Raw genomic sequence first — 144179 nt, 5'->3', positions numbered from 1 at the left:
AAAACTGACTTTTCTTACTGTCTATGTTTGAACAATTCCTGTGACACTAGTTATAGATTCCGATGCTTCACTTCAGGTTTTCTGTATCCCTATGACCTTCTTATTGCCGATGAAACACAGAAATTGCATCGGAATTAAATACAAAAGGCACAATGCCGACTTAAGTACAAGAAAACTGACTCTTCTTACTGTCTACGTTTTTGATCCATTCCTGTGACACTAGTTATAGTTCCCGATGCTTCACTTCAGGTTTACTGTATCCCTCTGACCTTCTTATTGACGATGAAACATAGAAATTGCATCGTAATCAAATAGAAAAGGAACAATGCCGACTTAAGTACAAGATAACTGACTCTTCTTACAGTCTATGTTTTGAACCACTCATGTGACACTAGTTATAGATTCCGATGCTTCACTTCAGGTTTACTGCATCCCTCTGACCTTCTTATTGACGATGAAACACAGAAATTGCATCGGAATTAAATACAAAAGGCACAATGCCGACTTAAGTACGAGAAAACTGTCTCTTCTTAATGTCTACGTTTGGAACCATTCATGTGACACTAGTTATAGATTCCGATGCTTCACTTCAGGTTTACTTTATTCCTCTGACCTTCTTATTGACGATGAAACACAGAAATTGCATCGGAATTAAATACAAAAGGCACAATGGAGACTTAAGTACAAGAGAACCGACTTTTCTTACTGTCTATGTTTGAGCCATTCCTGTGACGCTAGTTATAGATTCCGATGCTTCACTTCAGGTTTACTGTATCCCTCTGACCTTCTTATTGACAATGAAACACTGAAATTGCATCGGAATCAAATACAAAAGGCACAATGTCGACTTAAGTACAATAAAACTGACTCTTCTTACTGTCTATGTATTACACCATTCATGTGACACTAGTTATAGATTCCGATGCTTTACTCCAGGTTTACTGTATCACTCTGACATTCTTATTGACGATGAATCACAGAAATTGCTTCGGAATTAAATACAAAATGCACAATTCCGTCTTAAGTACAAGAAAACTGATTCTTCTTACTGTCTATGATTTGATCCATTCCTGTGACACTAGTTATAGTTCCCGATGCTTCACTTCAGGTTTACTGTATCGCGCTGACCTTCTTATTGACGATGAAAGACAGAAATTGCATCGGAATTAAATACAAAAGGCACAACGCCGACTTAAGTACAAGAAAACTGACTCTTCTTACTGTCTATGTTTTGAACCATTCCTGTGACACTAGTTATAGAATGCGATGCTTCACTTCAGGTTTACTGTATCCCTCTTACCTTCTTATTGACGATGAAACACAGAAATTGCACCGGAATTAAATACAAAAGGCACAATGCCGACTTCAGTACAAGAAAACTGACTCTTCTTACTGTCTATGTATTACACCATTCATGTGACACTAGTTATAGATTCCGATGCTTTACTCCAGGTTTACTGTATCACTCTGACATTCTTATTGACGATGAATCACAGAAATTGCTTCGGAATTAAATACAAAATGCACAATTCCGTCTTAAGTACAAGAAAACTGATTCTTCTTACTGTCTATGATTTGATCCATTCCTGTGACACTAGTTATAGTTCCCGATGCTTCACTTCAGGTTTACTGTATCACGCTGACCTTCTTATTGACGATGAAACACAGAAATTGCATCGGAATTAAATACAATAGGCACAACGCCGACTTAAGTACAAGAAAACTGACTATTCTTACTGTCTATGTTTTGAACCTTTCCTGTGACACTAGTCATAGGTTCCGATGCTTCACTTCAGGTTTACTGTAACCCTCTGACCATCTTATTGACGATGAAACAAAGAAATTGCATCGGAATTAAATACAAAAGGCACAATGCCGACTTAAGTACAAGAAAACTGACTCATCTTACTGTGTATGTTTTTGAACCATTCATGTGACACTAGTTATAGATTCCGATGCTTCACTTCCGGTTTACTGTATCCCTCTGACCATCTTATTGACGATGAAACACAGACATTACATCGGAATTAAATACAAAAGGCACAACGCCGACTTAAGTTCAAGAAAACTGACTTTTCTTACTGTCTATGTTTGAACAATTCCTGTAACACTAGTTATAGATTCCGATGCTTCACTTCAGGTTTTCTGTATCCCTATGACCTTCTTATTGCCGATGAAACACATAAATTGCATCGGAATTAAATACAAAAGGCACAATGCCGACTTAAGTACAAGAAAACTGACTCATCTTACTGTCTACGCTTTGATCCATTCCTGTGACACTAGTTATAGTTCCCGATGCTTCACTTCAGGTTTACTGTATCCCTCTGACCTTCTTATTGACGATGAAACATAGAAATTGCATCGTAATCAAATAGAAAAGGAACAATGCCGACTTAAGTACAAGATAACTGACTCTTCTTACAGTCTATGTTTTGAACCACTCATGTGACACTAGTTATAGATTCCGATGCTTCACTTCAGGTTTACTGCATCCCTCAGACCTTCTTATTGACGATGAAACACAGAAATTGCATCGGAATTAAATACAAAAGGCACAATGCCGACTTAAGTACGAGAAAACTGTCTCTTCTTAATGTCTACGTTTTGAACCATTCATGTGACACTAGTTATAGATTCCGATGCTTCACTTCAGGTTTACTTTATTCCTCTGACCTTCTTATTGACGATGAAACACAGAAATTGCATCGGAATTAAATACAAAAGGCACAATGGAGACTTAAGTACAAGAGAACTGACTTTTCTTACTGTCTATGTTTGAGCCATTCCTGTGACGCTAGTTATAGATTCCGATGCTTCACTTCAGGTTTACTGTATCCCTCTGACCTTCTTATTGACGATGAAACACTGAAATTGCATCGGAATCAAATACAAAAGGCACAATGTCGACTTAAGTACAATAAAACTGACTCTTCCTACTGTCTATGTTTTGAACCATTCCTGTGACACTAGTTATGGATTCCGATGCTTCACTTCAGGTTCACTGTATCCCTCTGACCTTCTTATGGACGTTGAAACACTGAAATTGAATAGGAATTATATACAAAAGGCACAATGCCGACTTAAGTACAAGAAAACTTAATCTTCTTACTGTCTATGATTTGAAACATTCCTGTGCCACTAGTTATAGATTCCGAGGCTTAACTTCAGGTTTACTGTATCCCTCTGACCTTCTTATTGTCGATGAATCACAGAAATTGCTTCGGCATTAAATACAAAAGGCACAATGCCGACTTAAGTACAAGAAAACTAACTCTTCTTACTGTCTATGATTTGATCCATTCCTGTGACACTAGTTATAGATTCCGATGCTTCACTTCATGTTTACTGTATACCTCTGACCTTCTTATTGGCGATGAAACATAGAAATTGCATCGGAATTAAATAGAAAAGGAACAATGCCGACTTAAGTACAAGAAAACTGACTCTTCTTACTATCTATGTTTGGAACCATTCATGTGACACTAGTTATAGATTCCGATGCTTCACTTCAGGTTTACTGTATCCCTCTGACCTTATTGACGATGAAACACAGAAATTGCATCGAAATTAAATACAAAGTGCACAATGCCGACTTAAGTACAAGAAAACTGACTCTTCTTACTGTCTATGTTTTGAACCATTCATGTGACACTAGTTATAGATTCCGATGCTTCACTTCAGGTTTACTGTATCCCTCTGACCTTCTTATTGACGATGAAACATAGAAATTGCATCGGAATTAAATAGAAAAGGATCAATGCCGACTTAAGAACAAGAAAAGTGACTCTTCTTACTGTCTATGATATGAACCCTTCCTGTGACACTTGTTATAGATTCCGATGCTTCACTTCAGGTTTACTGTATCCCTCTGTCCATCTTATTGACGATGAAACACAGAAATTGTATCGGAAATAAATACAGAAGGCACAATGCCCACTTAAGTACCAGATAACTGACTCTTCTTACTGTCTATGTTTTGAGTCATTCATGTGACACTAGTTATACATTCCGATGCTTCACTTCAGGCTTACTGTATCGCGCTTACCTTCTTATTGACGATGAAACACAGAAATTGCATCGGTATTAAATACAAAAGGCACAACGCCGACTTAAGTACAAGAAAACTGACTCTTCTTACTGTCTATGATTTAAACCATTCATGTGACACTAGTTATAGATTCCGATGCTTTACTCCAGGTTTACTTTATCCCTCTGACTTTATTGACGATGAAACACAGAAATTGCAACGGAATTAAATACAAAAGGCACAATGCCGACTTAAGTACAACAAAACTGACTCTTCTTACTGTCTATGTTTTACACCATTCATGTGACACTAGTTATAGATTCCGATGCTTTACTCCAGGTTTACTGTATCACTCTGACATTCTTATTGACGATGAATCACAGAAATTGCTTCGGAATTAAATACAAAATGCACAATGCCGACTTAAGTACAAGAAAACTGACTCTTCTTACTGTCTATGATTTGATCCATTCCTGTGACACTAGTTATAGTTCCCGATGCTTCACTTCAGGTTTACTGTATCTCTCTGACCTTGCTATTGACGATGAAACATAGAAATTGCATCGGAATTAAATAGAAAATGAACAATGCCGTCTTAAGTATAAGAAAACTGACTCTTCTTACTGTCTATGTTTTGAACCTTTCCTGTGACACTAGTCATAGATTCCGATGCTTCACTTCAGGTTTACTGTCTCCCTCTGACCTTCTTATTGACGATGAAACACAGAAATTGCATCGGAATTAAATACAAAAGGCACAATGCCGACTTAAGTACAAAATAACTGACTCTTCTTACTGTCTACGCTTTGATCCATTCCTGTGACACTAGTTATAGATTCCGATGCTTCACTTCAGGTTTACTGTATCCCTCTGACCTTCTTATTGACGATGAAATACAGAAATTGCATCGAAATTAAATACAAAAGACACAATGCCGACTTAAGTACAATAAAACTGACTCTTCCTACTTTCTATGTTTTGAACCATTCCTGTGACACTAGTTATGGATTCCGATGCTTCACTTCAGGTTCACTGAATCCCTCTGACCTTCTTATGGACGTTGAAACACTGAAATTGCATCGGAATTATATACAAAAGGCACAATGCCGACTTTAGTACAATTAAACTGAATCTTCTTACTGTCTATGTTTTGAACCATTCCTGTGACACTAGTTATAGATTCCGATGCTTCACTTCAGGTTTACTGTATCCCTCTGACCTTCTTATTGACGATGAAACACAGAAATTGCATCGGAATTAAATACAAAAGGCACAACGCCGACTTAAGTACAAGAAAACTGACTCTTCTTACTGTCTATGATTTAAACCATTCATGTGACACTAGTTATAGATTCCGATGCTTTACTCCAGGTTTACTGTATCCCTATGACCTTCTTATTGACGATGAATCACAGAAATTTCTTCGGAATTGAATACAAAAGGCACAATCCCAACTAAAGTACAAGAAACCTGACTCTTCTTACTGTCTATGTTTTGAACCATTCCTGTGACACTAGTTATAGATTTCGATGCTTCACTTCAGGTTTACTGTATCCCCCTGACTTTCTTATTGACGATGAAACATAGAAATTGCATCGGAATTAAATAGAAAAGGAACAATGCCGACTTAAGTACAAGAAAACTGACTCTTCTTACTGTGTATGTTTTGAACCATTCCTGTGCCACTAGTTATAGATTCCGATGCTTCACTTCAGGTTTACTGTATCCCTCTGACCTTCTTATTGACGATGAAACACAGAAATTGCATCGGAATTAAATACTAAAGGCACAACGCCGACTTACGTTCAAGAAAACTGACTCTTCTTACTGTCTATGTTTTGAACCATTCCTGTGACACTAGTTATAGATTCCGATGCTTCACTTCAGGTTTACTGTATCCCTCTGACCTTCTTATTGACGATGAAACACAGAAATTGCATCGTAATTAAATACAAAAGGCACAATGCCGACTTAAGTACAAGAAAACTGACCCTTCTTACTGTCTATGTTTTAAACCATTCATGTGACACTAGTTACAGATTCCGATGCTTCACTTCAGGTTTACTGTATCCCTCTGAACTTCTTATTGACGATGAAACATAGAAATTGCATCGGAATTAAATAGAAAAGTATCAATGCCGACTTAAGAACAAGAAAAGTGACTCTTCTTACTGTCTATGTTATGAACCCTTCCTGTGACACTTGTTATAGATTCCGATGCTTCACTTCAGGTTTACTGTATCCCTCTGTCCATCTTATTGACGATGAAACACAGAAATTGTATCGGAATTAAATACAGAAGGCACAATGCCCACTTAAGTACCAGATAACTGACTCTTCTTACTGTCTATGCTTTGAACCATTCATGTGACACCAGATATAGATTCCGATGCTTCACTTCAGGCTTACTGTATCGCGCTGACCTTCTTATTGACGATGAAACACAGAAATTGCACCGGAATTAAATACAAAAGGCACAACGCCGACTTAAGTACAAGAAAACTGACTCTTCTTACTGTCTATGTATTGAACCAATCCTGTGACACTAGTTATAGATTCCGATGCTTCACTTCTAGTTTACTCTATCCCTCTGATCTTCTTATTGACGATGAAACACAGAAATTGCACCGGAATTAAATACAAAAGGCACAATGCCGAATTAAGTACAACAAAACTGACTCTTCTTACTGTCTATGTTTTACACCATTCATGTGACACTAGTTATAGATTCCGATGTTTCACTTAAGGTTTACTGTATCCCTCTGACCTTGCTAATGACGATGAAACATAGAAATTGCATCGGAATTAAATAGAAAATGAACAATGCCGTCTTAAGTATAAGAAAACTGACTCTTCTTACTGTCTATGTTTTGAACCTTTCCTGTGACACTAGTCATAGATTCCGATGCTTCACTTCAGGTTTACTGTATCCCTCTGACCTTCTTATTGACGATGAAACACAGAAATTGCATCGGAATTAAATACAAAAGGCACAATGCCGACTTAAGTACAAGATAACTGACTCTTCTTACTGTCTACTCTTTGATCCATTCCTGTGACACTAGTTATAGATTCCGATGCTTCACTTCAGGTTTACTGTTTCCATCTGACCTTCTTATTGACGATGAAACACCGAAATTGCATCGAAATTAAATATAAAAGCCACAGTGCCGACTTAAGTACAAAAATCTGACTCTTCCTACTGTCTATGTTTTGAACCATTCCTGTAACACTAGTTATGGATTCCGATGCTTCACTTCAGGTTCACTGTATCCCTCTGACCATCTTATGGACGTTGAAACACTGAAATTGCATCGGAATTATATACAAAACGCACAATGCCGACTTTAGTACAAGAAAACTGACTCTTCTTACAGGCTATGTTTTGAACCATTCCTGTGACACTAGTTATAGATTCCGATGCTTCACTTCAGGTTTACTGTATCCCTCGGACCTTCGTATTGACGATGAAACACAGAAATTGCATCGGAATTAAATACAAAAGGCACAACGCCGACTTAAGTACAAGCAAAACTGACTCTTCTTACTGTCTATGATTTAAACCATTCATGTGACACTAGTTATAGATTCCGATGCTTTACTCAAGGTTTACTGTATCCCTATGACCTTCTTATTGACGATGAATCACAGAAAAAGCTTCGGAATTGAATACAAAAGGCACAATCCCGACTAAAGTACAAGAAAACTGACTCTTCTTACTGTCTATGCTTTGATCCATTCCTGTGACACTAGTTATAGATTCCGATGCTTCACTTCAGGTTTACTGTATCCCCTGACCTTCTTATTGACGATGAAACATAGATATTGCATCGGAATTAAATAGAAAAGGAACAATGCCGACTTAAGTACAAGAAAACTGACTCTTCTTACTGTGTATGTTTTGAACCATTCCTGTGCCACTAATTATAGATTCCGATGATTCACTTCAGGTTTACTGCATCCCTCTGACCGTCTTATTGACGATGAAACACAGAAATTGCATCGGAATTAAATACAAAAGGCACAACGCCGACTTAAGTACAAGAAAACTGACTCTTCTTATTGTCTATGTTTTGAACCATTCCTGTGACACTAGTTATAGATTCCGATGCTTCACTTCAGGTTTACTGTATCCCTCTGACCTTCTTATTGACGATGAAACACAGAAATTGCATCGGAATTAAATATAAAAGGCACAATGCCGACTTAAGTACAAGAAAACTGACCCTTCTTACTGTCTATGATTTAAAACATTCATGTGACACTAGTTATAGATTCCGATGCTTCACTTCAGGTTTACTGTATCCCTCTCACCTTCTTATTGACGATGAAACATAGAAATTTCATCGGAATTAAATAGAAAAGGAACAATGCCGACTTAAGAACACGAAAAGTAACTGTTCTTACGGTCTATGTTATGAACCCTTCCTGTGACACTTGTTATAGATTCCGATGCTTCACTTCAGGTTTACTGTATCCCTGTGTCCATCTTATTGACGATGTAACACAGAAATTGCATCGGAATTAAACACAGAATGCACAATGCCCACTTAAGTACCAGATAACTAACTCTTCTTACTGTCTATGTTTTGAACCATTCATGTGACACTAGTTATAGATTCCGATGCTTCACTTCAGGTTTACTGTATCGCGCTGACCTTCTTATTGACGATGAAACACAGAAATTGCATCGGAATTAAATACAAAAGGCACAACGCCGACTTAAGTACAAGAAAACTGACTCTTCTTACTGTGTATGTTTGAACCATTCCTGTGACACTAGTTATAGAATCCGATGCTTCACTTCAGGTTTACTGTATCCCTCTTACCTTCTTATTGACGATGAAACACAGAAATTACATCGGAATTAAATACAATAGGCACAACGCCGACTTAAGTACAAGAAAACTGACTCTTCTTACTGTCTATGTTTTGAACCATTCCTGTGACACTAGTTATAGATTCCGATGCTTCACTTCAGGTTTACTGTATCCCTCTGACCTTCTTATTGACGATGAAACACAGAAATTGCATCGTAATTAAATACAAAAGGCACAATGCCGACTTAAGTACAAGAAAACTGACCCTTCTTACTGGCTATGTTTTAAACCATTCATGTGACACTAGTTACAGATTCCGATGCTTCACTTCAGGTTTACTGTATCCCTCTGAACTTCTTATTGACGATGAAACATAGAAATTGCATCGGAATTAAATAGAAAAGTATCAATGCCGACTTAAGAACAAGAAAAGTGACTCTTCTTACTGTCTATGATATGAACCCTTCCTGTGACACTTGTTATAGATTCCGATGCTTCACTTCAGGTTTACTGTATCCCTCTGTCCATCTTATTGACGATGAAACACAGAAATTGTATCGGAATTAAATACAGAAGGCACAATGCCCACTTAAGTACCAGATAACTGACTCTTCTTACTGTCTATGCTTTGAACCATTCATGTGACACCAGATATAGATTGCGATGCTTCACTTCAGGCTTACTGTATCGCGCTGACCTTGTTATTGACGATGAAACACAGAAATTGCACCGGAATTAAATACAAAAGGCACAACCCCGACTTAAGTACAAGAAAACTGACTCTTCTTACTGTCTATGTATTGAACCAATCCTGTGACACTAGTTATAGATTCCGATGCTTCACTTCTAGTTTACTCTATCCCTCTGATCTTCTTATTGACGATGAAACATAGAAATTGCACCGGAATTAAATACAAAAGGCACAATGCCGACTTAAGTACAACAAAACTGACTCTTCTTACTGTCTATGTTTTACACCATTCATGTGACACTAGTTATAGATTCCGATGCTTCACTTAAGGTTTACTGTATCCCTCTGACCTTGCTAATGACGATGAAACATAGAAATTGCATCGGAATTAGATAGAAAATGAACAATGCCGTCTTAAGTATAAGAAAACTGACTCTTCTTACTGTCTATGTTTTGAACCTTTCCTGTGACACTAGTCATAGATTCCGATGCTTCACTTCAGGTTTACTGTATCCCTCTGACCTTCTTATTGACGATGTAACACAGAAATTGCATCGGAATTAAATACAAAAGGCACAATGCCGACTTAAGTACAAGATAACTGACTCTTCTTACTGTCTACGCTTTGATCCATTCCTGTGACACTAGTTATAGATTCCGATGCTTCACTTCAGGTTTACTGTATCCATCTGACCTTCTTATTGACGATGAAACACCGAAATTGCATCGAAATTAAATATAAAAGCCACAATGCCGACTTAAGTACAAAAATCTGACTCTTCCTACTGTCTATGTTTTGAACCATTCCTGTGACACTAGTTATGGATTCCGATGCTTCACTTCAGGTTCACTGTATCCCTCTGACCATCTTATGGACGTTGAAACACTGAAATTGCATCGGAATTATATACAAAACGCACAATGCCGACTTTATTACAAGAAAACTGACTCTTCTTACTGTCTATGTTTTGAACCATTCCTGTGACACTAGTTATAGATTCCGATGCTTCACTTCAGGTTTACTGTATCCCCTGACCTTCTTATTGACGATGAAACATAGATATTGCATCGGAATTAAATAGAAAAGGAACAATGCCGACTTAAGTACAAGAAAACTGACCCTTCTTACTGTCTATGATTTAAAACATTCATGTGACACTAGTTATAGATTCCGATGCTTCACTTCAGGTTTACTGTATCCCTCTCACCTTCTTATTGACGATGAAACATAGAAATTTCATCGGAATTAAATAGAAAAGGAACAATGCCGACTTAAGAACACGAAAAGTAACTGTTCTTACGGTCTATGTTATGAACCCTTCCTGTGACACTTGTTATAGATTCCGATGCTTCACTTCAGGTTTACTGTATCCCTGTGTCCATCTTATTGACGATGTAACACAGAAATTGCATCGGAATTAAACACAGAATGCACAATGCCCACTTAAGTACCAGATAACTAACTCTTCTTACTGTCTATGTTTTGAACCATTCATGTGACACTAGTTATAGATTCCGATGCTTCACTTCAGGTTTACTGTATCGCGCTGACCTTCTTATTGACGATGAAAGACAGAAATTGCATCGGAATTAAATACAAAAGGCACAACGCCGACTTAAGTACAAGAAAACTGACTCTTCTTACTGTGTATGTTTTGAACCATTCCTGTGACACTAGTTATAGAATCCGATGCTTCACTTCAGGTTTACTGTATCCCTCTTACCTTCTTATTGACGATGAAACACAGAAATTGCACCGGAATTAAATACAAAAGGCACAATGACGACTTAAGTACAAGAAAACTGACTCTTCTTACTGTCTGTGTATTACACCATTCATGTGACACTAGTTATAGATTCCGATGCTTTACTCCAGGTTTACTGTATCACTCTGACATTCTTATTGACGATGAATCACAGAAATTGCTTCGGAATTAAATACAAAATGCACAATTCCGACTTAAGTACAAGAAAACTGACTCTTCTTACTGTCTATGATTTGATCCATTCCTGTGACACTAGTTATAGTTCCCGATGCTTCACTTCAGGTTTACTGTATCACGCTGACCTTCTTATTGACGATGAAACACAGAATTTGCATCGGAATTAAATACAATAGGCACAACGCCGACTTAAGTACAAGGAAACTGACTATTCTTACTGTCTATGTATTGAACCTTTCCTGTGACACTAGTCATAGATTCCGATGCTTCACTTCAGGTTTACTGTAACCCTCTGACCTTCTTATTGACGATGAAACACAGAAATTGCATCGGAATTAAATACAAAAGGCACAATGCCGACTTAAGTACAAGAAAACTGACTCATCTTACTGTGTATGTTTTTGAACCATTCATGTGACACTAGTTATAGATTCCGATGCTTCACTTCCGGTTTACTGTATCCCTCTGACCATCTTATTGACGATGAAACACAGACATTACATCGGAATTAAATACAAAAAGCACAACGCCGACTTAAGTTCAAGAAAACTGACTTTTCTTACTGTCTATGTTTGAACAATTCCTGTGACTCTAGTTATAGATACCGATGCTTCACTTCAGGTTTACTGTATCCCTATGACCTTCTTATTGCCGATGAAACACAGAAATTGCATCGGAATTAAATACAAAAGGCACAATGCCGACTTAAGTACAAGAAAACTGACTCTTCTTACTGTCTACGCTTTGATCCATTCCTGTGACACTAGTTATAGTTCCCGATGCTTCACTTCAGGTTTACTGTATCCCTCTGACCTTCTTATTGACGATGAAACATAGAAATTGCATCGTAATCAAATAGAAAAGGAACAATGCCGACTTAAGTACAAGATAACTGACTCTTCTTACAGTCTATGTTTTGAACCACTCATGTGACACTAGTTATAGATTCCGATGCTTCACTTCAGGTTTACTGCATCCCTCTGACCTTCTTATTGACGATGAAACACAGAAATTGCATCGGAATTAAATACAAAAGGCACAATGCCGACTTAAGTACGAGAAAACTGTCTCTTCTTAATGTCTACGTTTTGAACCATTCATGTGACACTAGTTATAGATTCCGATGCTTCACTTCAGGTTTACTGTATCCCTCTGACCTTCTTATTGACGATGAAACACAGAAATTGCATCGGAATTAAATATAAAAGGCACAATGCCGACTTAAGTACAAGAAAACTGACCCTTCTTACTGTCTATGATTTAAAACATTCATGTGACACTAGTTATAGATTCCGATGCTTCACTTCAGGTTTACTGTATCCCTCTCACCTTCTTATTGACGATGAAACATAGAAATTTCATCGGAATTAAATAGAAAAGGAACAATGCCGACTTAAGAACACGAAAAGTAACTGTTCTTACGGTCTATGTTATGAACCCTTCCTGTGACACTTGTTATAGATTCCGATGCTTCACTTCAGGTTTACTGTATCCCTGTGTCCATCTTATTGACGATGTAACACAGAAATTGCATCGGAATTAAACACAGAATGCACAATGCCCACTTAAGTACCAGATAACTAACTCTTCTTACTGTCTATGTTTTGAACCATTCATGTGACACTAGTTATAGATTCCGATGCTTCACTTCAGGTTTACTGTATCGCGCTGACCTTCTTATTGACGATGAAAGACAGAAATTGCATCGGAATTAAATACAAAAGGCACAACGCCGACTTAAGTACAAGAAAACTGACTCTTCTTACTGTGTATGTTTTGAACCATTCCTGTGACACTAGTTATAGAATCCGATGCTTCACTTCAGGTTTACTGTATCCCTCTTACCTTCTTATTGACGATGAAACACAGAAATTGCACCGGAATTAAATACAAAAGGCACAATGACGACTTAAGTACAAGAAAACTGACTCTTCTTACTGTCTGTGTATTACACCATTCATGTGACACTAGTTATAGATTCCGATGCTTTACTCCAGGTTTACTGTATCACTCTGACATTCTTATTGACGATGAATCACAGAAATTGCTTCGGAATTAAATACAAATTGCACAATTCCGACTTAAGTACAAGAAAACTGACTCTTCTTACTGTCTATGATTTGATCCATTCCTGTGACACTAGTTATAGTTCCCGATGCTTCACTTCAGGTTTACTGTATCACGCTGACCTTCTTATTGACGATGAAACACAGAAATTGCATCGGAATTAAATACAATAGGCACAACGCCGACTTAAGTACAAGAAAACTGACTATTCTTACTGTCTATGAATTGAACCTTTCCTGTGACACTAGTCATAGATTCCGATGCTTCACTTCAGGTTTACTGTAACCCTCTGACCTTCTTATTGACGATGAAACACAGAAATTGCATCGGAATTAAATACAAAAGGCACAATGCCGACTTAAGTACAAGAAAACTGACTCATCTTACTGTGTATGTTTTTGAACCATTCATGTGACACTAGTTATAGATTCCGATGCTTCACTTCCGGTTTACTGTATCCCTCTGACCATCTTATTGACGATGAAACACAGACATTACATCGGAATTAAATACAAAAAGCACAACGCCGACTTAAGTTCAAGAAAACTGACTTTTCTTACTGTCTATGTTTGAACAATTCCTGTGACTCTAGTTATAGATACCGATGCTTCACTTCAGGTTTACTGTATCCCTATGACCTTCTTATTGCCGATGAAACACAGAAATTGCATCGGAATTAAATACAAAAGGCACAATGCCGACTTAAGTACAAGAAAACTGACTCTTCTTACTGTCTACGCTTTGATCCATTCCTGTGACACTAGTTATAGTTCCCGATGCTTCACTTCAGGTTTACTGTATCCCTCTGACCTTCTTATTGACGATGAAACATAGAAATTGCATCGTAATCAAATAGAAAAGGAACAATGCCGACTTAAGTACAAGATAACTGACTCTTCTTACAGTCTATGTTTTGAACCACTCATGTGACACTAGTTATAGATTCCGATGCTTCACTTCAGGTTTACTGCATCCCTCTGACCTTCTTATTGACGATGAAACACAGAAATTGCATCGGAATTAAATACAAAAGGCACAATGCCGACTTAAGTACGAGAAAACTGTCTCTTCTTAATGTCTACGTTTTGAACCATTCATGTGACACTAGTTATAGATTCCGATGCTTCACTTCAGGTTTACTGTATTCCTCTGACCTTCTTATTGACGATGAAACACAGAAATTGCATCGGAATTAAATACAAAAGGCACAATGGAGACTTAAGTACAAGAGAACTGACTTTTCTTACTGTCTATATTTGAGCCATTCCTGTGACGCTAGTTATAGATTCCGATGCTTCACTTCAGGTTTACTGTATCCCTCTGACCTTCTTATTGACGATGAAACACTGAAATTGCATCGGAATCAAATACAAAAGGCACAATGTCGACTTAAGTACAATAAAACTGACTCTTCTTACTGTCTATGTTTTGAACCATACCTGTGACACTAGTTATGGATTCCGATGCTTCACTTCAGGTTCACTGTATCCCTCTGACCTTCTTATGGACGTTGAAACACTGAAATTGAATAGGAATTATATACAAAAGGCACAATGCCGACTTAAGTACAAGAAAACTTAATATTCTTACTGTCTATGATCTGAACCATTCCTGTGACACTAGTTATAGATTCCGAGGCTTAACTTCAGGTTTACTGTATCCCTCTGACCTTCTTATTGTCGATGAATCACAGAAATTGCTTCGGCATTAAATACAAAAGGCACAATGCCGACTTAAGTACAAGAAAACTAACTCTTCTTACTGTCTATGATTTGATCCATTCCTGTGACACTAGTTATAGATTCCGATGCTTCACTTCAGGTTTACTGTATACCTCTGACCTTCTTATTGGCGATGAAACATAGAAATTGCATCGGAATTAAATAGAAAAGGAACAATGCCGACTTAAGTACAAGAAAACTGACTCTTCTTACTATCTATGTTTGGAACCATTCATGTGACACTAGTTATAGATCCCGATGCTTCACTTCAGGTTTACTGAATCCCTCTGTCCTTATTGACGATGAAACACAGAAATTGCATCGGAATTAAATACAAAGTGCACAATGCCGACTTAAGTACAAGAAAACTGACTCTTCTTACTGTCTATGTTTTGAACCATTCATGTGACACTAGTTATAGATTCCGATGCTTCACTTCAGGTTTACTGTATCCCTCTGACCTTCTTATTGACGATGAAACACAGAAATTGCATCGGAATGAAATACAAAAGGCACAACGCCGACTTAAGTACAAGAAAACTGACTCTTCTTACTCTCTACGTTTTGAACCATTAATATGACACTAGTTATAGATTCCGATGTTTCACTTCAGATTTACTGTATCCCTCTGACCTTCTTATTGACGATGAAACAAAGAAATTGCACCGGAATTAAATACAAAAGGCACAATGCCTACTTAAGTACAAGAAAACTGACTCTTCTTACTGTCTATGCTTTGATCCATGCCTGTGACACTAGTTATAGATTCCGATGCTTCACTTCAGGTTTACTGTATCCCTCTGACCTTCTTATTGACGATGAAACACAGAAATTGCATCGAAATTAAATACAAAAGGCACAATGCCGACTTAAGTACAATAAAACTGACTCTTCCTACTTTCTATGTTTTGAACCATTCCTGTGACACTAGTTATGGATTCCGATGCTTCACTTCAGGTTCACTGTATCCCTCTGACCTTCTTATGGACGTTGAAACACTGAAATTGCATCGGAATTATATTCAAAAGGCACAATGCCGACTTTAGTACAAGAAAACTGACTCTTCTTACTGTCTATGTTTGAACCATTCCTGTGACACTAGTTATAGATTCCGATGCTTCACTTCAGGTTTACTGTATCCCTCTGACCTTCTTATTGACGATGAAACACAGAAATTGCATCGGAATTAAATACAAAAGGCACAACGCCGACTTAAGTACAAGAAAACCGACTCTTCTTACTGTCTATGATTTAAACCATTCATGTGACACTAGTTATAGATTCCGATGCTTTACTCCAGGTTTACTGTATCCCTATGACCTTCTTATTGACGATGAATCACAGAAATTGCTTCGGAATTGAATACAAAAGGCACAATCCCGACTAAAGTACAAGAAAACTGACTCTTCTTACTGTCTATGCTTTGATCCATTCCTGTGACACTAGTTATAGATTCCGATGCTTCACTTCAGGTTTACTGTATCCCCCTGACCTTCTTATTGACGATGAAACATAGAAATTGCATCGGAATTAAATAGAAAAGGAACAATGCCGACTTAAGTACAAGAAAACTGACTCTTCTTACTGTGTATGTTTTGAACCATTCCTGTGCCACTAGTTATAGATTCCGATGCTTCAATTCAGGTTTACTGTATCCCTCTGACCTTCTTATTGACGATGAAACACAGAAATTGCGTCGGAATTAAATACAAAAGGCACAATGCCGACCTAAGTACATGAAAACTGACCCTTCTTACTGTCTATGTTTTGAACCATTCATGTGACACTAGTTATAGATTCCGATGCTTCACTTCAGGTTTACTGTATCCCTCTGACCTTCTTATTGACGATGAAACATAGAAATTGCATCGGAATTAAATAGAAAAGTAACAATGCCGACTTAAGAACAAGAAAACTGACTCTTCTTACTATCTATGTTTTGAACTATTCGTGTGACACTAGTTATAGATTCCGATGCTTCACTTCAGGCTTACTGTATCGCTCTGACCTTCTTATTGACGATGAAACACAGAAATTGCACCGGAATTAAATACAAAAGGCACAACGCCGACTTAAGTACAAGAAAACTGACTCTTCTTACTGTCTATGTATTGAACCATTCCTGTGACACAAGTTATAGATTCCGATGCTTCACTTCAAGTTTACTCTATCCCTCTGACCTTCTTATTGACGATGAAACACAGAAATTGCACCGGAATTAAATACAAAAGGCACAATGCCGACTTAAGTACAACAAAACTGACTCTTCTAACTGTCTATGTTTTACACCATTCATGTGACACTAGTTATAGATTCCGATGCTTTACTCCAGGTTTACTGTATCACTCTGACATTCTTATTGACGATGAATCACAGAAATTGCTTCGGAATTAAATACAAAATGCACAATGCCGACTTAAGTTCAAGAAAACTGACTCTTCTTACTGTGTATGCTTTGATCCATTCCTGTGACACTAGTTATAGTTCCCGATGCTTCACTTGTGGTTTACTGTATCCCTCTGACCTTGTTATTGACGATGAAACATAGAAATTGCATCGGAATTAAATAGAAAATGAACAATGCCGTCTTAAGTATAAGAAAACTGACTCTTCTTACTGTCTATGTTTTGAACCTTTCCTGTGACACTAGTCATAGATTCCGATGCTTCACTTCAGGTTTACTGTATCCCTCTGACCTTCTTATTGACGATGAAACACAGAAATTGCATCGGAATTAAATACAAAAGGCACAATGCCGACTTAAGTACAAGATAACTGACTCTTCTTACTGTCTATGTTTTGAACCATTCATGTGACCCTAGTTATAGATTCCGATGCTCCACTTCAGGTTTACTGTATCCCTCTGACCTTTTTATAGACGATAAAACACAGAGATTGCATCGGAATTAAATACAAAAGGCACAACGCCGACTTAAGTTCAAGAAAACTGACTCTTCTTACTGTCTATGTTTGAACCATTCCTGTGACACTAGTTATAGATTCCGATGCTTCACTTCAGGTTTACTGTATCCCTCTGACCTTCTTATTGCCGATGAAACACAGAAATTGCATCGGAATTAAATACAAAAGGCACAATGCCGACTTAAGTACAACAAAACTGTCTCTTCTTACTGTCTATGCTTTGATCCATTCCTGTGACACTAGTTATAGTTCCCGATGCTTCACTTCAGGTTTACTGTATCCCTCTGACCTTCTTATTGACGACGAATCACAGAAATTGCTTCGTAATTAAATACCAAAGGCACAATGCCGACTTAAGTACAAGAAAACTGTCTCTTCTTACTGTCTATGCTTTGATCCGTTCCTGTGACACTAGTTATAGATTCCGATGGTTCACTTCAGGTTTACTGTATCCCTCTGACCTTCGTATTGACGATGAAACATAGAAATTGCATCGGAATTAAATAGAAAAGGAACAATGCAGACTTAAGTACAAGATAACTGACTCTTCTTACTGTCTACGTTTTAAACCATTCATGTGACACTAGTTATAAATTCCGATGCTTTACTCCAGGTTTACTGTATCACTCTGACATTCTTATTGACGACGAAACACAGAAATTGCTTCGGAATAAAATACTAAAGGCACAATGCCGACTTAAGTACAAGAAAACTGACTCTTCTTACTGTCTATGCTTTGCTCCATCCTGTGACACTAGTTATAGATTCCGATGCTTCACTTCAGGTTTACTGTATCCCTCTGACCTTCTGATTGACGATGAAACACAGAAATTGCATCGAAATTAAATACAAAAGGCACAATGCCGACTTTAGTACAGGAAAACTGACTCTTCTTACTGTCTATGTTTAGAACCATTCCTGTGACACTAGTTATAGATTCCGATGCTTCACTTCAGGTTTACTGTATCCCTCTGACCTTATTGACGATGAAACATAGAAATTGCATCGGAATTAAATACAAAGGGCACAATGCCGACTTAAGTACAAGAAAACTGACTCTTCTTACTGTCTATGTTTTGAACCATTCATGTGACACTAGTTATAGATTCCGATGCTTCACTTCAGGATTACTGTATCCCTCTGACCTTCTTATTGACGATGAAACACAGAAATTGCATCGGAATGAAATACAAAAGGCACAACGACGACTTAAGTACAAGAAAACTGACTCTTCTTACTCTCTACGTTTTTAACCATTAATGTGACACTAGTTATAGATTCCGATGTTTCACTTCAGATTTACTGTATCCCTCTGACCTTCTTATTGACGATGAAACTAAGAAATTGCACCGGAATTAAATACAAAAGGCACAATGCCGACTTAAGTACAACAAAACTGACTCTTCTTACTGTCTACGTTTTAAACCATTCATAAGACACTAGTTATAGATTCCGATGCTTTACTCCAGGTTTACTGTATCACTCTGACATTCTTATTGACGATGAAACACAGAAATTGCATCGAAATTAAATACAATAGACACAATGCCGACTTAAGTACAATAAAACTGACTCTTCCTACTTTCTATGTTTTGAACCATTCCTGTGCCACTAGTTATAGATTCCGATGCTTCACTTCAGGTTTACTGTATCCCTCTGACCTTCTTATTGACGATGAAACACAGACATTGCATCGGAATTAAATACAAAAGGCACAACGCCGACTTAAGTACAAGAAAACTGACTCTTCATACTGTCTATGTTTTGAACCATTCCTGTGACACTAGTTATAGATTCCGATGCTTCACTTCAGGTTTACTGTATCCCTCTGACCTCCTTATTGACGATGAAACACAGAAATTGCATCGGAATTAAATACAAAAGGCACAATGCCGACTTAAGTACAAGAAAACTGACCCTTCTTACTGTCTATGTTTTAAACCATTCATGTGACACTAGTTATAGATTCCGATGCTTCACTTCAGGTTTACTGTATCCCTCTGTACATCTTATTGACGATGAAACACAGAAATTGCATCGGAATTAAATGCAGAAGGCACAATGCGCACTTAAGTACCAGATAACTGACTCTTCTTACTGTCTATGTTTTGAACTATTCATGTGACACTAGTTATAGATTCCGATGCTTCACTTCAGGCTTACTGTATCGCGCTGACCTTCTTATTGACGATGAAACACAGAAATTGCACCGGAATTAAATACAAAAGGCACAATGCCGACTTAAGTACAACAAAGCTGACTCTTCTTACTGTCTATGTTTTACACCATTCATGTGACACTAGTTATAGATTCCGATGCCTTACTCCAGGTTTACTGTATCACTCTGACATTCTTATTGACGATGAATCACTGAAATTGCTTCGGAATTAAATACAAAATGCACAATGCCGACTTAAGTACAAGAAAACTGACTCTTCTTACTGTCTATGCTTTGATCCATTCCTGTGACACTAGTTATAGTTCCCGATGCTTCACTTCAGGTTTACTGTATCCCTCTGACCTTGTTATTGACGATGAAACATAGAAATTGCATCGGAATTAAATAGAAAATGAACAATGCCGACTTAAGTATAAGAAAACTGACTCTTCTTACTGTCTATGTTTTGAACCTTTCCTGTGACACTAGTCATTGATTCCGATGCTTCACTTCAGGTTTACTGTATCCCTCTGACCTTCTTATTGACGATGAAACACAGAAATTGCATCGGAATTAAATACAAAAGGCACAATGCCGACTTAAGTACAAGAAAACTGACTCTTCTTACTGTCTATGTTTTGAACCATTCATGTGACACTAGTTATAGATTCCGATGCTTCACTTCAGGTTTACTGTATCCCTCTGACCTTCTTATAGACGATAAAACACAGAGATTGCATCGGAATTAAATACAAAAGGCACAACGCCGACTTAAGTTCAAGAAAACTGACTCTTCTTACTGTCTATGTTTGAACCATTCCTGTGACACTAGTTATAGATTCCGATGCTTCACTTCAGGTTTACTGTATCCCTCTGACCTTCTTATTGCCGATGAAACACAGAAATTGCATCGGAATTAAATACAAAAGGCACAATGCCGACCTAAGTACAAGAAAATTGTCTCTTCTTACTGTCTATGCTTTGATCCATTTCTGCGACACTAGTTATAGTTCCCGATGCTTCACTTCAGGTTTACTGTATCCCTCTGACCTTCTTATTGACGACGAATCACAGAAATTGCTTCGGAATTAAATACAAAAGGCACAATGCCGACTTAAGTACAAGAAAACTGTCTCTTCTTACTGTCTATGCTTTGATCCGTTCCTGTGACACTAGTTATAGATTCCGATGCTTCACTTCACGTTTACTGTATCCCTCTGACCTTCGTATTGACGATGAAACATAGAAATTGCATCGGAATTAAATAGAAAAGGAACAATGCCGACTTAAGTACAAGAAAACTGACTCCTCTTACTGTCTATGTTTTGAACTATTCCTGTGACGCTAGTTATAGATTCCGATGCTTCACTTCAGGTTTACTGTATCCCTCTGACCTTTGTATTGACGATGAAACACAGAAATTGCATCGGAATTAAATACCAAAGGCACAATGCCGACTTAAGTACAAGATAACTGACTCTTCTTACTGTCTACGTTTTAAACCATTCATGTGACACTAGTTATAAATTCCGATGCTTTACTCCAGGTTCACTGTATCACTCTGACATTCTTATTGACGACGAATCACAGAAATTGCTTCGGAATAAAATACTAAAGGCACAATGCCGACTTAAGTACAAGAAAACTGACTCTTCTTACTGTCTATGCTTTGATCCATCCTGTGACACTAGTTATAGATTCCGATGCTTCATTTCAGGTTTACTGTATCCCTCTGACCTTCTGATTGACGATGAAACACAGAAATTGCATCGAAATTAAATACAAAAGGCACAATGCCGACTTAAGTACAATAAAACTGACTCTTCCTACTTTCTATGTTTTGAACCATTCCTGTGACACTAGTTATGGATTCCGATGCTTCACTTCAGGTTCACTGTATCCCTCTGACCTTCTTATGGACGTTGAAACACTGAAATTGCATCGGAATTATATACAAAAAGCACAATGCCGACTTTAGTACAAGAAAACTGACTCTTCTTACTGTCTATGTTTTGAACCATTCCTGTGACACTAGTTATGGATTCCGATGCTTCACTTCGGGTTTACTGTATCCCTAAGACCTTCTCATTGACGATGAAACACAGAAATTGCATCGGAATTAAATACAAAAGGCACAACGCTGACTTATGTACAAGAAAACTGACTCTTCTTACTGTCTATGATTTAAACCATTTATGTGACACTAATTATAGATTCCGATGCTTTACTCCAGGTTTACTGTATCCCTATGACCTTCCTATTGACGATGAATCACAGAAATTGCTTCGGAATTGAATACAAAAGGCACAATCCCGACTAAAGTACAAGAAACCTGACTCTTCTTACTGTCTATGCTATGATCCATTCCTGTGACACTAGTTATAGATTCCGATGCTTCACTTCAGGTTTACTGTATCCCCCTGACCTTCTTATTGACGATGAAACATAGAAATTCCATTGGAATTATATAGAAAAGGAACAATGCCGACTTAAGTACAAGAAAACTGACTCTTCTTACTGTGTATGTTTTGAACCATTCCTGTGCCACTAGTTATAGACTCCGATGCTTTACTTCAGGTTTACTGTATCCCTCTGACCTTCTTATTGACGATGAAACACAGAAATTGCATCGGAATTAAATACAAAAGGCACAACGCCGACTTAAGTACAAGAAAACTGACTCTTCATACTGTCTATGTTTTGAACCATTCCTGTGACACTAGTTATAGATTCCGATGCTTCACTTCAGGTTTACTGTATCCCTCTGTACATCTTATTGACGATGAAACACAGAAATTGCATCGGAATTAAATACAGAAAGCACAATGCGCACTTAAGTACCAGATAACTGACTCTTCTTACTGTCTATGTTTTGAACCATTCATGTGACACTAGTTATAGATTCCGATGCTTCACTTCAGGCTTACTGTATCGCGCTGACCTTCTTATTGATGATGAAACATAGAAATTGCACCGGAATTAAATACAAAAGGCACAACGCCGACTTAAGTACAAGAAAACTGACTCTTCTTACTGTCTATGTATTGAAACATTCCTGTGACACTAGTTATAGATTCCGATGCTTCACTTCAAGTTTACTGTATCCCTCTGACCTTCTTATTGACGATGAAACACAGAAATTGCACCGGAATTAAATACAAAAGGCACAATGCCGACTTTAGTACAACAAAGCTAACTCTTCTTACTGTCTATGTTTTACACAATTCATGTGACACTAGTTATAGATTCCGATGCTTTACTCCAGGTTTACTGAATCACTCTGACATTCTTATTGACGATGAATCACAGAAATTGTTTCGGAATTAAATACAAAATGCACAATGCCGACTTAAGTACAAGAAAACTGACTCTTCTTACTGTCTATGCTTTGATCCATTCCTGTGACACTAGTTATAGTTCCCGATGCTTCACTTCAGGTTTACTGTATCCCTCTGACCTTGTTATTGACGATGAAACATAGAAATTGTATCGGAATTAAATAGAAAATGAACAATGCCGGCTTAACTATAAGAAAACTGACTCTTCTTACTGTCTATGTTTTTAACCTTTCCTGTGACACTAGTCATAGATTCCGATGCTTCACTTCAGGTTTACTGTATCCCTCTGACCTTCTTATTGACGATGAAACACAGAAATTGCATCGGAATTAAATACAAAAGGCACAATGCCGACTTAAGTACAAGATAACTGACTCTTCATACTGCCTTTGCTTTGAACCATTCATGTGACACTAGTTATAGATTACGATGCTTCACTTCAGGTTTACTGTATCCCTCTGACCTTCTTATAGACGATAAAACACAGAGATTGCATCGGAATTAAATACAAAAGGCACAACGCCGACTTAAGTTCAAGAAAACTGACTCTTCTTACTGTCTATGTTTGAACCATATCTGTGACACTAGTTATAGATTCCGATGCTTCACTTCAGGTTTACTGTATCCCTCTGACCTTCTTATTGCCCATGAAACACAGAAATTGCACCGGAATTAAATACAAAAGGCACAATGCCGACTTAAGTACAACAAAGCTGACTCTTCTTACTGTCTATGTTTTACACCATTCATGTGACACTAGTTATAGATTCCGATGCTTTACTCCAGGTTTACTGAATCACTCTGACATTCTTATTGACGATGAATCACAGAAATTGTTTCGGAATTAAATACAAAATGCACAATGCCGACTTAAGTACAAGAAAACTGACTCTTCTTACTGTCTATGCTTTGATCCATTCCTGTGACACTAGTTATAGTTCCCGATGCTTCACTTCAGGTTTACTGTATCCCTCTGACCTTTGTATTGACGATGAAACACAGTAATTGCATCGGAATTAAATACCAAAGGCACAATGCCGACTTAAGTACAAGATAACTGACTCTTCTTACTGTCTACGTTTTAAACCATTCATGTGACACTAGTTATAAATTCCGATGCTTTACTCCAGGTTTACTGTATCACTCTGACTTTCTTATTGACGACGAATCACAGAAATTGCTTCGGAATAAAATACTAAAGGCACAATGCCGACTTAAGTACAAGAAAACTGACTCTTCTTACTGTCTATGCTTTGATCCATCCTGTGACACTAGTTATAGATTCCGATGCTTCACTTCAGGTTCACTGTATCCCTCTGACCTTCTGATTGACGATGAAACACAGAAATTGCATCGAAATTAAATACAAAAGGCACAATGCCGACTTAAGTACAATAAAACTGACTCTTCCTACTGTCTATGTTTTGAACCATTCCTGTGACACTAGTTATGGATTCCGATGCTTCACTTCAGGTTCACTGTATCCCTCTGACCTTCTTATGGACGTTGAAACACTGAAATTGCATCGGAATGATATACAAAAGGCACAATGCCGACTTTAGTACAAGAAAACTGACTCTTCTTACTGTCTATGTTTTGAACCATTCCTGTGACACTAGTTATAGATTCCGATGCTTCACTTCAGGTTTACTGTATCCCTCTGACCTTCTTATTGACGATGAAACACAGAAATTGCATCGGAATTAAATACAAAAGGCACAACGCCGACTTAAGTACAAGAAAATAGACTCTTCTTACTGTCTATGATTTAAACCATTCATGTGACACTAGTTATAGATTCCGATGCTTTACTCCAGGTTTACTGTATTCCTATGACCTTCTTATTGACGATGAATCACAGAAATTGCTTCGGAATTTAATACAAAAGGCACAATCCCGACTAAAGTACAAGAAAACTGACTCTTCTTACTGTCTATGCTTTGATCCATTCCTGTGACTATAGTTATAGATTCCGATGCTTCACTTCAGGTTTACTGAATCCCCCTGACCTTCTTATTGACGATGAAACATAGAAATTGCATTGGAATTATATAGAAAAGGGACAATGCCGACTTAAGTACAAGAAAACTGACTCTTCTTACTGTGTATGTTTTGAACCATTCCTGTGCCACTAGTTATAGATTCCGATGCTTCACTTCAGGTTTACTGTATCCCTCTGACCTTCTTGTTGACGATGAAACACAGAAATTGCATCGGAATTAAATACAAAAGGCACAACGACGACTTAAGTACAAGAAAACTGACTCTTCATACTGTCTATGTTTTGAACCATTCCTGTGACACTAGTTATAGATTCCGATGCTTCACTTCAGGTTTACTGTATCCCTCTGACCTTCTTATTGACGATGAAACACAGAAATTGCATCGGAATTAAATACAAAAGGCACAATGCCGACTTAAGTACAAGAAAACTGACTCTTCTTACTGTCTATGCTTTGATCCATTCCTGTGACACTAGTTATAGTTCCCGATGCTTCACTTCAGGTTTACTGTATCCCTCTGACCTTGTTATTGACGATGAAACATAGAAATTGCATCGGAATTAAATAGAAAATGAACAATGCGGACTTAAGTATAAGAAAACAGACTCTTCTTACTGTCTATGCTATGAACCTTTCCTGTGACACTAGTCATAGATTCCGATGCTTCACTTCAGGTTTACTGTATCCCTCTGACCTTCTTATTGACGATGAAACACAGAAATTGCATCGGAATTAAATACAAAAAGCACAATGCCGACTTAAGTACAAGATAACTGACTCTTCTTACTGTCTATGTTTTGAACCATTCATGTGAGACTAGTTATAGATTCCGAAGCTTCACTTCAGGTTTACTGTATCCCTCTGACCTTCTTATAGACGGTAAAACACAGAGATTGCATCGGAATTAAATACAAAAGGCACAACGCCGACTTAAGTTCAAGAAAACTGACTCTTCTTACTGTCTATGTTTGAACCATTTTTGTGACACTAGTTATAGATTCCGATGCTTCACTTCAGGTATACTGTTTCCCTCTGACCTTCTTATTGCCGATGAAACACAGAAATTGCATCGGAATTAAATACAAAAGGCACAATGCCGACTTAAGTACAAGAAAACTGTCTCTTCTTACTGTCTATGCTTTGATCCATTTCTGCGACACTAGTTAATGTTCCCGATGCTTCACTTCAGGTTTACTGTATCCCTCTGACCTTCTTATTGACGACGAATCACAGAAATTGCTTCGGAATTAAATACAAAAGGCACAATGCCGACTTAAGTACAAGAAAACTGTCTCTTCTTACTGTCTATGCTTTGACCCGTTCCTGTGACACTAGTTATAGATTCCTATGCTTCACTTCACGTTTACTGTATCCCTCTGACCTTCGTATTGACGATGAAACATAGAAATCGCATCGGAATTAAATAGAAAAGGAACAATGGCGACTTAAGTACAAGAAAACTGACTCTTCTTACTGTCTATGTTTAGAACTATTCCTGTGACGCTAGTTATAGATTCCGATGCTTCACTTCAGGTTTACTGTATCCCTCTGACCTTTGTATTGACGATGAAACACAGAAATTGCATCGGAATTAAATACCAAAGGCACAATGCCGACTTAAGTACAAGATAACTGACTCTTCTTACTGTCTACGTTTTAAACCATTCATGTGACACTAGTTATAAATTCCGATGCTTTACTCCAGGTTTACTGTATCACTCTGACATTCTTATTGACGACGAATCACAGAAATTGCTTCGGAATAAAATACTAAAGGCACAATGCCGACTTAAGTACATGAAAACTGACTCTTCTTACTGTCTATGCTTTGATCCATCCTGTGACACTAGTTATAGATTCCGATGCTTCACTTCAGGTTTACTGTATCCCTCTGACCTTCTGATTGACGATGAAACACAGAAATTGCATCGAAAATAAATACAAAAGGCACAATGCCGACTTAAGTACAATAAAACTGACTCTTCCTACTGTCTATGTTTTGAACCATTCCTGTGACACTAGTTATGGATTCCGATGCTTCACTTCAGGTTCACTGTATCCCTCTGACCTTCTTATGGACGTTGAAACACTGAAATTGCATCGGAATTATATACAAAAGGCAGAATGCCGACTTTAGTACAAGAAAACTGACTCATCTTACTGTCTATGTTTTGAACAATTCCTGTGACACTAGTTATAGATTCCGATGCTTCACTTCAGGTTTACTGTATCCCTCTGACCTTCTTATTGACGATGAAACACAGAAATTGCAACGGAATGAAGTACAAAAGGCACAACGCCTACTTAAGTACAAGAAAACTGACTCTTCTTACTGTCTATGATTTAAACCATTCATGTGACACTAGTTATAGATTCCGATGCTTTACTCCAGGTTTACTGTATCCCTATGACCTTCTTATTGACGATGAATCACAGAAATTGCTTCGGAATTTAATACAAAAGGCACAATCCCGACTAAAGTACAAGAAAACTGACTCTTCTTACTGTCTATGCTTTGATCCATTCCTGTGACACTAGTTATAGATTCCGATGCTTCACTTCAGGTTTACTGTATCCCCCTGACATTCTTATTGACGATGAAACATAGAAATTTCATCGGAATTAAATAGAAAAGGAACAATGCCGACTTAAGTACAAGAAAACTGACTCTTCTTACAGTGTATGTTTTGAACCATTCCTGTGCCACTAGTTATAGATTCCGATGCTTCACTTCAGGTTTACTGTATCCCTCTGACCTTCTTATTGTCGATGAAACACAGAAATTGCATCGGAATTAAATACAAAATGCACAATGCCGACTTAAGTATAAGAAAACTGACTCATCTTACTGTCTAAGTTTTGAACCATTCATGTGACACTAGTTATAGATTCCGATGCTTCACTTCAGGTTAACTGTATCCCTCTGACCTTCTTATTGACGATGAAAAACAGAAATTGCATCGGAATTAAATACAAAAGGCACAACGCCGACTTAAGTACAAGAAAACTGACTCTTCTCACTGTCTTTGTTTTGAACCATTCCTGTGACACTAGTTATAGATTCCGATGCTTCACTTCAGGTTTACTGTATCCCTCTGACCTTCTTATTGACGATGAAAAACAGAAATTGCATCGGAATTAAATACAAAAGGCACAATGCCGACTTAAGTACAAGAAAACTGACCCTTCTTACTGTCTATGTTTTAAACCACTCATGTGACACTAGTTATAGATACCGATGCTTCACTTCAGGTTTACTGTATCCCTCTGACCTTCTTATTGACGATGAAACATAGAAATTGCATTGGAATTAAATAGAAAAGGAACAATGCCGACTTAAGAACAAGAGAAGTGACTCTTCTTACAGTCTATGTTATGAACCCTTCCTGTGACACTTGTTATAGATTCCGATGCTTCACTTCAGGTTTACTGTATCCCTCTGACCATCTTATTGACGATGAAACACAGAAATTGCATCGGAATTAAATACAGAATGCACAATGCCCACTTAAGTACCAGATAACTGACTATTCTTACTGTCTATGTTTTGAACCATTCATGTGACACTAGTTATAGATTCCGATGCTTCACTTCAGGTTTACTGTATCGCGCTGACCTTCTTATTGACGATGAAACACAGAAATTGCATCGGAATTAAATACAAAAGGCACACTGCTGACTTGAGTACAAGAAAACTGACTCTTCTTACTGTCTATGTTTTGAACCATTCCTGTGACACTAGTTATAGATTCCGATGCTTCACTTCAGGTTTACTGTATCCCTCTGACCTTCTTATTGACGATGAAACACAGAAATTGCACCGGAATTAAATACAAAAAGGACAATGCCGACTTAAGTGCAACAAAACTAACTCTTCTTACTGTCTATGTTTTACACCATTCATGTGACACTAGTTATAGATTCCGATGCTTTACTCCAGGTTTACTGTATCACTCTGACATTCTTATTGACGATGAATCACAGAAATTGCTTCGGAATTAAATACAAAATGCACAATGCCGACTTAAGTACAAGAAAACTGACTCTTCTTACTGTCTACGCTTTGATCCATTCCTGTGACACTAGTTATAGATCCCGATGCTTCAATTAAGGTTTACTGTATCCCTCTGACCTTGTTATTGACGATGAAATGTAGAAATTGCATCGGAATTAAATAGAAAATGAACAATGCCGACTTAAGTACAAGAAAATTGACTCTTCTTTCTGTCTATGTTTTGAACCTTTCCTGTGACACTAGTCATAGATTCCGATGCTTCACTTCAGGTTTACTGTATCCCTCTGACCTTCTTATTGACGATGAAACACAGAACCTGCATCGGAATTAAATACAAAAGGCACAATGTCGACTTAAGTACAAGAAAACTGACTCATCTTACTGTCTATGTTTTGAACCATTCATGTGACACTAGTTATAGATTCCGATGATTCACTTCCGGTTTACTGTATCCCTCTGACCTTCTTATTGACGAGGAAACACAGAGATTGCATCGGAATGAAATACAAAAGGCACAACGCCCACATAAGTACAAGAAAATTGACTCTTCTTACTGTCTATGTTTGGACCATTCCTGTGACACTAGTAATAGATTCCGATGCCTCACTTCAGGTTTACTGTATCCCTCTGACCTTCTTATTGCCGATGAAACACAGAAATTGCATCGGAATTAAATACAAAAGGCACAATGCCGACTTAAGTACATGAAAACTGACTCTTCTTACTGTCTATGCTTTGATCCATTCCTGTGACACTAGTTATAGTTCCCGATGCTTCACTTCAGGTTTACTGTATCCCTCTGACCTTCGTATTGACGACGAATCACAGAAATTGCTTCGGAATTAAATACAATAGGCACAATGCCGACTTAAGGATAAGAAAACTGTCTCTTCTTACTGTCTATGCTTTGATCCGTTCCTGTTACACTAGTTATAGATTCCGATGCTTCACTTCAGGTTTACTGTATCCCTCTGACCTTCTTATTAACGATGAAACACAGAAATTGCATCGGAATTAAATACAAAAGGCACAATGCCGACTTAAGTACAATAAAACTGACTCTTCCTACTGTCTATGTTTTGAACCATTCCTGTGACACTAGTTATCGATTCCGATGCTTCACTTCAGGTTCACTGTATCCCTCTGACCTTGTTATGGACGATGAAACACTGAAATTGCATCGGAATTATATACAAAAGGCACAATGCCGACTTAGGTACAAGGAAACTGACTCTTCTTACTGTCTTTGTTTTGAACCATTCCTGTGACACTACTTATAGATTCCGATGCTTCACTTCAGGTTTACTGTATCCCTCGGACCTTCTTATTGACGATGAAACACAGAAATTGCATCGGAATTATATACAAAAGTCACAACGCCGACTTAAGTACAAGAAAACTGACTCTTCTTACTGTCTATGATTAAAACCATTCATGTGACACTAGTTTTAGATTCCGAAGCTTTACTCCAGGTTTGGTGTATCCCTATGACACTCTTATTGACGATGAATCACAGAAATTGCTTCGGAATTGAATACAAAAGGCACAATCCCGACTAAAGTACAAGAAAACTGACTCTTCTTACTGTCTATGTTTGATCCATTCCTGTGACACTAGTTATAGATTCCGATGCTTCACTTCAGGTTTACTGTATCCCTCTGACCTTCTTATTGACGATGAAACATAGAAATTGCATCGGAATGAAATAGGAAAGGAACAATGCCGACTTAAGTACAAGAAAACTGACTCTTCTTACTGTGTATGTTTTGAACCATTCCTGTGCCACTAGTTATAGATTCCGATGCTTCACTTCAGGTTTACTGTATCCCTCTGACCTTCTTATTGACGATGAAACACAGAAATTGTATCGGAATTAAATACAAAAGGCACAATGCCGACTTAAGTATAAGAAAACTGACTCATCTTACTGTCTAAGCTTTGAACCATTCATGTGACGCTAGTTATAGATTCCGATGCTTCACTTCAGGTTTACTGTATCCCTCTGACCTTCTTATTAACGATGAAACACAGAAATTGCATCGGAATTAAATACAAAAGGCACAATGCCGACTTAAGTACAATAAAACTGACTCTTCCTACTGTCTATGTTTTGAACCATTCCTGTGACACTAGTTATCGATTCCGATGCTTCACTTCAGGTTCACTGTATCCCTCTGACCTTGTTATGGACGATGAAACACTGAAATTGCATCGGAATTATATACAAAAGGCACAATGCCGACTTAAGTACAAGGAAACTGACTCTTCTTACTGTCTTTGTTTTGAACCATTCCTGTGACACTACTTATAGATTCCGATGCTTCACTTCAGGTTTACTGTATCCCTCGGACCTTCTTATTGACGATGAAACACAGAAATTGCATCGGAAATATATACAAAAGGCACAACGCCGACTTAAGTACAAGAAAACTGACTCTTCTTACTGTCTATGATTAAAACCATTCATGTGACACTAGTTTTAGATTCCGATGCTTTACTCCAGGTTTAGTGTATCCCTATGACACTCTTATTGACGATGAATCACAGAAATTGCTTCGGAATTGAATACAAAAGGCACAATCCCGACTAAAGTACAAGAAAACTGACTCTTCTTACTGTCTATGCTTTGATCCATTCCTGTGACACTAGTTATAGATTCCGATGCTTCACTTCAGGTTTACTGTATCCCACTGACCTTCTTATTGACGATGAAACATAGAAATTGCATCGGAATGAAATAGAAAAGGAACAATGCCGACTTAAGTACAAGAAAACTGACTCTTCTTACTGTGTATGTTTTGAACCATTCCTGTGCCACTAGTTATAGATTCCGATGCTTCACTTCAGGTTTACTGTATCCCTCTGACCTTCTTATTGACGATGAAACACAGAAATTGCATCGGAATTAAATACAAAAGGCACAATGCCGACTTAAGTATAAGAAAACTGACTCATCTTACTGTCTATGCTTTGAACCATTCATGTGACGCTAGTTATAGATTCCGATGCTTCACTTCAGGTTTACTGTATCCCTCTGACCTTCTTATTGACGATGAAACACAGAAATTGCATTGGAATTAAATACAAAAGGCACAACGCCGACTTAAGTACAAGAAAACTGACTCTTCTTACTGTCTATGTTTTGAACCATTCCTGTGACACTAGTAATAGATTCCGATGCTTCACTTCAGGTTTACTGTATCCCTCTGACCTTCTTATTGACGATGAAACACAGAAATTACATCGGAATTTAATACAGAAGGCACAATGCCCACTTAAGTACCAGATAACTGACTCTTCTTACTGTCTATGATTTGAACCATTCACGTGACACTAGTTATAGATTCCGATGCTTCACTTCAGGTTAACTGTATCGCGCAGACCTTCTTATTGACGATGAAACACAGAAATTGCATCGGAATTAAATACAAAAGGCACAACGCCGACTTAAGTACAAGAAAACTGACTCTTCTTACTGTCTATGTTTTGAACCATTCCTGTGACACTAGTTATAGATTCCGATGCTTCACTTCTGGTTTACTGAATCCCTCTCACCTTCTTATTGACGATGAAACACAGAAATAGCACCGGAATTAAATACAAAAGGCACAATGCCGACTAAAGTACAACAAAACTGACTCTTCTTACTGTCTATGTTTTACAACATTCATGTGACACTAGTCATAGATTCCGATGCTTTACTCCAGGTTTACTGTTTCACTCTGACATTCTTATTGACGATGAATCACAGAAATTGCTTCGGAATTAAACACAAAAGGCACAATGCCGACTTAAGTACAAGAAAACTGACTCTTCTTACTGTCTATGCTTTGATCCATTCCAGTGACACTAGGTATAGTTCCCGATGCTTCACTTCAGGTTTACTGTATCCCTATGACCTTCTTATTGACGATGAAATATAGAAATTGCATCGGAATTAAATAGAAAAGGAAGAATGCCTCCTTAAGTACAAGAAAACTGACTCTTCTTACTATCTATGTTTTGAACTATTCCTGTGACCCTAGTTATAGATTCCAATGCTTCACTTCAGGTTTACTGTATCCTTCTGACCTTCTTATTGACGATGAAACACAGAAATTGCATCGGAATTAAATACAAAAGGCACAATGCCGACTTAAGTACAAGGAAACTGACTCTTCTTACTGTCTATGTTTTTTACCATTCATGTGACACTAGTTATAGATTCCGATGCTTCACTTCAGGTTTACTGTATCCCCCTGACCTTCTTATTGACGATGAAACACAGAAATTGTATCGGAATGAAATACAAAAGGCACAATGCCGACTTAAGTACAAGATAACTGACTCTTCTTACTATCTATGATTTGAACCATTCATGTGACACTAGTTATAGATTCCGATGCTTCACTTCAGGTTTACTGTATCCCTCTGACCTTCTTATTGACGATGAAACACAGAAATTGCATCGGAATTAAATACAGAAGGCACAATGTTCACTTAAGTACCAGATAACTGACTCTTCTTACTGTCTATATTTGGAACCATTCATGTGACACTAGTTATAGATTCCGATGCCTCACTTCAGGTTTACTGTATCGCGCTGACCTTCTTATTGGCGATGAAACACAGAAATTGCATCGGAATGAAATACAAAAGGCACAACGCCGACTTAAGTACAAGAAAACTGACTCTTCTTACTGTCTATGTTTTGAACCATTCCTGTGACACTAGATATAGATTCCGATGCTTCACTTCTGATTTACTGTATCCCTCTGACCTTCTTATTGACGATGAAACACAGAAATTGCACCGGAATTAAATACAAAAGGCACAATGCCGACTTAAGTACAACAAAACTGACTCTTCTTACTGTCTTTGTTTTACACCATTCATGTGACACTAGTCATAGATTCCGATGCTTTACTCCAGGTTTACTGTATGACTCTGACCTTCTTATTGACGATGAAACACAGAAATTGCATCGCAATTAAATACAAAAGGCACAATGCTGACTTAAGTACAATAAAACTGACTCTTCCTACTGTCTATGTTTTGAACCATTCCTGTGACACTAGTTATAGATTCCGATGCTTCACGTCAGGTTTACTGTATCCCTCTGACCTTGTTATTGACGATGAAACATAGAAATTGCATTGGAATTAAATAGAAAAGGAACAATTCCGACTTAAGAACAAGAGAAGTGACTCTTGTTACAGTCTATGTTATGAACCCTTCCTGTGACACTTGTTATAGATTCCGATTCTTCACTTCAGGTTTACTGTATCCCTCTGACCATCTTATTGACGATGAATCACAGAAATTGCATCGGAATTAAATACAGAATGCACAATGCCCACTTAAGTACCAGATAACTGACTATTCTTACTGTCTATGTTTTGAACCATTCATGTGACACTAGTTATAGATTCCGATGCTTCACTTCAGGTTTACTGTATCGCGCTGACCTTCTTATTGACGATGAAACACAGAAAATGCATCGGAACTAAATACAAATGGCACAACGCTGACTTGAGTACAAGAAAACTGACTCTTCTTACTGTCTATGTTTTGAACCATTCCTGTGACACTAGTTATAGATTCCGATGCTTCACTTCAGGTTTACTGTATCCCTCTGACCTTCTTATTGACGATGAAACACAGAAATTGCACCGGAATTAAATACAAAAAGGACAATGCCGACTTAAGTGCAACAAAACTGACTCTTCTTACTGTCTATGTTTTGCACCATTCATGTGACACTAGTTATAGATTCCGATGCTTTACTCCAGGTATACTGTATCACTCTGACATTCTTATTGACGATGAATCACAGAAATTGCTTCGGAATTAAATACAAAATGCACAATGCCGACTTAAGTACAAGAAAACTGACTCTTCTTACTGTCTATGCTTTGATCCATTCCTGTGACACTAGTTATAGTTCCCGATGCTTCACTTCAGGTTTACTGTATCCCTCTGACCTTGTTATTGACGACGAAACGTAGAAATTGCATCGGAATTAAATAGAAAATGAACTATGCCGACTTAAGTACAAGAAAATTGACTCTTCTTTCTGTCTATGTTTTGAACCTTTCCTGTGACACTAGTCATAGATTCCGATGCTTCACTTCAGGTTTACTGTATCCCTCTGACCTTCTTATTGACGATGAAACACAGAAATTGCATCGGAATTAAATACAAAAGGCACAATGCCGACTTAAGTACAAGAAAACTGACTCATCTTACTGTCTATGTTTTGAACCATTCATGTGACACTAGTTATAGATTCCGATGCTTCACTTCCGGTTTACTGTATCCCTCTGACCTTCTTATTGACGAGGAAACACAGAGATTGCATCGGAATGAAATACAAAAGGCACAACGCCCACATAAGTACAAGAAAATTGACTCTTCTTACTGTCTATGTTTGGACCATTCCTGTGACACTAGTTATAGATTCCGATGCTTCACTTCAGGTTTACTGTATCCCTCTGACCTTCTTATTGCCGATGAAACACAGAAATTGCATCGGAATTAAATACAAAAGGCACAATGCCGACTTAAGTACAAGAAAACTGACTCTTCTTACTGTCTATGCTTTGATCCATTCCTGTGTCAGTAGTTATAGTTCCCGATGCTTCACTTCAGGTTTACTGTATCCCTCTGACCTTCGTATTGACGACGAATCACAGAAATTGCTTCGGAATTAAATACAAAAGGCACAATGCCGACTTAAGGTCAAGAAAACTGTCTCTTCTTACTGTCTATGCCTTGATCCGTTCCTGCTACACTAGTTATAGATTCCGATGCTTCACTTCAGGTTTACTGTATCCCTCTGACCTTCTTATTGACGATGAAACATAGAAATTGCATCGGAATGAAATAGAAAAGGAACAATGCCGACTTAAGTACAAGAAAACTGACTCTTCTTACTGTGTATGTTTTGAACCATTCCTGTGCCACTAGTTATAGATTCCGATGCTTCACTTCAGGTTTACTGTATTCCTCTGACCTTCTTATTGACGATGAAACACAGAAATTGCATCGGAATTAAATACAAAAGGCACAATGCCGACTTAAGTATAAGAAAACTGACTCATCTTACTGTCTAAGCTTTGAACCATTCATGTGACGCTAGTTATAGATTCCGATGCTTCACTTCAGGTTTACTGTATCCCTCTGACCTTCTTATTGACGATGAAACACAGAAATTGCATTGGAATTAAATACAAAAGGCACTACGCCGACTTAAGTACAAGAAAACTGACTCTTCTTACTGTCTATGTTAGAACCATTCCTGTGACACTAGTAATAGATTCCGAAGCTTCACTTCAGGTTTACTGTATCCCTCTGACCTTCTTATTGACGATGAAACACAGAAATTGCATCGGAATTAAATACGGAAGGCACAATGCCCACTTAAGTACCAGATAACTGACTCTTCTTACTGTCTATGATTTGAACCATTCATGTGACACTAGTTATAGATTCCGATGCTTCACTTCAGGTTAACTGTATCGCGCAGACCATCTTATTGACGATGAAACACAGAAATTGCATCGGAATTAAATACAAAAGGCACAACGCCGACTTAAGTACAAGAAAACTGACTCTTCTTACTGTCTATGTTTTACACCATTCATGTGACACTAGTCATAGATTCCGATGCTTTACTCCAGGTTTACTGTATCACTCTGACATTCTTATTGACGATGAATCACAGAAATTGCTTCGGAATTTAATACAAAAGGCACAATGCCGACTTAAGTACAAGAAAACTGACTCTTCTTACTGTCTATGCTTTGATCCATTCCAGTGACACTAGGTATAGTTCCCGGTGCTTCACTTCAGGTTTACTGTATCCGTATGACCTTCTTATTGACGATGAAATATAGAAATTGCATCGGAATTAAATAGAAAAGGAACAATGCCCACTTAAGTACAAGAAAACTGACTCTTCTTACTGTCTATGTTTTGAACTATTCCTGTGACCCTAGTTATAGATTCCGATGCTTCACTTCAGGTTTACTGTATCCTTCTGACCTTCTTATTGACGATGAAACACAGAAATTGCATCGGAATTAAATACAAAAGGCACAATGCCGACTTAAGTACAAGATAACAGACTCTTCTTACTGTCTATGTTTTTTACCATTCATGTGACACTAGTTATAGATTCCGATGCTTCACTTCAGGTTTACTGTATCCCCCTGACCTTCTTATTGACGATGAAACACAGATATTGCATCGGAATGAAATACAAAAGGCACAATGCCGACTTAAGTACAAGATAACTGACTCTTCTTACTATCTATGATTTGAACCATTCATGTGACACTAGTTATAGATTCCGATGCTTCACTTCAGGTTTACTGTATCCCTCTGACCTTCTTATTGACGATGAAACACAGAAATTGCATCGGAATTAAATACAGAAGGCACAATGTTCACTTAAGTACCAGATAACTGACTCTTCTTACTGTCAATATTTTGAACCATTCATGTGACACTAGTTATAGATTCCGATGCCTCACTTCAGGTTTACTGTATCGCGCTGACCTTCTTATTGACGATGAAACACAGAAATTGCATCGGAATTAAATACAAAAGGCACAACGCCGACTTAAGTACAAGAAAACTGACTCTTCTTACTGTCTATGTTTTGAACCATTCCTGTGACACTAGATATAGATTCCGATGCTTCACTTCTGATTTACTGTATCCCTCTGACCTTCTTATTGACGATGAAACACAGAAATTGCACCGGAATTAAATACAAAAGGCACAATGCCGACTTAAGTACAACAAAACTGACTCTTCTTACTGTCTTTGTTTTACACCATTCATGTGACACTAGTCATAGATTCCGATGCTTTACTCCAGGTTTACTGTATCACTCTGACCTTCTTATTGACGATGAAACACAGAAATTGCATCGGAATTAAATACAAAAGGCACAATGCCGACTTAAGTATAAGAAAACTGACTCATCTTACTGTCTAAGCTTTGAACCATTCATGTGACGCTAGTTATAGATTCCGATGCTTCACTTCAGGTTTACTGTATCCCTCTCACCTTCTTATTGACGATGAAACACAGAAATTGCATTGGAATTAAATACAAAAGGCAGAACGCCGGCTTAAGTACAAGAAAACTGACTCTTCTTACTGTCTATGTTTTGAACCATTCCTGTTCCACTAGTAATAGATTCCGATGATTCACTTCAGGTTTACTGTATCCTTCTGACCTTCTTATTGACGATGAAACACAGAAATTGCATCGGAATTACATACAAAAGGCACAATGCCGACTTAAGTACAAGATAACTGACTCTTCTTACTGTCTATGTTTTTTACCATTCATGTGACACTAGTTATAGATTCCGATGCTTCACTTCAGGTTTACTGTATCCCCCTGACCTTCTTATTGACGATGAAACACAGAAATTGCATCGGAATGAAATACAAAAGGCACAATGCCGACTTAAGTACAAGATAACTGACTCTTCTTACTATCTATGATTTGAACCATTCATGTGACACTAGTTATAGATTCCGATGCTTCACTTCAGGTTTACTGTATCCCTCTGACCTTCTTATTGACGATGAAACACAGAAATTGCATCGGAATTAAATACAGAAGGCACAATGTTCACTTAAGTACCAGATATCTGACACTTCTTACTGTCTATATTTTGAACCATTCATGTGACACTAGTTATAGATTCCGATGCCTCACTTCAGGTTTACTGTATCGCGCTGACCTTCTTATTGACGATGAAACACAGAAATTGCATCGGAATTAAATACAAAAGGCACAACGCCGACTTAAGTACAAGAAAACTGACTCTTCTTACTGTCAATGTTTTGAACCATTCCTGTGACACTAGATATAGATTCCGATGCTTCACTTCTGATTTACTGTATCCCTCTGACCTTCTTATTGACGATGAAACACAGAAATTGCACCGGAATTAAATACAAAAGGCACAATGCCGACTTAAGTACAACAAAACTGACTCTTCATACTGTCTTTGTTTTACACCATTCATGTGACACTAGTCATAGATTCCGATGCTTTACTCCAGGTTTACTGTATCACTCTGACCTTCTTATTGACGATGAAACACAGAAATTGCATCGCAATTAAATACAAAAGGCACAATGCTGACTTAAGTACAATAAAACTGACTCTTCCTACTGTCTATGTTTTGAACCATTCCTGTGACACTAGTTATAGATTCCGATGCTTCACTTCAGGTTTACTGTATCCCTCTGACCTTGTTATTGACGATGAAACATAGAAATTGCATTGGAATTAAATAGAAAAGGAACAATGCCGACTTAAGAACAAGAGAAGTGACTCTTGTTACAGTCTATGTTATGAACCCTTCCTGTGACACTTGTTATAGATTCCGATGCTTCACTTCAGGTTTACTGTATCCCTCTGACCATCTTATTGACGATGAAACACAGAAATTGCATCGGAATGAAATACAGAATGCACAATGCCCACTTAAGTACCAGATAACTGACTATTCTTACTGTCTATGTTTTGAAACATTCATGTGACACTAGTTATAGATTCCGATGCTTCACTTCAGGTTTACTGTATCGCGCTGACCTTCTTATTGACGATGAAACACAGAAATTGCATCGGAATTAAATACAGAAGGCACAACGCTGACTTGAGTACAAGAAAACTGACTCTTCTTACTGTCTATGTTTTGAACCATTCCTGTGACACTAGTTATAGATTCCGATGCTTCACTTCAGGTTTACTGTATCCCTCTGACCTTCTTATTGACGATGAAACACAGAAATTGCAACGGAATTAAATACAAAAAGGACAATGCCGACTTAAGTGCAACAAAACTGACTCTTCTTACTGTCTATGTTTTACACCATTCATGTGACACTAGTTATAGATTCCGATGCTTTACTCCAGGTTTACTGTATCACTCTGACATTCTTATTGACGATGAATCACAGAAATTGCTTCGGAATTAAATACAAAATGCACAATGCCGACTTAAGTACAGGAAAACTGACTCTTCTTACTGTCTATGCTTTGATCCATTCCTGTGACACTAGTAATAGTTCCCGATGCTTCACTTCAGGTTTACTGTATCCCTCTGACCTTGTTATTGACGATGAAACTTAGAAATTGCATCGGAATTAAATAGAAAATGAACAATGCCGACTTAAGTACAAGAAAATTGACTCTTCCTTCTGTCTATGTTTTTACCTTTCCTGTGACACTCGTCATAGATTCCGATGCTTCACTTCAGGTTTACTGTATCCCTCTGACCTTCTTATTGACGATGAAACACAGAAATTGCATCGGAATTAAATACAAAAGGCACAATGCCGACTTAAGTACAAGAAAACTGACTCATCTTACTGTCTATGTTTTGAACCATTCATGTGACACTAGTTATAGATTCCGATGCTTCACTTCCGGTTTACTGTATCCCTCTGACCTTCTTATTGACGAGGAAACACAGAGATTGCATCGGAATGAAATACAAAAGGCACAACGCCCACATAAGTACAAGAAAATTGACTCTTCTTACTGTCTATGCTTTGATCCATTCCTGTGACACTAGTTATAGATTCCGATGCTTCACTTCAGGTTTACTGTATCCCTCTGACCTTCTTATTGACGATGAAACATAGAAATTGCATCGGAATGAAAGAAAAGGAACAATGCCGACTTAAGTACAAGAAAACTGACTCTTCTTACTGTGTATGTATTGAACCATTCCTGTGCCACTAGTTATAGATTCCGATGCTTCACTTCAGGTGTACTGTATCCCTCTGACCTTCTTATTGACGATGAAACACAGAAATTGCATCGGAATTAAATACAAAAGGCACAATGCCGACTTAAGTATAAGAAAACTGACTCATCTTACTATCTAAGCTTTGAACCATTCATGTGACGCTAGTTATAGATTCCGATGCTTCACTTCAGGTTTACTGTATCCCTCTGACCTTCTTGTTGACGATGAAACACAGAAATTGCATTGGAATTAAATACAAAAGGCACAACGCCGACTTAAGTACAAGAAAACTGACTCTTCTTACTGTCTATGTTTGAACCATTCCTGTGACACTAGTAATAGATTCCGATGCTTCACTTCAGGTTTACTGTATCCCTCTGACCTTCTTATTGACGATGAAACACAGAAATAGCATCGGAATTAAATACAGAAGGCACAATGCCCACTTAAGTACCAGATAACTGACTCTTCTTACTGTCTATGATTTGAACCATTCATGTGACACTAGTTATAGATTCCGATGCTTCACTTCAGGTTAACTGTATCGCGCAGACCTTCTTATTGACGATGAAACACAGAAATTGCATCGGAATTAAATACAAAAGGCACAACGCCGACTTAAGTACAAGAAAACTGACTCTTCTTACTGTCTATGCTTTGAACCATTCCTGTGACACTAGTTATAGATACCGATGCTTCACTTCTGGTTTACTGTATCCCTCTCACCTTCTTATTGACGATGAAACACAGAAATTGCACCGGAATTAAATACAAAAGGCACAATGCCGACTAAAGTACAAAAAAACTGACTTTTCTTACTGTCTATGTTTTACACCATTCATGTGACACTAGTCATAGATTCCGATGCTTTACTCCAGGTTTACTGTATCACTCTGACATTCTTATTGACGATGAATCACAGAAATTGCTTCGGAATTAAATAAAAAAGGCACAATTCCGACTTAAGTACAAGAAAACTGACTCTTCTTACTGTCTATGCTTTGATCCATTCCAGTGACACTAGGTATAGTTCCCGATGCTTCACTTCAGGTTTACTGTATCCCTCTGACCTTCTTATTGACGATGAAACACAGAAATTGCATCGGAATGAAATACAGAAGGCACAATGTTCACTTAAGTACCAGATAACTGACTCTTCTTACTGTCTATATTTTGAACCATTCCTGTGACACTAGTTATAGATTCCGATGCTTCACTTCAGGTTCACTGTATCCCTTTGACCTTATTGACGATGAAACACAGAAATTGCAATGGAATTAAATACAAAAGGCACAATGCCGACTTAAGTACAATAAAACTAACTCTTCTTACTGTCTATGCTTTGAACCATTCCTGTGACACTAGTTATGGATTCCGATGCTTCACTTCAGGTTTACTGTATCCCTCTGACCTTCTTATTGACGATGAAACACAGAAATTGCATCGGAATTAAATACAAAAAGCACAATGCCGACTTAAGTACGAGAAAACTGTCTCTTCTTACTGTCAATGTTGTGAACCATTCATGTGACACTAGTTATAGATTCCGATGCTTCACTTCAGGTTTACTGTATCCCTCTGACATTCTAATTGACGATGAAACACAGAAATTGCATCGGAATGAAATACAAAAGGCACAATGCCGACTTAAGTACAAGAAAACTGACTCTTCTTACTGTCTATGATTTGAACCATTCATGTGACACTAGTTATAGATTCCGATGCTTCACTTCAGGTTTACTGTATCCCTCTGACCATCTTATTGACGATGAAACACAGAAATTGCATCGGAATTAAATACAAAAGGCACAATGCCGACTTAAGTACAATAAAACTGACTCTTCCTACTGTCTATGTTTTGAACCATTCCTGTGACACTAGTTATAGATTCCGATGCTTCACTTCAGGTTCACTGTATCCCTCTGACCCTCTTATTGACGATGAAACACAGAAATTGCAATGGAATTAAATACAAAGGGCACAATGCCGACTTAAGTACAATAAAACTGACTCTTCTTACTGTCTATGTTTTGAACCATTCCTGTGACACTAGTTATGGATTCCGATGCTTCACTTCAAGTTCACTGTATCCCTCTGACCTTCTTATGGACGGTGAAACACTGAAATTGCATCGGAATTATATACAAAAGACACAATGCTGACTTTAGTACAAGAAAACTGACTCTTCTTACTGTCTATGTTTTGAACCATTCCTGTGACACTAGTTATAGATTCCGATGCTTCACTTCAGGTTTACTGTATCCCTCTGACCTTCTTATTTACGATGTAACACAGAAATTGCATCGGATATAAATACAAAAGGCACAACGCCGACATAAGTACAAGAAAAGTGACTCTTCTTACTGTGTATGTTTTGAAGCATTCCTGTGCCACTAGTTATAGATTCCGATGCTTCACTTCAGGTTTACTGTATCCCTCTGACCTTCTTATTGACGATGAAACCTAGAAATCGCATCGGAATTGAATACAAAAGGCACAATGCCGACTTAAGTACGATAAAACTGACTGTTTCTACTGTCTATGTTTTGAACCATTCCTGTGACACTAGTTATGGATTCCGATGCTTCACTTCAGGTTCACTGTATCCCTCTGACCTTCTTATGGACGTTGAAACACTGAAATTGCATCGGAATTATATACAAAAGGCACAATGCCGACTTTAGTACAAGAAAACTGACTCTTCTTACTGTCTATGTTTTGAACCATTCCTGTGACACTAGTTATAGATTCCGATGCCTCACTTCAGGTTTACTGTATCGCGCTGACCTTCTTATTGACGATGAAACACAGAAATTGCATCGGAATTAAATACAAAAGGCACAACGCCGACTTAAGTACAAGAAAACTGACTCTTCTTACTGTCAATGTTTTGAACCATTCCTGTGACACTAGATATAGATTCAGATGCTTCACTTCTGATTTACTGTATCCCTCTGACCTTCTTATTGACGATGAAACACAGAAATTGCACCGGAATTAAATACAAAAGGCACAATGCCGACTTAAGTACAACAAAACTGACTCTTCATACTGTCTTTGTTTTACACCATTCATGTGACACTAGTCATAGATTCCGATGCTTTACTCCAGGTTTACTGTATCACTCTGACCTTCTTATTGACGATGAAACACAGAAATTGCATCGCAATTAAATACAAAAGGCACAATGCTGACTTAAGTACAATAAAACTGACTCTTCCTACTGTCTATGTTTTGAACCATTCCTGTGACACTAGTTATAGATTCCGATGCTTCACTTCAGGTTTACTGTATCCCTCTGACCTTGTTATTGACGATGAAACATAGAAATTGCATTGGAATTAAATAGAAAAGGAACAATGCCGACTTAAGAACAAGAGAAGTGACTCTTGTTACAGTCTATGTTATGAACCCTTCCTGTGACACTTCTTATAGATTCCGATGCTTCACTTCAGGTTTACTGTATCCCTCTGACCATCTTATTGACGATGAAACACAGAAATTGCATCGGAATGAAATACAGAATGCACAATGCCCACTTAAGTACCAGATAACTGACTATTCTTACTGTCTATGTTTTGAAACATTCATGTGACACTAGTTTTAGATTCCGATGCTTCACTTCAGGTTTACTGTATCGCGCTGACCTTCTTATTGACGATGAAACACAGAAATTGCATCGGAATTAAATACAGAAGGCACAACGCTGACTTGAGTACAAGAAAACTGACTCTTCTTACTGTCTATGTTTTGAACCATTCCTGTGACACTAGTTATAGATTCCGATGCTTCACTTCAGGTTTACTGTATCCCTCTGACCTTCTTATTGACGATGAAACACAGAAATTGCAACGGAATTAAATACAAAAAGGACAATGCCGACTTAAGTGCAACAAAACTGACTCTTCTTACTGTCTATGTTTTACACCATTCATGTGACACTAGTTATAGATTCCGATGCTTTACTCCAGGTTTACTGTATCACTCTGACATTCTTATTGACGATGAATCACAGAAATTGCTTCGGAATTAAATACAAAATGCACAATGCCGACTTAAGTACAGGAAAACTGACTCTTCTTACTGTCTATGCTTTGATCCATTCCTGTGACACTAGTAATAGTTCCCGATGCTTCACTTCAGGTTTACTGTATCCCTCTGACCTTGTTATTGACGATGAAACTTAGAAATTGCATCGGAATTAAATAGAAAATGAACAATGCCGACTTAAGTACAAGAAAATTGACTCTTCTTTCTGTCTATGTTTTTACCTTTCCTGTGACACTCGTCATAGATTCCGATGCTTCACTTCAGGTTTACTGTATCCCTCTGACCTTCTTATTGACGATGAAACACAGAAATTGCATCGGAATTAAATACAAAAGGCACAATGCCGACTTAAGTACAAGAAAACTGACTCATCTTACTGTCTATGTTTTGAACCATTCATGTGACACTAGTTATAGATTCCGATGCTTCACTTCCGGTTTACTGTATCCCTCTGACCTTCTTATTGACGAGGAAACACAGAGATTGCATCGGAATGAAATACAAAAGGCACAACGCCCACATAAGTACAAGAAAATTGACTCTTCTTACTGTCTATGCTTTGATCCATTCCTGTGACACTAGTTATAGATTCCGATGCTTCACTTCAGGTTTACTGTATCCCTCTGACCTTCTTATTGACGATGAAACATAGAAATTGCATCGGAATGAAAGAAAAGGAACAATGCCGACTTAAGTACAAGAAAACTGACTCTTCTTACTGTGTATGTATTGAACCATTCCTGTGCCACTAGTTATAGATTCCGATGCTTCACTTCAGGTGTACTGTATCCCTCTGACCTTCTTATTGACGATGAAACACAGAAATTGCATCGGAATTAAATACAAAAGGCACAATGCCGACTTAAGTATAAGAAAACTGACTCATCTTACTGTCTAAGCTTTGAACCATTCATGTGACGCTAGTTATAGATTCCGATGCTTCACTTCAGGTTTACTGTATCCCTCTGACCTTCTTGTTGACGATGAAACACAGAAATTGCATTGGAATTAAATACAAAAGGCACAACGCCGACTTAAGTACAAGAAAACTGACTCTTCTTACTGTCTATGTTTGAACCATTCCTGTGACACTAGTAATAGATTCCGATGCTTCACTTCAGGTTTACTGTATCCCTCTGACCTTCTTATTGACGATGAAACACAGAAATAGCATCGGAATTAAATACAGAAGGCACAATGCCCACTTAAGTACCAGATAACTGACTCTTCTTACTGTCTATGATTTGAACCATTCATGTGACACTAGTTATAGATTCCGATGCTTCACTTCAGGTTAACTGTATCGCGCAGACCTTCTTATTGACGATGAAACACAGAAATTGCATCGGAATTAAATACAAAAGGCACAACGCCGACTTAAGTACAAGAAAACTGACTCTTCTTACTGTCTATGCTTTGAACCATTCCTGTGACACTAGTTATAGATACCGATGCTTCACTTCTGGTTTACTGTATCCCTCTCACCTTCTTATTGACGATGAAACACAGAAATTGCACCGGAATTAAATACAAAAGGCACAATGCCGACTAAAGTACAAAAAAACTGACTTTTCTTACTGTCTATGTTTTACACCATTCATGTGACACTAGTCATAGATTCCGATGCTTTACTCCAGGTTTACTGTATCACTCTGACATTCTTATTGACGATGAATCACAGAAATTGCTTCGGAATTAAATAAAAAAGGCACAATTTCGACTTAAGTACAAGAAAACTGACTCTTCTTACTGTCTATGCTTTGATCCATTCCAGTGACACTAGGTATAGTTCCCGATGCTTCACTTCAGGATTACTGTATCCCTATGACCTTCTTATTGACGATGAAATATAGAAATTGCATCGGAATTAAATAGAAAAGGAACAATGCCCACTTAAGTACAAGAAAACTGACTCTTCTTACTGTCTATGTTTTGAACTATTCCTGTGATCCTAGTTATAGATTCCGATGCTTCACTTCAGGTTTACTGTATCCTTCTGACCTTCTTATTGACGATGAAACACAGAAATTGCATCGGAATTAAATACAAATGGCACAATGCCGACTTAAGTACAAGATAACTGACTCTTCTTACTGTCTATGTTTTTTACCATTCATGTGACACTAGTTATAGAATCCGATGCTTCACTTCAGGTTTACTGTATCCCCCTGACCTTCTTATTGACGATGAAACACAGAAATTGCATCGGAATGAAATACAAAAGGCACAATGCCGACTTAAGTACAAGATAACTGACTCTTCTTACTATCTATGATTTGAACCATTCATGTGACACTAGTTATAGATTCCGATGCTTCACTTCAGGTTTACTGTATCCCTCTGACCTTCTTATTGACGATGAAACACAGAAATTGCATCGGAATGAAATACAGAAGGCACAATGTTCACTTAAGTACCAGATAACTGACTCTTCTTACTGTCTATATTTTGAACCATTCCTGTGACACTAGTTATAGATTCCGATGCTTCACTTCAGGTTCACTGTATCCCTTTGACCTTATTGACGATGAAACACAGAAATTGCAATGGAATTAAATACAAAAGGCACAATGCCGACTTAAGTACAATAAAACTAACTCTTCTTACTGTCTATGTTTTGAACCATTCCTGTGACACTAGTTATGGATTCCGATGCTTCACTTCAGGTTTACTGTATCCCTCTGACCTTCTTATTGACGATGAAACACAGAAATTGCATCGGAATTAAATACAAAAAGCACAATGCCGACTTAAGTACGAGAAAACTGTCTCTTCTTACTGTCAATGTTGTGAACCATTCATGTGACACTAGTTATAGATTCCGATGCTTCACTTCAGGTTTACTGTATCCCTCTGACATTCTAATTGACGATGAAACACAGAAATTGCATCGGAATGAAATACAAAAGGCACAATGCCGACTTAAGTACAAGAAAACTGACTCTTCTTACTGTCTATGATTTGAACCATTCATGTGACACTAGTTATAGATTCCGATGCTTCACTTCAGGTTTACTGTATCCCTCTGACCATCTTATTGACGATGAAACACAGAAATTGCATCGGAATTAAATACAAAAGGCACAATGCCGACTTAAGTACAATAAAACTGACTCTTCCTACTGTCTATGTTTTGAACCATTCCTGTGACACTAGTTATAGATTCCGATGCTTCACTTCAGGTTCACTGTATCCCTCTGACCCTCTTATTGACGATGAAACACAGAAATTGCAATGGAATTAAATACAAAGGGCACAATGCCGACTTAAGTACAATAAAACTGACTCTTCTTACTGTCTATGTTTTGAACCATTCCTGTGACACTAGTTATGGATTCCGATGCTTCACTTCAGGTTCACTGTATCCCTCTGACCTTCTTATGGACGGTGAAACACTGAAATTGCATCGGAATTATATACAAAAGACACAATGCTGACTTTAGTACAAGAAAACTGACTCTTCTTACTGTCTATGTTTTGAACCATTCCTGTGACACTAGTTATAGATTCCGATGCTTCACTTCAGGTTTACTGTATCCCTCTGACCTTCTTATTTACGATGTAACACAGAAATTGCATCGGATATAAATACAAAAGGCACAACGCCGACATAAGTACAAGAAAAGTGACTCTTCTTACTGTGTATGTTTTGAACCATTCCTGTGCCACTAGTTATAGATTCCGATGCTTCACTTCAGGTTTACTGTATCCCTCTGACCTTCTTATTGACGATGAAACCTAGAAATCGCATCGGAATTAAATACAAAAGGCACAATGCCGACTTAAGTACGATAAAACTGACTGTTTCTACTGTCTATGTTTTGAACCATTCCTGTGACACTAGTTATGGATTCCGATGCTTCACTTCAGGTTCACTGTATCCCTCTGACCTTCTTATGGACGTTGAAACACTGAAATTGCATCGGAATTATATACAAAAGGCACAATGCCGACTTTAGTACAAGAAAACTGACTCTTCTTACTGTCTATGTTTTGAGCCATTCCTGTGACACTAGTTATAGATTCCGATGCTTCACTTCAGGTTTTCTGTACCCTCTGACCTTCTTATTGACGATGAAACACAGAAATTGCATCGGAAATAAATACAAAAGGCACAACGCCGACATAAGTACAAGAAAACTGACTCTTCTTACTGTGTATGTTTTGAACCATTCCTGTGCCACTAGTTATAGATTCCGATGCTTCACTTCAGGTTTACTGTATCCCTCTGACCTTCTTATTGACGATAAAACATAGAAATTGCATCGGAATTAAATACAAAAGGCACAACGCCGACTTAAGTACAAGAAAACTGACTCTTCTTACTGTCTATGTTTTGAACCATTCCTCTGACACTAGTTATAGATTCCGATGCTTCACTTCAGGTTTACTGTATCCCTCTGACCTTCTTATTGACGATGAAACACAGAAATTGCATCGGAATTAAATACAAATGGCACAATGCCGACTTAAGTACAAGAAAACTGACCCTTCTTACTGTCTATGTTTTAAACCATTCATGTGACACTAGTTATAGATTCCGATGCTTCACTTCAGGTTTACTGCATCCCTCTGTCCATCTTATTGACGATGAAACACAGAAATTGCATCGGAATTAAATACAGAAGGCACAATGCCCACTTAAGTACCAGATAACTGACTCTTCTTACTGTCTATGTTTTGAACCATTCATGTGACACTATTTATAGATTCCGATGCTTCACTTCAGGTTTACTGTATCGCGCTGACCTTCTTATTGACGATGAAACACAGGAATTGCACCGGAATTAAATACAAAAGGCACAACGCCGACTTAAGTTCAAGAAAACTGACATTTTTTACTGTCTATGTTTTGAACCATTCCTGTGACACTAGTTATAGATTCCGATGTTTCACATCAAGTTTCCTGTATCCATCTGACCTTCTTATTGACGATGAAACACAGAAATTGCACCGGTATTAAATACAAAAGGCACAATGCCGACTTAAGTACAACAAAACTGACTCTTCTTACTGTCTATCTTTTACACCACTCATGTGACACTAGTTATAGATTCCGATGCTTTACTCCAGGTTTACTGTATCACTCTAACATTCTTATTGACGATGAATCACAGAAATTGCTTCGGAATTAAATACAAAATGCACAATGCCGACTTAAGTAAAAGAAAACTGACTCTTCTTACTGTCTATGCTTTGATCCATTCCTGTGACACTAGTTATAGTTCCCGATGCTTCACTTCATGTTTACTGTATCCCTCTGACCTTGTTATTGACGATGATACATAGAAATTGCATCGGAATTAAATACAAAAGGCACAATGCCGACTTAAGTACAAGAAAACTGACTCTTCTTACTGTCTATGTTTGAACCATTCCTGTGACACTAGTTATAGATTCTGATGCTTCACTTCAGGTTTACTGTATCCCTCTGACCTTCTTATTGCCGATGAAACACATAAATTGCATCGGAATTAAATACAAAAGGCACAATGCCGACTTAAGTACAAGAAAACTGTCTCTTCTTACTGTCTATGCTTTGATCAATTCCTGTGACACTAGTTATAGTTCCCGATGCTTCACTTCAGGTTTACTGTATCCCTCTCACCTTCATATTGACGATGAAACACAGAAATTGCATCGGAATTAAATACAAAAGGCACAATGCCGACTTAAGTACAAGATAACTGACTCTTCTTACTGTCTACGTTTTAAACCATTCATGTGACACTAGTTATAGATTCCGATGCTTTACTCCAGGTTTACTGTATCACTCTGACATTCTTATTGACGACGAATCACGGAAATTGCTTCGGAATAAAATACTAAAGGCACAATGCCGACTTAAGTACAAGAAAACTGACACTTCTTACTGTCTATGCTTTGATCCATTCCTGTGACACTAGTTATAGATTCCGATGCTTCACTTCAGGTTTACTGTATCCCTCTGACCTTCTTATTGACGATGAAACACAGAAATTGCATCGGAATTAAATACAGAAGGCACAATGTTCACTTAAGTACCAGATAACTGACTCTTCTTACTGTCTATATTTTGAACCATTCCTGTGACACTAGTTATAGATTCCGATGCTTCACTTCAGGTTCACTGTATCCCTTTGACCTTATTGACGATGAAAAACAGAAATTGCAATGGAATTAAATACAAAAGGCACAATGCCGACTTAAGTACAATAAAACTAACTCTTCTTACTGTCTATGCTTTGATCAATTCCTGTGACACTAGTTATAGTTCCCGATGCTTCACTTCAGGTTTACTGTATCCCTCCGACCTTCTTATTGACGATGAAACACAGAAATTGCATCGGAATTAAATACAAAAAGCACAATGCCGACTTAAGTACGAGAAAACTGTCTCTTCTTACTGTCAATGTTGTGAACCATTCATGTGACACTAGTTATAGATTCCGATGCTTCACTTCAGGTTTACTGTATCCCTCTGACATTCTTATTGACGATGAAACACAGAAATTGCATCGGAATGAAATACAAAAGGCACAATGCCGACTTAAGTACAAGAAAACTGACTCTTCTTACTGTCTATGATTTGAACCATTCATGTGACACTAGTTATAGATTCCGATGCTTCACTTCAGGTTTACTGTATCCCTCTGACCATCTTATTGACGATGAAACACAGAAATTGCATCGGAATTAAATACAAAAGGCACAATGCCGACTTAAGTACAATAAAACTGACTCTTCCTACTGTCTATGTTTTGAACCATTCCTGTGACACTAGTTATAGATTCCGATGCTTCACTTCAGGTTCACTGTATCCATCTGACCTTCTTATTGACGATGAAACACAGAAATTGCAATGGAATTAAATACAAAGGGCACAATGCCGACTTAAGTACAATAAAACTGACTCTTCTTACTGTCTATGTTTTGAACCGTTCCTGTGACACTAGTTATGGATTCCGATGCTTCACTTCAGGTTCACTGTATCCCTCTGACCTTCTTATGGACGTTGAAACACTGAAATTGCATCGGAATTATATACAAAAGACACAATGCTGACTTTAGTACAAGAAAACTGACTCTTCTCACTGTCTATGTTTTGAACCATTCCTGTGACACTAGTTATCGATTCCGATGCTTCACTTCAGGTTTACTGTATCCCTCTGACCTTCTTATTTACGATGAAACACAGAAATTGCATCGGAAATAAATACAAAAGGCACAACGCCGACATAAGTACAAGAAAAGTGACTCTTCTTACTGTGTATGTTTTGAACCATTCCTGTGCCACTAGTTATAGATTCCGATGCTTCACTTCAGGTTTACTGTATCCCTCTGACCTTCTTATTGACGATGAAACCTAGAAATTGCATCGGAATTAAATACAAAAGGCACAATGCCGACTTAAGTACAATAAAACTGACTGTTTCTACTGTCTATGTTTTGAACCATTCCTGTGACACTAGTTATGGATTCCGATGCTTCACTTCAGGTTCACTGTATCCCTCTGACCTTCTTATGGACGTTGAAACACTGAAATTGCATCGGAATTATATACAAAAGGCACAATACCGACTTTAGTACAAGAAAACTGACTCTTCTTACTGTCTATGTTTGAACCATTCATGTGACACTATTTATAGATTCCGATGCTTCACTTCAGGTTAACTGTATCGCGCAGACCTTCTTATTGACGATGAAACACAGAAATTGCATCGGAATTAAATACAAAAGGCACAACGCCGACTTAAGTACAAGAAAACTGACTCTTCTTACTGTCTATGCTTTGAACCATTCCTGTGACACTAGTTATAGATACCGATGCTTCACTTCTGGTTTACTGTATCCCTCTCACCTTCTTATTGACGATGAAACACAGAAATTGCACCGGAATTAAATACAAAAGGCACAATGCCGACTAAAGTACAAAAAAACTGACTTTTCTTACTGTCTATGTTTTACACCATTCATGTGACACTAGTCATAGATTCCGATGCTTTACTCCAGGTTTACTGTATCACTCTGACATTCTTATTGACGATGAATCACAGAAATTGCTTCGGAATTAAATAAAAAAGGCACAATTCCGACTTAAGTACAAGAAAACTGACTCTTCTTACTGTCTATGCTTTGATCCATTCCAGTGACACTAGGTATAGTTCCCGATGCTTCACTTCAGGTTTACTGTATCCCTATGACCTTCTTATTGACGATGAAATATAGAAATTGCATCGGAATTAAATAGAAAAGGAACAATGCCCACTTAAGTACAAGAAAACTGACTCTTCTTACTGTCTTTGTTTTGAACTATTCCTGTGATCCTAGTTATAGATTCCGATGCTTCACTTCAGGTTTACTGTATCCTTCTGACCTTCTTATTGACGATGAAACACAGAAATTGCATCGGAATTAAATACAAATGGCACAATGCCGACTTAAGTACAAGATAACTGACTCTTCTTACTGTCTATGTTTTTTACCATTCATGTGACACTAGTTATAGAATCCGATGCTTCACTTCAGGTTTACTGTATCCCCCTGACCTTCTTATTGACGATGAAACACAGAAATTGCATCGGAATGAAATACAAAAGGCACAATGCCGACTTAAGTACAAGATAACTGACTCTTCTTACTATCTATGATTTGAACCATTCATGTGACACTAGTTATAGATTCCGATGCTTCACTTCAGGTTTACTGTATCCCTCTGACCTTCTTATTGACGATGAAACACAGAAATTGCATCGGAATGAAATACAGAAGGCACAATGTTCACTTAAGTACCAGATAACTGACTCTTCTTACTGTCTATATTTTGAACCATTCCTGTGACACTAGTTATAGATTCCGATGCTTCACTTCAGGTTCACTGTATCCCTTTGACCTTATTGACGATGAAACACAGAAATTGCAATGGAATTAAATACAAAAGGCACAATGCCGACTTAAGTACAATAAAACTAACTCTTCTTACTGTCTATGTTTTGAACCATTCCTGTGACACTAGTTATGGATTCCGATGCTTCACTTCAGGTTTACTGTATCCCTCTGACCTTCTTATTGACGATGAAACACAGAAATTGCATCGGAATTAAATACAAAAAGCACAATGCCGACTTAAGTACGAGAAAACTGTCTCTTCTTACTGTCAATGTTGTGAACCATTCATGTGACACTAGTTATAGATTCCGATGCTTCACTTCAGGTTTACTGTATCCCTCTGACATTCTAATTGACGATGAAACACAGAAATTGCATCGGAATGAAATACAAAAGGCACAATGCCGACTTAAGTACAAGAAAACTGACTCTTCTTACTGTCTATGATTTGAACCATTCATGTGACACTAGTTATAGATTCCGATGCTTCACTTCAGGTTTACTGTATCCCTCTGACCATCTTATTGACGATGAAACACAGAAATTGCATCGGAATTAAATACAAAAGGCACAATGCCGACTTAAGTACAATAAAACTGACTCTTCCTACTGTCTATGTTTTGAACCATTCCTGTGACACTAGTTATAGATTCCGATGCTTCACTTCAGGTTCACTGTATCCCTCTGACCCTCTTATTGACGATGAAACACAGAAATTGCAATGGAATTAAATACAAAGGGCACAATGCCGACTTAAGTACAATAAAACTGACTCTTCTTACTGTCTATGTTTTGAACCATTCCTGTGACACTAGTTATGGATTCCGATGCTTCACTTCAGGTTCACTGTATCCCTCTGACCTTCTTATGGACGGTGAAACACTGAAATTGCATCGGAATTATATACAAAAGACACAATGCTGACTTTAGTACAAGAAAACTGACTCTTCTTACTGTCTATGTTTTGAACCATTCCTGTGACACTAGTTATAGATTCCGATGCTTCACTTCAGGTTTACTGTATCCCTCTGACCTTCTTATTTACGATGTAACACAGAAATTGCATCGGATATAAATACAAAAGGCACAACGCCGACATAAGTACAAGAAAAGTGACTCTTCTTACTGTGTATGTTTTGAACCATTCCTGTGCCACTAGTTATAGATTCCGATGCTTCACTTCAGGTTTACTGTATCCCTCTGACCTTCTTATTGACGATGAAACCTAGAAATCGCATCGGAATTAAATACAAAAGGCACAATGCCGACTTAAGTACGATAAAACTGACTGTTTCTACTGTCTATGTTTTGAACCATTCCTGTGACACTAGTTATGGATTCCGATGCTTCACTTCAGGTTCACTGTATCCCTCTGACCTTCTTATGGACGTTGAAACACTGAAATTGCATCGGAATTATATACAAAAGGCACAATGCCGACTTTAGTACAAGAAAACTGACTCTTCTTACTGTCTATGTTTTGAGCCATTCCTGTGACACTAGTTATAGATTCCGATGCTTCACTTCAGGTTTTCTGTACCCTCTGACCTTCTTATTGACGATGAAACACAGAAATTGCATCGGAAATAAATACAAAAGGCACAACGCCGACATAAGTACAAGAAAACTGACTCTTCTTACTGTGTATGTTTTGAACCATTCCTGTGCCACTAGTTATAGATTCCGATGCTTCACTTCAGGTTTACTGTATCCCTCTGACCTTCTTATTGACGATAAAACATAGAAATTGCATCGGAATTAAATACAAAAGGCACAACGCCGACTTAAGTACAAGAAAACTGACTCTTCTTACTGTCTATGTTTTGAACCATTCCTCTGACACTAGTTATAGATTCCGATGCTTCACTTCAGGTTTACTGTATCCCTCTGACCTTCTTATTGACGATGAAACACAGAAATTGCATCGGAATTAAATACAAATGGCACAATACCGACTTAAGTACAAGAAAACTGACCCTTCTTACTGTCTATGTTTTAAACCATTCATGTGACACTAGTTATAGATTCCGATGCTTCACTTCAGGTTTACTGCATCCCTCTGTCCATCTTATTGACGATGAAACACAGAAATTGCATCGGAATTAAATACAGAAGGCACAATGCCCACTTAAGTACCAGATAACTGACTCTTCTTACTGTCTATGTTTTGAACCATTCATGTGACACTATTTATAGATTCCGATGCTTCACTTCAGGTTTACTGTATCGCGCTGACCTTCTTATTGACGATGAAACACAGGAATTGCACCGGAATTAAATACAAAAGGCACAACGCCGACTTAAGTTCAAGAAAACTGACATTTTTTACTGTCTATGTTTTGAACCATTCCTGTGACACTAGTTATAGATTCCGATGTTTCACATCAAGTTTCCTGTATCCATCTGACCTTCTTATTGACGATGAAACACAGAAATTGCACCGGTATTAAATACAAAAGGCACAATGCCGACTTAAGTACAACAAAACTGACTCTTCTTACTGTCTATCTTTTACACCACTCATGTGACACTAGTTATAGATTCCGATGCTTTACTCCAGGTTTACTGTATCACTCTAACATTCTTATTGACGATGAATCACAGAAATTGCTTCGGAATTAAATACAAAATGCACAATGCCGACTTAAGTAAAAGAAAACTGACTCTTCTTACTGTCTATGCTTTGATCCATTCCTGTGACACTAGTTATAGTTCCCGATGCTTCACTTCATGTTTACTGTATCCCTCTGACCTTGTTATTGACGATGATACATAGAAATTGCATCGGAATTAAATACAAAAGGCACAATGCCGACTTAAGTACAAGAAAACTGACTCTTCTTACTGTCTATGTTTGAACCATTCCTGTGACACTAGTTATAGATTCTGATGCTTCACTTCAGGTTTACTGTATCCCTCTGACCTTCTTATTGCCGATGAAACACATAAATTGCATCGGAATTAAATACAAAAGGCACAATGCCGACTTAAGTACAAGAAAACTGTCTCTTCTTACTGTCTATGCTTTGATCAATTCCTGTGACACTAGTTATAGTTCCCGATGCTTCACTTCAGGTTTACTGTATCCCTCTCACCTTCGTATTGACGATGAAACACAGAAATTGCATCGGAATTAAATACAAAAGGCACAATGCCGACTTAAGTACAAGATAACTGACTCTTCTTACTGTCTATGTTTGCACCATTCCTGTGACACTAGTTATAGATTCCAATGCTTCACTTCAGGTTTACTGTATCCGGCTGACCTTCTTATTGACGATGAAACACAGAAATTGCATCGGAATTAAATACAGAAGGCACAATGTTCACTTAAGTACCAGATAACTGACTCTTCTTACTGTCTATATTTTGAACCATTCCTGTGACACTAGTTATAGATTCCGATGCTTCACTTCAGGTTCACTGTATCCCTTTGACCTTATTGACGATGAAAAACAGAAATTGCAATGGAATTAAATACAAAAGGCACAATGCCGACTTAAGTACAATAAAACTAACTCTTCTTACTGTCTATGCTTTGATCAATTCCTGTGACACTAGTTATAGTTCCCGATGCTTCACTTCAGGTTTACTGTATCCCTCCGACCTTCTTATTGACGATGAAACACAGAAATTGCATCGGAATTAAATACAAAAAGCACAATGCCGACTTAAGTACGAGAAAACTGTCTCTTCTTACTGTCAATGTTGTGAACCATTCATGTGACACTAGTTATAGATTCCGATGCTTCACTTCAGGTTTACTGTATCCCTCTGACATTCTTATTGACGATGAAACACAGAAATTGCATCGGAATGAAATACAAAAGGCACAATGCCGACTTAAGTACAAGAAAACTGACTCTTCTTACTGTCTATGATTTGAACCATTCATGTGACACTAGTTATAGATTCCGATGCTTCACTTCAGGTTTACTGTATCCCTCTGACCATCTTATTGACGATGAAACACAGAAATTGCATTGGAATTAAATACAAAAGGCACAATGCCGACTTAAGTACAATAAAACTGACTCTTCCTACTGTCTATGTTTTGAACCATTCCTGTGACACTAGTTATAGATTCCGATGCTTCACTTCAGGTTCACTGTATCCATCTGACCTTCTTATTGACGATGAAACACAGAAATTGCAATGGAATTAAATACAAAGGGCACAATGCCGACTTAAGTACAATAAAACTGACTCTTCTTACTGTCTATGTTTTGAACCGTTCCTGTGACACTAGTTATGGATTCCGATGCTTCACTTCAGGTTCACTGTATCCCTCTGACCTTCTTATGGACGTTGAAACACTGAAATTGCATCGGAATTATATACAAATGACACAATGCTGACTTTAGTACAAGAAAACTGACTCTTCTCACTGTCTATGTTTTGAACCATTCCTGTGACACTATTTATCGATTCCGATGCTTCACTTCAGGTTTACTGTATCCCTCTGACCTTCTTATTTACGATGAAACACAGAAATTGCATCGGAAATAAATACAAAAGGCACAACGCCGACATAAGTACAAGAAAAGTGACTCTTCTTACTGTGTATGTTTTGACCATTCCTGTGCCACTAGTTATAGATTCCGATGCTTCACTTCAGGTTTACTGTATCCCTCTGACCTTCTTATTGACGATGAAACCTAGAAATTGCATCGGAATTAAATACAAAAGGCACAATGCCGACTTAAGTACAATAAAACTGACTGTTTCTACTGTCTATGTTTTGAACCATTCCTGTGACACTAGTTATGGATTCCGATGCTTCACTTCAGGTTCACTGTATCCCTCTGACCTTCTTATGGACGTTGAAACACTGAAATTGCATCGGAATTATATACAAAAGGCACAATACCGACTTTAGTACAAGAAAACTGACTCTTCTTACTGTCTATGTTTGAACCATTCATGTGACACTATTTATAGATTCCGATGCTTCACTTCAGGTTTACTGTATCGCGCTGACCTTCTTATGGACGTTGAAACACAGAAATTGCATCGGAATGAAATACAAAAGGCACAACGCCGACTTAAGTACAAGAAAACTGACTCTTCTTACTGTCTACGTTTTGAACCATTAATGTGACACTAGTTATAGATTCCGATGCTTCACTTCAGTTTTACTGTATCCCTCTGACCTTCCTATTGACGATGAAACACAGAAATTGCTTCGGAAATAAATACAAAAGGCACAACGCCGACTTAAGTACAAGAAAACTGACTCTTCTTACTGTCTACATTTTGAACCATTAATGTGACACTAGTTATAGATTCCGATGCTTCACTTCAGTTTTACTGTATCCCTCTGACCTTCTTATTGACGATGAAACACAGAAATTGCTTCGGAAATAAATACAAAAGGCACAACGCCGACTTAAGTACAAGAAAAATGACTCTTCTTACTGTCTATGAATTAAACCATTCATGTGACACTAGTTATAGATTCCGATCTTTTACTCCAGGTTTACTGTATCCCTCTGACCTTCTTATTGACGATGAAACACAGAAATTGCATCGGAAATAAATACAAAAGGCACAACGCCGACTTAAGTACAAGAAAACTGACTCTTCTTACTGTCTACATTTTGAACCATTAATGTGACACTAGTTATAGATTCCGATGCTTCACTTCAGTTTTACTGTATCCCTCTGACCTTCTTATTGACGATGAATCACAGAAATTGCATCGGAAATAAATACAAAAGGCACAACGCCGACTTAAGTACAAGAAAACTGACTCTTCTTACTGTCTACATTTTGAACCATTTATGTGACACTAGTTATAGATTCCGATGCTTCACTTCAGTTTTACTGTATCCCTCTGACCTTCTTATTGACGATGAAACACAGAAATTGCATCGGAAATAAATATAAAAGGCACAACGCCGACTTAAGTACAAGAAAAATGACTCTTCTTACTGTCTATGAATTAAACCATTCATGTGACACTAGTTATAGATTCCGATGCTTTACTCCAGGTTTACTGTATCCCTATGACCTTCTTATTGACGATGAATCACAGAAATTGCTTCGGAATTGAATACAAAAGGCACAATCCCGACTAAAGTACAAGAAAACTGACTCTTCTTACTGTCTATGTTTGAACCATTCCTGTGACACTAGTTATAGATTCCGATGCTTCACTTCAGGTTTACTGTATCCCTCTGACCTTCTTATTGACGATGAAACACAGAAATTGCATCGGAATTAAATACAAAAGGCACAATGCCGACTTAAGTACAAGAAAACTGACCCTTCTTACTGTCTTTGTTTTAAACCATTCATGTGACACTTATTATAGATTCAGATGCTTCACTTCAGGTTTACTGTATCCCTCTGTCCATCTTATTGACGATGAAACACAGAAATTGCATCGGAATTAAATACAGAAGGCACAATGCCCACTTAAGTACCAGATAACTGACTCTTCTTACTGTCTATGTTTTGAACCATTCATGTGACACTATTTATAGATTCCGATGCTTCACTTCAGGTTTACTGTATCGCGCTGACCTTCTTATTGACGATGAAACACAGAAATTGCATCGGAATGAAATACAAAAGGCACAACGCCGGCTTAAGTACAAGAAAACTGACTCTTCTTACTGTCTATGCTTTGATCCATTCCTGTGACACTAGTTATAGATTCCGATGCTTCACTTCAGGTTTACTGTATCCCTCTGACCATCTTATTGACGATGAAACACAGAAATTGCATCGAAAGTAAATACAAAAGGCACAATGCCGACTTAAGTACAATAAAACTGACTCTTTCTACTGTCTATGATTTGAACCATTCCTGTGACACTAGTTATGGATTCCGATGCTTCACTTCAGGTTCACTGTATCCCTCTGACCTTCTTATGGACGTTGAAACACAGAAATTGCATCGGAATGAAATACAAAAGGCACAACGCCGACTTAAGTACAAGAAAACTGACTCTTCTTACTGTCTACGTTTTGAACCATTAATGTGACACTAGTTATGGATTCCGATGTTTCACTTCAGATTTACTGTATCCCTCTGACCTTCTTACTGACGATGAGACACAGAAATTGCACCGGAATTAAATACAAAAGGCACAATGCCGACTTATGTACAACAAAACTGACTCTTCTTACTGTCTACGTTTTAAACCATTAATGTGACACTAGTTATAGATTCCGATGCTTTACTCCAGGTTTACTGTATCACTCTGACATTCTTATTGACGACGAATCACAGAAATTGCTTCGGAATAAAATACTAAAGGCACAATGCCGACTTAAGTACAAGAAAACTGACTCTACTTACTGTCTATGCTTTGATCCATTCCTGTGATACTAGTTATAGATTCCGATGCTTCACTTCAGGTTTACTGTATCCCTCTGACCTTCTTATTGACGATGAAACACAGAAATTGCTTCGAAATTATATACAAAAGGCACAATGCCGACTTAAGTACAATAAAACTGACTCTTTCTACTGTCTATGTTTTGAACCATTCCTGTGACACTACTTATGGATTCCGATGCTTCACTTCAGGTTCACTGTATCCCTATGACCTTCTTATGGACGTTGAAACACTGAAATTGCATCGGAAGTATATACAAAAGGCACAATGCCGACTTTAGTACAAGAAAACTGACTCTTATTACTGTCTATGTTTTGAACCATTCCTGTGACACTAGTTATAGATTCCGATGCTTTACTTCAGTTTTACTGTATACCTCTGACCTTCTTATTGACGATGAAACACAGAAATTGCATCGGAAATAAATACAAAAGACACAACGCCGACTTAAGTACAAGAAAACTGACTCTTCTTACTGTCTATGATTTAAACCATTCATGTGACACTAGTTATAGATTCCGATGCTTTACTCCAAGTTTACTGTATCCCTATGACCTTCTTATTGACAATGAATCACAGAAATTGCTTCGGAATTGAATACAAAAGGCACAATCACGACTAAAGTACAAGAAAACTGACTCTTATTACTGTCTATGCTTTGATCCATTCCTGTGACACTAGTTATAGATTCCGATTCTTCACTTCAGGTTTACTGTATCCCCCTGACCTTCTTATTGACGATGAAACATAGAAATTGCATTGGAATTAAATAGAAAAGGAACAATGCCGACTGAAGTACAAGAAAACTGACTCTTCTTACTGTGTATGTTTTGAACCATTCCTGTGCCACTAGTTATAGATTCCGATGCTTCACTTCAGGTTTACTGTATCCCTCTGACCTTCTTATTGACGATGAAACACAGAGATTGCATCGAAAGTAAATACAAAAGGCACAATGCCGACTTAAGTACAAGAAAACTGACCCTTCTTACTGTCTATGTTTTAAACCATTCATGTGACACTTATTATAGATTCAGATGCTTCACTTCAGGTTTACTGTATCCCTCTGTCCATCTTATTGACGAGGAAACACAGAAATTGCATCGGAATTATATACAGAAGGCACAATGCCCACTTAAGTACCAGATAACTGACTCTTCTTACTGACTATATTTTGAACCATTCATGTGACACTACTTATAGATTCCGATGCTTCACTTCAGGTTTACTGTATCGCGCTGACCTTCTTATTGACGATGAAACACAGAAATTGCATCGGAATGAAATACAAAAGGCACAACGCCGACTTAAGTACAAGAAAACTGACTCTTCTTACTGTCTATGCTTTGATCCATTCCTGTGACACTAGTTATAGATTCCGATGCTTCACTTCAGGTTTACTGTATCCCTCTGACCTTCTTATTGACGATGAAACACAGAAATTGCATCGAAAGTAAATACAAAAGGCACAATGCCGACTTAAGTACAATAAAACTGACTCTTTCTACTGTCTATGATTTGAAGCATTCCTGTGACACTAGTTATGGATTACGATGCTTCACTTCAGGTTCACTGTATCCCTCTGACCTTCTTATGGACGTTGAAACACAGAAATTGCATCGGAATGAAATACAAAAGGCACAACGCCGACTTAAGTACAAGAAAACTGACTCTTCTTACTGTCTACGTTTTGAACCATTAATGTGACACTAGTTATGGATTCCGATGTTTCACTTCAGATTTACTGTATCCCTCTGACCTTCTTACTGACGATGAGACACAGAAATTGCACCGGAATTAAATACAAAAGGCACAATGCCGACTTAAGTACAACAAAACTGACTCTTCTTACTGTCTACGTTTTAAACCATTATTGTGACACTAGTTATAGATTCCGATGCTTTACTCCAGGTTTACTGTATCACTCTGACATTCTTATTGACGACGAATCACAGAAATTGCATCGAAATTATATACAAAAGGCACAATGCCGACTTAAGTACAATAAAACTGACTCTTTCTACTGTCTATGTTTTGAACCATTCCTGTGACACTACTTATGGATTCCGATGCTTCACTTCAGGTTCACTGTATCCCTCTGACCTTCTTATGGACGTTGAAACACTGAAATTGCATCGGAAGTATATACAAAAGGCACAATGCCGACTTTAGTACAAGAAAACTGACTCTTATTACTGTCTATGTTTTGAACCATTCCTGTGACACTAGTTATAGATTCCGATGCTTTACTTCAGTTTTACTGTATCCCTCTGACCTTCTTATTGACGATGAAACACAGAAATTGCATCGGAAATAAATACAAAAGGCACAACGCCGACTTAAGTACAAGAAAACTGACTCTTCTTACTGTCTATGATTTAAGCCATTCATGTGACACTAGTTATAGATTCCGATGCTTTACTCCAAGTTTACTGTATCCCTATGACCTTCTTATTGACGATGAATCACAGAAATTGCTTCGGAATTGAATACAAAAGGCACAATCACGACTAAAGTACAAGAAAACTGACTCTTCTTACTGTCTATGCTTTGATCCATTCCTGTGACACTAGTTATAGATTCCGATGCTTCACTTCAGGTTTACTGTATCCCCCTGACCTTCTTTAATGACCATGAAACATAGAAATTGCATTGGAATTATATAGAAAAGGAACAATGCCGACTTAAGTACAAGAAAACTGACTCTTCTTACTGTGTATGTTTTGAACCATTCCTGTGCCACTAGTTATAGATTCCGATGCTTCACTTCATGTTTACTGTATCCCTCTGACCTTCTTATTGACGATGAAACACAGAAATTGCATCGGAATTAAATACAAAAGGCACAACGCCGACTTAAATACAAGAAAACTGACTCTTCTTACTGTCTATGTTTGAACCATTCCTGTGACACTAGTTATAGATTCCGATGCATCACTTCAGGTTTACTGTATCCCTCTGACCTTCTTATTGACGATAAAACACAGAAATTGCATCGGAATTAAATACAAAAGGCACAATGCCGACTTAAGTACAAGAAAACTGACCCTTCTTACTGTCTATGTTTTAAACCATTCATGTGACACTTATTATAGATTCAGATGCTTCACTTCAGGTTTACTGTATCCCTCTGTCCATCTTATTGACGATGAAACACAGAAATTGCATCGGAATTAAATACAGAAGGCACAATGGCCACTTAAGTACCAGATAACTGACTCTTCTTACTGTCTATGTTTTGAACCATTCATGTGACACTATTTATAGATTCCGATGCTTCACTTCAGGTTTACTGTATCGCGCTGACCTTCTTATTGACGATGAAACACAGAAATTGCACCGGAATTAAATACAAAAGGCACAACGCCGACTTAAGTACAAGAAAACTGCCTCTTTTTCTGTCTATGATTTGAACCATTCCTGTGACACTAGTTATAGATTCCGATGCATCACATCAAGTTTCCTGTATCCCTCTGACCTTCTTATTGATGTTGAAACACAGAAATTGCTTCGGAATTAAATACAAAATGCACAATGCCGACTTAAGTATAAGAAAACTGACTTTACTTACTGTCTATGCTTTGATCCATTCCTGTGACACTAGTTATAGTTCCCGATGCTTCACTTCAGGTTTACTGTATCCCTGTGACCTTGTTATTGACGATGAAACATAGAAATTGCATCGGAATTAAATACAAAAGGCACAATGCCGACTTAAGTACAAGAAAACTGACTCTTCTTTCTGTCTATGTATTGAACCTTTCCTGTGACACTAGTCATAGATTCCGATGCTTCACTTCAGGTTTACTGTATCCCTCTGACCTTCTTATTGACGATGAGACACAGAAATTGCATCGGAATTAAATACAAAAGGCACAATGCCGACTTAAGTATAAGAAAACTGACTCATCTTACTGTCTAAGTTTTGAACCATTCATGTTACACTAGTTATAGATTCCGATGCTTCACTTCAGGTTTACTGTATCCCTCTGACCTTCTTATTGACGATGAAACACAGAAATTGCATCGGAATTAAATACAAAAGGCACAACGCCGACTTAAGTACAACAAAACTGACTCCTCTTACTGTCTATGTTTTGATCCATTCCTGTGACACTAGTTATAGATTCCGATGCTTCACTTCAGGTTTACTGTATCCCTCTGACCTTCTTATTGACGATGAAACATAGAAATTGCATCGGAATTAAATAGAAAAGGAACAATGCCGACTTAAGTACAAGAAAACTGACTCTTCTTACTGTCTATGTTTTGAACTATTCCTGTGACGCTAGTTATAGATTCCGATGCTTCACGTCAGGTTTACTGTGTCCCTCTGACCTTCGTATTGACGATGAAACACAGAAATTGATTCGGAATTAAATACAAAAGGCACAATGCCGACTTAAGTACAAGATAACTGACACTTCTTACTGTCTACGTTTTAAACCATTCATGTGACACTAGTTATAGATTCCGATGCTTAACTCCAGGTTTACTGTATCACTCTGACATTCTTATTGACGACGAATCACAGAAATTGCTACGGAATAAAATACTAAAGGCACAATGCCGACTAACGTACAAGAAAACAGACTCTTCTTAGTGTCTATGCTTTGATCCATTCCTGTGACACTAGTTATAGATTCCGATGCTTCACTTCAGGTTGACTGTATCCCACTGACCTTCTTATTGACGATGAAACACAGAAATTGCATCGAAATTAAATACAAAAGGCAGAATGCCGACTTAAGTACAATAAAGCTGACTCCTCCTACTGTCTATGTTTTGAACCATTCCTGTGACACTAGTTATGGATTCCGATGCTTCACTTCAGGTTCACTGTATCCCTCTGACCTTCTTATGGACGTTGAAACACTGAAATTGCATCGGAAATATATACAAAAGGCACAATGCCGACTTTAGTACAAGAAAACTGACTCTTCTTACTGTCTATGCTTTAATCCATTCCTGTGACACTAGTTATAGATTCCGATGCTTCACTTCAGGTTTACTGTATCCCCCTGACCTTCTTATTGACGATGAAACATAGAAATTGCATCGGAATTAAATAGAAAAGGAACAATGCCGACTTAAGTACAAGAAAAATGACTCTTCTTACTGTCTATGATTTGATCCATTCCTGTGACACTAGTTATCGATTCCGATGCTTCACTTCAGGTTTACTGTATCCCCCTGACCTACTTATTGACGATGAAACACAGAAATTGCATCGGAATTAAATACAAAAGGCACAACGCCGGCTTAAGTACAAGAAAACTGACTCTTCTTACTGTCTAATTTTTGAACCATTCCTGTGACACTAGTTATAGATTCCGATGCTTCACTTCAGGTTTACTGTATCCCTCTGACCTTTATATTGACGATGGAACACAGAAATTGCACCGGAATTAAATACAAAAAGGACAATGCCGAAATAAGTACAACAAAACTGACTCTTCTTACTGTCTATGTTTTACACCATTCATGTGACATTAGTTATAGTTTCCGATGGTTTACTCCAGGTTTACTGTATCACTCTGACATTCTTATTGACGATGAATCACAGAAATTGCTTCGGAATTAAATACAAAATGCACAATACCGACTTAAGTACAAGAAAACTGACTCTTCTTACTGTCTATGCTTTGATCCATTCCTGTGACACTAGTTATAGTTCCCGATGCGTCACTTCAGGTTTACTGTATCCCTCTGACCTTGTTATTGACGATGAAACGTAGAAATTGCATAGGAATTAAATAGAAAATGAACAATGCCGACTTAAGTACAAGAAAATTGACTCTTCTTACTGTCTATGTGTTGAACCTTTCCTGTGACACTAGTCATAGATTCCGATGCTTCACTTCAGGTTTACTGTATCCCTCTGACCTTCTTATTGACGATGAAACACAGAAATTGCATCGGAATTAAATACAAAAGGCACAATGCCGACTTAAGTACAAGATAACTGACTCTTCTTACTGTCTATGTTTTGAACCATTCATGTGACACTAGACTCCGATGCTTCACTTCAGGTTTACTGTATCCCTCTGACTTTCTTATTGACGATGAAACACAGAAATCGCATCGGAATTAAATACAAAAGGCACAACGCCGACTTAAGTTCAAGAAAACTGACTCTTCTTACTGTCTATGTTTTGAACCATTCCTGTGACACTAGTTATAGATTCCGATGCTTCACTTCAGGTTTACTGTATCCCTCTGACCTTGTTATTGACGATGAAACGTAGAAATTGCATCGGAATTAAATAGAAAATGAAGAATGTCGACTTAAGTACAAGAAAATTGACTCTTCTTACTGTCTATGTTTTGAACCTTTCCTGTGACACTAGTCATACATTCCGATGCTTCACCTCCGGTTTACTGTATCCCTCTGACCTTCTTATTGACGATGAAACACAGAAATTGCATCGGAATTAAATACAAAAGGCACAATGCCGACTTAAGTACAAGAAAACTGACTCTTCTTACTGTCTATGTTTTGAACCATTCCTGTGACACTAGTTATAGTTCCTGATGCTTCACTTCAAATTTACTGTATCCCTCTGACCTTCGTATTGACGACGAATCACAGAAATTGCCTCGGAATTAAATACAAAAGGCACAATGCCGACTTAAGTTCAAGAAAACTGTCTCTTCTTACTATCTATGTTTTGATCCGTTCCTGTGACACAAGTTATAGATTCCGATGCTTCACTTCAGGTTTACTGTATCCCTCTGACCTTCGTATTGACGACGAATCACAGAAATTGCCTCGGAATTAAATACAAAAGGCACAATGCCAACTTAAGTTCAAGAAAACTGTCTCTTCTTACTGTCTATGTTTTGATCCGTTCCTGTGACACAAGTTATAGATTCCGATGCTTCACTTCAGGTTTACTGTATCCCTCTGACCTTTTTATTGACGATGAAACACAGAAATTGCATCGGAATTAAATACAAAAGGCACAATGGCGACTTAAGTACAATAAAACTGACTCTTCCTACTGTCTATGTTTTGAACCATTCCTGTGACACTAGTTATGGATTCCGATGCTTCACTTCAGGTTTACTGTATCGCGCTGACCTTCTTATTGACGATGAAACACAGAAATTGCATCGGAATTAAATACAAAAGGCACAACGCCGACTTAAGTACAAGAAAACTGACTTTTCTTACTGTCTATGATTTAAACCATTCATGTGACACTAGTTATAGATTCCGATGCTTTACTCCAGGTTTACTGTATCCCTATGACCTTCTTATTGACGATGAATCACAGAAATTGCTTCGGAATTGGATACAAAAGGCACAATCCCGACTAAAGTACAGGAGAACTGACTCTTCTTACTGTCTATGCTTTGATCCATTCCTGTGACACTAGTTATGGATTCCGATGCTTCACTTCAGGTTTACTTTATCCCCCTGACCTTCTTATTGACGATGAAACATAGAAATTGCATCGGAATTAATTAGAAAAGGAACAATGTCGACTAAAGTACAAGAAAACTGACTCTTCTTACTGTCTATGCTTTGATCCATTCCTGTGAAACTAGTTATAGATTCCAATGCTTCACTTCAGGTTTACTGTATCCCCCTGACCTTCTTATTGACGATGAAACACAGAAATTGCATCGGAATTAAATACAAAAGGCACAATGCCGACTTAAGTATAAGAAAACTGACTCATCTTACTGTCTAAGTTTTGAACCATTCATGTTACACTAGTTATAGATTCCGATGCTTCACTTCAGGTTTACTGTATCCCTCTGACCTTCTTATTGACGATGAAACACAGAAATTGCATCGGAATTAAATACAAAAGGCACAACGCCGACTTAAGTACAACAAAACTGACTCCTCTTACTGTCTATGTTTTGAACCATTCCTGTGACACTAGTTATAGATTCCGATGCTTCACTTCAGGTTTACTGTATCCCTCTGACCATCTTATTGACGATGAAACACAGAAATTGCATCGGAATTAAATACAGAATGCATAATGCCCACTTAAGTACCAGATAACTGACTATTCTTACTGTCTATGTTTTGAACCATTAATGTGACACTAGTTATAGATTCCGATGCTTCACTTCAGGTTTACTGTATCGCGCAGACCTTCTTATTGACGATGAAACACAGAAATTGCATCGGATTTAAATACAAAAGGCACAACGCCGGCTTAAGTACAAGAAAACTGACTCTTCTTACTGTCTATGTTTTGAACCATTCCTGTGACACTAGCTATAGATTCCGATGCTTCACTTCAGGTTTACTGTATCCCTCTGACCTTCATATTGACGATGAAACACAGAAATTGCACCGGAATTAAATACAAATACGACAATGCCGACTTAAGTACAACAAAACTGACTCTTCTTACTGTCTATGTTTTACACCATTCATGTGACACTAGTTATTGATTCCGATGCATTACTCCAGGTTTACTGTATCTCTCTGACATTCTTATTGACGATGAATCACAGAAATTGCTTCGGAATTAAATACAAAATGCACAATACCGACTTAAGTACAAGAAAACTGACTCTTCTTACTGTCTATGCTTTGATCCATTCCTGTGACACTAGTTATAGTTCCCGATGCTTCACTTCAGGTTTACTGTATCCCTCTGACCTTGTTATTGACGATGAAACGTAGAAATTGCATCGGAATTAAATAGAAAATGAAGAATGTCGACTTAAGTACAAGAAAATTGACTCTTCTTACTGTCTATGTTTTGAACCTTTCCTGTGACACTAGTCATACATTCCGATGCTTCACTTCAGGTTTACTGTATCCCTCTGACCTTCTTATTGACGATGAAACACAGAAATTGCATCGGAGTTAAATACAAAAGGCACAATGCCGACTTAAGTACAAGAAAACTGACTCTTCTTACTGTCTATGTTTTGAACCATTCCTGTGACACTAGTTATAGTTCCTGATGCTTCACTTCAGGTTTACTGTATCCCTCTGACCTTCGTATTGACGACGAATCACAGAAATTGCCTCGGAATTAAATACAAAAGGCACAATGCCGACTTAAGTTCAAGAAAACTGTCTCTTCTTACTGTCTATGTTTTGATCCGTTCCTGTGACACAAGTTATAGATTCAGATGCTTCACTTCAGGTTTACTGTATCCCTCTGACCTTCGTATTGACGACGAATCACAGAAATTGCCTCGGAATTAAATACAAAAGGCACAATGCCAACTTAAGTTCAAGAAAACTGTCTCTTCTTACTGTCTATGTTTTGATCCGTTCCTGTGACACAAGTTATAGATTCCGATGCTTCACTTCAGGTTTACTGTATACCTCTGACCTTCTTATTGACGATGAAACACAGAAATTGCATCGGAATTAAATAGAAAGGCACAATGGCGACTTAAGTACAATAAAACTGACTCTTCCTACTGTCTATGTTTTGAACCATTCCTGTGACACTAGTTATGGATTCCGATGCTTCACTTCAGGTTTACTGTATCGCGCTGACCTTCTTATTGACGATGAAACACAGAAATTGCATCGGAATTAAATACAAAAGGCACAACGCCGACTTAAGTACAAGAAAACTGACTTTTCTTACTGTCTATGATTTAAACCATTCATGTGACACTAGTAATAGATTCCGATGCTTTACTCCAGGTTTACTGTATCCCTATGACCTTCTTATTGACGATGAATCACAGAAATTTCTTCGGAATTGGATACAAAAGGCACAATCCCGACTAAAGTACAGGAGAACTGACTCTTCTTACTGTCTATGCTTTGATCCATTCCTGTGACACTAGTTATAGATTCCGATGCTTCACTTCAGGTTTACTTTATCCCCCTGACCTTATTATTGACCATGAAACATAGAAATTGCATCGGAATTAATTAGAAAAGGAACAATGTCGACTAAAGTACAAGAAAACTGACTCTTCTTACTGTCTATGCTTTGATCCATTCCTGTGAAACTAGTTATAGATTCCAATGCTTCACTTCAGGTTTACTGTATCCCCCTGACCTTCTTATTGACGATGAAACACAGAAATTGCATCGGAATTAAATACAAAAGGCACAATGCCGACTTAAGTATAAGAAAACTGACTCATCTTACTGTCTAAGTTTTGAACCATTCATGTTACACTAGTTATAGATTCCGATGCTTCACTTCAGGTTTACTGTATCCCTCTGACCTTCTTATTGACGATGAAACACAGAAATTGCATCGGAATTAAATACAAAAGGCACAACGCCGACTTAAGTACAACAAAACTGACTCCTCTTACTGTCTATGTTTTGAACCATTCCTGTGACACTAGTTATAGATTCCGATGCTTCACTTCAGGTTTACTGTATCCCTCTGACCATCTTATTGACGATGAAACACAGAAATTGCATCGGAATTAAATACAGAATGCATAATGCCCACTTAAGTACCAGATAACTGACTATTCTTACTGTCTATGTTTTGAACCATTAATGTGACACTAGTTATAGATTCCGATGCTTCACTTCAAGTTTACTGTATCGCGCAGACCTTCTTATTGACGATGAAACACAGAAATTGCATCGGATTTAAATACAAAAGGCACAACGCCGGCTTAAGTACAAGATAACTGACTCTTCTTACTGTCTATGTTTTGAACCATTCCTGTGACACTAGCTATAGATTCCGATGCTTCACTTCAGGTTTACTGTATCCCTCTGACCTTCATATTGACGATGAAACACAGAAATTGCACTGGAATTAAATACAAAAACGACAATGCCGACTTAAGTACAACAAAACTGTCTCTTCTTACTGTCTATGTTTTACACCATTCATGTGACACTAGTTATTGATTCCGATGCATTACTCCAGGTTTACTTTATCACTCTGACATTCTTATTGACGATGAATCACAGAAATTGCTTCGGAATTATATACAAAATGCACAATACCGACTTAAGTACAAGAAAACTGACTCTTCTTACTGTCTATGCTTTGATCCATTCCTGTGACACTAGTTATAGTTCCCGATGCTTCACTTCAGGTTTACTGTATCCCTCTGACCTTGTTATTGACGCTGAAACGTAGAAATTGCATCGGAAATAAATAGAAAATGAACAATGCCGACTTAAGTACAAGAAAATTGACACTTCTTACTGTCTATGTTTTGAACCTTTCCTGTGACACTAGTCATAGATTCCGATGCTTCACTTCAGGTTTACTGTATCCCTCTGACCTTCTTATTGACGATGAAACACAGAAATTGCATCGGAGTTAAATACAAAAGGCACAATGCCGACTTAAGTACAAGATAACTGACTCTTCTTACTGTCTATGTTTGAACCATTCATGTGATACTAGACTCCGATGCTTCACTTCAGGTTTACTGTATCCCTCTGACTTTCTTATTGACGATGAAACACAGAAATCGCATCGGAATTAAATACAAAAAGCACAACGCCGACTTAAGTACAAGAAAACTGACTCTTCTTACTGTATATGTTTTGAACCATTCCTGTGACACTAGTTATAGATTCCGATGCTTCACTTCAGGTTTACTGTATCCCTCTGACCTTGTTATTGCCGATGAAACGTAGAAATTGCATCGGAATTAAATAGAAAATGAACAAGGCCGACTTATGTACAAGAAAATTGACACTTCTTACTGTCTATGTTTTGAACCTTACCTGTGACACTAGTCATACATTCCGATGCTTCACTTCAGGTTTACTGTATCCCTCTGACCTTCTTATTGACGATGAAACACAGAGATTGCATCGGAATTAAATACAAAAGGCACAACGCCGACTTAAGTACAAGAAAACTGACTCTTCTTACTGTCTATGTTTGAACCATTCCTGTGACACTAGTTATAGATTCCGATGCTTCACTTCAGGTTTACTATATCCCTCTGACCTTCTTATTGCCGATGAAACACAGAAATTGCATCTGAATTAAATACAAAAGGCACAATGCCGACTTAAGTACAAGAAAACTGACTCTTCTTACTGTCTATGCTTTGATCCATTCCTGTGACACTAGTTATAGTTCCCGATGCTTCACTTCAGGTTTACTGTATCCCTCTGACCTTCGTATTGACGACGAATCACAGAAATTGCTTCGGAATTAAATACAAAAGGCACAATGCCGACTTAAGTTCAAGAAAATTGACTCTTCTTACTGTCTATGTTTTGAACCATTCATGTGACACTAGATTCCGATGCTTCACGTCCGGTTTACTGTATCCCTCTGACCTTCTTATTAACGATGAAACACAGAGATTGCATGGGAATTAAATACAAAAGGCACAACGCCGACTTAAGTACAAGAAAACTGACTCTTCTTACTGTCTATGTTTGAACCATTCCTGTGACACTTGTTATAGATTCCGATGCTTCACTTCACGTTTACTATATCCCTCTGACCTTCTTATTGCCGATGAAACACAGAAATTGCATCTGAATTAAATACAAAAGGCACAATGCCGACTTAAGTACAATAAAACTGTCTCTTCCTACAGTCTATGTTTTGAACCATTCCTGTGACACTAGTTATAGATTCCGATGCTTCACTTCAGGTTCACTGTATCCCTCTGACCTTGTTATGGACGATGAAACACTGAAATTGCATCGGAATTATATACAAAAGGCACAATGCCGACTTAAGTACAAGAAAACTGACTCTTCTTACTGTCTTTGTTTTGAACCATTCCTGTGACACTAGTTATAGATTCCGATGCTTCACTTCAGGTTTACTGTATCCCTCGGACCTTCTTATTGACGATGAAACACAGAAATTGCATCGGAATTAAATACAAAAGGCACAACGCCGACTTAAGTACAAGAAAACTGACTCTTCTTACTGTCTATGCTTTGATCCATTCCTGTGACACTAGTTATAGATTCCGATGCTTCACTTCAGGTTTACTGTATCCCCCTGACCTTCATATTGACGATGAAACATAGAAATTGCATCGGAATTAAATAGAAAAGGAACAATGCCAACTTAAGTACAAGAAAACAGACTTTTCTTACTGTGTATGTTTTGAACCGTTCCTGTGCCACTAGTTATAGATTCCGATGCTTCACTTCAGGTTTACTGTATCCCTCTGACCTTCTTATTGACGATGAAACACAGAAATTGCATCGGAATTAAATACAAAAGGCACAATGCCGACTTAAGTATAAGAAAACTGACTCATCTTACTGTCTAAGTTTTGAACCATTCATGTGACACTAGTTATAGATTCCGATGCTTCACTTCAGGTTTACTGTATCGCGCTGACCATCTTATTGACGATGAATCACAGAAATTGCATCAGAATTAAATACAAAAGGCACAACGCCTACTTAAGTACAAGAAAACTGACTCTTCTTACTGTCTATGTTTTGAACCATTCCTGTGACACTAGTTATAGATTCCGATGCTTCACTTCAGGTTTACTGTATCCCTCTGACCTTCTTATTGACGATGAAACACAGAAATTGCACCGGAATTAAATACAAAAGGCACAATGCCTACTTAATTACAACAAAACTGAATCTTCTTACTGTCTATGTTTCACACCATTCATGTGACACTGGTTATAGATTCCGATGCATTACTCCAGGTTTACTGTATCACTCTGACATTCTTATTGACGATGAATCACAGATATTGGTTCGGAATTAAATACAAAAGGCACAATGCCGACTTAAGAACAAGAAAAATGACTCTTCTTACTGTCTATGCATTAATCCATTCCTGTGACATTAGTTATAGTTCCCGATGCTTCAATTCAGGTTTACTGTATCCCTCTGACCTTGTTAATGACGATGAAACATAGAAATTGCATCGGAATTAAATTGAAAATGAACAATGCCGACTTAAGTACAAGTAAACTGACTCTTCTTACTTTCGATGTTTTGAACCTTTCCTGTGACACTAGTTATAGATTTCTTTGCTTCACTTCAGGTTTACTGTATCCCTCTGACCTTCTTATTGACGATGAAACATAGAAATTGCATCGGAATTAAATAGAAAAGGAACAATGCCGACTTAAGTACAAGAAAACTGACTCTTCTTACTGTCCATGTTTTGAACTACTGCTGTGACGCTAGTTATAGATTCCGATGCTTCACTTCAGGTTTACTGTATCCCTCTGACCTTCTAATTGACGATGAAAGGCAGAAATTGCATCGGAATTAAATACAAAAGGCACAATGCCGACTTAAGTACAAGATAACTGACTCTTCTTGCTGTCTATGTTTTTAACCATTCATGTGACACTAGTTACAGATTCCGATGCTTCACTTCAGATTTACTGTATCCATCTGACCGTCTTATTGACGATGAAACACAGAAATTGCATCGGAATTAAATACAAAAGGCACAATGCCGACTTAAGTACAATAAAACTGACTCTTCCAACTGTCTATGCTTTGAACCATTCCTGTGACTCTAGTTATGGATTCCGATGCTTCATTTCAGGGTCACTGTATCTCTCTGACCTTCTTATGGACGTTGAAACACTGAAATTGCATCGGAATTACATACAAAAGGCACAACGCCGACTTAAGTACAAGAAAACTGACTCTTCTTACTGTCCATGATTTAAACCATTCATGTGACACTAGTTATAGATTCCGATGCTTTACTCCAGGTTTACTGTATCCCTATGACCTTCTTATTGACGAAGAATCACAGAAATTGTTTCGAAAATGAATACAAAAGGCACAATCCCGACTAAAGTACAAGAAATCTGACTCTTCTTACTGTCTATGCTTTGATCCATTCCTGTGACACTAGTTATAGATTCCGATGCTTCACTTCAGGTTTACTGTATCCCCCTGACCTTCTTATTGACGATGAAACATAGAAATTGCATCGGAATTAAATAGAAAAGGAACAATGCCGACTTAAGTACAAGAAAACTGACTCTTCTTACTGTGTATGTTTTGAACCATTCCTGTGCCACTAGTTATAGATTCCGATGCTTCACTTCAGGTTTACTGTATCCCTCTGACCTTCTTATTGACGATGAAACACAGAAATTGCATCGGAATTAAATACAGAAGGCACAATGCCCACTTAAGTACCAGATAACTGACTCTTCTTACTGTCTATGTTTTGAACCTTTCATGTGACACTAGTTATAGATTCCGATGCTTCACTTCAGGTTTACTGTATCGCGCTGACCTTCTTATTGACGATGAAACACAGAAATTGCATCGGAATTAAATACAAAAGGCACAACGCCGACTTAAGTACAAGAAAACTTATTGTTCTTACTGTCTATGTTTTGAACCATTCCTGTGGCACTAGTTATAGATTCCGATGCTTCACTTCAGGTTTACTGTATCCCTCTGACCTTCTTATTGACGATGAAACACAGAAATTGCATCGGAATTAAATACACAAGGCACAATGCCGACTTAAGTACAAGAAAACAGACCCTTCTTACTGTCTATGCTTTGAACCATTCCTGAGACACTAGTTATAGATTCCGATGCTTCACTTGAGGTTTACTGTATCCCTCTGACCTTCTTATTGACGATGTAACATAGAAATTGCATCGGTATTAAATAGAAAAGGAACAATGCCGACATAAGAACAAGAAAACTGATTCTTCTTACTGTCTATGTTATGAACCGTTCCTGTGACACTTGTTATGGATTCCGATTCTTCACTTCAGGTTTACTGTATCCCTCTGACCATCTTATTGACGATGAAACACAGAAATTGCATCGGAATTAAATACAGAAGGCACAATGCCCACTTAAGTACCAGATAACTGACTCTTCTTACTGTCTATGTTTTGAACCATTCATGTGACACTAGTTATAGATTCCGATGCTTCACTTCAGGTTTACTGTATCGCGCTGACCTTCTTATTGACGATGAAACACAGAAATTGCATCGGAATTAAATACAAAAGGCACAACGCCGACTTAAGTACAAGAAAACTTATTGTTCTTACTGTCTATGTTTTGAACCATTTCTGTGACACTAGTTGTAGATTCCGATTCATCACTACAGGTTTACTGTATCCCTCTGACCTTCTTATTGACGATGAAACACAGAAATTGTATCGGAATTAAATACAAAAGGCACAACGCCGACTTAAGTACAAGAAAACTTATTGTTCTTACTGTCTATGTTTTGAACCATTCCTGTGACACTAGTTATAGATTCCGATGCTTCACTTGAGGTTTACTGTATCCCTCTGAACTTCTTATTGATGATGAAACATAGAAATTGCATCGGAATTATATACAAAAGGCACAATGCCGACTTAAGTACAAGAAAACTGACTCTTCTTACTGTGTATGTTTTGAACCGTTCCTGTGCCACTAGTTATAGATTCCGATGATTCACTTCAGGTTTACTGTATCCCTCTGACCTTCTTATTGACGATGAAACACAGAAATTGCATCGGAATAAAATACAAAAGGCACAATGCCGACTTAAGTATAAAAAAAATGACTCATCTTACTGTCTAAGTTTCGAACCATTCATGTGACACTAGTTATAGATTCCGATGCTTCACTTCAGGTTTACTGTATCGCGCTGACCTTCTTATTGACGATGAAACACAGATATTGCATCGGAATTAAATACAAAAGGCACAACACCTACTTAAGTACAAGAAAACTGACTCTTCTTACTGTCTATGTTTTGAACCATTCCTGTTACACTAGTTATAGATTCCGATGCTTCACTTCAGGTTTACTGTATCCCTCTGACCTTCTTATTGACGATGAAACACAGAAATTGCACCGGAATTAAATACAAAAGGCACAATGCCTACTTAATTACAACAAAACTGACTCTTCTTACTGTCTATGTTTTGAACCACTCCTGTGACACTAGTTATGGATTCCGGTGCTTCATTTCAGGTTCACTGTATACCTCTGACCTTCTTATGGACGTTGAAACACTGAAATTGCATCGGAATTATATACAAAAGGCACAATGCCGACTTATGTACAAGAAAACTGACTCTTCTTACTGTCTATGCTTTGATCCATTCCTGTGACACTAGTTATAGATTCCGATGCTTCACTTCAGGTTTACTGTATCCCCCTGACCTTCTTATTGACGATGAAACATAGAAATTGCATCGGAATTAAATAGAAAAGGAACAATGCCAACTTAAGTACAAGAAAACAGACCTTTCTTACTGTGTATGTTTTGAACCGTTCCTGTGCCACTAGTTATAGATTCCGATGCTTCACTTCAGGTTTACTGTATCCCTCTGACCTTCTTATTGACGATGAAACACAGAAATTGCATCGGAATTAAATACAAAAGGCACAATGCCGACTTAAGTATAAGAAAACTGACTCATCTTACTGTCTAAGTTTTGAACCATTCATGTGACACTAGTTATAGATTCCGATGCTTCACTTCAGGTTTACTGTATCGCGCTGACCATCTTATTGACGATGAAACACAGAAATTGCATCAGAATTAAATACAAAAGGCACAACGCCTACTTAAGTACAAGAAAACTGACTCTTCTTACTGTCTATGTTTTGAACCATTCCTGTGACACTAGTTATAGATTCCGATGCTTCACTTCAGGTTTACTGTATCCCTCTGACCTTCTTATTGACGATGAAACACAGAAATTGCACCGGAATTAAATACAAAAGGCACAATGCCTACTTAATTACAACAAAACTGAATCTTCTTACTGTCTATGTTTCACACCATTCATGTGACACTGGTTATAGATTCCGATGCATTACTCCAGGTTTACTGTATCACTCTGACATTCTTATTGACGATGAATCACAGATATTGGTTCGGAATTAAATACAAAAGGCACAATGCCGACTTAAGTACAAGAAAAATGACTCTTCTTACTGTCTATGCATTGATCCATTCCTGTGACATTAGTTATAGTTCCCGATGCTTCAATTCAGGTTTACTGTATCCCTCTGACCTTGTTAATGACGATGAAACATAGAAATTGCATCGGAATTAAATTGAAAATGAACAATGCCGACTTAAGTACAAGTAAACTGACTCTTCTTACTTTCGATGTTTTGAACCTTTCCTGTGACACTAGTTATAGATTTCTTTGCTTCACTTCAGGTTTACTGTATCCCTCTGACCTTCTTATTGACGATGAAACATAGAAATTGCATCGGAATTAAATAGAAAAGGAACAATGCCGACTTAAGTACAAGAAAACTGACTCTTCTTACTGTCCATGTTTTGAACTATTGCTGAGACGCTAGTTATAGATTCCGATGCTTCACTTCAGGTTTACTGTATCCCTCTGACCTTCTAATTGACGATGAAAGGCAGAAATTGCATCGGAATTAAATACAAAAGGCTCAATGCCGACTTAAGTACAAGACAACTGACTCTTCTTGCTGTCTATGTTTTTAACCATTCATGTGACACTAGTTACAGATTCCGATGCTTCACTTCAGATTTACTGTATCCATCTGACCGTCTTATTGACGATGAAACACTGAAATTGCATCGGAATTAAATACAAAAGGCACAATGCCGACTTAAGTACAATAAAACTGACTCTTCCAACTGTCTATGTTTTGAACCATTCCTGTGACTCTAGTTATGGATTCCGATGCTTCATTTCAGGTTCACTGTATCTCTCTGACCTTCTTATGGACGTTGAAACACTGAAATTGCATCGGAATTACATACAAAAGGCACAATGCCGACTTAAGTACAAGAAAACTGACTCTTCTTACTGTCTATGTTTTCAACCACTCCTGTGACACTAGTTATAGATTCCGATGCTTCACTTCAGGTTTATTGTATCCCTCGGACCTTCTTATTGACGATGAAACACAGAAATTGCTTCGGAATTAAATACAAAAGGCACAACGCCGACTTAAGTACAAGAAAACTGACTCTTCTTACTGTCCATGATTTAAACCATTCATGTGACACTAGTTATAGATTCCGATGCTTTACTCCAGGTTTACTGTATCCCTATGACCTTCTTATTGACGAAGAATCACAGAAATTGTTTCGAAAATGAATACAAAAGGCACAATCCCGACTAAAGTACAAGAAATCTGACTCTTCTTACTGTCTATGCTTTGATCCATTCCTGTGACACTAGTTATAGATTCCGATGCTTCACTTCAGGTTTACTGTATCCCCCTGACCTTCTTATTGACGATGAAACATAGAAATTGCATCGGAATTAAATAGAAAAGGAACAATGCCGACTTAAGTACAAGAAAACTGACTCTTCTTACTGTGTATGTTTTGAACCATTCCTGTGCCACTAGTTATAGATTCCGATGCTTCACTTCAGGTTTACTGTATCCCTCTGACCTTCTTATTGACGATGAAACACAGAAATTGCATCGGAATTAAATACAGAAGGCACAATGCCCACTTAAGTACCAGATAACTGACTCTTCTTACTGTCTATGTTTTGAACCATTCATGTGACACTAGTTATAGATTCCGATGCTTCACTTCAGGTTTACTGTATCGCGCTGACCTTCTTATTGACGATGAAACACAGAAATTGCATCGGAATTAAATACAAAAGGCACAACGCCGACTTAAGTACAAGAAAACTTATTGTTCTTACTGTCTATGTTTTGAACCATTCCTGTGGCACTAGTTATAGATTCCGATGCTTCACTTCAGGTTTACTGTATCCCTCTGACCTTCTTATTGACGATGAAACACAGAAATTGCATCGGAATTAAATACACAAGGCACAATGCCGACTTAAGTACAAGAAAACAGACCCTTCTTACTGTCTATGTTTTGAACCATTCCTGAGACACTAGTTATAGATTCCGATGCTTCACTTGAGGTTTACTGTATCCCTCTGACCTTCTTATTGACGATGTAACATAGAAATTGCATCGGTATTAAATAGAAAAGGAACAATGCCGACATAAGAACAAGAAAACTGATTCTTCTTACTGTCTATGTTATGAACCGTTCCTGTGACACTTGTTATGGATTCCGATTCTTCACTTCAGGTTTACTGTATCCCTCTGACCATCTTATTGACGATGAAACACAGAAATTGCATCGGAATTAAATACAGAAGGCACAATGCCCACTTAAGTACCAGATAACTGACTCTTCTTACTGTCTATGTTTTGAACCATTCATGTGACACTAGTTATAGATTCCGATGCTTCACTTCAGGTTTACTGTATCGCGCTGACCTTCTTATTGACGATGAAACACAGAAATTGCATCGGAATTAAATACAAAAGGCACAACGCCGACTTAAGTACAAGAAAACTTATTGTTCTTACTGTCTATGTTTTGAACCATTCCTGTGACACTAGTTATAGATTCCGATTCATCACTACAGGTTTACTGTATCCCTCTGACCTTCTTATTGACGATGAAACACAGAAATTGTATCGGAATTAAATACAAAAGGCACAACGCCGACTTAAGTACAAGAAAACTTATTGTTCTTACTGTCTATGTTTTGAACCATTCCTGTGACACTAGTTATAGATTCCGATGCTTCACTTGAGGTTTACTGTATCCCTCTGACCTTCTTATTGATGATGAAACATAGAAATTGCATCGGAATTATATACAAAAGGCACAATGCCGACTTAAGTACAAGAAAACTGACTCTTCTTACTGTGTATGTTTTGAACCGTTCCTGTGCCACTAGTTATAGATTCCGATGCTTCACTTCAGGTTTACTGTATCCCTCTGACCTTCTTATTGACGATGAAACACAGAAATTGCATCGGAATTAAATACAAAAGGCACAATGCCGACTTAAGTATAAAAAAAATGACTCATCTTACTGTCTAAGTTTCGAACCATTCATGTGACACTAGTTATAGATTCCGATGCTTCACTTCAGGTTTACTGTATCGCGCTGACCTTCTTATTGACGATGAAACACAGAAATTGCATCGGAATTAAATACAAAAGGCACAACACCTACTTAAGTACAAGAAAACTGACTCTTCTTACTGTCTATGTTTTGAACCATTCCTGTTACACTAGTTATAGATTCCGATGCTTCACTTCAGGTTTACTGTATCCCTCTGACCTTCTTATTGACGATGAAACACACAAATTGCACCGGAATTAAATACAAAAGGCACAATGTCTACTTAATTACAACAAAACTGACTCTTCTTACTGTCTATGTTTTGAAACACTCCTGTGACACTAGTTATGGATTCCGGTGCTTCATTTCAGGTTCACTGTATACCTCTGACCTTCTTATGGACGTTGAAACACTGAAATTGCATCGGAATTATATACAAAAGGCACAATGCCGACTTATGTACAAGAAAACTGACTCTTCTTACTCTCTATGTTTTTAACCATTCCTGTGACACTAGTTATTGATTCCGATGCTTCACTTCAGGTTTACTGTATCCCTCTGACCTTCTTATTGACGATGAAACACAGAAATTGCACCGGAATTAAGTACAAAAGGCACAATGCCTACTTAATTACAACAAAACTGACTCTTCTTACTGTCTATGTTTCACACCATTCATGTGACACTAGTTATAGATTCCGATGCTTTACTCCAGGTTTACTGTATCACTCTGACATTCTTATTGACGATGAATCACAGAAATTGGTTCGGAATTAAATACAAAAGGCACAATGCCGACTTAAGTACAAGAAAACTGACTCTTCTTACTGTCTATGCATTGATCCATTCCTGTGACATTAGTTATAGTTCCCGATGCTTCAATTAAGGTTTACTGTATCCCTCTGACCTTGTTAATGACGATGAAACATAGAAATTGCATCGGAATTAAATAGAAAATGAACAATGCCGACTTAAGTACAAGTAAACTGACTCTTCTTACTTTCGATGTTTTGAACCTTTCCTGTGACACTAGTTATAGATTCCGATGCTTCACTTCAGGTTTACTGTATCCCTCTGACCTTCGTATTGACGATGAAACATAGAAATTGCATCGGAATTAAATAGAAAAGGAACAATGCCGACATAAGTACAAGAAAACTGACTCTTCTTACTGTCTATGTTTTGAACTATTGCTGTGACGCTAGTTATAGATTCCGATGCTTTACTTCGGGTTTACTGTATCCCTCTGACCTTCTAATTGACGATGAAAGGCAGAAATTGCATCGGAATTAAATACAAAAGGCACAATGCCGACTTAAGTACAAGATAACTGACTCTTCTTGCTGTCTATGTGTTTAACCATTCATGTGACACTAGTTACAGATTCCGATGCTTCACTTCAGATTTACTGTATCCCTCTGACCGTCTTATTGACGATGAAACACAGAAATTGCATCGGAATGAAATACAAAAGGCACAATGCCGACTTAAGTACAAGAAAACTGACTCTTCTTACTGTCTATGATTTGAACCATTCATGTGCCACTAGTTATAGATTCAGATGCTTCACTTCGGGTTTACTGTATCCCTCTGACCTTCTTATTGACGATGAAACACAGAAATTGCATCGGAATGAAATACAAAAGGCACAATGCCGACTTAAGTACAAGAAAACTGACTCATCTTACTGTCTAAGTTTTGAACCATTCATGTGACACTAGTTATAGATTCCGATGCTTCACTTCAGGTTTACTGTATCGCGCTGACCTTCTTATTGACGATGAAACACAGAAATTGCATCGGAATTAAATACAAAAGGCACAACGCCTACTTAAGTACAAGAAAACTGACTCTTCTTACTGTCTATGTTTTGAACCATTCCTGTGACACTAGTTATAGATTCCGATGCTTCACTTCAGGTTTACTGTATCCCTCTGACCTTCATATTGACGATGAAACACAGAAATTGCACCGGAATTAAATACAAAAGGCACAATGCCTACTTAATTACAACAAAACTGACTCTTCCTACTGTCTATGCATTGATCCATTCCTGTGACATTAGTTATAGTTCCCGATGCTTCAATTCAGGTTTACTGTATCCCTCTGACCTTGTTAATGACGATGAAACATAGAAATTGCATCGGAATTAAATAGAAATTGAACAATGCCGACTTAAGTACAAGTAAACTGACTCTTCTTACTTTCGATGCTTTGAACCTTTCCTGTGACTCTAGTTATAGATTCCGATGCTTCACTTCAGATTTACTGTATCCCTCTGACCGTCTTATTGACGATGAAACACAGAAATTGCATCGGAATGAAATACGAAAGGCACAATGCCGACTTAAGTACAAGGAAACTGACTCTTCTTACTGTCTATGATTTGAACCATTCATGTGCCACTAGTTATACATTCAGATGCTTCACTTCAGGTTTACTGTATCCCTCTGACCTTCTTATTGACGATGAAACACAGAAATTGCATCGGAATTAAATACAAAAGGCACAAAGCCGACTTAAGTATAAGAAAACTGACTCATCTTACTGTCTAAGTTTTGAACCATTCATGTGACACTAGTTAAAGATTCCGATGCTTCACTTCAGGTTTACTGTATCGCGATGACCTTCTTACTGACGATGAAACACAGAAATTGCATCGGAATTAAATACAAAAGGCACAACGCCTACTTAAGTACAAGAAAACTGACTCTTCTTACTGTCTATGTTTTGAACCATTCCTGTGACACTAGTAATAGATTCCGATGCTTCACTTCAGGTTTACTGTATCCCTCTGACCTTCTTATTGACGATGAAACGCAGAAATTGCACCGGAATTAAATACAAAAGGCACAATGCCTACTTAATTACAACAAAACTGTCTCTTCTTACTGTCTATGTTTCACACCATTCATGTGACACTAGTTATAGATTCCGATGCTTTACTCCAGGTTTACTGTATCACTCTGACATTCTTATTGACGATGAATCACAGAAATTGTTTCGGAATTAAATACAAAAGGCACAATGCCGACTTAAGTACAAGAAAACTGACTCTTCTTACTGTCTATGCATTGATCCATTCCTGTGACATTAGTTATAGTTCCCGATGCTTCAATTCAGGTTTACTGTATCCCTCTGACCTTGTTAATGACGATGAAACATAGAAATTGCATCGGAATTAAATAGAAAATGAACAATGCCGACTTAAGTACAAGTAAACTGACTCTTCTTACTTTCGATGTTTTGAACCTTTCCTGTGACACTAGTTATAGATTCCGATGCTTCACTTCAGGTTTACTGTATCCCTCTGACCTTCTTATTGACGATGAAACATAGAAATTGCATCGGAATTAAATAGAAAAGGAACAATGCCGACTTAAGTACAAGAAAACTGACTCTTCTTACTGTCTATGTTTTGAACTATTGCTGTGACGCTAGTTATAGATTCCGATGCTTCATTTCAGGTTTACTGTATCCCTCTGACCTTCTAATTGACGATGAAAGGCAGAAATTGCATCGGAATTAAATACAAAAGGCACAATGCCGACTTAAGTACAAGATAACTGACTCTTCTTGCTGTCTATGTTTTTAACCATTCATGTGACACTAGTTACAGATTCCGATGCTTCACTTCAGATTTACTGTATCCCTCTGACCGTCTTATTGACGATGAAACACAGAAATTGCATCGGAATGAAATACAAAAGGCACAATTCCGACTTAAGTACAAGAAAACTGACTCTTCTTACTGTCTATGATTTGAACCATTCATGTGACACTAGTTATAGATTCCGATGCTTCACTTCAGGTTTACTGTATCCCTCTGACCTTCTTATTGACGATGAAACACAGAAATTGCATCGGAATTAAATACAAAAGGCACAATGCCGACTTAAGTACAAGAAAACTGACTCTTCTTACTGTCTATGCATTGATCCATTCCTGTGACATTAGTTATAGTTCCCGATGCTTCAATTCAGGTTTACTGTATCCCTCTGACCTTGTTAATGACGATGAAACATAGAAATTGCATCGGAATTAAATAGAAAATGAACAATGCCGACTTAAGTACAAGTAAACTGACTCTTCTTACTTTCGATGTTTTGAACCTTTCCTGTGACACTAGTTATGGATTCCGATGCTTCATTTCAGGTTCACTGTATCCCTCTGACTTCTTATGGACGTTGAACACTGAAATTGCATCGGAATTACATACAAAAGGCACAATGCCGACTTAAGTACAAGAAAACTGACTCTTCTTACTGTCTATGTTTTGAACCATTCCTGTGACACTAGTTATAGATTCCGATGCTTCACTTCAGGTTTATTGTATCCCTCGGACCTTCTTATTGACGATAAAACACAGAAATTGCTTCGGAATTAAATACAAAAGGCACAACGCCGACTTAAGTACAAGAAAACTGACTCTTCTTACTGTCTATGATTTAAACCATTCATGTGACACTAGTTATAGATTCCGATGCTTTACTCCAGGTTTACTGTATCCCTATGACCTTCTTATTGACGAAGAATCACAGAAATTGCTTCGAAATTGAATACAAAAGGCACAATCCCGACTAAAGTACAAGAAAACTGACTCTTCTTACTGTGTATGTTTTGAACCATTCCTGTGCCACTAGTTATAGATTCCGATGCTTCACTTCAGGTTTACTGTATCCCTCTGACCTTCTTATTGACGATGAAACACAGAAATTGCTTCGGAATTAAATACAAAAGGCACAATGCCGACTTAAGTATAAGAAAACTGACTCATCTTACTCTCTAACTTTTGAACCATTCATGTAACACTAGTTATAGATTCCGATGCTTCACTTCAGGTTTACTGTATCCCTCTTACATTCTTATTGACTATGAAACACAGAATTTGCATCGGAATTAAATACTAAAGGCACAACGCCTACTTAAGTACAAGAAAACTGACTCTTCATACTGTCTATGTTTTGAACCATTCCTGTGGCACTAGTTATAGATTCCGATGCTTCACTTCAGGTTTACTGTAGCCCTCTGACCTTCTTATTGACGATGAAACACAGAAATTGCATCGGAATTAAATACAAAAGGCACAATGCCGACTTAAGTACAAGAAAACTGACCCTTCTTACTGTCTATGTTTTGAACCATTCCTGAGACACTAGTTATGGATTCCGATGCTTCACTTGAGGTTTACTGTATCCCTCTGACCTTCTTATTGACGATGTAACATAGAAATTGCATCGGAATTAAATAGAAAAGGAACAATGCCGACTTAAGAACAAGAAAACTGATTCTTCTTAAGGTCTATGTTATGAACCGTTCCTGTGACACTTGTTATGGATTCCGATTCTTCACTTCAGGTTTACTGTATCCCTCTGACCATCTTATTGACGATGAAACACAGAAATTGCATCGGAATTAAATATAGAAGGCACAATGCCCACTTAAGTACCAGATAACTAACTCTTCTTACTGTCTATGTTTGAACCATTCATGTGACACTAGTTATAGATTCCGATGCTTCACTTCAGGTTTACTGCATCGCGCTGACCTTCTTATTGACGATGAAACACAGAAATTGCATCGGAATTAAATACAAAAGGCACAACGCCGACTTAAGTACAAGAAAACTTATTGTTCTTACAGTCTATGTTTTGAACCATTTCTGTGACACTAGTTATAGATTCCGATGCTTCACTTCAGGTTTACTGTATACCTCTGACCTTCTTATTGACGATGAAATACAGAAATTGCACCGGAATTAAATACAAAAGGCACAATGCCTACTTAATTACAACAAAACTGACTCTTCTTACTGTCTATGTTTCACACCATTCATGTGACACTAGTTATAGATTCCGATGCATTACTCCAGGTTTACTGTATCACTCTGACATTCTTATTGACGATGAATCACAGAAATTGAATCAGAATTAAATACAAAAGGCACAACTTCGACTAAAGTACAAGAAATCTGACTCTTCTTACTGTCTATGCTTTGATCCATTCCTGTGACACTAGTTATAGATTCCGATGCTTCACTTCAGGTTTACTGTATCCCCCTGACCTTATTGACGATGAAACATAGAAATTGCATCGGAATTAAATAGAAAAGGAACAATGCCGACTTAAGTACAAGAAAACTGACTCTTCTTACTGTGTATGTTTTGAACCATTCCTGTGCCACTAGTTATAGATTCCGATGCTTCACTTCAGGTTTACTGTATCCCTCTGACCTTCTTATTGACGATGAAACACAGAAATTGCTTCGGAATTAAATACAAAAGGCACAATGCCGACTTAAGTATAAGAAAACTGACTCATCTTACTCTCTAACTTTTGAACCATTCATGTAACACTAGTTATAGATTCCGATGCTTCACTTCAGGTTTACTGTATCCCTCTTACATTCTTATTGACTATGAAACACAGAATTTGCATCGGAATTAAATACAAAAGGCACAACGCCTACTTAAGTACAAGAAAACTGACTCTTCTTACTGTCTATGTTTTGAACCATTCCTGTGGCACTAGTTATAGATTCCGATGCTTCACTTCAGGTTTACTGTAGCCCTCTGACCTTCTTATTGACGATGAAACACAGAAATTGCATCGGAATTAAATACAAAAGGCACAATGCCGACTTAAGTACAAGAAAACTGACCCTTCTTACTGTCTATGTTTTGAACCATTCCTGAGACACTAGTTATAGATTCCGATGCTTCACTTGAGGTTTACTGATTCCCTCTGACCTTCTTATTGACGATGTAACATAGAAATTGCATCGGAATTAAATAGAAAAGGAACAATGCCGACTTAAGAACAAGAAAACTGATTCTTCTTAAGGTCTATGTTATGAACCGTTCCTGTGACACTTGTTATTGATTCCGATTCTTCACTTCAGGTTTACTGTATCCCTCTGACCATCTTATTGACGATGAAACACAGAAATTGCATCGGAATTAAGTATAGAAGGCACAATGCCCACTTAAGTACCAGATAACTAACTCTTCTTACTGTCTATGTTTTGAACCATTCATGTGACACTAGTTATAGATTCCGATGCTTCACTTCAGGTTTACTGCATCGCGCTGACCTTCTTATTGACGATGAAACACAGAAATTGCATCGGAATTAAATACAAAAGGCACAACGCCGACTTAAGTACAAGAAAACTTATTGTTCTTACTGTCTATGTTTTGAACCATTTCTGTGACACTAGTTATAGATTCCGATGCTTCACTTCAGGTTTACTGAATACCTCTGACCTTCTTATTGACGATGAAATACAGAAATTGCACCGGAATTAAATACAAAAGGCACAATGCCTACTTAATTACAACAAAACTGACTCTTCTTACTCTCTATGTTTCACACCATTCATGTGACACTAGTTATAGATTCCGATGCTTTACTCCAGGTTTACTGTATCACTCTGACATTCTTATTGACGATGAATCACAAAAATTGAATCAGAATTAAATACAAAAGGCACAATGCCGTCTTAAGTACAAGAAAACTGACTCTTCTTACTGTCTATGCATTGATCCATTCCTGTGACATTAGTTATAGTTCCCGATGCTTCAATTCAGGTTTACTGTATCCCTCTGACCTTGTTAATGACGATGAAACATAGAAATTGCATCGGAATTAAATAGAAAATGAACAATGCCGACTTAAGTACAAGTAAACTGACTCTTCTTACTTTCGATGTTTTCAACCTTTCCTGTGACACTAGTTATAGATTCCGATGCTTCACTTCAGGTTTACTGTATCCCTCTGACCTTCTTATTGACGATGAAACATAGAAATTGCTTCGGAATTAAATACAAAAGGCACAATGCCGACATAAGTACAATAAAACTGACTCTTCCAACTGTCTATGTTTTGAACCATTCCTGTGACTCTAGTTATGGATTCCGATGCTTCATTTCAGGTTCACTGTATCCCTCTGACCTTCTTATGGACGTTGAAACACTGAAATTGCATCGGAATTACATACAAAAGGCACAATGCCGACTTAAGTACAAGAAATCTGACTCTTCTTACTGTCTATGTTTTGAACCACTCCTGTGACACTAGTTATAGATTCCGATGCTTCACTTCAGGTTTATTGTATCCCTCGGACCTTCTTATTGACGATGAAACACAGAAATTGCTTCGGAATTAAATACAAAATGCACAACGCCGACTTAAGTACAAGAAAACTGACTCTTCTTACTGTCTATGATTTAAACCATTCATGTGACACTAGTTATAGATTCCGATGCTTTACTCCAGGTTTACTGTATCCCTATGACCTTCTTATTGACGAAGAATCACAGAAATTGTTTCGAAATTGAATACAAAAGGCACAACTTCGACTAAAGTACAAGAAATCTGACTCTTCTTACTGTCTATGCTTTGATCCATTCCTGTGACACTAGTTATAGATTCCGATGCTTCACTTCAGGTTTACTGTATCCCCCTGACCTTCTTATTGACGATGAAACATAGAAATTGCATCGGAATTAAATAGAAAAGGAACAATGCCGACTTAAGTACAAGAAAACTGACTCTTCTTACTGTGTATGTTTTGAACCATTCCTGTGCCACTAGTTATAGATTCCGATGCTTCACTTCAGGTTTACTGTATCCCTCTGACCTTCTTATTGACGATGAAACACAGAAATTGCTTCGGAATTAAATACAAAAGGCACAATGCCGACTTAAGTATAAGAAAACTGACTCATCTTACTCTCTAATTTTGAACCATTCATGTAACACTAGTTATAGATTCCGATGCTTCACTTCAGGTTTACTGTATCCCTCTTACATTCTTATTGACTATGAAACACAGAATTTGCATCGGAATTAAATACAAAAGGCACAACGCCTACTTAAGTACAAGAAAACTGACTCTTCTTACTGTCTATGTTTTGAACCATTCCTGTGGCACTAGTTATAGATTCCGATGCTTCACTTCAGGTTTACTGTAGCCCTCTGACCTTCTTATTGACGATGAAACACAGAAATTGCATCGGAATTAAATACAAAAGGCACAATGCCGACTTAAGTACAAGAAAACTGACCCTTCTTACTGTCTATGTTTTGAACCATTCCTGAGACACTAGTTATAGATTCCGATGCTTCACTTGAGGTTTACTGTATCCCTCTGACCTTCTTATTGACGATGTAACATAGAAATTGCATCGGAATTAAATAGAAAAGGAACAATGCCGACTTAAGAACAAGAAAACTGATTCTTCTTAAGGTCTATGTTATGAACCGTTCCTGTGACACTTGTTATGGATTCCGATTCTTCACTTCAGGTTTACTGTATCCCTCTGACCATCTTATTGACGATGAAACACAGAAATTGCATCGGAATTAAGTATAGAAGGCACAATGCCCACTTAAGTACCAGATAACTAACTCTTCTTACTGTCTATGTTTTGAACCATTCATGTGACACTAGTTATAGATTCCGATGCTTCACTTCAGGTTTACTGCATCGCGCTGACCTTCTTATTGACGATGAAACACAGAAATTGCATCGGAATTAAAAACAAAAGGCACAACGCCGACTTCAGTACAAGAAAACTTATTGTTCTTACTGTCTATGTTTTGAACCATTTCTGTGACACTAGTTATAGATTCCGATGCTTCACTTCAGGTTTACTGTATACCTCTGACCTTCTTATTGACGATGAAATACAGAAATTGCACCGGAATTAAATACAAAAGGCACAATGCCTACTTAATTACAACAAAACTGACTCTTCTTACTGTCTATGTTTCACACCATTCATGTGACACTAGTTATAGATTCCGATGCTTTACTCCAGGTTTACTGTAGCACTCTGACATTCTTATTGACGATGAATCACAGAAATTGAATCAGAATTAAATACAAAAGGCACAATGCCGTCTTAAGTACAAGAAAACTGACTCTTCTTACTGTCTATGCATTGATCCATTCCTGTGACATTAGTTATAGTTCCCGATGCTTCAATTCAGGTTTACTGTATCCCTCTGAACTTGTTAATGACGATGAAACATAGAAATTGCATCGGAATTAAATAGAAAATGAACAATGCCGACTTAAGTACAAGTAAACTGACTCTTCTTACTTTCGATGTTTTCAACCTTTCCTGTGACACTAGTTATAGATTCCGATGCTTCACTTCAGGTTTACTGTATCCCTCTGACCTTCTTATTGACGATGAAACATAGAAATTGCTTCGGAATTAAATACAAAAGGCACAATGCCGACTTAAGTACAATAAAACTGACTCTTCCAACTGTCTATGTTTTGAACCATTCCTGTGACTCTAGTTATGGATTCCGATGCTTCATTTCAGGTTCACTGTATCCCTCTGACCTTCTTATGGACGTTGAAACACTGAAATTGCATCGGAATTACATACAAAAGGCACAATGCCGACTTAAGTACAAGAAATCTGACTCTTCTTACTGTCTATGTTTTGAACCACTCCTGTGACACTAGTTATAGATTCCGATGCTTCACTTCAGGTTTATTGTATCCCTCGGACCTTCTTATTGACGATGAAACACAGAAATTGCTTCGGAATTAAATACAAAAGGCACAACGCCGACTTAAGTACAAGAAAACTGACTCTTCTTACTGTCTATGATTTAAACCATTCATGTGACACTAGTTATAGATTCTGATGCTTTACTCCAGGTTTACTGTATCCCTATGACCTTCTTATTGACGAAGAATCACAGAAATTGTTTCGAAATTGAATACAAAAGGCACAACTTCGACTAAAGTACAAGAAATCTGACTCTTCTTACTGTCTATGCTTTGATCCATTCCTGTGACACTAGTTATAGATTCCGATGCTTCACTTCAGGTTTACTGTATCCCCCTGACCTTCTTATTGACGATGAAACATAGAAATTGCATCGGAATTAAATAGAAAAGGAACAATGCCGACTTAAGTACAAGAAAACTGACTCTTCTTACTGTGTATGTTTTGCACCATTCCTGTGCCACTAGTTATAGATTCCGATGCTTCACTTCAGGTTTACTGTATCCCTCTGACCTTCTTATTGACGATGAAACACAGAAATTGCATCGGAATTAAATACAGAAGGCACAATGCCCACTTAAGTACCAGATAACTGACTCTTCTTACTGTCTATGTTTTGAACCATTCATGTGACACCAGTTATAGATTCCGATGCTTCACTTCAGGTTTACTGTATCGCGCTGACCTTCTTATTGACGATGAAACACAGAAATTGCATCGGAATTAAAGACAAAAGGCACAACGCCGACTTAAGTACAAGAAAACTTATTGTTCTTACTGTCTATGTTTTGAACCATTCCTGTGGCACTAGTTATAGATTCCGATGCTTCACTTCAGGTTTACTGTATCCCTCTGACCTTCTTATTGACGATGAAACACAGAAATTGCATCGGAATTAAATACACAAGGCACAATGCCGACTTAAGTACAAGAAAACAGACCCTTCTTACAGTCTATGTTTTGAACCATTCCTGAGACACTAGTTATAGATTCCGATGCTTCACTTGAGGTTTACTGTATCCCTCTGACCTTCTTATTGACGATGTAACATAGAAATTGCATCGGTATTAAATAGAAAAGGAACAATGCCGACTTAAGAACAAGAAAACTGATTCTTCTTACTGTCTATGTTATGAACCGTTCCTGTGACACTTGTTATGGATTCCGATTCTTCACTTCAGGTTTACTGTATCCCTCTGACCTTCTTATTGACGATGAAACACAGAAATTGCATCGGAATTAAATACAAAAGGCACAATGCCGACTTAAGTATAAGAAAACTGACTCATCTTACTGTCTAAGTTTCGAACCATTCATGTGACACTAGTTATAGATTCCGATGCTTCACTTCAGGTTTACTGTATCGCGCTGACCTTCTTATTGACGATGAAACACAGAAATTGCATCGGAATTAAATACAAAAGGCACAACACCTACTTAAGTACAAGAAAACTGACTCTTCTTACTGTCTATGTTTTGAACCATTCCTGTTACACTAGTTATAGATTCCGATGCTTCACTTCAGGTTTACTGTATCCCTCTGACCTTCTTATTGACGATGAAACACAGAAATTGCACCGGAATTAAATACAAAAGGCACAATGCCTACTTAATTACAACAAAACTGACTCTTCTTACTGTCTATGTTTCACACCATTCATGTGACACTAGTTATAGATTCCGATGCTTTACTCCAGGTTTACTGTATCACTCTGACATTCTTATTGACGATGAATCACAGAAATTGGTTCGGAATTAAATACAAAAGGCACAATGCCGACTTAAGTACAAGAAAACTGACTCTTCTTACTGTCTATGCATTGATCCATTCCTGTGACATTAGTTATAGTTCCCGATGCTTCAATTCAGGTTTACTGTATCCCTCTGACCTTGTTAATGACGATGAAACATAGAAATTGCATCGGAATTAAATAGAAATTGAACAATGCCGACTTAAGTACAAGTAAACTGACTCTTCTCACTTTCGATGTTTTGAACCTTTCCTGTGACTCTAGTTATAGATTCCGATGCTTCACTTCAGGTTTACTGTATCCCTCTGACCTTCTTATTGACGATGAAAGGCAGAAATTGCATCGGAATTGAATACAAAAGGCACAATGCCGACTTAAGTACAAGATAACTGACTCTTCTTGCTGACTATGTTTTTAACCATTCATGTGACACTAGTTACAGATTCCGATGCTTCACTTCAGATTTACTGTATCCCTCTGACCGTCTTATTGACGATGAAACACAGAAATTGCATCGGAATGAAATACGAAATGCACAATGCCGACTTAAGTACAAGAAAACTGACACTTCTTACTGTCTATGATTTGAACCATTCATGTGCCACTAGTTATAGATTCAGATGCTTCACTTCAGGTTTACTGTATCCCTCTGACCTTCTTATTGACGATGAAACACAGAAATTGCATCGGAATTAAATACAAAAGGCACAAAGCCGACTTAAGTATAAGAAAACTGACTCATCTTAGTGTCTAAGTTTTGAACCATTCATGTGACACTAGTTAAAGATTCCGATGCTTCACTTCAGGTTTACTGTATCGCGCTGACCTTCTTACTGACGATGAAACACAGAAATTGCATCGGAATTAAATACAAAAGGCACAACGCCTACTTAAGTACAAGAAAACTGACTCTTCTTACTGTCTATGTTTTGAACCATTCCTGTGACACTAGTTATAGATTCCGATGCTTCACTTCAGGTTTACTGTATCCCTCTGACCTTCTTATTGACGATGAAACACAGAAATTGCACCGGAATTAAATACAAAAGGCACAATGCCTACTTAATTACAACAAAACTGTCTCTTCTTACTGTCTATGTTTCACACCATTCATGTGACACTAGTTATAGATTCCGATGCTTTACTCCAGGTTTACTGTATCACTCTGACATTCTTATTGACGATGAATCACAGAAATTGGTTCGGAATTAAATACAAAAGGCACAATGCCGACTTAAGTACAAGAAAACTGACTCTTCTTACTGTCTATGCATTGATCCATTCCTGTGACATTAGTTATAGTTCCCGATGCTTCAATTCAGGTTTACTGTATCCCTCTGACCTTGTTAATGACGATGAAACATAGAAATTGCATCGGAGTTAAATAGAAAATGAACAATGCCGACTTAAGTACAAGTAAACTGACTCTTCTTACTTTCGATGCTTTGAACCTTTCCTGTGACACTAGTTATAGATTCCGATGCTTCACTTCAGGTTTACTGTATCCCTCTGACCTTCTTATTGACGATGAAACATAGAAATTGCATCGGAATTAAATAGAAAAGGAACAATGCCGACTTAAGTACAAGAAAACTGACTCTTCTTACTGTCTATGTTTTGAACTATTGCTGTGACGCTAGTTATAGATTCCGATGCTTCACTTCAGGTTTACTGTATCCCTCTGACCTTCTAATTGACGATGAAAGGCAGAAATTGCATCGGAATTAAATACAAAAGGCACAATGCCGACTTAAGTACAAGATAACTGACTCTTCTTGCTGTCTATGATTTTAACCATTCATGTGACACTAGTTACAGATTCCGATGCTTCACTTCAGATTTACTGTATCCCTCTGACCGTCTTATTGACGATGAAACACAGAAATTGCATCGGAATGAAATACAAAAGGCACGATTCCGACTTAAGTACAAGAAAACTAACTCTTCTTACTGTCTATGATTTGAACCATTCATGTGACACTAGTTATAGATTCCGATGCTTCACTTCAGGTTTACTGTATCCCTCTGACCTTCTTATTGATGATGAAACACAGAAATTGCATCGGAATTAAATACAAAAGGCACAATGCCGACTTAAGTACAATAAAACTGACTCTTCCTACTGTCTATGTTTTGAACCATTCCTGTGACACTAGTTATGGATTCCGATGCTTCATTTCAGGTTCACTGTATCCCTCTGACTTCTTATGGACGTTGAACACTGAAATTGCATCGGAATTACATACAAAAGGCACAATGCCGACTTAAGTACCAGAAAACTGACTCTTCTTACTGTCTATGTTTTGAACCATTCCTGTGACACTAGTTATAGATTCCGATGCTTCACTTCAGGTTTATTGTATCCCTCGGACCTTCTTATTGACGATGAAACACAGAAATTGCTTCGGAATTAAATACAAAAGGCACAACGCCGACTTAAGTACAAGAAAACTGACTCTTCTTACTGTCTATGATTTAAACCATTCATGTGACACTAGTTATAGATTCCGATGCTTTACTCCAGGTTTACTGTATCCCTATGACCTTCTTATTGACGAAGAATCACAGAAATTGCTTCGAAATTGAATACAAAAGGCACAATCCCGACTAAAGTACAAGAAAACTGACTCTTCTTACTGTCTATGCTTTGATCCATTCCTGTGACACTAGTTATAGATTCCGATGCTTCACTTTAGGTTTACTGTATCCCCCTGACCTTCTTATTGACGATGAAACATAGAAATTGCATCGGAATTAAATAGAAAAGGAACAATGCCGACTTAAGTACAAGAAAACTGACTCTTCTTACTGTGTATGTTTTGAACCATTCCTGTGCCACTAGTTATAGATTCCGATGCTTCACTTCAGGTTTACTGTATCCCTCTGACCTTCTTATTGACGATGAAACACAGAAATTGCATCGGAATTAAATACAAAAGGCACAATGCCGACTTAAGTATAAGAAAACTGACTCATCTTACTCTCTAACTTTTGAACCATTCATGTAACACTAGTTATAGATTCCGATGCTTCACTTCAGGTTTACTGTATCCCTCTTACATTCTTATTGACTATGAAACACAGAATTTGCATCGGAATTAAATACAAAAGGCACAACGCCTACTTAAGTACAAGAAAACTGACTCTTCTTACTGTCTATGTTTTGAACCATTCCTGTGGCACTAGTTATAGATTCCGATGCTTCACTTCAGGTTTACTGTAGCCCTCTGACCTTCTTATTGACGATGAAACACAGAAATTGCATCGGAATTAAATACAAAAGGCACAATGCCGACTTAAGTACAAGAAAACTGACCCTTCTTACTGTCTATGTTTTGAACCATTCCTGAGACACTAGTTATAGATTCCGATGCTTCACTTGAGGTTTACTGTATCCCTCTGACCTTCTTATTGACGATGTAACATAGAAATTGCATCGGAATTAAATAGAAAAGGAACAATGCCGACTTAAGAACAAGAAAACTGATTCTTCTTAAGGTCTATGTTATGAACCGTTCCTGTGACACTTGTTATGGATTCCTATTCTTCACTTCAGGTTTACTGTATCCCTCTGACCATCTTATTGACGATGAAACACAGAAATTGCATCGGAATTAAATATAGAAGGCACAATGCCCACTTAAGTACCAGATAACTAACTCTTCTTACTGTCTATGTTTTGAACCATTCATGTGACACTAGTTATAGATTCCGATGCTTCACTTCAGGTTTACTGTATCGCGCTGACCTTCTTATTGACGATGAAACACAGAAATTGCATCGGAATTAAATACAAAAGGCACAACGCCGACTTAAGTACAAGAAAACTTATTGTTCTTACTGTCTATGTTTTGAACCATTTCTGTGACACTAGTTATAGATTCCGATGCTTCACTTCAGGTTTACTGTATACCTCTGACCTTCTTATTGACGATGAAATACAGAAATTGCACCGGAATTAAATACAAAAGGCACAATGCCTACTTAATTACAACAAAACTGACTCTTCTTACTGTCTATATTTCACACCATTCATGTGACACTAGTTATAGATTCCGATGCTTTACTCCAGGTTTACTGTATCACTCTGACATTCTTATTGACGATGAATCACAGAAATTGGTTCAGAATTAAATACAAAAGGCACAATGACGTCTTAAGTACAAGAAAACTGACTCTTCTTACTGTCTATGCATTGATCCATTCCTGTGACATTAGTTATAGTTCCCGATGCTTCAATTCAGGTTTACTGTATCCCTCTGACCTTGTTAATGACGATGAAACATAGAAATTGCATCGGAATTAAATAGAAAATGAACAATGCCGACTTAAGTACAAGTAAACTGACTTTTCTTACTTTCGATGTTTTCAACCTTTCCTGTGACACTAGTTATAGATTCCGATGCTTCACTTCAGGTTTACTGTATCCCTCTGACCTTCTTATTGACGATGAAACATAGAAATTGCATCGGAATTAAATAGAAAAGGAACAATGCCGACTTAAGTACAAGAAAACTGACTCTTCTTACTGTCAATGTTTTGAACTATTGCTGTGATGCTAGTAATAGATTCCGATGCTTCACTTCAGGTTTACTGTATCCCTCTGACCTTCTAATTGACGATGAAAGGCAGAAATTGCATCGGAATTAAATACAAAAGGCACAATGCCGACTTAAGTACAATATAACTGACTCTTCTTGCTGTCTATGTTTTTAACCATTCATGTGACACTAGTTACAGATTCCGATGCTTCATTTCAGTTTTACTGTATCCCTCTGACCGTCTTATTGACGATGAAACACAGAAATTGCATCGGAATGAAATACAAAAGGCACAATGCCGACTTAAGTACAAGAAAACTGACTCTTCTTACTGTCTATGATTTGAACCATTCATGTGACACTAGTTATTGATTCAGATGCTTCACTTCAGGTTTACTGTATCCCTCTGACCTTCTTATTGACGATGAAACACAGAAATTCCATCGGAATTAAATACAAAAGGCACAATGCCGACTTAAGTACAATAAAACTGACTCTTCCCACTGTCTATGTTTTGAACCATTCCTGTGACACTAGTTATGGATTCCGATGCTTCATTTCAGGTTCACTGTATCCCTCTGACCTTCTTATGGACGTTGAAACACTGAAATTGCATCGGAATTATATACAAAAGGCACAACGCCGACTTAAGTACAAGAAAACTGACTCTTCTTACTGTCTATGATTTAATCCATTCATGTGACACTAGTTATAGATTCCGATGCTTTACTCCAGGTTTACTGTATCCCTATGACCTTCTTATTGACGAAGAATCACAGAAATTGCTTCGAAATTGAATACAAAAGGCACAATCCCGACTAAAGTACAAGAAAACTAACTCATCTTACTGTCTATGCTTTGATCTATTCCTGTGACACTAGTTATAGATTCCGATGCTTCACTTCAGGTTTACTGTATCCCCCTGACCTTCTTATTGACGATGAAACATAGAAATTGCATCGGAATTAAATAGAAAAGGAACAATGCCGACTTAAGTATAAGAAAACTGACTCATCTTACTGTCTAACTTTTGAACCATTCATGTGACACTAGTTATAGATTCCGATGCTTCACTTCCGGTTTACTGTATCCCTCTTACCTTCTTATTGACGATGAAACACAGAATTTGCATCGGAATTAAATACAAAAGGCACAACGCCTACTTAAGTACAAGAAAACTGACTCTTCTTACTGTCTATGTTTTGAACCATTCCTGTGGCACTAGTTATAGATTGCGATGCTTCACTTCAGGTTCACTGTATCCCTCTGACCTTCTTATTGACGATGAAACACAGAAATTGCATCGGAATTAAATACAAAAGGCACAATGCCGACTTAAGTACAAGAAAACTGACCCTTCTTACTGTCTATGTTTTGAACCATTCCTGTGACACTAGTTATAGATTCCGATGCTTCACTTGATGTTTACTGTATCCCTCTGACCTTCTTATTGACGATGAAACATACTAATTGCATCGGAATTAAATAGAAAAGGAACATTGCCGACTTAAGAACAAGAAAACTGATTCTTCTTACTGTCTATGTTTTCAACCGTTCCTGTGACACTTGTTATGGATTCCGATTCTTCACTTCAGGTTTACTGTATCCCTCTGACCATCTTATTAACGATGAAACACAGAAATTGCATCGGAATTAAGTACAGAAGGCACAATGCCCACTTAAGTACCAGATAACTGACTCTTCTTACTGTCTATGTCTTGAACCATTCATGTGACACTAGTTATAGATTCCGATGCTTCACTTCAGGTTTACTGTATCGCGCTGACCTTCTTATTGACGATGAAACACAGAAATTGCATCGGAATTAAATACAAAAGGCACAACGCCGACTTAAGTACAAGAAAACTGACTGTTCTTACTGTCTATGTTTTGAACCATTCCTGTGACACTAGTTATAGATTCCGATGCTTCACTTACGGTTTACTGTATCGCTCTTACCTTCTTATTGACGATGAAACACAGAAATTGCACCGGAATTAAATACAATAGGCACAATGCCGACTTAAGTACAACAAAACTGACTCTTGTTACTGTCTATGGTTTTACACCATTCATGTGGCACTAGTTATAGATTCCGATGCTTTACTCCAGGTTTACTGTATCACTCTGACATTCTTATTGACGATGAATCACAGAAATTGCTTCGGAATTAAATACAAAAGGCACAATGCCGACTTAAGTACAAGAAAACTGACTCTTCTTACTGTCTATTTTTTGAACCATTCATGTGACACTAGTTATAGATTCCGATGCTTTACTCCAGGTTTACTGTATCCCTATGACCTTCTTATTGACGAAGAATCACAGAAATTGCTTTGAAATTGAATACAAAAGGCACAATCCCGACTAAAGTACAAGAAAACTGACTCTTCTTACTGTCTATGCTTTGATCTATTCCTGTGACACTAGTTATAGATCCCGATGCTTCACTTCAGGTTTACTGTATCCCCCTGACCTTCTTATTGACGATGAAACATAGAAATTGCATCGGAATTAAATAGAAAAGGAACAATGCCGACTTAAGTATAAGAAAACTGACTCATCTTACTGTCTAACTTTTGAACCATTCATGTGACACTAGTTATAGATTCCGATGCTTCACTTCCGGTTTACTGTATCCCTCTTACCTTCTTATTGACGATGAAACACAGAATTTGCATCGGAATTAAATACAAAAGGCACAACGCCTACTTAAGTACAAGAAAACTGACTCTTCTTACTGTCTATGTTTTGAACCATTCCTGTGGCACTAGTTATAGATTGCGATGCTTCACTTCAGGTTCACTGTATCCCTCTGACCTTCTTATTGACGATGAAACACAGAAATTGCATCGGAATTAAATACAAAAGGCACAATGCCGACTTAAGTACAAGAAAACTGACCCTTCTTACTGTCTATGTTTTGAACCATTCCTGTGACACTAGTTATAGATTCCGATGCTTCACTTGATGTTTACTGTATCCCTCTGACCTTCTTATTGACGATGAAACATAGAAATTGCATCGGAATTAAATAGAAAAGGAACATTGCCGACTTAAGAACAAGAAAACTGATTCTTCTTACTGTCTATGTTTTCAACCGTTCCTGTGACACTTGTTATGGATTCCGATTCTTCACTTCAGGTTTACTGTATCCCTCTGACCATCTTATTAACGATGAAACACAGAAATTGCATCGGAATTAAGTACAGAAGGCACAATGCCCACTTAAGTACCAGATAACTGACTCTTCTTACTGTCTATGTCTTGAACCATTCATGTGACACTAGTTATAGATTCCGATGCTTCACTTCAGGTTTACTGTATCGCGCTGACCTTCTTATTGACGATGAAACACAGAAATTGCATCGGAATTAAATACAAAAGGCACAACGCCGACTTAAGTACAAGAAAACTGACTGTTCTTACTGTCTATGTTTTGAACCATTCCTGTGACACTAGTTATAGATTCCGATGCTTCACTTACGGTTTACTGTATCGCTCTTACCTTCTTATTGACGATGAAACACAGAAATTGCACCGGAATTAAATACAATAGGCACAATGCCGACTTAAGTACAACAAAACTGACTCTTGTTACTGTCTATGTTTTTACACCATTCATGTGACACTAGTTATAGATTCCGATGCTTTACTCCAGGTTTACTGTATCACTCTGACATTCTTATTGACGATGAATCACAGAAATTGCTTCGGAATTAAATACAAAAGGCACAATGCCGACTTAAGTACAAGAAAACTGACTCTTCTTACTGTCTATTCTTTGAACCATTCATGTGACACTAGTTATAGATTCCGATGCTTTACTCCAGGTTTACTGTATCCCTATGACCTTCTTATTGACGAAGAATCACAGAAATTGCTTTGAAATTGAATACAAAAGGCACAATCCCGACTAAAGTACAAGAAAACTGACTCTTCTTACTGTCTATGCTTTGATCTATTCCTGTGACACTAGTTATAGATCCCGATGCTTCACTTCAGGTTTACTGTATCCCCCTGACCTTCTTATTGACGATGATACATAGAAATTGCATCGGAATTATATAGAAAAGGAACAATGCCGACTTAAGTACAAGAAAACTGACTCTTCTTACTGTGTATGTTTTGAACCATTCCTGTGCCACTAGTTATAGATTCCGATGCTTCACTTCAGGTTTACTGTATCCCTCTGACCTTCTTATTGACGATGAAACACAGAAATTGCATCGGAATTAAATACAAAAGACACAATGCCGACTTAAGTATAAGAAAACTGACTCATCTTACTGTCTAACTTTTGAACCATTCATGTGACACTAGTTATAGATTCCGATGCTTCACTTCCGGTTTACTGTATCCCTCTTACCTTCTTATTGACGATGAAACACAGAATTTGCATCGGAATTAAATACAAAAGGCACAACGCCTACTTAAGTACAAGAAAACTGACTCTTCTTACTGTCTATGTTTTGAACCATTCCTGTGGCACTAGTTATACATTGCGATGCTTCACTTCAGGTTCACTGTATCCCTCTGACCTTCTTATTGACGATGAAACACAGAAATTGCATCGGAATTAAATATAAAAGGCACAATGCCGACTTAAGTACAAGAAAACTGACCCTTCTTACTGTCTATGTTTTGAACCATTCCTGTGACACTAGTTATAGATTCCGATGCTTCACTTGAGGTTTACTGTATCCCTCTGACCTTCTTATTGACGATGAAACATAGAAATTGCATCGGAATTAAATAGAAAAGGAACAATGCCGACTTAAGAACAAGATAACTGATTCTTCTTACTGTCAATGTTATGAACCGTTCCTGTGACACTTGTTATGGACTCCGATTCTTCACTTCAGGTTTACTGTATCCCTCTGACCATCTTATTGAAGATGAAACACAGAAATTGCATCGGAATTAAATACAGAAGGCACAATGCCCACTTAAGTACCAGATAACTGACTCTTCTTACTGTCTATGTTTTGAACCATTCATGTGACACTAGTTATAGATTCCGATGCTTCACTTCAGGTTTACTGTATCGCGCTGACCTTCTTATTGACGATGAAACACAGAAATTGCATCGGAATTAAATACAAAAGGCACAACGCCGACTTAAGTACAAGAAAACTGACTGTTCTTACTTTCTATGTTTTGAACCATTCCTGTGACACTAGTTATAGATTCCGATGCTTCACTTCAGGTTTACTGTATCCCTCTGACCTTCTTATTGACGATGACACACAGAAATTGCACCGGAATGAAATACAAAAGGCACAATGCCGACTTAAGTACAACAAAACTGACTCTTGTTACTGGCTATGTTTTTACACCATTCATGTGACACTAGTTATAGATTCCGATGCTTTACTCCAGGTTTACTGTATCACTCTGACATTCTTATTGACGATGAATCACAGAAATTGCTTCGGAATTAAATACAAAAGGCACAATGCCGACTTAAGTACAAGAAAACTGACTCTTCTTACTGTCTATGCTTTGATCCATTCCTGTGACACTAGTTATAGTTCCCGATGCTTCACTTCAGGTTTACTGTATCCCTCTGACCTTGTTATTGACGATGAAACATAGAAATTGCATCGGAATTAAATAGAAAATGAACAATGCCGACTTAAGTACAAGAAAACTGGCTCTTCTTACTGTCTATTTTTGAACCTTTCCTGTGACACTAGTCATAGATTCCGATGCTTCACTTCAGGTTTACTGTATCCCTCGGACCTTCTTATTGACGATGAAACACAGAAATTCCATCGTAATTAACTACAAAAGGCACAATGCCGACTTAAGTACAAGATAACTGACTCTTCTTACTGTCTATGTTTTAAACCATTCATGTGACACTAGTTATAGATTCCGATGCTTCACATCCGGTTTACTGTATCCCTCTGACCTTCTTATTGACGATGAAACACAGAAATTGCATCGGAATTAAATACAAAAGGCACAATGCCGACTTAAGTACAAGAAAACTGACTCATCTTACTGTCTATGTTTTGAACCATTCATGTGACACTAGTTATAGATTCCGATACTTCACTTCCGGTTTACTGTATCCCTCTGACCTTCTTATTGTTGATGAAACACTGAAATTGCATCGGAATTAAATACAAAAGGCACAATGCCGACTTAAGTACAAGAAAACTGACTCTTCTTACTGTCTATGCTTTGATCCATTCCTGTGACACTAGTTATAGTTCTCGATGCTTCACTTCAGGTTTACTGTATCCCTCTGACCTTCTTATTGACGATGAAACATAGAAATTGCATCGGAATAAATAGAAAAGGAACAATGCCGACTTAAGTACAAGAAAACTGACTCTTCTTACTGTCTATGTTTTGAACTATTCCTGTGACGCTAGTTATAGATTCCGATGCTCCACTTCAGGTTTACAGTATCCCTCTAACCTTCTTATTGACGATGAAACACAGAAATTGCGTCGGAATTAAATAAAAAAGCACAATGCCGACTTAAGTACAAGATAACTGACTCTTCTTACTGTCTATGTTTTTAACCATTCATGTGACACTAGTTATAGATTCCGATGCATCACTTCAGGTTTACTGTATCCCTCTGACCATTTTATTGACGATGAAACACAGAAATTGCATCGGAATGAAATACAAAAGGCACAATGCCGACTTAAGTACAAGAAAACTCACTCTTCTTACTGTCTATGATTTGAACCATTCATGTGACACTAGTTATAGATTCCGATGCTTCACTTCAGGTTTACTGTATCCCTCTGACCTTCTTATTGACGATGAAACACAGAAATTGCATCGGAATTAGATACAAAAGGCACAATGCCGACTTAAGTACAAGAAAACTGACCCTTCTTACTGTCTATGTTTTGAACCACTCCTGTGACACTAGTTATAGATTCCGATGCTTCACTTGAGGTTTACTATATCCCTCTGACCTTCTTATTGACGATGAAACATAGAAATTGCATCGGAATTAAATACAAAAGGCACAATGCCGACTTAAGTACAAGAAAACTGACTCTTCTTACTGTCTATGCTTTGATCCATTCCTGTGACACTAGTTATAGTTCTCGATGCTTCACTTCAGGTTTACTGTATCCCTCTGCCCTTCTTATTGACGATGATACATAGAAATTGCATCGGAATAATTAGAAAAGGAACAATGCCGACTTAAGTACAAGAAAACTGACTCTTCTTACTGTCTATGTTTTGAACTATTCCTGTGACGCTAGTTATAGATTCCGATGCTTCGCTTCAGGTTTACTGTATCCCTCTGACCTTCTTATTGACGATGAAACACAGAAATTGCATCGGAATTAAATACAAAAGGCACAATGCCGACTTAAGTACAAGATAACTGACTCTTGTTACTGTCTATGTTTTTAACCATTCATGTGACACTAGTTATAGATTCCGATGCTTCACTTCAGGTTTACTTTATCCCTCAGACCATCTTATTGACGATGAAACACAGAAATTGCATCGGAATGAAATACAAAAGGCACAATGCCGACTTAAGTACAAGAAAACTCACTCTTCTTACTGTCTATGAATTGAACCATTCATGTGACACTAGTTATAGATTCCGATGCTTCACTTCAGGTTTACTATATCCCTCTGACCTTCTTATTGACGATGAAACACACACATTGCATCGGAATTAAATACAAAAGGCACAATGCCGACTTAAGTACAATAAAACTGACTCTTCCTACTGTCTATGATTTGATCCATTCCTGTGACACTAGTTATGGATTCCGATGCTTCAGTTCAGGTTCACTGTATCCCTCTGACCTTCTTATGGACGTTGAATCACAGAAATTGCTTCGGAATTGAATACAAAAGGCACAATCCCGACTAAAGTAAAAGAAAACTGACTCTTCTAACTGTCTATGCTTTGATCCATTCCTGTGACACTAGTTATAGATTCCGATGCTTCACTTCAGGTTTACTGTATCCCCGTGACCTTCTTATTGACGATGAAACATAGAAATTGCATCGGAATTAAATAGAAAAGGAACAATGCCGACTTAAGTACAAGAAAACTGACTCTTCTTACTGTGTATGCTTTGAACCATTCCTGTGCCACTAGTTATATATTCCGATGCTGCACTTCAGGTTTACTGTATCCCTCTGACCTTCTTATTGACGATGAAACACAGAAATTGCATCGGAATTAAATACAAAAAGCACAATGCCGACTTAATTATAAGCAAACTGACTCATCTAACTGTCTAAGTTTTGAACCATTCATGTGACACTAGTTATAGATTCCGATGCTTCACTTCAGGTTTACTGTATCCCTCTGACCTTCTTATTGACGGTGAAACACAGAAATTGCATCGGAATTAAATACAAAAGGCACAATGCCGACTTAAGTACAAGAAAACTGACCCTTCTCACTGTCTATGTTTTGAACCACTCCTGTGACACTAGTTATAGATTCCGATGCTTCACTTGAGGTTTACTGTATCCCTCGGACCATCTTATTGACGATGAAACACAGATATTGCATCGGAATTAAATACAGAAGGCACATTGCCCACATAAGTACCAGATAACTGACTCTTCTTACTGTCTATGATTTGAACCATTCATGTGACACTACTTATAGATTCCGATGTTTCACTTCAGTTTGACTGTATCGCGCTGACCTTCTTATTGACGATGAAACACAGAAATTGCATCGGAATTAAATACAAAAGGCACAACGCCGACTTAAGTAAAAGAAAACTGACTCTTCTTACTGTCTATGTTTTGAACCATTCCTGTGACACTAGTTATAGATTCCGATGCTTCACTTCAGGTTTACTGTATCCCTCTGACTTTCTTATTGACGATGAAACACAGAAATTGCACCGGAATTAATTACAAAAGGCACATTGCCGACTTAAGTACAAGAAAACTGACTCTTCTTACTGTCTATGCTTTGATCCATTTCAGTGACACTAGTTATAGTTCCCGATGCTTCACTTCAGGTTTACTGTATCCCTCTGACCTTCTTATTGACGACGAATCACAGAAATTGCTTCGGAATTAAATACAAAAGGCACAATGCCGACTTAAGTACAAGAAAACTGTCTCTTCTTTCTGTCTATGCTTCGATCCGTTCCTGTGACACTAGTTATAGATTCCGATGCTTCACTTCAGGTTTACTGTATCCCTCTGACCTTCTGATTGACGATGAAACATAGAAATTACATCGGAATTAAATAGAAAAGGAACAATGCCGACTTAAGTACAAGAAAACTGACTCTTCTTACTGTCTATGTTTTGAACTATTCCTGTGACGCTAGTTATAGATTCCGATGTTTCACTTCAGGTTTACTGTATCCCTCTGACATTCTTATTGACGATGAAACACAGAAATTGCATCGGAATTAAATACAAAAGGCACAATGCCGACTTAAGTACAAGATAACTGACTCTTCTTACTGTCTATGTTTTTAACCATTCATGTGACACTAGTTATAGATTCCGATGCTTCACTTCAGGTTTACTGTATCCCTCTGACCTTCATATTGACGATGAAACACAGAAATTGCATCGGAATGAAATACAAAAGGCACAACGCCGACTTAAGTACAAGAAAACTCACTCTTCTTACTGTCTATGCTTTGAACCAATCCTGTGACACTAGTTATAGATTCCGATGCTTCACTTCAGTTTTACTGTATCCCTCTGACCTTCTTATTGACGATGACACACATAAATTATATCGGTATTAAATACAAAAGGCACAATGCCGACTTAGGTACAAGAAAACTGACTCTTCTTACTGTCTATGTTTTGAACCATTCATGTGACACTATTAACAGATTCCGATGCTTCACCTCAGGTTAACTGTATCCCTCAGATCTTCTTATTGACGATGAAACACAGAAATTGCATCGGAATTAAATACAAAAGGCACAATGCCGACTTAAGTACAAGAAAACTGACTCTTCTTACTGTCTATGTTTTGAACTATTCCTGTGACACTAGTTATAGATTCCGATGCTTCACCTCTGGTTCACTGTATCCCTCTGACCTTCTTAGTGACAAAGAAACACAGAAATTGCATCGGAATCAAATACAAAAGGCAAATGCCGACTCAAGTACAAGAAGACTGGCTCTTCTTACTGTCTATGTTTTGAACCATTTCTGTGACAATAGTTACAGATTTCGATGCTTCACTTCAGGTTTACTGTATCCCTCTGACCTTCTTATTGACGATGAAACACAGAAATTGCATCGGAATTATATACAAAAGGCACAATGCCGACTTAAGTACAAGAAGACTGACTCTTCTTACTGTCTATGTTTTGAACCATTCCTGTGACACTAGTTATAGATTCCGTTGCATCACTTCAGGTTTACTGTATCCCTCTGAGCTTCTTATTGACGATGAAACACAGAAATGGCATCGGAATTATATACAAAAGGCACAATGCCGACTTAAGTATAAGAAGACAGACTCTTCTTACTGTCTATGTTTTGAACTATTCCTGTGACACTAGTTATAGATTCCGATGCTTCACTTCAGGGTTAATGTATTACTTTGACCTTCTTATTGACTATGAAACACAGAAATTGCATCTTAAATAAATACAAAAGGCACAATGCCGACTTAACTACAAGAAGACTGGCTCTTCTTACTGTCTATGATTTGAACCATTCCTGTGACACTAGTTATCGATTCCGATGCTTCACTTCAGGTTTACTGTGTCCGTCTGACCTTATTGACGATGAAACACCGACATTGCATCGGAATTAAATACAAAAGGCACAATGCCAACTTAAGTACAAGAAACCTGACCCTTCATACTGTCTATGATTTGAACCATTCTTGTGACAATAGTTATAGATTCCGATGCTTCACTTCAGGTTTACTGTATCCCTCTGAGCTTCTTATTGACGATGATACACTGAAATAGCATCGGAATTATATACATATGGCACAATGCCCACTTAAGTACAAGAAAACTGACTCTTCTTACTGTCTATATTTTGAACCATTCCTGTGACACTAGTTATAGATTCCGATGCTTAACTTCAGGTTTACTGTATCCCTTTGACCGTCGTACTGACGATGAAACACAGAAATAGCATCGGAATTAAATACTAAAGGCACAGTGCCGACTCAAGTACAAGAAGACTGGCTCTTCTTACTGTCTATGTTTTGAACCTTCCCTGTGTGACCGGTTTTTGATTCCGATGCTTCACTTCAGGTTTACTGTATCCCATGGACCTTCTTATTGACGACGAAACACAGAAATTGCATCGGAACTAAATAGAAAAGGCACAATGCCTACTTAAGTACTATAAAACAGACTCTTCTTAATATCTACGTTTTGAACCACTCCTGTGACACTAGTTATACATTCCGATTCTTCACTTCAGGTTTTCTGTTTCCCTCTGACCTTCTTATTGACGATGAAACACATAAATTGCATCGGAATTTAATGCAAAAGGCACAATGCCGACCTAAGTACAAGAAAACTGACTCTTCTTACTGTTTATGTTTTGAACCATTCCTGTGTCACTAGTTATAGATTCCGATGCTTCACTTCTGGTTAACTGTATCCATGTAACCTTCTTATTGACGACGAAACACAGAAATTGCATCGGAATTAAATAGAAAAGGCACTATGCCGCCTTAAGTACAAGAAAACAGACTCTTCTTAATATCTATGTTTTGAACCATTCCTCTGACACTAGTTATAGATTCCGATGCTTCACTTCAGGTTTACTGTATCCCTCTGACCTTCTTATTGACGATGATACACTGAAATAGCATCGGAAATATATATAAAAGGCACAATGCCCACTTAAGTACAAGAAGACTGACTCCTCTTACTGTCTATGTTTTGAACCATTCCTGTGACACTAGTTATAGATTCCGATGCTTCACTTCAGGTTTACTGTATCCTTCTGACCGTCGTACTGACGATGAAACACAGAAATTGCATTAGAATTAAATACAAAAGGCACAATGCTGCCTTATGTACAAGAAGACTGTGTCTTCTTACTGTCTATGTTTTGAACCATTTCTGTGACACTCGTTATAGTTTCCGATGCTTCACTACAGGTTTACTGTATCCCTCTGACCTTCTTATAGACGAAGAAACACAGAAATTGCATCGTAATTATATACAAAAGGCACAATGTCGACTTAAGTACAAGAAGACTGACTCTTCTTACTGTCTATGTTTTGAACCATTCCTGTGACACTAGTTATAGATTCCGATGCTTCACTTCAGGTTTACTTTATCCCTCTGACCATCTTATTGACGATGAAACACAGAAATTGCATCGGAATGAAATACAAAAGGCACAATGCCGACTTAAGTACAAGAAAACTCACTCTTCTTACTGTCTATGAATTGAACCATTCATGTGACACTAGTTATAGATTCCGATGCTTCACTTCAGGTTTACTATATCCCTCTGACCTTCTTATTGACGATGAAACACACACATTGCATCGGAATTAAATACAAAAGGCACAATGCCGACTTAAGTACAATAAAACTGACTCTTCCTACTGTCTATGATTTGATCCATTCCTGTGACAATAGTTATGCATTCCGATGCTTCATTTCAGGTTCACTGTATCCCTCTGACCTTCTTATGGACGTTGAATCACAGAAATTGCTTCGGAATTGAATACAAAAGGCACAATCCCGACTAAAGTAAAAGAAAACTGACTCTTCTAACTGTCTATGCTTTGATCCATTCCTGTGACACTAGTTATAGATTCCGATGCTTCACTTCAGGTTTACTGTATCCCCGTGACCTTCTTATTGACGATGAAACATAGAAATTGCATCGGAATTAAATAGAAAAGGAACAATGCCGACTTAAGTACAAGAAAACTGACTCTTCTTACTGTGTATGCTTTGAACCATTCCTGTGCCACTAGTTATATATTCCGATGCTGCACTTCAGGTTTACTGTATCCCTCTGACCTTCTTATTGACGATGAAACACAGAAATTGCATCGGAATTAAATACAAAAAGCACAATGCCGACTTAATTATAAGCAAACTGACTCATCTAACTGTCTAAGTTTTGAACCATTCATGTGACACTAGTTATAGATTCCGATGCTTCACTTCACGTTTACTGTATCCCTCTGACCTTCTTATTGACGGTGAAACACAGAAATTGCATCGGAATTAAATACAAAAGGCACAATGCCGACATAAGTACAAGAAAACTGACCCTTCTTACTGTCTATGTTTTGAACCACTCCTGTGACACTAGTTATAGATTCCGATGCTTCACTTGAGGTTTACTGTATCCCTCTGACCATCTTATTGACGATGAAACACAGATATTGCATCGGAATTAAATACAGAAGGCACATTGCCCACATAAGTACCAGATAACTGACTCTTCTTACTGTCTATGATTTGAACCATTCATGTGACACTAGTTATAGATTCCGATGTTTCACTTCAGTTTGACTGTATCGCGCTGACCTTCTTATTGACGATGAAACACAGAAATTGCATCGGAATTAAATACAAAAGGCACAACGCCGACTTAAGTAAAAGAAAACTGACTCTTCTTACTGTCTATGTTTTGAACCATTCCTGTGACACTAGTTATAGATTCCGATGCTTCACTTCAGGTTTACTGTATCCCTCTGACTTTCTTATTGACGATGAAACACAGAAATTGCACCGGAATTAATTACAAAAGGCACATTGCCGACTTAAGTACAAGAAAACTGACTCTTCTTACTGTCTATGCTTTGATCCATTTCAGTGACACTAGTTATAGTTCCCGATGCTTCACTTCAGGTTTACTGTATCCCTCTGACCTTCTTATTGACGACGAATCACAGAAATTGCTTCGGAATTAAATACAAAAGGCACAATGCCGACTTAAGTACAAGAAAACTGTCTCTTCTTTCTGTCTATGCTTCGATCCGTTCCTGTGACACTAGTTATAGATTCCGATGCTTCACTTCAGGTTTACTGTATCCCTCTGACCTTCTGATTGACGATGAAACATAGAAATTACATCGGAATTAAATAGAAAAGGAACAATGCCGACTTAAGTACAAGAAAACTGACTCTTCTTACTGTCTATGTTTTGAACTATTCCTGTGACGCTAGTTATAGATTCCGATGTTTCACTTCAGGTTTACTGTATCCCTCTGACATTCTTATTGACGATGAAACACAGAAATTGCATCGGAATTAAATACAAAAGGCACAATGCCGACTTAAGTACAAGATAACTGACTCTTCTTACTGTCTATGTTTTTAACCATTCATGTGACACTAGTTATAGATTCCGATGCTTCACTTCAGGTTTACTGTATCCCTCTGACCTTCATATTGACGATGAAACACAGAAATTGCATCGGAATGAAATACAAAAGGCACAACGCCGACTTAAGTACAAGAAAACTCACTCTTCTTACTGTCTATGCTTTGAACCAATCCTGTGATACTAGTTATAGATTCCGATGCTTCACTTCAGTTTTACTGTATCCCTCTGACCTTCTTATTGACGATGACACACATAAATTATATCGGTATTAAATACAAAAGGCACAATGCCGACTTAGGTACAAGAAAACTGACTCTTCTTACTGTCTATGTTTTGAACCATTCATGTGACACTATTAACAGATTCCGATGCTTCACCTCAGGTTAACTGTATCCCTCAGATCTTCTTATTGACGATGAAACACAGAAATTGCATCGGAATTAAATACAAAAGGCACAATGCCGACTTAAGTACAAGAAAACTGACTCTTCTTACTGTCTATGTTTTGAACTATTCCTGTGACACTAGTTATAGATTCCGATGCTTCACCTCTGGTTCACTGTATCCCTCTGACCTTCTTAGTGACAAAGAAACACAGAAATTGCATCGGAATCAAATACAAAAGGCAAATGCCGACTCAAGTACAAGAAGACTGGCTCTTCTTACTGTCTATGTTTTGAACCATTTCTGTGACAATAGTTACAGATTTCGATGCTTCACTTCAGGTTTACTGTATCCCTCTGACCTTCTTATTGACGATGAAACACAGAAATTGCATCGGAATTATATACAAAAGGCACAATGCCGACTTAAGTACAAGAAGACTGACTCTTCTTACTGTCTATGTTTTGAACCATTCCTGTGACACTAGTTATAGATTCCGTTGCATCACTTCAGGTTTACTGTATCCCTCTGAGCTTCTTATTGACGAAGAAACACAGAAATGGCATCGGAATTATATACAAAAGGCACAATGCCGACTTAAGTAAAAGAAGACAGACTCTTCTTACTGTCTATGTTTTGAACTATTCCTGTGACACTAGTTATAGATTCCGATGATTCACTTCAGGGTTAATGTATTACTTTGACCTTCTTATTGACTATGAAACACAGAAATTGCATCTTAAATAAATACAAAAGGCACAATGCCGACTTAACTACAAGAAGACTGGCTCTTCTTACTGTCTATGATTTGAACCATTCCTGTGACACTAGTTATCGATTCCGATGCTTCACTTCAGGTTTACTGTGTCCCTCTGACCTTATTGACGATGAAACACCGACATTGCATCGGAATTAAATACAAAAGGCACAATGCCAACTTAAGTACAAGAAACCTGACCCTTCATACTGTCTATGTTTTGAACCATTCTTGTGACAATAGTTATAGATTCCGATGCTTCACTTCAGGTTTACTGTATCCCTCTGAGCTTCTTATTGACGATGATACACTGAAATAGCATCGGAATTATATACATATGGCACAATGCCCACTTAAGTACAAGAAAACTGACTCTTCTTACTGTCTATATTTTGAACCATTCCTGTGACACTAGTTATAGATTCCGATGCTTAACTTCAGGTTTACTGTATCCCTTTGACCGTCGTACTGACGATGAAACACAGAAATAGCATCGGAATTAAATACTAAAGGCACAGTGCCGACTCAAGTACAAGAAGACTGGCTCTTCTTACTGTCTATGTTTTGAACCTTCCCTGTGTGACCGGTTTTTGATTCCGATGCTTCACTTCAGGTTTACTGTATCCCATGGACCTTCTTATTGACGACGAAACACAGAAATTGCATCGGAACTAAATAGAAAAGGCACAATGCCTACTTAAGTACTATAAAACAGACTCTTCTTAATATCTACGTTTTGAACCACTCCTGTGACACTAGTTATACATTCCGATTCTTCACTTCAGGTTTGCTGTTTCCCTCTGACCTTCTTATTGACGATGAAACACATAAATTGCATCGGAATTTAATGCAAAAGGCACAATGCCGACCTAAGTACAAGAAAACTGACTCTTCTTACTGTTTATGTTTTGAACCATTCCTGTGTCACTAGTTATAGATTCCGATGCTTCACTTCTGGTTAACTGTATCCATGTAACCTTCTTATTGACGACGAAACACAGAAATTGCATCGGAATTAAATAGAAAAGGCACTATGCCGCCTTAAGTACAAGAAAACAGACTCTTCTTAATATCTATGTTTTGAACCATTCCTCTGACACTAGTTATAGATTCCGATGCTTCACTTCAGGTTTACTGTATCCCTCTGACCTTCTTATTGACGATGATACACTGAAATAGCATCGGAAATATATATAAAAGGCACAATGCCCACTTAAGTACAAGAAGACTGACTCCTCTTACTGTCTATGTTTTGAACCATTCCTGTGACACTAGTTATAGATTCCGATGCTTCACTTCAGGTTTACTGTATCCTTCTGACCGTCGTACTGACGATGAAACACAGAAATTGCATTAGAATTAAATACAAAAGGCACAATGCTGCCTTATGTACAAGAAGACTGTGTCTTCTTACTGTCTATGTTTTGAACCATTTCTGTGACACTCGTTATAGTTTCCGATGCTTCACTACAGGTTTACTGTATCCCTCTGACCTTCTTATAGACGAAGAAACACAGAAATTGCATCGTAATTATATACAAAAGGCACAATGTCGACTTAAGTACAAGAAGACTGACTCTTCTTACTGTCTATGTTTTGAACCATTCCTGTGACACTAGTTATAGATTCCGATGCTTCACTTCAGGTTTACTGTATCCCTCTGAGCTTCTTATTGACGATGAAACACAGAAATGGCTTCGGAATAATTTACAAAAGGCACAATGCCGACTTAAGTACAAGAAGACTGACTCTCCTTACTGTCTATGTTTTGAACCATTCCTGTGACACTAGTAATAGATTCCGATGCTTCACTTCAGGGTTAATGTATTACTTTGACCTTCTTATTGACGATGAAACACAGAAATTGCATCTTAATTAAATACAAAAGGCACAATGCCGACTTAACTACAAGAAGACTGGCTCTTCTTACTGTCTATGTTTTGAACCATTCCTGTGACACTAGTTATCGATTCCGATGCTTTACTTCAGGTTTACTGTATCCCTCTGGCCTTATTGACGATGTAACACCGACATTGCATCGGAATTAAATACAAAAGGCACAATGCCGACTTAAGTACAAGAAAACTGACCCTTCTTACTGTCTATGTTTTGAACCATTCATGTGACACTACTTACAGATTCCGATGCTTCACCTTAGGTTAACTGTATCCCTCAGACCTTCTTATTGACGATGAAACACAGAAATTGCATCGGAATTAAATACAAAAGACACAATGCCGACTTAAGTACAAGAAAACTTACTCTTCTTACTGTCTATGTTTTGAACTATTCCTGTTACACTAGTTATAGATTCCGATGCTTGACTTCTGGTTTACTGTATCCCTCTGAGCTTCTTATTGACGATGAAACACAGAAATGGCTTCGGAATTATTTACAAAAGGCACAATGCCGACTTAAGTACAAGAAGACTGACTCTCCTTACTGTCTATGTTTTGAACCATTCCTGTGACACTAGTAATAGATTCCGATGCTTCACTTCAGGGTTAATGTATTACTTTGACCTTCTTATTGACGATGAAACACAGAAATTGCATCGGAATCAAATACTAAAGGCAAATGCCGACTCAAGTACAAGAAGACTGGCTCTTCTTACTGTCTATGTTTTGAACCATTTCTGTGACAATAGTTATAGATTCCGATGCTTCACTTCAGGTTTACTGTATCCCTCTGACTTTCTTATTGACGATGAAACACAGAAATTGCACCGGAATTAAATACAAAAGGCACAATGCCGACTTAAGTACAAGAAAACTGACTCTTCTTACTGACTATGCTTTGATCCATTTCAGTGACACTAGTTATAGTTCCCGATGCTTCACTTCAGGTTCACTGTATCCCTCTGACCTTCTTATTGACGACGAATCACAGAAATTGCTTCGGAATTAAATACAAAAGGCACAATGCCGACTTAAGTACAAGAAAACTGTCTCTTCTTTCTGTCTATGCTTCGATCCGTTCCTGTGACACTAGTTATAGATTCCGATGCTTCACTTCAGGTTTACTGTATCCCTCTGACCTTCTGATTGACGATGAAACATAGAAATTACATCGGAATGAAATAGAAAAGGAACAATGCCGACTTAAGTACAAGAAAACTGACTCTTCTTACTGTCTATGTTTTGAACTATTCCTGTGACGCTAGTTATAGATTCCGATGCTTCACTTCAGGTTTACTGTATCCCTCCGACCTTCTTATTGACGATGAAACACAGAAATTGCATCGGAATTAAATATAAAAGGCACAATGCCGACTTAAGTACAAGATAACTGACTCTTCTTACTGTCTATGTTTTTAACCATTCATGTGACTCTAGTTATAGATTCCGATGCTTCACTTCAGGTTTACTGTATCCCTCTGACCTTCTTATTGACGATGAAACACAGAAATTGCATCGGAATGAAATACAAAAGGCAGAACGCCGACTTAAGTACAAGAAAACTCACTCTTCTTACTGTCTATGTTTTGAACCAATCCTGTGACACTAGTTATAGATTCCGATGCTTCACTTCAGTTTTACTGTATCCCTCTCACCTTCTTATTGACGATGACACACATAAATTATATCGGTATTAAATACAAAAGGCACAATGCCGACTTAGGTACAAGAAAACTGACTCTTCTTACTGTCTATGTTTTGAACCATTCATGTGACACTATTAACAGATTCCGATGCTTCACCTGAGGTCAACTGAATCCCTCAGACCTTCTTATTGACGATGAAACACAGAAATTGCATCGGAATTAAATACAAAAGGCACAATGCCGACTTAAGTACAAGAAAACTGACTCTTCTTACTGTCTATGTTTTGAACTATTCCTGTGACACTAGTTGTAGATTCCGATGCTTCACTTCTGGTTCACTGTGTCCCTCTGACCTTCTTAGTGACGAAGAAACACAGAAATTGCATCGGAATCAAATGCAAAAGGCAAATGCCGACTCAAGTACAAGAAGACTGGCTCTTCTTACTGTCTATGTTTTGAACCATTTCTGTGACAATAGTTATAGATTTCGATGCTTCACTTCAGGTTTACTGTATCCCTCTGACCTTCTTATTGACGATGAAACACAGAAATTGCATCGGAATTATATACAAAACGCACAATGCCGACTTAAGTACAAGAAGACTGACTCTTCTTACTGTCTATGTTTTGAACCATTCCTGTGACACTAGTTATAGATTCCGTTGCATCACTTCTGGTTTACTGTATCCCTCTGAGCTTCTTATAGACGATGAAACACAGAAATGGCATCGGAATTATATACAAAAGGCACAATGCCGACTTAAGTAAAAGAAGACAGACTCTTCTTACTGTCTATGTTTTGAACCATTCCTGTGACACTAGTTATAGATTCCGATGCTTCACTTCAGGGTTAATGTATTACTTTGACCTTCTTATTGACTATGAAACACAGAAATTGCATCTTAATTAAATACAAAAGGCACAATGCCGACTTAACTACAAGTAGACTGGCTCTTCTTACTGTCTATGATTTGAACCATTCCTGTGACACTAGTTATCGATTCCGATGCTTCACTTCAGGTTTACTGTGTCCCTCTGACCTTAGTGACGATGAAACACCGACATTGCATCGGAATTAAATACAAAAGGCACAATGCCAACTTAAGTACAAGAAACCTGACCCTTCTTACTGTCTATGATTTGAACCATTCCTGTGACAATAGTTATAGATTCCGATGCTTCACTTCAGGTTTACTGTATCCCTCTGAGCTTCTTATTGACGATGATACACTGAAATAGCATCGGAATTATATACATATGGCACAATGCCCACTTAAGTACAAGAAAACTGACTCTTCTTACTGTCTATAATTTGAACCATTCCTGTGACACTAGTTATAGATTCCGATGCTTAACTTCAGGTTTACTGTATCCCTTTGACCGTCGTACTGACGATGAAACGCAGAAATTGCATCGGAATTAAATAGAAAAGGCACTATGCCGACTTAAGTACAAGAAAACTGACTCTTCTTAATATCTATGTTTTGAACCATTCCTGTGACACTAGCTATAGATTCCGATGCTTCACTTCAGGTTTACTGTATCCCTCTGACCTTCTTATTGACGATGATACACTGAAATAGCATCGGAATTATATATAAAAGGCACAATGCCCACTTAAGTACAAGAAGACTGACTCCTCTTACTGTCTATGCTTTGAACCATTCCTGTGACACTAGTTATAGATTCCGATGCTTCACTTCAGGTTTACTGTATCCCTCTGAGCTTCTTATTGACGATGAAACACAGAAATGGCTTCGGAATTATTTACAAAAGGCACAATGCCGACTTAAGTACAAGAAGACTGACTCTTCTTACTGTCTATGTTTTGAACCATTCCTGTGACACTAGTAATAGATTCCGATGCTTCACTTCAGGGTTAATGTATTACTTTGACCTTCTTATTGACGATGAAACACAGAAATTGCATCTTAATTAAATACAAAAATCACAATGCCGACTTAACTACAAGAAGACTGGCTCTTCTTACTGTCTATGTTTTGAACCATTCCTGTGACACTAGTTATCGATTCCGATGCTTTACTTCAGGTTTACTGTATCCCTCTGACCATATTGACGATTTAACACCGACATTGCATCGGAATTAAATACAAAAGGCACAATGCCGACTTAAGTACAAGAAAACTGACCCTTCTTACTGTCTATGTTTTGAACCATTCATGTGACACTACTTACAGATTCCGATGCTTCACCTTAGGTTAACTGTATCCCTCAGACCTTCTTATTGACGATGAAACACAGAAATTGCACCGGAATTAAATACAAAAGACACAATGCCGCCTTAAGTACAAAAAAACTTACTCTTCCTACTGTCTATGTTTTGAACTATTCCTGTGACACTAGTGATAGATTCCGATGCTTGACTTCTGGTTTACTGTATCCCTCTGACCTTCTTATTAACGATGAAACACAGAAATTGCATCGGAATCAAATACTAAAGTCAAATGCCGACTCAAGTACAAGAAGACTGGCTCTTCTTACTGTCTATGTTTTGAACCATTTCTGTGACAATTGTTATAGATTCCGATGCTTCACTTCAGGTTTACTGTATCCCTCTGACCTTCTTATTGACGATGAAACCCAGAAATTGCACCGGAATTAAATACAAAAGACACAATGCCGCCTTAAGTACAAGAAAACTTACTCTTCTTACTGTCTATGTTTTGAACTATTCCTGTGACACTAGTTATAGATTCCGATGCTTCACTTCAGAGTTAATGTATTACTCTGACCTTCTTATTGTCGACGAAACACAGAAATTGCATCTTAATTAAATACAAAAGGCACAATGCCGACTTAACTACAAGAAGACTAGCTCTTCTTACTGTCTATGTTTTGAACCATTCCTGTAACACTAGTTATAGATTCCGATACTTCACTTCAGGTTTACTGTATCCCTCTGAGCTTCTTATTGACGATGAAACACAGAAATTGCATCGGAATTATATACAAAAGGCACAATGCCGACTTAAGTACAAGAAGACTGACTCTTCTTACTGTCTATGATTTGAACCATTCCTGTGACACTAGTTATAGATTCCGATGCTTCACTTCAGGTTTACTGTATCCCTCTCACCGTCGTACTGACGATGAAACACAGCAATTGCATCGGAATTAAATACAAAAGGCACAGTGCCGACTCAAGTACAAGAAGACTGGCTCTCCTTACTGTCTATGTTTTGAATCTTTCCTGTGGGACCGGTTTTAGATTCCGATGCTTCACTTCAGGTTTACTGTATCCCTTGGACCTTCTTATTGACGACGAAACACAGAAATTGCATCGGAATTAAGTAGAAAAAGCACAATGCCGACTTAAGTACAAGAAAACAGACTCTTCTTAATATCTATGTTTTGAACCACTCCTGTGACACTAGTTATAGATTCCGATTCTTCACTTCAGGTTTGCTGTATCCCTCTGACCTTCTTAATGACGATGAAACACATAAATTGCATCGGAATTAAATGCAAAAGGCACAATGCCGACCTAAGTACAAGAAAACTGACTCTTCTTACTGTTTATGTTATGAACCATTCCTGTGTCACTAGTTATAGATTCCGATGATTCACGTCTGGTTAACTGTATCCATGTGACCTTCTTATTGACGATGAAACACAGAAATTGCATCGGAATTAAATACAAAAGGCACAATGCCGACTTAAGTACAAGAAAAATTGTTTCTTCTTACTGTCTATGATTTGAACCATTCCTGTGACACTAGTTATAGATTCCGATGCTTCACTTCAGGTTTACTGTATCCCTCTGACCTTCTTATTGACGATGAAACACGTAAATTGCATCGGAATTAAATACAAAAGGCACAATGCCGACTTCAGTACAAGAACACCGACTCTTCTTACTGACTATGTTTTGAACCATTCCTGTGACACTAGTTATAGATTCCGAAGCTTCACTTCAGGTTTACTGTATCCCTCTGACCTTATTGACGATGAAACACCGACATTGCATCGGAATTAAATACAAAAGGCACAATGCCGACTTAAGTACAAGAAAACTGACCCTTCTTACTGTCTATGTTTTGAACCATTCCTGTAACACTAGTTATAGATTCCGATGCTTCACTTCAGGTTTACTGTATCCCTCTGAGCTTCTTATTGACGATGAAACACAGAAATTGCATCGGAATTATATACAAAAAGCACAATGCCGACTTAAGTACAAGAAGACTGACTCTTCTTACTGTCTATGATTTGAACCATTCCTGTGACACTAGTTATAGATTCCGATGCTTAACTTCAGGTTTACTGTATCCCTCTGACCGTCGCACTGACGATGAAACACAGAAATAGCATCGGAATTAAATACAAAAGGCACAGTGCCGACTCAAGTACAAGAAGACTGGCTCTCCTTACTGTCTATGTTTTGAATCTTTCCTGTGGGACCGGTTTTAGATTCCGATGCTTCACTTCAGGTTTACTGTATCCCTTGGACCTTCTTATTGACGACGAAACACAGAAATTGCATCGGAATTAAGTAGAAAAAGCACAATGCCGACCTAAGTACAAGAAAACTGACTCTTCTTACTGTTTATGTTTTGAACCATTCCTGTGTCACTAGTTATAGATTCCGATGCTTCACGTCTGGTTAACTGTATCCATGTGACCTTCTTATTGACGATGAAACACAGAAATTGCATCGGAATTAAATACAAAAGGCACAATGCCGACTTAAGTACAAGAAAAATTGTTTCTTCTTACTGTCTATGATTTGAACCATTCCTGTGACACTAGTTATAGATTCCGATGCTTCACTACAGGTTTACTGTATCCCTCTGACCTTCTTATAGACGAAGAAACACAGAAATTGCATCGGAATTATATACAAAAGGCACAATGCCGACTTAAGTACAAGAAGACTGACTCTTCTTACTGTCTATGTTTTGAACCATTCCTGTGACACTAGTTATAGATTCCGATGCTTCACTTCAGGTTTACTGTATCCCTCTGAGCTTCTTATTGACGATGAAACACAGAAATGGCTTCGGAATTATTTACAAAAGGCACAATGCCGACTTAAGTACAAGAGGACTGACTCTTCTTACTGTCTATGTTTAGAACCATTCCTGTAACACTAGTAATAGATTCCGATGCTTCACTTCAGGGTTAATGTATTACTTTGACCTTCTTATTGACGATGAAACACAGAAATTGCATCTTAATTAAATACAAAAGGCACAATGCCGACTTAACTACAAGAAGACTGGCTCTTCTTACTGTCTATGTTTTGAACCATTCCTGTGACACTAGTTATCGATTCCGATGCTTTACTTCAGGTTTACTGTATCCCTCTGACCTTATTAACGATGTAACACCGACATTGCATCGGAATTAAATACAAAAGGCACAATGCCGACTTAAGTACAATAAAACTGACCCTTCTTACTGTCTATGTTTTGAACCATTCATGTGACACTACTTACAGATTCCGATGCTTCACCTTAGGTTAACTGTATCCCTCAGACCTTCTTATTGACGATGAAACACAGAAATTGCACCGGAATTAAATACAAAAGACACAATGCCGCCTTAAGTACAAGAAAACTTACTCTTCTTACTGTCTATGTTTTGAACTATTCCTGTGACACTAGTTATAGATTCCGATGCTTGACTTCTGGTTTACTGTATCCCTCTGACCTTCTTAGTGACGAAGAAACACAGAAATTGCATCGGAATCAAATACTAAAGGCAAATGCCGACTCAAGTACAAGAAGACTGGCTCTTCTTACTGTCTATGTTTTGAACCATTTCTGTGACAATTGTTATAGATTCCGATGCTTCACTTCAGGTTTACTGTATCCCTCTGACCTTCTTATTGACGATGAAACACAGAAATTGCATCGGAATTATATACAAAATGCACAATGCCGACTTAAGTACAAGAAGACTGACTCTTCTTACTGTTTATGTTTTGAACCATTCCATTGACACTAGTTATAGATTCCTATGCTTCACTTCAGGTTTACTGTATCCCTTTGAGCTTCTTATTGACGATGAAACACAGAAATGGCATCGGAATTATATACAAAAGGCACAATGCCGACTTAAGTACAAGAAGACTGACTTTTCCTACTGTCTATGATTTGAACCATTCCTGTGACACTAGTTATAGATTCCGATGCTTCACTTCAGAGTTAATGTATTACTTTGACCTTCTTATTGTCGATGAAACACAGAAATTGCATCTTAATTAAATACAAAAGGCACAATGCCGACTTAACTACAAGAAGACTAGCTCTTCTTACTGTCTATGTTTTGAACCATTCCTGTGACACTAGTTATCGATTCCGATGCTTCACTTCAAGTTTACTGTATCCCTCTGACCTTATTGACGATGAAACACCGACATTGCATCGGAATTAAATACAAAAGGCACAATGCCGACTTAAGTACAAGAAAGCTGACCCTTCTTACTGTCTATGTTTTGAACCATTCCTGTAACACTAGTTATAGATTCCGATGCTTCACTTCAGGTTTACTGTATCCCTCTGAGCTTCTTATTGACGATGAAACACAGAATTTGCATCGGAATTATATACAAAAGGCACAATGCCGACATAAGTACAAGAAGACTGACTCTACTTACTGTCTATGATTTGAACCATTCCTGTGACACTAGTTATAGATTCCGATGCTTAACTTCAGGTTTACTGTATCCCTCTGACCGTCGCACTGACGATGAAACACAGAAATAGCATCGGAATTAAATACAAAAGGCACAATGCCGACTCAAGTACAAGAAGACTCGCTCTTCTTACTGTCTATGTTTTGAACCTTCCCTGTGTGATCGGTTTTAGATTCCGATGCTTCACTTCAGGTTTACTGTATCCCTTGGACCTTCTTATTGACGACGAAACACAGAAATTGCCTCGGAATTAAATAGAAAAAGCACAATGCCGACTTAAGTACAAGAAAACAGACTCTTCTTAATATCTATGTTTTGAACCATTCCTGTGACACTAGTTATAGATTCCGATGCTTCACTTCAGGTTTACTGTATCCCTCTGACCTTCTTATTGACGATGATACACTGAAATAGCATCGGAATTATATACAAAAGGCACAATGCCGACTTAAGTACAAGATGACTGACTCTTCTTACTGTCTATGTTTTGAACCATTTCTGTGACACTAGTTATAGATTCCGATGCTTCACTTCAGGTTTACTGTATCCCTCTCACCGTCGTACTGACGATGAAACACAGAAATTGCATCGGAATTAAATACAAAAGGCACAGTGCCGACTCAAGTACAAGAAGACTGGCTCTCCTTACTGTCTATGTTTTGAATCTTTCCTGTGGGACCGGTTTTAGATTCCGATGCTTCACTTCAGGTTTACTGTATCCCTTGGACCTTCTTATTGACGACGAAACACAGAAATTGCATCGGAATTAAGTAGAAAAAGCACAATGCCGACTTAAGTACAAGAAAACAGACTCTTCTTAATATCTATGTTTTGAACCACTCCTGTGACACTAGTTATAGATTCCGATTCTTCACTTCAGGTTTGCTGTATCCCTCTGACCTTCTTAATGACGATGAAACACATAAATTACATCGGAATTAAATGCAAAAGGCACAATACCGACCTAAGTACAAGAAAACTGACTTTTCTTACTGTTTATGATTTGAACCATTCCTGTGTCACTAGTTATAGATTCCGATGCTTCACGTCTGGTTAACTGTATCCATGTGACCTTCTTATTGACGATGAAACACAGAAATTGCATCGGAATTAAATACAAAAGGCACAATGCCGACTTAAGTACAAGAAAAATTGTTTCTTCTTACTGTCTATGATTTGAACCATTCCTGTGACACTAGTTATAGATTCCGATGCTTTACTTCAGGTTTACTGTATCCCTCTGACCTTCTTATTGACGATGAAACACGTAAATTGCATCGGAATTAAATACAAAAGGCACAATGCCGACTTAAGTACAAGAAGACCGACTCTTCTTACTGACTATGTATTGAACCATTCCTGTGACACTAGTTATAGATTCCGATGCTTCACTTCAGGTTTTCTGAATCCCTCTGACGTTCTTATTGTCGATGAAACACAGAAATAGCATCGGAATTAAATACAAAAGGCACAATGCTGAGTTAAGTACAAGAAGACTGGCTCTTCTTACTGTCTATGTTTTGAACCATTTCTGTGACACTCGTTATAGTTTCCGATGCTTCACTACAGGTTTACTGTATCCCTCTCACCTTCTTATAGACGAAGAAACACAGAAATTGCATCGGAATTATATACAAAAGGCACAATGCCGACTTAAGTACAAGAAGACTGACTCTTCTTACTGTCAATGTTTTGAACCATTCCTGTGACACTAGTTATCGATTCCGATGCTTCACTTCAGGTTTACTGTATCCCTTTGACCTTATTGACGATGTAACACCGACATTGCATCGGAATTAAATACAAAAGGCACAATGCCGACTTAAGTACAAGAAAACTGACTCTTCTTACTGTCTATGTTTTGAACTATTCCTGTGACACTAGTTATAGATTCCGATGCTTCACTTCTAGTTTACTGTATCCCTCTGACATTCTTAATGACGAAGAAACACAGAAATTGCATCGGAATCAAATACAAAAGGCAAATGCCGACTCAAGTACAAGAAGACAGGCTCTTCTTACTATCTATGTTTTGAACCATTTCTGTGACAATAGTTATAGATTCCGATGCTTCACTTCAGGTTTCCTGTATCCCTCTGACGATCTTATTGACGATGAAACACAGAAATTGCATCGGAATTACATACAAAAGGCACAATGCCGACTTAAGTACAAGAAGACTGACTCTTCTTCCTGTCTATGTTTTGAACCATTCCATTGACACTAGTTACAGATTCCGATGCTTCACTTCAGGTTTACTGTATCCCTCTGAGCTTCTTATTGACTATGAAACACAGAAATGGCATCGGAATTATATACAAAAGGCACAATGCCGACCTAAGTACAAGAAGACTGACTTTTCTTACTGTCTATGTTTTGAACCATTCCTGTGACACTAGTTATAGACTGCGATGCTTTCCTTCAGGGTTAATGTATTACTTTGACATTCTTATTGTCGATGAAACACAGAAATTGCATCTTAATTAAATACAAAAGGCACAATGCCGACTTAACTACAAGAAAACTTACCCTTCTTACTGTCTATGTTTTGAACGATTCCTGTAACACTAGTTATAGATTCCGATGCTTCACTTCAGGTTTACTGTATCCCTCTGAGCTTCTTATTGACGATGAAACACAGAAATTGCATCGGAATTATATACAAAAGGCACAATGCCGACTTAAGTACAAGAAGACTGACTCTTCTTACTGTCTATGTTTTGAACCATTCTTGTGACACTAGTTATAGATTCCGATGCTTAACTTCAGGTTTACTGTATCCCTCTGACCGTCGCACTGACGATGAAACACAGAAATAGCATCGGAATTCAATACAAACGGCACAGTGCCGACTCAAGTACAAGAAGACTGGCTCTTCTTACTGTCTATGTTTTGAACCTTCCCTGTGTGACCGGTTTTAGATTCCGATGCTTCACTTCAGGTTTACTGTATGCCTTGGACCTTCTTATTGACGACGAAACACAGAAATTGCATCGGAATTAAATAGAAAAAGCACAATGCCGACTTAAGTACAAGAAAACAGACTCTTCTTAATATCTATGTTTTGAACCATTCCTGTGACACTAGTTATAGATTCCGATGCTTCACTTCAGGTTTACTGTATCCCTCTGACCTTCTTATTGACGATGATGCACTGAAATTGCATCGGAATTATATACAAAAGGCACAATGCCGACTTAAGTACAAGATGACTGACTCTTCTTACTGTCTATGTTTTGAACCATTTCTGTGACACTAGTTATAGATTCCGATGCTTCACTTCAGGTTTACTGTACCCCTCTGACCGTCGTACTGACTATGAAACACAGAAATTGAATCGGAATTAAATACAAAAGGCACAGTGCCGACTCAAGTACAAGAAGACTGGCTCTCCTTACTGTCTATGTTTTGAATCTTTCCTGTGGGACCGGTTTTAGATTCCGATGCTTCACTTCAGGTTTACTGTATCCCTTGGACTTTCTTATTGACGACGAAACACAGTAATTGCATCGGAATTAAATAGAAAAGGCACAATGCCTACTTAAGTACAAGAAAACAGACTCTTCTTAATATCTATGTTTTGAACCACTCCTGTGACACTAGTTAAAGATTCCGATGCTTCACCTCAGGTTTACTGTATCCGTCTGATCTTCTTATTGACGATGAAACACAGAAATTGCATCGGAATTATATACAAAAGGCATAATGCCGACTCAAGAACAAGAAGACTGGCTCTTCTTACTGCCTATGTTTTGAACCATTCCTGTGACACTAGTTATAGATTCCGATGCTTCACTTCAGGTTTACTGTATCCCTCTGACCTTCTAATTGACGATGAAACACAGAAATTGCATCGGAATTAATACAAAAGGCACAATGCCGACTTAAGTACAAGAAGACTGAATCTACTTACTGTCTATGTTTTGAACCATTCCTGTGACACTAGTTATAGATTTCGATGCTTCACTTCAGGTTTACTGTATCCCGCTGACCTTCTTATTGACGATGAAACACAAAAATTCCATCGGAATTACATACAAATGGCACAATTCCGACTTAAGTGCAAAAAGACTGACTCTTCCTACTGTCTATGATTTGAACCATTCCTACGACACTAGTTATAGATTCCGATGCTTCACTTCAGGTTTACTGTATCCCTCTGACCTTCTTATTGACGAAGAAACACAGAAATTGCATCGGAATTAAATACAAAAAGCAAATGCCGACTCAAGTTCAAGAAGACTGGCTCTTCTTACTGTCTATGTTTTGAACCATTTCTGTGACAGTAGTTGTAGATTCCGATGCTTCACTTCAGATTTACTGTATCCCTCTGACCTTCTAATTGACGATGAAACACAGAAATTGCATCGGAATTAATACAATAGGCACAATGCCGACTCAAGTACAAGGAGACTGGCTCTTCTTACTGTCTATGTTTTGAACCATTCCTGTGACACTAGTTATCGATTCCGATGCTTCACTTCAGGTTTACTGTATCCCTTTGACCTTATTGACGATGTAACACCGACATTGCATCGGAATTAAATACAAAAGGCACAATGCCGACTTAACTACAAGAAAACTGACTCTTCTTACTGTCTATGTTTTGAACTATTCCTGTGACACTAGTTATAGATTCCGATGCTTCACTTCTAGTTTACTGTATCCCTCTGACATTCTTAATGACGAAGAAACACAGAAATTGCATCTGAATCAAATACAAAAGGCAAATGCCGACTCAAGTACAAGAAGACTGGCTCTTCTTACTGTCTATGTTTTGAACCGTTTCTGTGACAATAGTTATAGATTCCGATGCTTCACTTCAGGTTTCCTGTATCCCTCTGACCATCTTATTGACGATGAAACACAGAAATTGCATCGGAATTATATACAAAAGGCACAATGCCGACTTAAGTTCAAGAAGACTGACTCTTCTTACTGTCTATGTTTTGAACCATTCCATTGACACTAGTTACAGATTCCGATGCTTCACTTCAGGTTTACTGTATCCCTCTGAGCTTCTTATTGACGATGAAACACAGAAATGGCATCGGAATTATATACAAAAGGCACAATGCCGACTTAAGTACAAAAAGACTGACTTTTCTTACTGTCTATGTTTTGAACCATTCCTGTGACACTAGTTATAGACTGCGATGCTTTACTTCAGGGTTAATGTATTACTTTGACATTCTTATTGTCGATGAAACACAGAAATTGCATCTTAATTAAATACAAAAGGCACAATGCCGACTTAACTACAAGAAAACTTACCCTTCTTACTGTCTATGTTTTGAACCATTCCTGTAACACTAGTTATAGATTCCGATGCTTCACTTCAGGTTTACTGTATCCCTCTGAGCTTCTTATTGACGATGAAACACAGAAATTGCATCGGAATTATATACAAAAGGCACAATGCCGACTTAAGTACAAGAAGACTGACTCTTCTTACTGTCTATGTTTTGAACCATTCCTGTGACACTAGTTATAGATTTCGATGCTTCACTTCAGGTTTACTGTACCCCTCTGACCGTCGTACTGACTATGAAACACAGAAATTGCATCGGAATTAAATACAAAAGGCACAGTGCCGACTCAAGTACAAGAAGACTGGCTCTCCTTACTGTCTATGTTTTGAATCTTTCCTGTGGGACCGGTTTTAGATTCCGATGCTTCACTTCAGGTTTACTGTATCCCTTGGACTTTCTTATTGACGACGAAACACAGTAATTGCATCGGAATTAAATAGAAAAGGCACAATGCCTACTTAAGTACAAGAAAACAGACTCTTCTTAATATCTATGTTTTGAACCACTCCTGTGACACTAGTTATAGATTCCGATGCTTCACCTCAGGTTTACTGTATCCCTCTGACCTTCTTATTGACGATGAAACACAGAAATTGCATTGGAATTAAATACAAAAGGCACAATGCCGACTTAAGTACAAGAAAACTGACTCTTCTTACTGTCTATGTTTTGAACCATTCCTGTGACACTAGTTATAGATTCCGATGCTACACTTCAGGTTTACTGTATCCGTCTGATCTTCTTATTGACGATGAAACACAGAAATTGCATCGGAATTATATACAAAAGGCATAATGCCGACTCAAGAACAAGAAGACTGGCTCTTCTTACTGCCTATGTTTTGAACCATTCCTGTGACACTAGTTACAGATTCCGATGCTTCACTTCAGGTTTACTGTACCCAGCTGACCTTCTTATTGACGATGAAACACAGAAATTGCATCGGAATTACATACAAATGGCACAATGCCGACTTAAGTGCAAGAAGACTGACTCTTCCTACTGTCTATGATTTGAACCATTCCTGTGACACTAGTTATAGATTCTGATGCTTCATTTCAGGTTTCCTGTATCCCTCTGACTTTCTTATTGACAATGAAACACAGAAATTGCATCCGAATTAAATACAAAAGGCACAATGCCGACTCAAGTACAAGAAGACTGGCTCTTCTTACTGTCTATGTTTTGAATCATTCCTGCGACACTAGTTAAAGATTCCGATGCTTCACGTCAGGTTTACTGTATCCCTCTGACCTTCTTATTGACGAAGAAACACAGAAATTGCATCGGAATTAAATACAAAAGTCACAATGCCGACTCAAGTACAAGAAGACTGGCTCTTCTTACTGTCTATGTTTTGAACCATTCCTGCGACACTAGTTATAGATTCCGATGCTTCACTTCAGGTTTACTGTATCCCTCTGACCTTCTTATTGACGAAGAAACACAGAAATTGCATCGGAATTAAATTCAAAAGGCAAATGCCGACTCATATACAAGAAAACTGGCTCTTCTTACTGTCTATGTTTTGAACCATTTCTGTGACACTAGTTATAGATTCCGATGCTTCACTTCAGGTTTACTGTATCCCGCTGACCTTCTTATTGACGATGAAACACAGAGATTGCATCGGAATTACATACAAATGGCACAATTCCGACTTAAGTGCAAAAAGACTGACTCTTCCTACTGTCTATGATTTGAACCATTCCTACGACACTAGTTATAGATTCCGATGCTTCACTTCAGGTTTACTGTATCCCTCTGACCTTCTTATTGACGAAGAAACACAGTTATTGCATCGGAATTAAATACTAAAGGCACAATGCCGACTTAAGTACAAGAAGACTGACCCTTCTTACTGCCTATGTTTTGAACCATTCCTGTGATACTAGTTATAGATTCCGATGCTTCACTTCAGGTTTACTATATCCCTCTGACCTTCGTATTGACGATGAAACACAGAAATTGCATCGGAAATTAAATACAAAAGGCACAATGCCGACTCAAGTACAAGAAGACTGGCTCTCCTTACTGTCTATGTTTTGAATCTTTCCTGTGGGACCGGTTTTAGATTCCGATGCTTCACTTCAGGTTTACTGTATCCCTTGGACCTTCTTATTGACGACGAAACACAGAAATTGCATCGGAATTAAGTAGAAAAAGCACAATGCCGACTTAAGTACATGAAAACAGACTCTTCTTAATATCTATGTTTTGAACCACTCCTGTGACACTAGTTATAGATTCCGATTCTTCACTTCAGGTTTACTGTATCCCTCTGACCTTCTTATTGACGAAGAAACACAGAAATTGCATCGGAATTAAATACAAAAGGCAAATGCCGACTCAAATACAAGAAAACTGGCTCTTCTTACTGTCTATGTTTTGAACCATTTCTGTGACACTAGTTATAGATTCCGATGCTTCACTTCAGGTTTACTGTATCCCTCTGACCTTCTAATTGACGATGAAACACAGAAATTGCATCGGAATTAATACAAAAGGCACAATGCCGACTTAAGTACAAGAAGACTGACTCTACTTACTGTCTATGTTTTGAACCATTCCTGTGACACTAGTTATAGATTTCGATGCTTCACTTCAGGTTTACTGTATCCCGCTGACCTTCTTATTGACGATGAAACACAGAAATTGCATCGGAATTACATACAAATGGCACAATTCCGACTTAAGTGCAAAAAGACTGACTCTTCCTACTGTCTATGATTTGAACCATTCCTACGACACTAGTTATAGATTCCGATGCTTCACTTCAGGTTTACTGTATCCCTCTGACCTTCTTATTGACGAAGAAACACAGTTATTGCATCGGAATTAAATACAAAAGGCACAATGCCGACTTAAGTACAAGAAGACCGACTCTTCTTACTGACTATGTATTGAACCATTCCTGTGACACTAGTTATAGATTCCGATGCTTCACTTCAGGTTTTCTGAATCCCTCTGACGTTCTTATTGTCGATGAAACACAGAAATAGCATCTGAATTAAATACAAAAGGCACAATGCTGACTTAAGTACAAGAAGACTGGCTCTTCTTACTGTCTATGTTTAGAACCATTTCTGTGACACTCGTTATAGATTCCGATGCTTCACTACAGGTTTACTGTGTCCCTCTGACCTTCTTATACACGAAGAAACACAGAAATTGCATCGGAATTATATACAAAAGGCACAATGCCGACTTAAGTACAAGAAGACTGACTCTTCTTACTGTCTATGATTTGAACCATTCCTGTGACACTAGTTATCGATTCCGATGCTTCACTTCAGGTTTACTGTATCCCTTTGACCTTATTGACGATGTAACACCGACATTGCATCGGAATTAAATACAAAAGGCACAATGCCGACTTAAGTACAAGAAAACTGACTCTTCTTACTGTCTATGTTTTGAACTATTCCTGTGACACTAGTTATAGATTCCGATGCTTCACTTCTAGTTTACTGTATCCCTCTAACATTCTTAATGACGAAGTAACACAGAAATTGCATCGGAATCAAATACAAAAGGCAAATGCCGACTCAAGTACAGGAAGACTGGCTCTTCTTACTGTCTATGTTTTGAACCATTTCTGTGACAATAGTTATAGATTCCGATGCTTCACTTCAGGTTTCCTGTATCCCTCTGACCATCTTATTGACGATGAAACACAGAAATTGCATCGGAATTATATACAAAAGGCACAATGCCGACTTAAGTACAAGAAGACTGACTCTTCTTACTGTCTATGTTTTGAACCATTCCATTGACACTAGTTACAGATTCCGATGCTTCACTTGAGGTTTACTGTATCCCTCTGAGCTTCTTATTGACGATGAAACACAGAAATGGCATCGGAATTATATACAAAAGGCACAATGCCGACTTAAGTACAAGAAGACTGACTTTTCTTACTGTCTATGTTTTGAACCATTCCTGTGACACTAGTTATAGACTGCGATGCTTTACTTCAGGGTTAATGTATTACTTTGACATTCTTATTGTCGATGAAACACAGAAATTGCATCTTAATTAAATACAAAAGGCACAATGCCGACTTAACTACAAGAAAACTTACCCTTCTTACTGTCTATGTTTTGAACCATTCCTGTAACACTAGTTATAGATTCCGATGCCTCACTTCAGGTTTACTGTATCCCTCTGAGCTTCTTATTGACGATGAAACACAGAAATTGCATCGGAATTATATACAAAAGGCACAATGCCGACTTAAGTACAAGAAGACTGACTCTTCTTACTGTCTATGTTTTGAACCATTCTTGTGACACTAGTTATAGATTCCGATGCTTAACTTCAGGTTTACTGTATCCCTCTGACCGTCGCACTGACGATGAAACACAGAAATAGCATCGGAATTCAATACAAACGGCACAGTGCCGACTCAAGTACAAGAAGACTGGCTCTTCTTACTGTCTATGTTTTGAACCTTCCCTGTGTGACCGGTTTTAGATTCCGATGCTTCACTTCAGGTTTACTGTATGCCTTGGACCTTCTTATTGACGACGAAACACAGAAATTGCATCGGAATTAAATAGAAAAAGCACAATGCCGACTTAAGTACAAGAAAACAGACTCTTCTTAATGTCTATGTTTTGAACCATTCCTGTGACACTAGTTGTAGATTCCGATGCTTCACTTCAGGTTTACTGTATCCCTCTGACCTTCTTATTGACGATGATACACTGAAATAGCATCGGAATTATATACAAAAGGCACAATGCCGACTTAAGTACAAGATGACTGACTCTTCTTACTGTCTATGTTTTGAACCATTTCTGTGACACTAGTTATAGATTCCGATGCTTCACTTCAGGTTTACTGTACCCCTCTGACCGTCGTACTGACTATGAAACACAGAAATTGCATCGGAATTAAATACAAAAGGCACAGTGCCGACTCAAGTACAAGGTGACTGGCTCTCCTTACTGTCTATGTTTTGAATCTTTCCTGTGGGACCGGTTTTAGATTCCGATGCTTCACTTCAGGGTTACTGTATCCCTTGGACTTCCTTATTGACGACGAAACACAGTAATTGCATCGGAATTAAATAGAAAAGGCACAATGCCTACTTAAGTACAAGAGAACAGGCTCTACTTAATATCTATGTTTTGAACCACTCCTGTGACACTAGTTATAGATTCCGATGCTTCACCTCAGGTTTACTGTATCCCTCTGACCTTCTTATTGACGATGAAACACAGAAATTGCATTGGAATTAAATACAAAAGGCACAATGCCGACTTAAGTACAAGAAAACTGACTCTTCTTACTGTCTATGTTTTGAACCATTCCTGTGACACTAGTTATAGATTCCGATGCTACACTTCAGGTTTACTATATCCCTCTGACCTTCGTATTGACGATGAAACACAGAAATTGCATCGGAAATTAAATACAAAAGGCACAATGCCGACTCAAGTACAAGAAGACTGGCTCTCCTTACTGTCTATGTTTTGAATCTTTCCTGTGGGACCGGTTTTAGATTCCGATGCTTCACTTCAGGTTTACTGTATCCCTTGGACCTTCTTATTGACGACGAAACACAGAAATTGCATCGGAATTAAGTAGAAAAAGCACAATGCCGACTTAAGTACAAGAAAACAGACTCTTCTTAATATCTATGTTTTGAACCACTCCTGTGACACTAGTTATAGATTCCGATTCTTCACTTCAGGTTTGCTGTATCCCTCTGACCTTCTTAATGACGATGAAACACATAAATTGCATCGGAATTAAATGCAAAAGGCACAATGCCGACCTAAGTACAAGAAAACTGACTCTTCTTACTGTTTATGTTTTGAACCATTCCTGTGTCACTAGTTATAGATTCCGATGCTTCACGTCTGGTTAACTGTATCCATGTGACCTTCTTATTGACGATGAAACACAGAAATTGCATCGGAATTAAATACAAAAGGCACAATGACGACTTAAGTACAAAAAAAATTGTTTCTTCTTACTGTCTATGATTTGAACCATTCCTGTGACACTAGTTATAGATTCCGATGCTTCACTTCAGGTTTACTGTATCCCTCTGACCTTCTTATTGACGATGAAACACGTAAATTGCATCGGAATTAAATACAAAAGGCACAATGCCGACTTAAGTACAAGAAGACCGACTCTTCTTACTGACTATGTATTGAACCATTCCTGTGACACCAGTTATAGATTCCGATGCTTCACTTCAGGTTTTCTGAATCCCTCTGACGTTCTTATTGTCGATGAAACACAGAAATAGCATCTGAATTAAATACAAAAGGCACAATGCTGACTTAAGTACAAGAAGACTGGCTCTTCTTACTGTCTATGATTTGAACCATTTCTGTGACACTCGTTATAGTTTCCGATGCTTCACTACAGGTTTACTGTGTCCCTCTGACCTTCTTATACACGAAGAAACACAGAAATTGCATCGGAATTATATACAAAAGTCACAATGCCGACTTAAGTACAAGAAGACTGACTCTTCTTACTGTCTATGTTTTGAACCATTCCTGTGACACTAGTTATCGATTCCGATGCTTCACTTCAGGTTTACTGTATCCCTTTGACCTTATTGACGATGTAACACCGACATTGCATCGGAATTAAATACAAAAGGCACAATGCCGACTTAAGTACAAGAAAACTGACTCTTCTTACTGTCTATGTTTTGAACTATTCCTGTGACACTAGTTATAGATTCCGATGCTTCACTTCTAGTTTACTGTATCCCTCTGACATTCTTAATGACGAAGTAACACAGAAATTGCATCGGAATCAAATACAAAAGGCAAATGCCGACTCAAGTACAGGAAGACTGGCTCTTCTTACTGTCTATGTTTTGAACCATTTCAGTGACAATAGTTATAGATTCCGATGCTTCACTTCAGGTTTCCTGTATCCCTCTGACCATCTTATTGACGATGAAACACAGAAATTGCATCGGAATTATATACAAAAGGCACAATGCCGACTTAAGTACAAGAAGACTGACTCTTCTTACTGTCTATGTTTTGAACAATTCCATTGACACTAGTTACAGATTCCGATGCTTCACTTCAGGTTTACTGTATCCCTCTGAGCTTCTTATTGACGATGAAACACAGAAATGGCATCGGAATTATATACAAAAGGCACAATGCCGACTTAAGTACAAGAAGACTGACTTTTCTTACTGTCTATGTTTGAACCATTCCTGTGACACTAGTTATAGACTGCGATGCTTTACTTCAGGGTTAATGTATTACTTTGACATTCATATTGTCGATGAAACACAGAAATTGCATCTTAATTAAATACAAAAGGCACAATGCCGACTTAACTACAAGTAAACTTACCCTTCTTACTGTCTATGTTTTGAACCATTCCTGTAACACTAGTTACAGATTCCGATGCCTCACTTCAGGTTTACTGTATCCCTCTGAGCTTCTTATTGACGATGAAACACAGAAATTGCATCGGAATTATATACAAAAGGCACAATGCCGACTTAAGTACAAGAAGACTGACTCTTCTTACTGTCTATGTTTTGAACCATTCTTGTGACACTAGTTATAGATTCCGATGCTTAACTTCAGGTTTACTGTATCCCTCTGACCGTCGCACTGACGATGAAACACAGAAATAGCATCGGAATTCAATACAAACGGCACAGTGCCGACTCAAGTACAAGAAGACTGGCTCTTCTTACTGTCTATGTTTTGAACCTTCCCTGTGTGACCGGTTTTAGATTCCGATGCTTCACTTCAGGTTTACTGTATGCCTTGGACCTTCTTATTGACGACGAAACACAGAAATTGCATCGGAATTAAATAGAAAAAGCACAATGCCGACTTAAGTACAAGAAAACAGACTCTTCTTAATGTCTATGTTTTGAACCATTCCTGTGACACTAGTTATAGATTCCGATGCTTCACTTCAGGTTTACTGTATCCCGCTGACCTTCTTATTGACGATGAAACACAGAAATTGCATCGGAATTACATACAAATGGCACAATTCCGACTTAAGTGCAAAAAGACTGACTCTTCCTACTGTCTATGATTTGAACCATTCCTACGACACTAGTTATAGATTCCGATGCTTCACTTCAGGTTTACTGTATCCCTCTGACCTTCTTATTGACGAAGAAACACAGTTATAGCATCGGAATTAAATACTAAAGGCACAATGCCGACTTAAGTACAAGAAGACTGACCCTTCTTACTGCCTATGTTTTGAACCATTCCTGTGATACTAGTTATAGATTCCGATGCTTCACTTCAGGTTTACTATATCCCTCTGACCTTCGTATTGACGATGAAACACAGAAATTGCATCGGAAATTAAATGCACAAGGCACAATGCCGACTCAAGTACAAGAAGACTGGCTCTCCTTACTGTCTATGTTTTGAATCTTTCCTGTGGGACCGGTTTTAGATTCCGATGCTTCACTTCAGGTTTACCGTATCCCTTGGACCTTCTTATTGACGACGAAACACAGAAATTGCATCGGAATTAAGTAGAAAAAGCACAATGCCGACTTAAGTACAAGAAAACAGACTCTTCTTAATATCTATGTTTTGAACCACTCCTGTGACACTAGTTATAGATTCCGATTCTTCACTTCAGGTTTACTGTATCCCTCTGACCTTCTTATTGACGAAGAAACACAGAAATTGCATCGGAATTAAATACAAAAGGCAAATGCCGACTCAAATACAAGAAAACTGGCTCTTCTTACTGTCTATGTTTTGAACCATTTCTGTGACACTAGTTATAGATTCCGATGCTTCACTTCAGGTTTACTGTATCCCGCTGACCTTCTTATTGACGATGAAAAACAGAAATTGCATCGGAATTACATACAAATGGCACAATTCCGACTTAAGTGCAAAAAGACTGACTCTTCCTACTGTCTATGATTTGAACCATTCCTACGACACTAGTTATAGATTCCGATGCTTCACTTCAGGTTTACTGTATCCCTCTGACCTTCTTATTGACGAAGAAACACAGTTATTGCATCGGAATTAAATACAAAAGGCACAATGCCGACTTAAGTACAAGAAGACCGACTCTTCTTACTGACTATGTATTGAACCATTCCTGTGACACTAGTTATAGATTCCGATGCTTCACTTCAGGTTTTCTGAATCCCTCTGACGTTCTTATTGTCGATGAAACACAGAAATAGCATCTGAATTAAATACAAAAGGCACAATGCTGACTTAAGTACAAGAAGACTGGCTCTTCTTACTGTCTATGTTTAGAACCATTTCTGTGACACTCGTTATAGATTCCGATGCTTCACTACAGGTTTACTGTGTCCCTCTGACCTTCTTATACACGAAGAAACACAGAAATTGCATCGGAATTATATACAAAAGGCACAATGCCGACTTAAGTACAAGAAGACTGACTCTTCTTACTGTCTATGATTTGAACCATTCCTGTGACACTAGTTATCGATTCCGATGCTTCACTTCAGGTTTACTGTATCCCTTTGACCTTATTGACGATGTAACACCGACATTGCATCGGAATTAAATACAAAAGGCACAATGCCGACTTAAGTACAAGAAAACTGACTCTTCTTACTGTCTATGTTTTGAACTATTCCTGTGACACTAGTTATAGATTCCGATGCTTCACTTCTAGTTTACTGTATCCCTCTGACATTCTTAATGACGAAGTAACACAGAAATTGCATCGGAATCAAATACAAAAGGCAAATGCCGACTCAAGTACAGGAAGACTGGTTCTTCTTACTGTCTATGTTTTGAACCATTTCTGTGACAATAGTTATAGATTCCGATGCTTCACTTCAGGTTTCCTGTATCCCTCTGACCATCTTATTGACGATGAAACACAGAAATTGCATCGGAATTATATACAAAAGGCACAATGCCGACTTAAGTACAAGAAGACTGACTCTTCTTACTGTCTATGTTTTGAACCATTCCATTGACACTAGTTACAGATTCCGATGCTTCACTTGAGGTTTACTGTATCCCTCTGAGCTTCTTATTGACGATGAAACACAGAAATGGCATCGGAATTATATACAAAAGGCACAATGCCGACTTAAGTACAAGAAGACTGACTTTTCTTACTGTCTATGTTTTGAACCATTCCTGTGACACTAGTTATAGACTGCGATGCTTTACTTCAGGGTTAATGTATTACTTTGACATTCTTATTGTCGATGAAACACAGAAATTGCATCTTAATTAAATACAAAAGGCACAATGCCGACTTAACTACAAGAAAACTTACCCTTCTTACTGTCTATGTTTTGAACCATTCCTGTAACACTAGTTATAGATTCCGATGCCTCACTTCAGGTTTACTGTATCCCTCTGAGCTTTTTATTGACGATGAAACACAGAAATTGCATCGGAATTATATACAAAAGGCACAATGCCTACTTAAGTACAAGAAGACTGACTCTTCTTACTGTCTATGTTTTGAACCATTCTTGTGACACTAGTTATAGATTCCGATGCTTAACTTCAGGTTTACTGTATCCCTCTGACCGTCGCACTGACGATGAAACACAGAAATAGCATCGGAATTCAATACAAACGGCACAGTGCCGACTCAAGTACAAGAAGACTGGCTCTTCTTACTGTCTATGTTTTGAACCTTCCCTGTGTGACCGGTTTTAGATTCCGATGCTTCACTTCAGGTTTACTGTATGCCTTGGACCTTCTTATTGACGACGAAACACAGAAATTGCATCGGAATTAAATAGAAAAAGCACAATGCCGACTTAAGTACAAGAAAACAGACTCTTCTTAATGTCTATGTTTTGAACCATTCCTGTGACACTAGTTATAGATTCCGATGCTTCACTTCAGGTTTACTGTATCCCTCTGACCTTCTTATTGACGATGATACACTGAAATAGCATCGGAATTATATACAAAAGGCACAATGCCGACTTAAGTACAAGATGACTGACTCTTCTTACTGTCTATGTTTTGAACCATTCCTGTGACACTAGTTATAGATTCCGATGCTACACTTCAGGTTTACTATATCCCTCTGACCTTCGTATTGACGATGAAACACAGAAATTGCATCGGAAATTAAATACAAAAGGCACAATGCCGACTCAAGTACAAGAAGACTGGCTCTCCTTACTGTCTATGTTTTGAATCTTTCCTGTGGGACCGGTTTTAGATTCCGATGCTTCACTTCAGGTTTACTGTATCCCTTGCACCTTCTTATTGACGACGAAACACAGAAATTGCATCGGAATTAAGTAGAAAAAGCACAATGCCGACTTAAGTACAAGAAAACAGACTCTTCTTAATATCTATGTTTTGAACCACTCCTGTGACACTAGTTATAGATTCCGATTCTTCACTTCAGGTTTGCTGTATCCCTCTGACCTTCTTAATGACGATGAAACACATAAATTGCATCGGAATTAAATGCAAAAGGCACAATGCCGACCTAAGTACAAGAAAACTGACTCTTCTTACTGTTTATGTTTTGAACCATTCCTGTGTCACTAGTTATAGATTCCGATGCTTCACGTCTGGTTAACTGTATCCATGTGACCTTCTTATTGACGATGAAACACAGAAATTGCATCGGAATTAAATACAAAAGGCACAATGACGACTTAAGTACAAGAAAAATTGTTTCTTCTTACTGTCTATGATTTGAACCATTCCTGTGACACTAGTTATAGATTCCGATGCTTCACTTCAGGTTTACTGTATCCCTCTGACCTTCTTATTGACGATGAAACACGTAAATTGCATCGGAATTAAATACAAAAGGCACAATGCCGACTTAAGTACAAGAAGACCGACTCTTCTTACTGACTATGTATTGAACCATTCCTGTGACACCAGTTATAGATTCCGATGCTTCACTTCAGGTTTTCTGAATCCCTCTGACGTTCTTATTGTCGATGAAACACAGAAATAGCATCTGAATTAAATACAAAAGGCACAATGCTGACTTAAGTACAAGAAGACTGGCTCTTCTTACTGTCTATGATTTGAACCATTTCTGTGACACTCGTTATAGTTTCCGATGCTTCACTACAGGTTTACTGTGTCCCTCTGACCTTCTTATACACGAAGAAACACAGAAATTGCATCGGAATTATATACAAAAGTCACAATGCCGACTTAAGTACAAGAAGACTGACTCTTCTTACTGTCTATGTTTTGAACCATTCCTGTGACACTAGTTATCGATTCCGATGCTTCACTTCAGGTTTACTGTATCCCTTTGACCTTATTGACGATGTAACACCGACATTGCATCGGAATTAAATACAAAAGGCACAATGCCGACTTAAGTACAAGAAAACTGACTCTTCTTACTGTCTATGTTTTGAACTATTCCTGTGACACTAGTTATAGATTCCGATGCTTCACTTCTAGTTTACTGTATCCCTCTGACATTCTTAATGACGAAGTAACACAGAAATTGCATCGGAATCAAATACAAAAGGCAAATGCCGACTCAAGTACAGGAAGACTGGCTCTTCTTACTGTCTATGTTTTGAACCATTTCTGTGACAATAGTTATAGATTCCGATGCTTCACTTCAGGTTTCCTGTATCCCTCTGACCATCTTATTGACGATGAAACACAGAAATTGCATCGGAATTATATACAAAAGGCACAATGCCGACTTAAGTACAAGAAGACTGACTCTTCTTACTGTCTATGTTTTGAACCATTCCATTGACACTAGTTACAGATTCCGATGCTTCACTTCAGGTTTACTGTATCCCTCTGAGCTTCTTATTGACGATGAAACACAGAAATGGCATCGGAATTATATACAAAAGGCACAATGCCGACTTAAGTACAAGAAGACTGACTTTTCTTACTGTCTATGTTTTGAACCATTCCTGTGACACTAGTTATAGACTGCGATGCTTTACTTCAGGGTTAATGTATTACTTTGACATTCATATTGTCGATGAAACACAGAAATTGCATCTTAATTAAATACAAAAGGCACAATGCCGACTTAACTACAAGTAAACTTACCCTTCTTACTGTCTATGTTTTGAACCATTCCTGTAACACTAGTTACAGATTCCGATGCCTCACTTCAGGTTTACTGTATCCCTCTGAGCTTCTTATTGACGATGAAACACAGAAATTGCATCGGAATTATATACAAAAGGCACAATGCCGACTTAAGTACAAGAAGACTGACTCTTCTTACTGTCTATGTTTTGAACCATTCTTGTGACACTAGTTATAGATTCCGACGCTTAACTTCAGGTTTACTGTATCCCTCTGATCGTCGCACTGACGATGAAACACAGAAATAGCATCGGAATTCAATACAAACGGCACAGTGCCGACTCAAGTACAAGAAGACTGGCTCTTCTTACTGTCTATGTTTTGAACCTTCCCTGTGTGACCGGTTTTAGATTCCGATGCTTCACTTCAGGTTTACTGTATGCCTTGGACCTTCTTATTGACGACGAAACACAGAAATTGCATCGGAATTAAATAGAAAAAGCACAATGCCGACTTAAGTACAAGAAAACAGACTCTTCTTAATGTCTATGTTTTGAACCATTCCTGTGACACTAGTTATAGATTCCGATGCTTCACTTCAGGTTTACTGTATCCCTCTGACCTTCTTATTGACGATGATACACTGAAATAGCTTCGGAATTATATACAAAAGGCACAATGCCGACTTAAGTACAAGATGACTGACTCTTCTTACTGTCTATGTTTTGAACCATTCCTGTGACACTAGTTATAGATTCCGATGCTACACTTCAGGTTTGCTATATCCCTCTGACCTTCGTATTGACGATGAAACACAGAAATTGCATCGGAAATTAAATACAAAAGGCACAATGCCGACTCAAGTACAAGAAGACTGGCTCTCCTTACTG

This window comes from Schistocerca serialis, chromosome 12 (assembly GCF_023864345.2).
Source record: "Schistocerca serialis cubense isolate TAMUIC-IGC-003099 chromosome 12, iqSchSeri2.2, whole genome shotgun sequence".
NCBI classification, from domain to species: domain Eukaryota; kingdom Metazoa; phylum Arthropoda; class Insecta; order Orthoptera; family Acrididae; genus Schistocerca; species Schistocerca serialis.
Note: the sequence above shows the minus strand (reverse complement) of the source record.